Source organism: Pagrus major, chromosome 24 (genome assembly GCF_040436345.1).
Source record: "Pagrus major chromosome 24, Pma_NU_1.0".
In the NCBI taxonomy this organism is placed as follows: Eukaryota; Metazoa; Chordata; class Actinopteri; order Spariformes; family Sparidae; genus Pagrus; species Pagrus major.
In genome coordinates, this window is record NC_133238.1 from 1,524,759 (window position 1) to 1,668,937 (window position 144,179).

A 144,179-nucleotide genomic window follows, 5' to 3' on the forward strand; every position below is an offset into this window, starting at 1 on the left:
TTACGTGTATGTGCTTTGGAAATGAGTATAATTAGTGTTGTTATGTCACAGTTTTGGCTGGTTTGTTGTAACGAGACAGCTAGTTAGCAACGTTGATTAGCATTGCTCTGCAGCAAAAACCTTTGGATGTTTTGTTCTAAATAACCTAAACGTTAGTGAGCTTTTGTCCTGCTGTAGCTACTGGAAACAGCTGTCCTGTAGTTATAGGAGAGGTGGTTGGTTGTTAGCACAGATTATAACCACATGTTTTGTAGCATATGAGTGCTTTGGTTTGTTTGCTTATTCAGCTACGTGCTATTAGCATGTCAGTCCTTTGACAATGTTCAATTATTTTAATATCAAAGTTTTTTCAAGTTTCACATCTCCGCACTGGTGAACTACTCCGTTATAGGATGCGATTTGTGCGAGTATATTTCAAATTTCGCCGGCGTTGTGGCGCGGTGGTTGTCGGGAGTAAATTTCAACTTCGAGGCGTTTTGCGCCATGATTGGCTGGAGTACAGTTTTGAACTTCGCGGCAGCAACTTACCGATCGGCAGTCTACTGTTCTCCTAATTTAGCAATATTATCAAAGTGTAGAACGACAGTATAGTAGGTGTAAAAAGCTTCTTAGTAATTATTGTTTACATGAATCTACCTATGTATTTGGGAGAATGTTGTTGTAAAATGGGTACATGGACATAATTTCTGTGTTTTCCTGGTCAAAAATGACTGGTACAGGAAATGAATGGGTCTTAGATTATTTCATTCTCCTCACTCAGTCACTCAGTCAACTCATTTAACTCACTCACACACACAAAGATGACTTTTCATGTTCATTTTCTGATGTTCTGTGAATGTAATCTCTGTTTTGATGTATTTTTTGATTTTCAGTGTTTATTGTTTGGATGTTCCTTGCAGTAATTGATGTTCATTGCTAGTTGGATACATTATTTACACCATTAAAAGGTGTTAAGTAGAAGTTGGTGCTGATTATGTTTGAATGATGTTTTTTGTAATGTTAATGTAAGAGCAGTTAAACCAGAATGGTCAAATTTTACCAGGAACACTAAACAAAGAGGTCGAGTTTAAGGGGCAATCAAACATAATACAAGAGTTATAGTAAACTATCAATATTTTAGTGTAGTATTTTTCTGTGTGTATGAATATTTCAAGTAACAATTTTATTTCTTCTTATTCCATCATTGCTTACTTGTTAAATGTGTGTTGACATGTATTTGTGTACTTATTGCAGGCTAAAGATGAGTTGTAATGTTAATATTAATCAATTGTTTACATGTTTTTAGATGCCACGGGGCAAGTCTTTTCGTCGTGCGGAGGCAGCCAAAAGACGCATGGCAGAACGGCGAACGGTCGACGTGGAACCGCAGCAGTCTGCTAATGTCTCTGACGCTGGTATGTACAATTTGTCCTTGTATGTGAATGGTGTACATATTTGCCTAGTGGCAAGGTGTGTTGCATTTACATGATTTCTGATGATGATTTGTAAGCTTTAATTAACTGTATCTTGGTGTCTTTTTTTTCTCTGTGTATTATTAGAGCACGGCACTGGTTACCGCAACCCTGTGCGAGCATGGCCAAAGTCGTCACTGACTGGACGACAGCACAAGTTGGTCATTCCGTGCCAACTCCCTGACGAGAAGGTATAATAATAATAATAATAATAATAATATTAATAATAATATTAATAATAATAAGAAGAAGAAGAAGAGGACTTGTAATAATTACTGAATTTCAATCAATAACACTCCAATCTTTTTTCCAGTTTGTTCTTCTTGTAGGAGATTCCCATCTGCGTGCTATCGCAGATGGCTTTGTCCCGATGCCAGAGGGCTCCCTCTCCTTTGGCATCATGTCCACGCCTGGGGGCTGTGCGAGGGAGCTGAGGACTGAGTTGCTGCATGCTGCTGTTCCTTTGTCTCCTGACGCAGTCCTGGTCTTGGCACCCAGCAACAACCTGACATCCAGCAGGACCATCGATGAGGCAGGGGCAGACTTCGCTAAGCTCCTGCACGCTGCCTGCGAGCGATGGTGTAACGTACGTTTTTGTCTATTGTATTGATTGATATATTACCATAGTAAATGTAGTTGTATGAACTGTTGCAGAATAATGTATGTTTATATTTTTAGTTATGGCATTTTCAGTAAAAATGTAATTGTTATTAACAACCAGTTTGGTCTACAGGTGTGTGTCGTGGACTTCCCACCTCGTTTGGTTGCTGAAGTCCTTCACCAAGACTTCATGCGTCAAGAGTTCCGCCGTGTGTCAGCACGTATGGGTAAGCTTTAAAACAGTAGTTTGACAACAGTTCCATGTACAATGCATCATTTGTTGTTAGGCAGACTGTTTGAATGAATATTATAATTTCCATAATTGTTCCTTTAAAATTTAATAGACATATTACAATAATGTATTTTGTTTTTCTTTTTTAGGTGTCAGGTACTTTCCTATTGCTGAGCATTTCCCCATGAACCGTCGTGAGCTGTGGAGCAGAGATGGTGTAAGTAGAACACCTAGTGTCATCTAAACTTTCTCTGTAGTTGAATGACAAGTTTATTGTAGATCCATATCATTTAATCTTTTCATTTTTGTTATTTTCACAGGTTCATCTCAGCGATAGTGACGGCATGCCCATTCTAGCCGGGCTGCTGTGGACGGCTGCGTTTGAACAACTGCAGCCTCCAACACCAAAGGTACAGGTTGCTCCCAGAACGTCGCCGCCTCGTAGGCAAGTCGTCCCCAAGGTGGTTGTCACGGGACAGGTCACCGTACCTCGTCCATCAAACCCCTCGGGGTGGACAACTGTTGGCAAGGGCGGGAAGGTAATTGTTTACACATTATAGTGCTGTGTTTGATGTAATATTTATCAGCTGACCTGTGTAATGGTTGACAGGGTGTTTAATACAAAATATCTTATTTTGTCTTTACAGAGGAGAGCACCTGAGGAACTTGAACAGTCCTTTGGTGCAGAGAGGATGGTTCAGCAGCAGGTATGTTATGATAAATGTGACATAGGCTGTTTTAGACACGATTGTTGATTAGATGATGGCGTTTTGACAAAGCATTCATTCTGTATATGTATTTTAAAGGTTGATGCAAGTGCACTACGCCAGTGCTTCATTGAGCCAAACCCTGTTTGGTTCAGCAGTTCTGTGTTGGTTGCGATGGATGCTGCTGTTCCGTCCCATTTTCCTACCCCTGATTCAACTGCTGTTCCACGAAGCTCAAAGGTATATTGCTACAAGTTGTATATCTTGGTTTGTTGAAGTCTTTTTAGTATCTCCTTTTTCCTGATACACTTACAACAACATGCAAAATTGCACAATATGGTCCACAATGGGTTTTGCTCAAATATGGCTTAATAAAGTGTATTTTGTTTTTCTTCCATTAGCGTCCAAAAGTGGAACATCGTCAGACTTCTGCGAGCCAGAAGGTTTGTCTTGATTTTGTTCAATATTTGAGTTATTAAGATTGCTTTTTTGTGCATGTCTGCAGTATTATGGCAATAATTGGATAATCATTGGAAAAAATCTTCTCTAGGTCTTGGCGAGAGCTTTGCCCGTGGTGAAACCCGTGCCACTGCCTGCAACTGCTCATGTGAAAGTGGACGCCAGTGGCGAGGTTAGTACAGTTTGTGCTAAATGTGTGTCTACTACCTTTTTATAATAGTAGTATAGTTTCTTTATCCAGATCATTTAATGGTGTTTTTGTTTTCTTTTAGGTTGCCACCGTTGCTTTTGCCAATGTTGTCGCTGCGCAGGGAGGGGACCTACAGCCTGTCGTCGATCTTGGTGTCTTGCCCACACCAAGATTCAACAAAGGTAATGGTGACGTTAACCCCATTTCTTGCAGGTGTGCAGAGACCTTGCAGTCTGTTATTCCTGGTAGTAATGTCAGAAGTGCACCTGTCACTTATGACATAAATACGTCCATGGCATGTGGTGTTGCAGCAGTTATGCAACATGTCATTTCTCCAGTGTGTACGTGGAAAGGGACAGATATTGATAGCATAAGTGTAGAAGGTGGCAAACTGGCCAGTTACATTGAAGCTAGGCAAAAGAGCGGCAGTGAACAGCAGTTGTGCAAGTTGATTCAACAGCACAACGTGTTTGGCAGGCAGTGGCAGGTAGCGATTCCTCCTCCAGCATGTAGTGATTTTAATTGGCTGGAGGAGGACACTTTGATGTACGAGAAGCTGCAAGAGCATTTGTTTAACCACGGCACGTGTCTGTTGAACCTCGAAGGTGCGGTTAGTGCCATTGTTCTTCATAACGAGTACTTTGTGGTTGTTGATTGTGGCACACGTGATGCATCTGGGATGGCATCAAGTATTGGCACGTCTGTGGCTGTCTTTAACACGTGCCTTAATGACTTGATGCTTCACATCAGTTGTTTGAAGAACTCTTTAGGTGCAAAGTGGTATGCCGTCTATGGCATTTCTGTCATGTTGTGTCCAGTACATGGCAACAGGGAGAGTGCTACATTGTTTGCAGGCGAGACTGTTGACGTCAGCGTTGCAGCAGAGCTTGAGGACATCATTTCGGTCAGGCCAGAGAGTGACGTAAGATCAATCAGGGGAAGTTTTCACCAAGGGGACGCTCGGTTCCAACACGGAGGGCTCCAGTGTATGGCTGTCAGTTTGGTAGCTTTAGCCAAACACAGCATCGATACTGTGTTTTTGTGGCAGTCTGGCGATCTGGATAAGGTTGTAGAGTTAGGGGACGAGCTCTACACGTCGTTGCGTGAAAGTAATTCCATCAGCGGGAGTTCTGAACTGCTGTGTGTTCCAGATTTGCCCAAAGAGTCCATTATTGATGGAGAGAAATTTCAGTTTGAGTATGGTGACTACGTTTCTGGTGATGTTGATGTTGTTGAGGGACAGCTTGTTGATGCAGGTGTGTACACCACTCTCAGGAATGGTTTGGGAAAGATGTTTAGCAAATATGACACATGCTTTCTGACTGTGAGTGGCACCACGTGTGGTATCATTGGTCGAGATGGGCAGTATGCCGTTGTTGATTCTCATGCACGCGATGCAGATGGCATGGTAGATGTTAACGGGTTTAGTGTTGTTGTTTATTTTAGTTGCCTTGATCGTGTGTTTGATCACATATGTAAATTTACGAGTGCAATGAACGCTCCAAAGCTGTTTGAGATTGCTGGTGTTTGTGTCACTCACAAAAGTCAAAGTGCAAATGAGGAAAGAAGAGAGGTTGAGTTTGTTTGTAGCTTACCTGTTCAGCCAGCACTTAGTGTGTCAACTGAACAGGTAACACTTGACAACAACAGTCAGAGAGGTGTGAAACGCAAGATTTCAGTGGGTAATCATGGATCGAAAAAGTGTAAAAGCAGGGACGTGAATGTGGTTAATTCAGACGTTGTATTTGTCAGTGATGTGATAAGTAAAAGTTTTGAGTTCAATCCGCTGCGTAGTCACGTTGCACAAGCTTTGTGCAAACAGTTGAACGTAGAGTCACAGAAACTTGATCTGGCATCAACAGAGGTTGGTGCATTAGGGGCTCCTTGTAAGAACGAGAAAATAGTTGGTGATGGTAATTGTTTCTTTAGAGCGGTTAGTCAAGCTGTGTGTGGCACAGAGAACAATCATAGAAAAATTAGATTAGCTGTGTTTAAGCAATTACGTGCCAATCCTCTAGCATATACTTTGCGTCCTGAGTATTCCTCAATGTCAGATTATCTGAGTAGATCAAGAATGCACTGTCTTGGTAGTTGGGCCACTGAAGTGGAGATTCAAGCAGCAGCAGATTGTTTAGGAGTAAATATTTTCACATTTTGTGGTGATCGCTGGCTTGAATACAGTTGCAAGAATAAGCAGTTGTCCAATCAGGCAGTGTATTTAGAGAATTGTAATGGTAACCATTATGAGACTGTTGTTTGTGTCATGCAGCCTCAGATGCAGACTTGTTATAGGTACTGCAAAGTGAGCGTGTCTCGTTTTGGACGGTACAATTTAAGACAGAAAAGTAGAGAGAGTAGCGTTTGTGCTGTGACTTCAAGTACAGTTATAGGTATAGGTTGTGTAGCTGAAGAAGTTATTAATATTGAAGACAATGTTATACAACAGCAGCATAGTACTGTGTCTACACAAGAGCCGACCACATTTACATTTAAACCAAGTCATATTAGTTCTTCTAAGTATTTGCAATGTAAAAAGAACTTAAAAAGAAAAATGGAATACAAGGAAAATGATTTGCATAGGGAGAAAATCAAGGAAATTGGTAAAGGGAAATATAAGACAAATGTTTTGCATAGGATGAATGTCATTGAAATCAAGAAAAGGAAATATAGGCAAAATGTAGTACATAAGCAGAAAGTTAAGGAGATGAGTAAAATGAAATATAAACAAAATGAAGTACATAAGGAGAAAGTTAAGGAGATGAGTAAAATGAAATATAAACAAAATGTAGTACATAAGGAGAAAGTTAAGGAGATGAGTAAAATGAAATATAGGCAAAATATTTTACATAAGCATAAAGTTAAGGGGATGAGTACAATGAAATATAGGCTAAATATTTTACATAAGCAGAAAGTTAAGGAGATGAGTAAAATGAAATATAGGCAAAATATTTTACATAAGCAGAAAGTTAAAGAGATGAGTAAAATGAAATATAGGCAAAATATTTTACATAAGCAGAAAGTTAAAGAGATGAGTAAAACGAAATATAGGATAAATGTATTATATAAGCATAAAGTTAAGGAGATGAGTAAAATAAAATATAGGCTAAATGTATTACATAAGCAGAAAGTTAAGGAGATGAGTAAAATGAAATATAGGCTAAATGTATTACATAAGCAGAAAGTTAAAGAGATGAGTAAAATGAAATATAGGCTAAATGTATTACATAAGCATAAAGTTAAGGAGATGAGCAAATTGAAATATAGGCAAAATGCAGTACATAAGCATAATGTTAAGGACATGAGTAAAAAGAAATACAGGGAAAGTGAAGTTCATAGGCAGCATGTAAAAGCCATGAGTACAAGTAAGTACCATGGAAGTGCTGAGCATAAGAAACGTGTTATATCAGGAAACAAATTGAAAAGGGAACAAAATAAAGAAAAGGCAGAGCAGTTTGATTATGTTACAGAACAGTTTTGGGATAAAGTTAAAGATGGCCCAGATTTTGTATGCTGTGTGTGCCACAGAGGGTTGTTTAAGAATCAGGTTTTGAAGTGTAAAAGAGATTACTATACTAAAAGGAAAGAAATAGGTTTAATTGCAGATGAATGTATTAGTGAAGAATATTTACATAAATGTCATCAGGAATGCATATTGCCGTGTAAATGGTTGGATACAGCTAAAGGAGAACTGTGGATTTGTAGCACGTGTCATTCTAAGATTAGTAAGGGTGTGGTGCCACCTGAATGTACACTGAACAATTTGGCTGTTTGTCCCATTCCACCACAATTGGCGTGTTTGAATAGTTTAGAGCAACATTTGATTGCGTTGCATATTTTGTTTATGAAGATGTTGGCGTTGCCTAAAGGTGGGCAAAATGGAGTACATGGACCTGTAACTTGTGTTCCTGCAAATATTGTGCAGACGAGCAATTTGCTGCCACGTACAGACATGGAAGGATCTTTGTTGCCAGTAAAGTTGAAGCGGAAGCTTACCTATAAAGGACATTATGAGTATCAGTTTGTTGATAGTATGCGTATAAGGCAGGCTTTGCAATATTTAAAACAGACAAATGTACATTATAAAGATGTAGAGTTTAATGAAGCATGGATAAACCAGTTCTGTAGGGAAAAGGATACTGATTGCAATTGTGATGGTGAAATATGTGCAGATGTTGGGGAAGATGAGCTTTTGCATGATAGACAACAACATTGCATGTTCCAGGACACTTGTCTTATGCCTGTAGATATTGGTCAGGAAACACTGGATCAATATTTTGATGATATATTGAATGTTGCTCCAGCAGAAGGTAACTCTCCTGTCAGGTTGTTGTCTGATCATACAAATGAAGCAAAATGCTTCCCGGTGTTGTTTCCTAATGGATTTGGTACATATCGTGATAGTAGACAACATCGTTTGACTTTGTCACGTTACTTTAATAACAGGATTTTACATGCTGATGGGAGATTTGCACAAAATGTTGAATATATCTTTTTTGCTCAGTACTTATCTGAGGTAGAACAGGTTGTGTCAAATGTATCGATAGCATTGCGGAAGGGTAAAGGAGGTGCTACATCTCAAAAAGTTAGCAAAAATTTATTGACTGATGAAGAATCTTTGAAGAAGTTGTTACAGTTTGATGATGGGTTTCGTTTTCTTAAACCCATTAGAGGTACCCCATCTTTTTGGCAGGGAGCCCAGCGCGATTTGATGGCTTGTGTTCGTCAGTTGGGTGTGCCCACCTGGTTTTGTTCATTTTCTTCAGCTGACATGCGGTGGAAAAATCTCCTCAATAGTATTTTGAAGCAGGCAGGTAGAACAGAGACAGCTGAACAGTTAGAATGGGCAGATAGGTGTCAACTTTTGCGCGGCAATCCGGTCACTGCAGCCACAATGTTTGATTTTCGCTGGCATTGTTTTTTGAGAGAGGTGCTCATGTCTCCATGTAATCCTATTGGCAAAATAAAGGATTATTTTTATAGGGTGGAATTCCAGCAGCGTGGATCACCACATGTTCACTGCCTCTTTTGGATAGAAAATGCCCCTATAATTGATAAAAACACAGATGAAGAGGTAGTTGAATTTATTGATCACTATGTGACATGTGAATTACCAGCACAGGATGAAACATTATTGGACATTGTTACATCTGTGCAACAACATTCAAAACGACATTCAAAATCTTGTAAAAAGAATAAAACTGTTTGTCGATTCAATTTTCCTAAGCCTCCGTCCGCAAAAACGTTTATTTCACGTCAAGTCACTGAAGAGGATGGCACAAAATCTTGTAAATGTAAGGTAGATGAAGAACAGAAATTGGACAGCTGTGCATGCAAAAATGAGGGGCAGAAAAAACCAGAGATCATGAAAAAAGAGATTGCAGTCGCCATTATGACAAAAATTAAAACAGCTCTTTCAGATGAGAATGCCAGTTTTGATAGTGTGCAACAGTTGTTTAGACATTTAGGACTAAATCAAAGTGTTTTTGAGGCTGCATACAATCGTGTTGGCAGGAAAACGCATGTTGTTTTGAAGAGGCAGGCGAACGAGGTTTGGATAAATCAGTATAGCAAACCGCTTTTAAAATGCTGGAATGCTAATATAGACATCCAATATGTCGTTGATGCCTATGCTTGTGTCGTGTACATTATTTCTTACATCTCCAAGGCAGAAAAGGAGATGGGGTTGTTGTTAGGAAATGCTCAGAGGGAAGCAGCTAAAGAGGGTAATACAAGCGCGAAAGATGCATTGAAAAATTTAGGAAGTGTGTATTTACACAACAGGGATGTTTGTGCTCAAGAGGCAGTGTATAGATTGACAAACATGCATCTTAAGGAGTGCTCTAGGAAAGTTGTGTTTGTGCCAATTGGGGAGAACATAGTTAGAATGAGTTTGCCTTTAAGTGTGTTAAAACAAAAGGCATCATCACATGATTTTAACAATGATGATATGTGGATGAGGAATACTGTTGACAGGTACAAGAACAGGCCAAAGGATAGTACATTTAATGACATGTGTTTGGCAACATTTGCATCAGAGTATCGTGTTTTGAGTAAAAATGAAAGATGTGTCAATAGGGTTAAACTAAACAATAATTGTGGTTTTGTTGTGAAAAGAACACGTACGCAGCCTGCCGTTGTTCGTTACGTGCGGTTTTCAGAGACTAAGAATCCGGAATTGTTTTATCAGAGCATTTTGCAGTTGTTCCTGCCATATTGTAAAGACAGGCAGCTCAAACCACCAGGGTTTGAGACGTTTGAGCAGTTCTATAGTCATGGTCGTGTGAGATTAGGTGATAAATCGCTACATTTAGTTAAAGCAGTTGTTGATCAGAACAGATGCAAATTTGAAAGAGATGCAGATGAGTTGGATGATATCCAAACTGGAATCAGTACTGACGGTGTTGTAGAAGATGCCTGGTGCGAGCTGTGCCCAGAGCAGGAGTTGGAGCGTTTAGAGTGTATAGAAGAACGTAGAGAGGTTGAGCAGATAGTGGACGAACATGTAGATAACATTCCAGATTTAGCAATAAACAATAAACATGTTGCACATTTAGAAAAAAGGAACAATGTCCTCTGCAGACATGACGGTTTGACTTTAGTTAGGTCTCTGAATGAGACACAGATGTGTATTTTTTATCAGATTAGGCAGTGGTGCTTAGATAGTGTAAATGGAGCAAAGCCAAATCCCATACATGTATTTATTACAGGCGGTGCGGGTACAGGTAAGAGCCATTTGATCAAGGCTCTACAGTACGAGGCAATGAGGTTGTTGTCGAGAGTGTGTCGCGATCCGGACGACATTTGCGTTCTACTAACAGCTCCTACAGGGATAGCGGCGCACAATATAAGTGCACCTACTATTCACAATGCATTTAGTATTGGTAAAGATGTACGCTTACCTTACACTCCATTGGGTGAGGAGAAGCTGAATTCTTTACGTGCTAAATATAGTAGCTTGCAGCTTTTGATAATAGATGAAATCTCCATGGTTGATCACAAACTATTGGCTTATATCCATGGAAGATTAAGACAAATTAAGCAATGTGGTGACTATTCCCCGTTTGGAAATGTTAGTGTAATTGCAGTTGGAGATTTTTATCAGTTGCCTCCGGTGAAAGGAAAAGCTTTGTATTTAGATGATGTAGGTGTTGATTTGTGGTCTCACTTGTTTAAGATAGCAGAATTGAAAACAATCGTTCGTCAGAAAGATCAGGTATTTGCAGAGTTGTTGAACAGAGTTAGAACTCGTTCAAAAGGTACCCCTATGTTGGATGGCGACATTGAAATATTACAACGTTGTGAAACCGGCAAAGACAGCTCAGCTTTACACATATTTCCCACAAATCGACAAGTAAATGAGCATAATGTACAGCAGTTGTTGAAGAGTTGTCCGGATTATGTTGAGATACAGGCTCAGGATTATGTGAACAGTAAGAAAACAGGCAAGCTTGAGTTGATAAGAGGACATCATTCCAGAGCATATGACACATGTCTGGATGAAACACTGCTTTTAGGGAAAGATGCCCGTGTAATGCTGTTTAAGAATTTAGATGTAGCGGACGGTCTAGTTAATGGGGTGTGTGGCACTGTCACACACATAGCTTATCCAGAGAATGACAGAACAAGGTTTCCTCAGACAGTGTATGTTAAATTTGATGACGCTAGGGTAGGCGTACAGAAGAGGAAACGCTGTGCATTTGCCTCTGCAGTAGAAATGGGTTCCACGGCCATTGGACCTGAAGAGGATAGGGTAACTACAAAGGGTGGAATGCGTAGGCAATTTCCACTGAAGCTTGCCTGGGCTTGTACAGTACATAAAGTACAAGGCTTAACAGTAGATGAAGCAGTAGTGTCGCTTGAAAGAATTTTTGCAGCTGGACAGGCGTATGTAGCTTTGAGTCGGGTTAGAAATTTGTCAGGGTTAGTGATTAGGGATTTTAAGGAGAAAGCCATCTATTGTAAGGAGACAATTAAAGATGCAATTGAAAACATGCCCCCCTTCATGGTCAACAATATTACAAGGCACAAATTCAATACGCAGACCTTTACTGTGTTTTTGATGAACGTGCAGAATTTGACGCAACATGTATCTGATTTGGCATTGTGTACACAGCATTTGCAGCTTAACTGTATTGCTATTACAGAAACATGGCTGCCTGCAGTTTCGTCACTTGAAACTGTAAAGATGGACGGATATGTTTTTCATAATCAGCCAAGGAATTTGTCCTACAGTAGCAGCAACCCAATATTGACAGAAATTCAAGGCCAACAACATGGTGGAGTTGGCGTTTATAGTGCAGACAATTTGGCATGTAATGTTCTCCAGGTACCAAATGTAAATTTAGAATGTTTGGTTTACCACTGCACTAAATACAACATATTGATGGCAGTAGTTTACAGACCACCATCTTATCCCATGACTCTGTTTAAACAAAATTTAAGCAAATTACTGGATTGGCTGAATCCAAAAAGTGACACAATTGTTGTCATGGGAGATTTCAATGACGACATTTTGAAAACATCATCAATCTCCAAATTTATGGCAAACAAAGGGTTCGTTCAATTTGTGAAACAAGCGACAACAGAAAACGGCACACTAATTGATCATGTGTATGTGAAAACAACACATCATATTGTTGAATCATTAGTGGTGCCAACTTATTTCAGTGACCATGAGGGGATCATGTGTTCTTTGACATCTAGGACATAGAAGAATAGTTAAGGACAACACCAAGAAATTTTTGTTTACTTTTTAGGAGATTTGTTTAATTCTATATTGTATTAAATATATTAAAAAAAACAACAAAAACAAGACATGAAAAATAAAAAAAAGTTCTTTGATATGTTTAGTTATTTATATGTGCATGTTTCCTTATGAATTTTGTGTAAATATATAGTGTGTGTTCAATATAAAAAAAAATACAAAATAACAAAAATATATTAAAAAACTAAACAAAAGTTCTTCATAATGTGTAGTTATTGATATATGCATTTTTCCTTAGGAGTTCTGTGTAATTCTATATTGTGTGTTCAATATAAAAACATTAAAATAACACACAAAAAACTGTTAGATATAAAAAAGGGTTTTCTTTCCTGCATTACAACAGCATTTTTAACTAAAACATGTTATTACAAATAGTAATAATTATTCTAATCACTGATCTCAATTCTACACATTTGGATTCTCATAAGTAAAACATTTTATTGAAAAAGATTGAGCTCATATATAGCACTTACTATACTGCAGTAATTGCATAATATCATTTGCTGCAAGTCATATGCTGTTGCTAATGGAGGTTTTGCTTTACCTTTCATGTAGCCTCAAAAAGCAAAAGGCACTGGTAATGGTACTCCTGGTTTACTGGGATGGGGTTCGATTCCCTGCAATGTCCTGCTGATTTTTTGGCATTTACATGAAAGCCAATATTTTACTCGATTACATTTATAATAACTGTCACTAAAAGTCGATAACACAAAATCTACATGAAATTGAATACATAAGAATATTTTCCTAACAATGACAGTGGTTTCTTTTCCTGGAGCACTTTAACTAAAACATTTGTCATACAAACCACTTATTGAATATAACTATAATTACATGGTCATCCACAAGTGGTGTCCAAAATGAAGAACATGATTATTGAGATGCAAACTGTGTTTTATTCGTCTTGGGGCTTGTTCATGCAACACCTTCCATTGAGGAATCAAAAGTGAAGGCACTCAATTCGTTCTTGCGCCATTTAGCAATAAAAGCGCCACCTATTGGCCAATTTTCACCAAATGTAGTAGAATCTGTCATTGGGCCATGGAGTACAATGTGTTGACAACAGTATGAAGGCAATACTTGTTTTATATTTTGACCGTTGTTTGGACTATCACAATTTTTTTAATAACCTTTTGGCAGGAGGATCCACAGATGCTGTGTGCAAAGTTTGGTGAAAATCACAGAAATTGCTTTGGAGGAGTTAGAAAAAGTAGGTTTGCAGCATTATGCAAATCTGCAAATGGAAAAATAGTGCAAAAGTGGGCGTGACCTACATCACGAAATTCAGCTGTATGCATGGAAAACATAGATATGAAGTTTAACAACATGTGCCATTGTATGTGGGAGTTATTAGGCAAAAACTGTTTTGTGTTGATGATAGCGCCCCCTGCTGGTCAGTTTTGGTGTGTGAGTTACAGATGCCAGTCTATACCACCCCAATCAGTTTCATATCCATAAGTGTTATGGTGTGGGCACAGTGCCACTTATAAAATGAAACTGCCACCAGAGCGCCACCTAGTGTCAGATCGATAACACCTTCGTCAGCTGTCCTCAGGAGGCCATTGGCAATGAGTGTACCAAGTTTCGTGTTAATCCGACCAACCGATGTCGAGATATAAAATACTTCAATTTAAATAGCGCCACCTAGTGGTCATGGGCCAAGATTTTGCACAGAGCCCTAGAGGCTCATGGGGAAGTACTGTCCTGAGTTTCATGTCATTCGGACACACCAATGTGGAGATATGCAACACTTCCTGTTTTGACCCGAATCCACAGGAAGTTGTTATTTAATAACTTGAGTATTCTTTGGCGTATCAAAATTCTCTTAATAACTTTTTGCCAGAAGGGTCCACTGATGCTGTGTGCAAAGTTTGGTGAAAATCGGTGAAATTGCCTGGGAGGAGTTGGAAAAAGTAGGTTTGCGACATTTCGCGAGCTAGCGAAAAAAAACGCTAGGCGCAAATGGGCGTGGCCTATATCAGGAGATTCAGCAAGATTCACTGAACGCGTGGATATAAGGTTCTTGAATGTGCGACAAAGTATGTGGGAGTTATTAGGCAAAAACGGTTTGTGTTAATGATAGCGCCACCTGCTGGTCATTTTTGGTGTGTGAGTTACAGGGGTCGGTCTATACCACCCCTGTCAATTTCATATCCATAAGTGTTATGGTGTGGGCACAGTGCCAAATATAAAAAGAAACTGCCACCAATGCGCCACCTAGTGTCAGATCGGTAACACCTTTGTCAGCTGTCCTCAGGAGGGCAGTGGCAATGAGTGTACCAAGTTTTGTGTTAATCCAACCAATCGATGTCGAGATATGAAATAGTTCAATTTAAAGAGCGCCACCTAGTGGTCATCAACCAAAATTTAGCACAGCCTTAGGGCCTCATGAGGAAGTAAGATCCTGAGTTTGACGTCATTCGGACACACCAATGTGGAGATATGCAACACTTCCTGTTTGGAACGAAATCTGCAGGAAGTTGTTATTTAATAACTTGAGTATTGTTTGGAATACCAAATTTCTTTTAATAACTTTTTGTCAGAAGGGTCCACAGATATTGTGTGCTAAGTTTGGTGCAAATCAATGAAATTGCCTGGGAGGAGTTCGAAAAAGTAGATTTGCGACATTTCGCGAGCTAGCGAAAAAAAACGCCACACAAATGGCCGTGGCCTATATCAGGAGATTCAGCAGAATTCACAGAACGCGTGGATATAAGGTTTTTGAATGTGCAACAAAGTATATGGGAGTTATTAGCCAAAACACACTTTCCTTGATTGTAGCGCCACCTAGTGGTGAAAATTCTGAACGACAACAGATTATAAAATTTTTCGCCAGGTTTGATCTATATTCCAAGTTTGGTGACTTTTGGGGTATGTTCAGGCAGTGAAAAATGCGATCATTACGGACAAAGGAAAATAATAATAATAATAATAATAATAATAATAATAATAATAATCATTACAATTACAATAGGGTCCTCGCAGTTTCACTGCTCGGGCCCTAATAATAATCATTACAAAAACAATAGGGTCCTTGCAGTTTCACTGCTCGGGCCCTAATCATTCGAAAAACAATAGGGACCTCGCAGGTTCCCTGCTCGGGCCCTAATAACTACGGTGTTGAACTAAACTACAAGAGTGATTTATTAGCCCGGTTGAAAGTGGCAACAAGGTAAAGGCTTATGGTACATTTATGTTTGTGTTGAAATTTAAGTTTGTTTTATGTAAAGTAAAGCTAAATGCCACAAGCTAATTATAGTGGGTTTTCACGGCATGTCATCACAGCGTCATCAAACTGGAAGTCGCCATATTGGAGGTACTCAGCAGGTAAACAAAGCGCACGCACTCAAGCAGATCCCGAACGTCGAACAAAAGGAAATGGTGAATTATTGCCGTGTTTTTGGCTGTACCAATCGGTCAGACCGTGAAAAACATTTGGAGTTTTATAGACTGCCAAAAGTTACAACAAATCAGGGAGAACAATGTCAAAAGTTATCAGAGGAAAGGAGGCGCTTGTGGTTAGCGAAGCTAAACCAGGATCTACGAGGCAAAAATCTGGACAACATCCGAATTTAATCGGTGTGTTTAAACTGTTTAAATTTGTTTAAACTGTGGTCTGTGGACTAATGCATATCAAACTGGAGGTCCTTGAAATGAAAAACCCTTGGCTAACGTTACACCTTGGGTATTCATGATATCATACAGTTAAGGTTAGGTTGATTAAAGACGTTATTGCATTACTTACTTTGGCCTTCACAACACATCTGTCGTTGATGACTTGATACTGCATCTCCCTCACCCATCCACACACCATCTGGTTATAGGCCTCCAAACTTTTATAAGGTTTAAGGTCTTCCGCTGTGTATGGGCTTGGCGAGAAAACCAGGTAGTTGATGATATCAGGATACGCAATAGACGGAAGACTCTCCGGGTCGTCATTGATCCAAGACGAGGGAGCCAACTCGTATGGATCTGCACCACCAATAAACCGTAACTTTTCCAAATATCGTGCCCCTTCCTGCGGAGCAAGTCCTTCTCTGTATGCCTTTGCATCTATAACACATTTTGAGGAGCTTTTCTGTGGTTTCGGACATTTATCCATCGCAGTGTTTACCTCCGAGTGCCTCCAATATGGCCGCGCATCCGGGTTACTGCCCAGAACGTGACGTAGGTGAAAACCCTCTATAGATGTATGGACTAATGGGTTTTTATTTGTTTTTATTTTAGCTCTTATGTTGTTGTTGTTGGTCATAAAGAATTGCTTCGAGGAATAAAATACTTCAGACCACCACCAGTAAAAGCTTCATTAATTTTAACTGGCGCTACACTACTATTTGCAACACACACACAGTAACTTTGACGAGTGGTTAACAACACCGTCGGGTAAACTCACCGTCTTAATATTACCTTTTCAATGCTGTTTGCATTGGCTGAGAACTATAGGGATGCAGGCGATGAGCAGTGACAGCAAGCGGGAAGAGCGAAGAGGGATCGGTTATCCTGCCACCCTGGCTTGCTTGAGGCACTGAATTGAATTGAACGTGCGAAGCATTTGGCTAGGAGGGGCAGGTGGGCAAGGGTGTTAAAATGTAGTGCTCTGATTGGCCAAAAGCTTTTCACTCCACTTACACGCAGATCGTTCTGGCTCAGCGGCAGAATCAACTTCATAGATTGAACTTGCATAGAAACTGAAACCGGCGAACTGTGAGATGCAACAAAATACGTACCTGAAGAGCAGCAAGTCGTACAAGCGTACTTAAAGGGGAATTGCCATTTTTTACAACCTGGACCTTATTTCTAGCATAAAATACGATCATTTACTCACCCAGATAACTTTGGTGTCATTTGGAGTCGTTTGGACGAAATTAGATCCAGTGGAGCGCCGCGTATATAAATTATATATCCATATAATGCGAGTGATTGGGGCACCGAAGTGCAGCCTCTATATAACGCATTATCTGCCGCGAAACTAGTTCATTTCACCAATATTTTGTTATGATACACTAGTACTATTCCCCTCTGAGTCCGGGCTTGCCTGTTATCAACAACCGGGGTCTGTAGGTTGACCTACTAACCTCTGACCTGGATGATGTCATCTCTGAGTGCCGCGCGCACCCGCGACAGCCAGCTTGTTTACCTGTAGTTTGCTACTGCTAGTTTTTTGCAACATGGCTGAATATTTTTCCGATTCTGGGGTGGTGGACGATGACTTTGTTTATGATGGACATCCTTACCATTTTGAGCCAGAGTACATGGATGAGGAGCTCGTTGAAAGCAGGATGCGGAGGCAGTGAGAGGAACAGCTGGCCAAAGAACAACAAACGGCTGCACGTCCGCGAGTAGATGGTAACTGGTGGTGTTCTTTGGCTGGGTCTTCCAGTTGACTTTCGGGACACGAAAAAAAGTCTACCACAGCCCGGTTTATCATTGAATGGAAATCCTCCAGTGTTGTGATACAGACATTTATTGAGACATCCAGACGCGTATCTCCTGGCCTCAAATCCCACTCTGAGCAACAGAGGCATTCCTCCTCTGTTGTCATAGATGAACATTGTCCACAAGAACACCACCAGTTACCATCTACTCGCGGACGTGCAGCCATTTGTTGTTCTTTGGCCAGCTGTTCCTCTCTCTGCCTCCGCATCCTCCTTTCAACGAGCTCCTCATCCGTGTACTCTGGCTAAAAACGGTAAGGACGTCCATCATAAACAAAGTCATCGTCCACCACCTCAGAATCGGAAAAATATTCAGCCATGTTGCAAAAAACTAGCAGTAGCAAACTACAGGTAAACAAGGCTGTCGCGGGCGTGCGCGGCGCTCAGAGATGACATCATCCAGGTCAGAGGTTAGTAAGTCAACCTACAGACCCCAGATGTTGATCACAGGCAACCCCGGACTCAGAGGGGAATAGCACTAGCGTATCATAACAAAATATTGGTGAAATGAACTAGTTTCACGGCAGATAATGCGTTATATAGAGGCTGCGCTTCGGTGCCCCAATCACTCGCATTATATGGATATACGCGGCGCTCCACTGGATATAATTTTGTCCGAACGACTCCAAATGACACCAAAGTTATCTGGGTGAGTAAATGATCGTATTTTATGCTAGAAATAAGGGCCAGGATGTAAAAAACGGCAATTCCCCTTTAAGGGTCAAAATGTGTGCCGAGTACGAAAAATGGGTACATGTTGGCAGGTCTGTGTTTCCAGTATGCTCTGTGCACCTGACAGCACCAACGTGTTCACTGCAGCGACTTTACACAAAACAATATGGAAACTAAAATCATACTTGGTGATATGCGTACAGTATTCTTTCTTTAATGCTTTTTGACTTAATCTTGGATTCCTGCAACGACGATGATAATTTAAACGGTTAGTTACCAAACAGTCTAGTCCTCTCCACTGCTATCCGGGCTGTGATGTTGAGACAGCACATATCAAATATTGATTGAACATTTGAGTTGGCTTTTGTCTTTTACAACTGAAAAGTGTTTGTAGAATAATGATCCTTCACTACATGCACAAACAATCAACACTGTTGATCTGAATGTTTATAACATGGATCTATAATTAAAGTTTGATATATCATGAAATCAAATGTGAGATGCGTCATTATGTGTAGAATAACGCCTTTCACATTTCATTTCTACAATATGGTTTTTATTCGCCACCTCACCATTGGTGTTGTCTATTCCCCGTGCCTCCAATTTTTTTTTTTTCATCCCAATGTACGCTTAGAAAGTGGCATACGCATATTTCAAGTGTTGTTTTGTGCATACACAAGCTTTATAAATGAGGCCCCTGATCTCACCCCTATTGAGCTGTTGTGGGAGGTGCTTCAGGAAGCATGGAGTGACATTTCTTAAGATTATTAACAAATTGACAGCTAAAATGCCAAAGGTCTGTAAGGCTGTAATCGCTGCAAATGGACGTCCCTTTAACAAAAGCATAGTTTGAATAACAAAATTATCATTTCAAGTAGAAATCTATTTATCAATTAAACATCGACAGTTTTTGGGTGACCCCCAACATTTGAGTGGTAGTGTGAAAACAATTTTAAAATTTCAGTAATAATTGAAATAGCAGGTTCTAGTGCTGTAGGTTAGAACCAAAATTCAAAGGTGCAGTGTGGATAAAAGGTGATTTTCACAAAGCAGCAAGTGAGTGCTTACATGTATAAAAAGCAATTGATCTTTCTGTTCTCCATCTGTTCTCAATTATAATTCCACCTACAATTTTCTTAGTTTTGGTAATTAAATATGCATTTTTTGAAATTAAGAAAATACAACCATTTAGATTATTACACTGTTTAAAAAGTGGCATTATATCTATTCTAGATATGGTGGGAATACTGTTTAAATATTCTGATCATGCACTTAATATCTTTTTATTAGCTTTGCATAATATGCAATAAATTCCATTAATAAAATTCAAATAGCTGAGTTAACCCAGCATTTAAAAAAAAATCTTTTTGGATTACTAGAGCCAATTCCTCTATCGTTTACTGTGCTGCTTTATGCCTGGTGTTATCAACAAATACCAAAGCATTCTAGTAGTGATGATTATATACTAAATATATAAGTTTATCAAGTAAGCACTGCAGGACATGATATGCAAATACAGAAAACAGACTAAATAATTAAGTCTTCTATTGTGTACAGCTTTTCAAGTGACATTTATATTTTTTTTGTCTAGTTATTTTATAAAGATATTTTCTCAACCTCAGTAACACATGCAAACTAAACACAGAAAGCAGAATCAAAGAACTCAGAGGTCAAATGTCAGTGTATTTGAACCATCATCATTCAGCCCTCCATCTCACTGACAGCTCCAGCCTGCATACTGGCTGCAAAGACACAGAGACAGATAGAGGGGAAATGCAGTGTAGTGTCCTTACAGTACACAACAGTATTATATTGCCCCTCAGCTTGGATTATGATATACATGGGGATGGTATAGACAGATTAGCATGAACACCTAATCCAGTGCTATTGAAATATAGCCTTGCAATTAGTACCACCATTGCAAAGTTTCTAACAGACACAGTCAACGAAAACTTTAAAACTATTAAGCTTCACGAAGGTAGTATTTATTGCAGGGTTGGTGTACTGGACTGTATTAAATCACACAGGTATGCATGATAGCACTTACGTCCTGAACATTGTATACATAATACATTTTCTATTTGTGACATATTTACAGTGAGGTCACAGAGATAAGAGGAGAGACCTCAATAAGATCACATAAAAGCATAGACAAAGTGGGCTATGAAACCAATAAAAAATAGACAACAATCAGTGGATGGGCCAGATCTTTTGCAGAATGCAGAGTAGGGGACCATTTTTAAATAGTCTCCTATCAAGCAGAGGAATGCAATGCTCCTGGCTCCCTGTCATCCCTCTCTTCCTCATCCATTTTGCGTCCATGTTTCCGGAAGTATTTGTAGCGCTGGACATACAGCTTGACAAGGTTGCTGACTTTGACAGGGTTGATTTCCCCAGTGCGGCTGTGGCAGATCTGAGACAATGACACAGTGTGATTAAATAGCCTGTTTTGATACAAGGACATTAGTTAACAGTAGTTTAGCTTTTTTCATGGGGTTTCGTGTAGGAATAGACACTACTATTGCTTTATCTGCCAGATTGACATATTTGTAAGCATACTCCACAAAGTAACACTAAAATATTGTGAATTACATTAAGTAAGAAATGCATTGTGGTCCACACTGATTTGAGTAATCAGTGTATTCTTATGGCTGTTACGTGTTGTATATGCTGAGGCTGACCTTGTGCACAGCTTTCCTGAGGATGTCTTTGTATTCGTCTTTGTTGATGTCTTTGCGCTGATAGTAAGGTTTGATAGCAAGCTTCACCTCCTCCACTGCCCGTTCCTGGGTATGCAGTTTCTTCAGGTACTGGACAATTCAGGTAAGAGACAAGTTAAATTAAATAAAGGGTTGGAAGTTGCACAGATCTTCACATTTCCATTACAGTTAGGTTGGCATGTATGTAATTCTGACTCAAGATTAGGTTTATAAACTTTGTAGCCAGCCAAGCTGTTCTAGGCCTACCTCGTCCCATCTTTACTTCTTATCCAAATACTAAATCAATTAGTTGAATACTTGAATACAACAGTTGCTTAGTTACAGATACTATAATTAAAATATGTTTTAAAACTGTATGAATATTTTAATTTTTTCAAGATATTAACAAGATAACTTTGTACACTGAAATAATAATTTGAGATAGTTCAAAATGATTGGTTCCTTTGGTAGATGCTGAGAAGCAGCCATGCAGCATGAGTGGAATATATTACATAAAGGAGAGCAAAGTGTGTTGATCGGGTCAAGAACATCAATTTTACCTTATCAGGGTCTTTGCTCTCATTGTCCCATCCAGTGTCACCAGAGCTCCCAGTCACTCCTGACAGCACCACAGGCATGATGGAGGGTGGGGTCTGTGCACATCCACCACCTATTGATTGGTGCAGGAGAGAGGGTGGAGTTTTGGTGCAACCAACCAAAGGGAGGGAGCTGTGGAGAATGAACTGTGCTGGGCTCAGACCAGGAGGCGGGGGGAGAGCAGGAGGGGGCGGGATCTGTGAGGCAGAGGAGGCTGAGGGGGGAGGAGCGTGCTGCTGGGACTGGTTCTGGTTAGCCTGTGAGAGGATCTGCGTGAGAGACATGAGACAAAGTTAAGGGTGCGCGAATCAGGATCTTTGGGGCCAATCACGATCACTGGAGGCAGTACTGGCTGACACCGATCACCGATCAAAAGGACATTTCTTTACGTTTTTGTCATATAGTTGTTAATTATTAGTGGCATAGTAAAATCATCAATACAATGTTGAGGAAATAAATACATAAAGCCCCAGTGTTTCCCACACATCAATTTATTTGTGGCGGTCCGCCAATTTTCTATTTTTGGAGCCACGCATCCCGTTCTCACTCACTCATACAGCGCACCCGTCAGTGAATAGCATGTTGTTATATGCTCCGATACAATGGATGGCAGTGTGGTTTTTAGTCCGCCGGTAAAACCAACGAAGAAGAGGAGGAGGACTATTTAACGCAGTTGGCTTGACCGTAACTTTCTCTGCAAAGAAGACGGCTGGCCTCATCGTCGAGATCAAGCCCCCACAAAGAGCCCCAGGCCTTGAAGCCAGTTTTTGTCGTGGCCAAGCCGTGTAATTACATCGTCATGTGATGCACTGGGGACTTTTTCCCATAAGCTAACATTGTGAAAGACAATGCATGTACATTGTGTAACGGCTCCGGTACGGTTTTGCTCCGTTGTCCGGCAACCCCCACCGGCTGCGTTTTGAGTCCGGCACGGCACTGTCGGACAGCTGGAGTTGCGAGACCGAGGAGTTCCTGTGATAATTACATAGTCACGTGCGACCGCAGTTATAAGTATGTGTTATAAACACAACAACAAGAAGTGTTCCCAACCGAAGGATTAGAAGAAGTGCTTGTATTTCTCTCTTTTTTGAGATTTTTGTGCTGGCATCTACACGGAGTGTTTTATTATGAAAATTAACCAGATGTTATGTTGTTGTTCCAGTGTGTGACTTCCTGTCTGCTCTGTGCTGAGTTCGGCTGAACGGATGCGTCATGCTCCAGCATCTGCCAGAAATAGAAGCCCTGCGTATCTGCTCCGGATATGCATTGACCAGAGCGTGAGAACAGCGTGTTTATTGGCTGCTCACAAAACTGTAAAGGTGCATACCACGACCTACTGTGTGTAGATGCTGTACTTGTTAAACCAACATAAGCAATTTGGCTTTGTATTATCGGCTAGATATATCGGCTATAATTTCTTAATCTGCTGATAACCGATATTGTAAATTTTCCATTATTGGGCCGATAATTAATCTGTCCGATATAAATCGTGCATCCCTAATATTTATTTTACATTGATATAAAGGGATAGGTTTAAAACAAAATGAAGAGTTATCTCCAAACTGTAAAAAAAAAGATTATGGAAAAAAAAAATTGGGGGAAAATTCTGTGTCTCGCTCCAAGTTGTCTCACTGTTTGTACATCACCACCTGGTCCAGGCTTGTACATTTGTGGTCAAAAGTTTAGTCACACATACAAGTTTACACACACATACGAGTTTACATACACAGTTTTGAGTTCCAATGATTTCTACAACAACAACAAAATATGTTACCACAGTTATGCAGATGACACACAAATTTACATAACCATCTCACCAGGGGACTATAATCCCATACAAATGCTGAGTAGATGCGTTGAACAAATCAATGATTGAATGTGTCACAGTTTTCTTCAGTTAAACAAAGATGAGACTGAAATAATTGTTTTTGAAGTCAAGGAAGAATGAATTTTTATGCCCCTGTAAAGCACTTTGAGTTGCCTTGTGTCTGAATTGTGCTATACAAATAATCTTGCCTTGCCTTACAGCTCTCATTTTTCTGTGATGGAATCGGAGGAACACAAACTACTTTGTCACAAAAACATTCATGAAGTTTGGTTCAGTAATTAATTTATTGTAGGTCTTCTGAAAATGTGACTAAATCTGCTGGATCAAAAATATACATACAACATACTGAATTACCAGTTTTGGTGATGAAAGTGTGTCAAACAAAATTGCTTTGTAGCATGGCCTCTATGATTGATAACGGCTGATGACTTCTCTGGGCCCATTTTAATGTGGCTTTTTTATACACCCATTAGACTCAGCCACAAACACTACAATGGGAAAGTGCATTATTGATTAACAAGTCAGGAAAGTTACTTGGAGCCATTACAGGTTACAGGTCCCTGCATCAACTATGCAAACAATTGTTTGTAAGTATAAAGTGCATGGCACAGTTGTGTCACTACCATGATCAGAAAGAAAACACAATTTATCACCCGCTGCTGAGAGAAAACTGGTCAGGATGGTCAAGAGTCAACCAAAAACCATGAAAGCAAGTCCTGCAATGAAATAGAAACTGCTGGAAGACAGGCGTCAGTGTTCACAGTCAAGTGTGTTTTGCATCAACATGAGCTGAGAGGCTGACGTGCAAGAAAGAAGCCCTTTCTCCAGACACGGCACCTTAAAGCTCAACTGAAGTTTGCTGCTGATCACATGGACAAATAAAAACCTTCTGGAGGAAAACTGTGGTCAGATGAAACAAAAACAGAGTTGTTTGACCACAATGAGCAGCAATATGTTTGGAGGAGAGAAGGTGAGGCCTTTAACCCCAAGAACACCTGTACTGTAAAGCATGGTGCTGGTAGTATTATGCTGTGGGGCTGTTTTGCTGCCAGTGGATCTGCTGCTCTAAAGAAAGTAAATGGAATAATGAAGAGGGAGGATTATCTCCACATCTTCAGGAAAATCTAAAATCATCAGCAGAAGATTGGGTCTTGGGTGCAGTTGGGTGTTCAAACGGGACAATGATCTCAAACACACATCAGAAGTGGTAAATGAACGGATCAATCAGACTAGAATTGAGGTTTCTGGCAAGTCTGTGCCAGGAAGCCAGCAAATTTAGTTGAACTTCACCATTGTTTAGTTGAAGTTGACTTCTGTCAAGAGGAGTGGTTCTAAATTCCGCCCGGACTACCAGGAGCTTGTGGGCTGCTATCAAAAGCACCTAGTTGAGGTGAAATATATATAACCAAATATTAAAATTACTGTATGTATATTTTTGATCCAGCAGATTTGCTCACATTTTCAGAAGACCTGTAATAAATTAATTACTGAACCAAACTTCATGAATGTTTTTGTGACAAAGTAGTTTGTGTTCCACTGATTCCATCCCAAAAATGTGTTGTAGAAATCTTTGGAACTCAAGACTGCCATGATATACTGTACATGTTCTTCTCACAGTCCTGCTGTCTGTGTTTAGCTATGCTGTAAGCTAATAGCTCTGTCTGCTGTAAGCTGTTAGCTAACAGAGCTGACAGCTGATTAACCATTAGCTCTCATGCTGTATGGCTGGAAACAAATGGCATTGTGCTCCCACGCGGAGATGACTAAGAGCAAAAAAAAAAAAAGCTGTAACAGGTCCTGCTGCTGACATTACATCCCGCAATTGACTATTTCTTTTGCCCACATTGCGAGGTCGATGGTGAAACGATATATTGTGCATCCCTAGTGTACACATAGCAGTAAACTGGGGGTAAGATCTTTGTTTGTCCCAAACACATTTTCTGTTGAACCCGGGATGACGGGACACTGTTAGTCTTGAGCCCTGACGGACAATTTACGGACACATTTTTTTTATGCTGCCCTTAAGGTTCCTGTTAGCATATTACAAAAAATAAATAATTTCCAATCAAAACGGAATTACAGCTTTAGACAGAGAGACAGTCAGCCTCACTCTCTTACCTGGCTGGTTGCTTGAATGAACTCCTGTGCTTTTGCTCTGCTGGCAATATTGGCTTCCTCCATTTTGAAGAGTAAAGCAGTCACTGACAGGAAGAATGATAGAGACCATTATTTCACAAAAAGTACAAGTACATCTATAGGGCTATATATTAACATAACAACATACATGCCAATGCAACATGTACAGTTGTATGTCGCATACTCCGAGAGTCTGTGACTAATGTTTAGCATTTCTATCAAATTTTGGGAACATTGACTCCTTTAGTTCTCCTGTTAGAACAACACTATCGAGTGCAGATGCAGAGACTGCCCATTAGGGACGCTGATAGATAGATATGTGTCTATAAAATAAATGCTCAGAACCATTTATCGTTTTTGCTTTAATTTGTGGGGTTGGGATATTTTATATTTGACAGTTATTAACAACAATTTACATCAGTTTTAGTATGTTTTACACAGCACAGCGGCTCTCACTCAACCATTTTTGGCCAAGTGCACCCCTATTCATTATCCAGGTCCCTTACTGCACCCCATCAAATAAAATGTAGGCTAATGGTCATTAGAGTATTTATATTGCATCAATTCTGTTGTGACTGTAATAACCTTTTATACTATTTGGTAGTTGCATCCAGTGGTTCCCAACCTAGAGGTCAGGCCCTTCCAGAGGTTCACAAGATAAATCTAAGGGGGGGCTGAGATTATTAATGGGGTAGAAGAAAACAAATTCTGCTATGCAATTATTGATTGTTCTGGATTATTTTTCTAGAACTTTGGTCTAATCTTGGCTTTTTTGTGAAATATTTCAGTTTTACCTCTCAGATATCTATTTAAATTAAACTATATGAGGAGTTAAGGGGAAATGTCTGGTAAACACTCATGGGCACGCAATGATTAAATTCAGGCAAACTTTACCTATTTGGATAAATACACATTGAAAACAAGCTATACAATTTAATACCTTGGAAAATGGCATTTCAGCCTTTGTAATACTTTTAAAGGGCCTTAATTTTTGCTAAAATGAGCAACTTTTAATACTTTTTAAGACCCTGCATACACCCTGTAGAAAGCATTAATAAACATGTCACTAAATGCCAAATAACAGATTTGGTTTAACTGGACAGTTGGAATATCATCATCATTAGTTTTCCAGGGAGCAAAAAAGCCATTCATTGTTGAGAGTTAAGCAAATGCAATAGTTAGAAATTTGACATTCAAACTTTATTTAGGCATCACAGACAGCAGCCTAAGCGTTCTTATTAAATGCAGTCATAAAAAATAAAGGCAATTTAAATTGAATAGTGTAACAGTGTGTTTCTGGATGCTAGATGCCAAGTTGCTTTCACTGGAAGTCCGACAGTGGAATACCACCACGGTGATAACACAATGTTCACAGTGTATCACAGGGAAAAATTCATGCTTTCAAGAGGAAGAAACTCTTCATTGCCTTCATACTGAGTACCAAGGAAGAGTTGACATGGCAAAGGCCATTTTCGTGATTCGTGATCTTGCAAGTAGATGCAATTTTCAACTTGACTTGTCGAGAATTTCTAGTGTAAACCCGCAAACGCCCCCAAGAACACCTCAACGCCCCCCTTTCAATAGTACTGCTTCCAGCACCCCCCCTCTGAATGCCCCTGTTGAGAAACACTAGCCCTTTTCACACAGAGACGCCACATTTTCGCCGCAGTGCCGGTTTGCCAATTCTCCGCCGTTGGTTGGTCACATAGAACCGAGCAGTTCCGGCGTAAAGACGAACCAGAGTATAATTCACACAGCAAGCCGGCGCCGCGGCTCCAAAAGAGGCGTGACGATACGTGTCATGGTGATGACGTGTTTTTTTTTCAACGTGTTTCCCCCGGTGTCCTCCTGTTAATCTAAACATGTACACACTGACTGTTTATAATCATATGATGCTGGTATAATGTGTTGTGATTGAGATCCTGACCCACAAAACATCCTGGAGAGTGACAAAGTTACGTTTTTCTCTAAATTACATAATTACATAATCGCCATCAGTAAACTGGACGCTGTCTGACTCTTTCACTTGCGGGGAGGGAGGCTGTTTTCTGGGAGAAAGTTCATGGAAGTCTCGGTCGAGGGCTGACGTCGTGGTGATTTTTTTCACCGTGACAAACACTTGTTGAGTTGCCGGGGACAGACGCTGTTTTTCGGGCAGAAATGTGACGAAGAGTCGGTAGGACCGACAGGATGACAGACACTTCTACATGTATAACTGCAGTATTTTTTTCCTCATATAAGTTGTCAAAGACACAACCAGTTACTACGTTACTGTTGTTTGGTCCTGTAACGTTGCTTTGTGGGACATTTCTCTATATTTTGTTGAGTGATGGACCTGTTTAGTTATCAGACAGTGAACACCATCAGATCGACACGCCCTTATTCCGCGCCGCTGGCTTATCTGTTCACACTGGTTTGGTTCGCCAATACTGCGCCTCTGATACTACCTCTGGAGGCGCATCAGAGGCGGAGGGAAATTTCACCCCTCGCCGCATCTGAAACTTTCACACAGAGGCGGATGCGGAGAATTGGCGCAGGATCCCCGCGTGCAAACGGCAGTGTGAATGGGGCTACTGCTAGCAGACCTAAAGACCAACATACTGTGTATGAAAGCAGCCACAATGACTATACAGGCAACAGCACTTAATGGGCAAGAGACCTGACCCACCATCATGGAAAATCCTCCTCTAACACCTCAATACGTCACGTCAATAAAAAGCTCTGACCAGCTGCCAGTCTGCATCACTAGGGATCAAATAATGGACTCATATATGTGATAACAAACTGATTAAGAACAAAGTAAATCTGCTTTCCAACCACAAATAATTGTGACTACACATATCACAGTAAGAAATGGAAAATATTACATTAATTTAAACTATTTTTTTTGCTTCAGTTTTTACAATGCAGGGTTTTAGGGAGGTCCTGCTGCTTGTTCAGCACCCCTTCTGCCCATGGCCATGCTGATATGGCTAAAAATCCAGGCCTGGGTCTTAATCTATTTGTATAGAGCGGTTTGTAAAACAGCAACTTAACACACCATTTAAGCTTGAGCAACAGTAGAATATTGGTTGCAGACTTCTCTCATCATTCTTCAAATTACAACTCTAAACAAGATTTATATATCAGTGTTTTCTATTAATTACCTATTTGGCCCAAAAAAGTCAAATTTGTCTCACCACAGTTTCATAATGTTAAAAAAAAATAAAAAAAATAAATACAATTCTCAAAATAGCATTAAAGATTTCTAACAATTTGCACCGTTGCCTCAGCAAAGCATCTTTCACTCCCAGTCAGTTAAACAGCCCCACCCCTTGCTGTAGGTCCTTGCACACACTCTCTCTCATACACACACACACACACACACACACACACACACACACACACACACTCTCACATCCTTCTGGTCATGAAAAGAAAAAAACACCATAAGAAGACTTTCAAGAAACAGCTGTCAGATAAACTTGTGGTTTCCAATAACAGTAAAGTGAAGCTGATGTGCTAGCTGTAGTCCATCTCTCTCTAGGCTGTCTTCTTGCTAACCTAGCTGGGCACTGTCTTTTGGTCTATGTTTTATTGGGACTGGACTAACTACCGGGTAGCAGAGCCAAAGCTCAGAGTTATATTTTATTATTTTCTACATTTGATATTTTTCACAATTTCTTATTTATGGTCATGTTGTTTATTATATAGAGTTTTTAATGTTCCTCTTAAAGTGCACCATATTGACCCATTTAACTTCAAAATGAACCAAAAGGGTCAGAGGTCCACCCACCATAGTCTCACAAAATCCTGTGGGAAATATACTGTAGTGTATATAACTACAGTTCTCTGATTCATGGGAAAGCCCTGATTGATTTCCACTATCTGTGCCAATTAGAAAAAATGAACACTGCTTTCAGAGATCAATTGATAGTCTCTTTTTTATTCCATAAAGTGTAGTTTTTGTTAAATTACTTTTAGAGTTAGATTGTCACAATGACTCACTACCAACTAATCACCACCATCTTAAGATTGCAAGGTGCCAGAAGCTTCTAAAGCATAGCACTACAAAATAACACAAGACGACTAAGTAAAGCCACCCTACAGACTTCTCTACTCACATGCTAGAACTCCTCCAGTTGTGCAGTCCACCCCGGTTTGCAGACTCCAGGGCAAGGTGGGCACTGCTGGAGGTGGAGGAGGAGGAGGCTTACTAGCAGATGAGGAGGACACAGAGGAAGAAGAGGAGGGGTCTGACGAAGACAGAGGTAGAGAGAGGGACGTGAGACCACAGCCTGTTGAAGAGGACGAACAAGGGGGTGAGGCCAGCGATTTGGTTGTATCATCTGGAGGAGGGGGCTTGGCAGTGGATGCAGAGGTGGTAATGTTGAGGCCAGCTGCCTGGGCGGTGGACATGCTGGACGGACTGGATGCCGGGAGTGTGGGGCTGGTCTGAGTTGGACAGTCCTCAGCTAGGAAAGAAGGATCTGGAGTCTTACAGCTGCTGTCTACAGTCTGAGAGTCTGGTGAAGACTCTCTGGTGTCCCGCAAAGGAGCCATAGAGGGTGGAGGCGTGTGGGGTGGCGAGGAGGAGGGTGGGAGCACACTGGTGGAGGAAGATGAGGAGGAAGAAGAGGAGGAACAAGAGGGTGCAGGGCCAGCTTGGCCAGTATGTGGACTGACTGTTTTGCTCCCATCTGCAACGGCTGACTGAACATCTAAGGAGGCTCCACCCCAGCCCTCAGATGTGGCTTTTGCTAGGCTGCCATCTCCAACTATCAAGCCTGAAGCTCCACCTTTTTCTCTTGTCTTCTTGGCCAGGCGGCGGCGACGCTTGGTTGCCAGAGATGATGAGGGGGAGGAGGCAGAGGATGAGGTTGATGTGATGGAACTTGGTTTTGTTTTCTTGGATTTCATCCCTGCAGGACTGGTTAAGGTGGATGGTGGTGCAGCCAGACTGCTTCGCTTTCCCACACTAGCCAAATCTTTATTGCGGCTGCCCAGTGACAGTGGCTCTGAGCAAGGTTTTAGGAATGGAGACCTGCTCTCATTGTCCCTGCAGAAGACCACTGCAATCGAGCCACCCACCACAGAGCCCCCACCACCTGGCCCTGTACCTCCTGACCCTAACAGGTCCATGCCCAGCTTTCCTGAGCCAACTGAAGTACCTGTGGTGCTGCTCACACCCTCTCGCACCAGCACAGATACTTTGGACTGTAGCTTGCCTTTCCGACTGCCGCCGCTTTCTTTCTTGGATTTGCCGGAGCGACCCAAATCCTTTCTGCTGCTCTTGTCTCGGTCTTTGTCTTTCCCCATCTTCCTGGCTCGCTTTACAGAGGGGATTCCAGATGAGACAGAAGCAGAGCCTGATGTTACAGTCAGTGAGGAGAGGCATTTACTTTTAGTTCTATTGGATGAGGAGGAGGAGGATTCAGATTGGCCAATTTTCTTTAATGCATGAGACTTCTTTTTCGGGTAATGTTGTCCAGTCTTGGGGGGAATTTTAGTTTTAGGGCTTGGGACAGGTGGTTCTGGAGGCAAGGCAGCAGGGGGTGTATCCTCTAAAGATGGGTAGTCAGAGTCCAAAGCTTCACCATCCAAAGACAACACATCAATCTCTAATTTATCTGAATAGTGGTCTGACTCGTAGCTGTGATACCTTGGTGGTGTGAGCGACTGTGATCGGCTGTGACCACTTCCTCGATTCTCCACCTCTCCAGCTGAATGCCATTTTCTCTTCTTCTTTCTCTTGTGGGGTTTGTCAGATTCTTGCGTGGGCCGACAGGGAGAGGTTGGGGCGAGTCTCGGGGAGCCAGGTACGGTGGTGGTGGTTGTGGTGGTGGTGACTGTAATGGTTCGCTTGATGGCAAAGAGGTCAGACCCATTGAGATCTTGGATAGATGGTGGGACAACAGGACGACCATCCCGTCGCCGTTCCCTCTCAAGCTGCCTGTCTCTATCACCTTCCCTCTTTTCTCTGCTTCTTTTGGACCTCTTTGCAATGTTGCATTCTCTGCTGCTTGAATGTTGTCTTCTCTTTCTTTCCCTCTCCTTTCGAGAGCTAGAATCTTGATCTCTTTCATCTCTTCTACGACTACTGGTACGATTTTGCTCTCTCTCTTTATCCCTGTCTCTCTCTCTTCCCCTGTCTCTTTCCCTTTCTCTGTCTCTATCTCTAACTCTGTCCCTATCTCTGTCTTTATCTCTTTCCCTCTCTCTGTTTCTTTCTTCGGATAGGCTGGAAAAGGAGTGCCTAGTGTGGCCTCCTCTTGCTGAAGAGTTGCCTGATCGTGGGGCATCTGGGCTGCTGTGAGATCTTTTCTTCATCTTCCGGCTGCTGCTCCTGCTGCTCCTTGTTCCTTTAACCTCCTTGCGCCTTCGCTCCTTTTCTTTGCTCCTTTCCCGACCTCCCTCTTTGTCCTTCCTTCTCTTTTTTCTTTTCTCCTCCTTCTCCCCAGCTTTCCTATCCTTGCTTTTTTGTCGGTCACAGTCCTTGGAACTCTTGGAGGACTTCCGGTTCTTACTGCCTTGCTCTACAGGAGGTGTGAGAGGGGGAGAGGGTGTAGAAACTACAGGATGGGAGGGAGGAGGCAGTGGCTGAGGAGAGAGGGAGGAAGAAGCAGGAAAGGAGAGATATCTTTCCTTCCGCCTGCTGACCAGCTTCCTTCTCAAATCTTCCACTCCTACCACAGGCTCATCCTCAGGCTCCCTGTCCACCTCCCAGTTGCCCTCTGTACGCACAGACACAAAGCCATCCACATCCAACACCCGCAGGATGCGCTCTGGCTTTGAACCAAAGAAGGAGACGCTGGGAGAACTGAGGGGGAGGATTTCTCCAGCTGGTCTCTTATTGCTTCCATCTCTGTCAGCAGCCCCGACTATCTCGCCCTCCTCTATCTCAGAGTGATCAGAGTCACCACTATCTCTCTGCTCTCCAGTGTTGGTGATGCTACAGTCCACTCTCCTTCTAAGACAGAGCTTGCTGTCCATACAGGGGCTTGGCAGGTCAGTCAAGGTGTCCGTGGAATCTGGAGGTTCTTCCTCTTTCTCCCCCTGATCTCCCTGCTCAGCATTTCTCTTCACCCCCTTCGCTTTGCCATTCCTCTCATCAGCATCTGATGCTGGAGAACCCGTGGGGTCAAAGGGGTCATATTTCTCAGCCTCCCCTTCATCCCCCCTCACCCCCTCAGTTGGATGAAAAGGGTCATACATCTCCCTTTTCCTGCTCTTGTTTTCACAATCAACACTTGGCTGCACTGAAGCGAAAAGGAAGGAATCCGATGAGTTGGTGTTAGGCCTAGGTGTGGAGGGGGACTGTGTAGCAAGAGAGGGAGAAGTGGAAGTCACCCTGGCCACCTCTGTCCCCTGGGTATGACCTTTTACATGGTTCTGATAAATTGACAAGTTGGCAACAACAGAGGATGTAGAGAAGGGTGAAGATGGATCCGATGAAGGTGATGACAAAGACAGAGAGGGTGAGCAGGGAGGAGTGCTCCTGGCAATCTCTTTAACTCCACTTGGGGAAGAGGAGGCAGCAGGCCTCCTTTTGAAGCCTGATGCTTGAGTCAAGTCCATGGGCCAGGAAAACTGGTGATGCGATAGTCAGACACTGGGACTTGGAGGTTGGTAGCAATCCAGGAAACCTAGTAGAAAGGAAAGGACACATTCAGTCTTTATCTTACAATGAAAATCTAATTGGAAATTTTGAGACTGATTCCAAAGTACCCTGTGGTATAATTTGTGAACACTTAAAAGGTGTGAGAATAATTTTATAGGGATATAAGCTGGTTCATTAGGATCAATTACAATTTATTTGCAAGAGAGCAACAAATTTGTATTCTTCTGTTCTATTTTTTTTAGACAAAGGTGGCAGAGGCTGAAAAGCATGCGTGGTATGTGTAGAGTTAATAAAGTCAATAAAAAACAAAAAACTTGAGGGCATACAAAGAAAAGTGACAAAAAAGGAATAAAAAGGCACAAAGCAAAGTAAAGTTTCTAGGGATGCACAATATGCCTATACCATAACCGATGACTACCTGCTTCTCCTGGCCAACACCAACACAAGATAACTGATATATAGCAATTTTACATTTTATATTAAAAAAAAAACAAACACTGGCCCATTATGAGCGCATGAGTTGATCTGACTATAATACATGTGTATAATTAAAAGAAATAAGTATGTTGCTTAGATGTATTCTTATGGCAGGTGTATGCCTGTTTTAGCCTTTTTATTTATATCTATCAGTGTCAAACAGACTTGGTAACAAGTAAAAAAAATAAATATAGAAACATAATTCAAAGCTCTACTTCCATATCTTATAGGCTAACAGTACACGGCTTTAATGCTTCAATCTGTCTCTGTTGTAGGAAGATATCGGTAAAAAAAGGATATTGGTTTTGATATTGTTCACTGCAGCCAACAGGGATGTTCTATAAAAAACAATGCCATTTTCCAGAGAATGGATTAGTCAGTGCTTTTATATGTGATGATTTGTTTTCTTGAACATAACCTGCTCTGGAGCAGCTTAGGTGTGCAACATGAGTTAACATGGCGATGTACCCCAGAAGTGAATCAGTTTTGTAACACTGAAAACAATCTGTATCCTAAAGATACCTGGCTAAACTCAAATCCTGCTTCGTAGTACAGGCCCCTGTAGTTTATGCACTTATGAGCATAAGAAAGGCCAAGATTTTGTAAACAAAGATGGATGATTTAATATTCCATAGCTCTAAAAAGACTTGTTGGGTTAAAACAGCCTTTTTCCCTTCTCTATCCTCTACCTCTCTGCATGGCTCTACCCGCAGCAGTTTGATGTCATGAGTGTGCTGTGTTTAACTGTAAAGGTTGCATACCGCCACCCACTGTAGATGCTGAACTTTTTAAGTAAATGAAAAGATTTTGTTTTGTATTATTGGCACTATTTTTCGCCTTCAATGTTATTATCCGTGATAGCTGACAATATAATTTTCTCATTAATGAGTCAATAATTTATCTGCCCTGGGGCTCCCCAGTAGCTTAGCTGGTGGAATGTGCACCCTTTGTACAGAGACCATGTCCTTGCAGGAAATCCATTTCTATTATAGACTAAATGATGGAATAAACTCGCTTTTTTGTCTTATGTTGTTATTTGAGACTATGAGTAAAACAAAAACGATCAAGTTGTCTTTGCAACAGCGCCGCCAACAATAATACCACTTGAAAATGCTCAGGGGGAAAAGTTGTCTGTTGACACTTTAATAAGAAAAGTAGTATTAAAAAGAAGTTGCGTCTTTTTTCAGTCACTCGCAAAACAAATGCACACACGAAGTAAAGATCTTTACGACATGAGGTGTTGGAAACAATACTGTCTTTGTCCACAGGTGCCGCCAAAATCAACACAAAATGAAAGCAGCTTTAATCAAACATTGTAGGGCTGTAGTCCAGAATTATACTTGGTATTGGTCTGCCAAATGAAGTAGGGATGCACGATATATATCGGACCGATAATGGGAAATTGATGTAATTAATGTTTAGCCATTTAACGATATTGGTGTAATTCTAGCCGATATATAGGGCCAATTATATAGGGAGAGTCATGATTCTCCAAATCCTTGATTCGATTTGATTTTCGTTTTTAAGGTCACGATTCGATTCAATTCCCGATCTTTCTTTCTTTTAGCACAGATGGCTATGCCATTTATAGACTAGTCTAGGATCATTGGTTTTATGCCATGATAAACATTTAATTATTTCAAAAGATGGTCTACATGGTGTAGCAAGTGATATAATCTCCATTATTCTTTGCAATGTACCACACTAAGGCCTTATTGTCACATTTAAATAATTTATGAACAATATAAATGTAACAATAACTTGTTTCACCAGTCAACTGGAAACTAACTGTAAACAAAAGAAGAGAAGTCATCTGCCATCTAGTGACTCTCTTTTGTAAATGCAGATGTGAAGAGTGCACACTTAATGTAGTGTGTTGTGATGTTCATGTATCACTGTATTGCTCTGGACGTCCAGCAATCTGTCGTTAAGGCCACTAAATCTGCACTGCTCAGACTTTTTCCTTCACATTATCATACACAAAGGGCAACACCTTTGTGGTAAGATGCGACCTGCTTGGCATTTGGCAGTGTGGTTCCAGTACGCTAATTAAATGCTTACATCTAGAGTTTTCCACCACTGAATAAGGTTGCATTTCTGATGCTACAAATGCTTACAAACTGTGGTTTTCTTGTCGACAACGCAAACATTGTTGACCAATCTCACTGGGAACTCAAAATATTTCCACACCGGTGATTTCAGAGAAGCAGGAGGGGGTTTGAGTTCAATTGATGTGTCTCCTATATCAGCAGTTGCCATGGTGTCTTTTCATTGGTTGCAGCTTCAGATTAGAGGAGGTAACGTTTACTTGCTGCATAAAACACACATCACACACACGCTGTGTCTTATTATGCAGACAGTTAAAGTGAACATTAGCAACATAAAGATATTTTTGTCTCAGCATGCAACTAAGAAGTAGAAGAAAAAATGTTTTCTGTACATCCCTTATGTATGCCTACAGTTCACATCCCCTGGTTCATGTATTTGCTGAGACTCCCATCTATTCTTGTGTATTTGAGTCATTTCCACATGAAAAATGAGTTTTTAGCTTTAGCCTTTTAGTTCTGATCTTGGGGTATCTATATACCTCCGACCAGATAGAAATGGCTGGAACTCCAATGAAAGTGGATGGGATGTATCCATACATTAATCCTTATATGGATTCTCTGTCAGCCTGGTCAGACACAGGTCTGACAGGTCAGCCTGCTAGTCCACCTTGAATCATACTTATTAATAATATTTCAAAGCAAGTTTAAATCAAACAAAGGCACGCAGTGTGTGAGGTATGGCATATGCAGCATTCCAGTCTTAGAAACTAATGCACACTGACATGTGCAAGGAATGGCTTCTCGCTATTAATTACAGGCAGCAGGGAGTCAGTCCAGTCTGGGGCAATACAGTGAAGCAAAACTGGTCTTTTGTGTAATGTTATTAACACGTTATCTATAGTCCGCTGTTTATCTATGTCTTTGTTTTGCCAATGACCTCTAATTTTTCTGCGTGCTGTATACTGACTCAGACTTTTCTTACTTTTGCTGATGGAAAAAAGGAAACGTTTTATTTTCGTGTTAGAGACATTGCTGTGCGCAATCTGTGCTCACTCTTAGCCAGTGTGAGCTTACGGGTAACGCCGCTGGCGGTCTAGCTACATATCTTTGGAGCTAACGTTGAATACACCATCTGTTATCAGTTTAATCACTGTCCTTAAATAACACTCCATTAATTAAAAGACACACACCCTCTGAAGGATATGTTGGAGCTGGTATTCAATTGGCTAGCTAGCTAATTTAGCTTATAGTCGCTAGCGAGCTGAAGGCACTAATAGTAGCTGTATGCTAATTAGTTACCTTTTCTCCGGTGATCTGCAGTCTCAGATTAAAGCCTTCGTTTTTCATTTACTGGTACCTCTTTTAACGACATTAAATAAACCGTTAAAAGATACTATCGACTGCTTTTTGCCATTTTAAGACGGCAACAGGAGCCCCATTCCATCAATCGCCGCCATCTTCCTTCCCTTCAAACCGGACGACAAAGAATGATGGGAAACATAGTTTTGTGAGCAGGCATCGTCATCGCCGCTCCATGTCATGGTTGTCTTTTGAGTTCTCCGCAGAATTAGAATCATTAGGGAATAATAGAAAATTAAACGCCAGCAATATAGATAATTAGATTTAACATTTAAATCAATTAAGGAGACACTTTAATTCAAATTGGGGTTATCAAGGCACTGACTGAGGAATAACTATGGATTGTGCCATCTGAGTAATTAGACTTTGCAATGTTGAATTTTAATAAGTTCATACATAGCGATACACTTAAAAAGCTATTTAAAACTGATTAATTAGCCTCAATGTACATTCAAATATTATGACATAAACAAATGAAGAGAAAAAAAATACAATGATCATTAGAAATTCTGTCTTTAAATGATGCTCTAATAAATCAATTCTTAAACTGTTACTTGGCATGCACAACAACCAACGTTTAGCTAATTATGAAACTCAATTTAATATTGATTCCTCAATATTACCCACAAAAGCAATCTATTTCTTAATGGTTAAAGTTATTCTTTGTGCCCGTCATCTTTTTTTTTTGGTTTGCTTTCAAAACAACTGCACACTGCTGAACATTAGGTTTAAACTGGCAAATGTAATATCGGTTTGCCATCGGTTGGACATGTGGGTCAACATTTAAAATTTTTAAGTGCAATTTTTTTGTTTAATTTAATGTGTTATAAATATTAGCAAACCATAACATTGACTTAAGACATTTTGGTTTTATTTCAAAACAGATGAACACATGATTTCATAAACCAATGAGTGCATATACAAAACATCAAATATACACTTTGTAATCATCAATATATCACAAGTATGCTTTATTCAATTTCAAGATACTTTAAATCGTACTGAAACATGTAGCCGAGGAACATTGACAGAAGCTACTATTGGCTTTTCAACAAAGAAAAGAGACTTTATTTTACACCAAACAGCCACGACTACATACACATTGGCATACAGATGTCAACAATGTGGAGCCACATGATGATTTGGTAAGAGAGGTCTACCATCAACTACCCTCACATTAACAAACACAGTCTAGGAGGAGACATATTGCTCTGTCCCCAGAGTAAAAGCTGGCAATGAAATCTCACACACACTCTGTGCCACACTACTTCAAACTTTCTAGGAGAGGATTGGGGCCATGTGAAGAACAAACTTTTGGGTTAGCAGACAATCTGAATTTTGAGAAACAATTCTCACTTTTTCACCCACAGATACTCAGAATGAAACTTCATCTTCTTTCACTCTAACCTTAATCTAAAAATTCTGGCTTTTCTCATAAGTTTTTAGTCATTCGGCCCTTATCTTAAAAAAAAGATCTCCTACTGTACCAAAAAAAGAAAAACGTACATTCCATGCAACAGCAGTATGTTACATTTGGTAACAACATGGTAACATCCACCCAATGTGATACTGATGATTAAAAAAAACCCATCACCCTTAATATTTCTGTATTCCTTTCATATACCAACACCTTGTATGACAGTTTTTCCACTTTGAATAAATTCAATAACACAACTGCAGGGCTTGTGAAGTTACACAAACAAAAATAAATTCAACCAAGTTTCTAATGCACATTATAAACAACGTGCAGTAAAACTTTGTTGTGCATTTACACTCAAAGTTTTCTTGTATGCACAGGTTAACTTCCCCACAAGGAAGCATTTCTGAATAGAACAGTTTCCTCTAAATGTCTTAAAGTTTGCTTTTATGAATCAAATCACTGCAGACTTATTGTCGTCTGGTTCCATCAAAATACTTCAGCTCCAAAGCATCTAATACATTAGTAATATATGCTTTGGAGTAGTAAGCAAAACAGCAGGTTGTATGAACACATCAATTTAAAGCTGATAGAACACAAACACAAAATAAATTAACAATCAGTGCCGGATGTAAAGTAACAGTCAAGTGGAATCTATCCCACAGATTCTGTGAGTTTGTGCGTTTTGTTGTGATTTGTATGTGTTGTGACATACAGTATATTTTGGTGTTCAATGTTACAAACCATCATTGCCTTGGTCTGTGACATCCCCCCCATAAATGATGTTTCTGATGAAATCTGCTGGTATACCTGCTTTTGCTGCCAACACCCACACACCTTCCTGATAATGTTCTGACTCTCCTCTAACAACAATGGCTCCTGATGATCTCACAAAAAACAATTATGTTGATTTCTTAATGCTGTATAGAAATAGCATACTACAAAGATGAGTACATAGAACATTCTGTATACAATTAGCATGTAGTATGGAATAAGGACAAGGCAGTTATGAAGAAGGGATTTTTCAATCTTTGGTTCTTGTTTGTCAGGACATTGGGAAGATACATTAGCCCATTTTAGTGTGGTTTAACCAGTATTCCACATCACAACCTGCATTTAAAACAAATGATGTATTGAGTGCAATATTTCGTACTATATGATTTCATGCTTTTGTCCTCTACTGAACTTAGCACTAGTCACCACAACCGGGAGTGAACTAGTTATGATACATACTGCATGGAATTTTGTCTGTAGAGAAGTAAAACTCCACATTCTTGCTCAAGCACAAGTACAATGCTCTTTCAAAATAAAAAAGATACAAAGACCAGATCTGGGCTTACAGGAAGAAACGGGAAAGTTTGGGACAGGCAGCATCATTTTGTGTAGTTAAAGGAGGATGGAAGTGTTTGGAGGAGCAGGTCTAACCAAACCCTTTGTTCTCATCAACACTCTTGCTTGAACAGACACATACTCTAAATCTTAAAATCCCCTACTTGATCTCCCTCTCTTTAACTCAGGACTTCAATAGCAGGAAGCAATAAGAGCTGGAAGGAGCTGGGGAGCAGCTGGACGAAGCGAGGCACATACTACTTTCAGACCAGACCTGCATCCTTGACCATCTTGTAAAATGCTCCTCTTTGAGCGATGAGAATGGAGGGGGAGTCAAATTCTGTTGTCTCTCCTTTGTCCAACACCAGGACCCTAGAGGAGCCAGAACACTGATGAAACTCTTTCAGTACAAGTAGCACAAAGAAATACTAGTACTACTGTTGCTTCTTCTACATATACAACACCTACCTCTATGCCTGTTACTACTAAAGCCTCAAATCTGCTTCATGCACCTGGGTGTCAACACTCTAGTAGTCTATAGGCATGCACACATATTATTTCACATGGAGAAGTCAAACAATAGTTTTTCATTATCATGAGATGAGATCATATTCATTATCCCTAGATTAAACACAATAAACATATATAACTTGAAATAAGGGAGATGACAATGCCATGATAAATCAATATAAACAGAATCATTGGCAAACATGACCAGTGTTGGCTGTATAAACTGGTACACACAAAAAAAGGTAGGTGTTAACATATAAGAACATTCTATGACTGTTAATGTGAATTTTATGTTACCTGGTGTAGTCCATGATGGTGTTAAGGCGATGAGCTATTGTTAGGACGGTACAGTCCTCAAACTGAGAGCGGATAGTGGACTGGATCAGGTTGTCTGTCTCCATATCCACAGCTGCTGTGGCCTCATCTAGAACCAGCACCTTGGTTTTCCTCAGCAGAGCTCTGGCCAGGCACAGCAGCTGCCGCTGACCCACACTGGAGTGAAAACACAGAAACTTAGGCTCAGTTCCAGGTCTCCACTACTCAGTTTTTTAAAGGATGGGTCCATTTCAGGGGCAGGTTGGCTTGCCCCTGATCTTCTTTGGGAACCAGCTGAAGCATCAAGAATGTTGTTGCATACATGTTTATGGGTTGCTGTGGGGAAGTAGCAGGGTCCCCTTTCTTAGAAAAACCTGAATTTCTATATAATGAATAGAAGATAATGCTGTGCAGCATTCAGGTGTTTATTTAAAATTAGAATGTCAGCGTTATAAATAAAGCTTCAAACTATTCTGACTAGCCCTACTTTATTGATGGCTCTGTATAGCTTTTATAAATAAAATAAAATAAAAGCTGGCTCCTACAAAAGGCCAGGCAAATACATTTCAATAGCATGTTAATGTAAACATGTATGTTTATAATCATATGGATGCTGTTATAATGTGTTGTGATTGAGATCCTGACATGCATCCTGGAGAGTGACAAAGTTACGTTTTTTTGCTCTAAATTACATAATTACATAATCTCCATCAGTAAACAGGACCCTGTCTGACTCTCTCACTTGCGGGGAGAGAGGCTGTTTTCTGGGGGAAAGTTCACTGAAGTCTCGGTGACCGTCACCGTGACGAGTCAGTGGGACAGACAAGAGGACAGACAGGATGACAGACACTTCTACATGTATAACTGCAGTATTTTTTTCCTCATATAAGTTGCCAAAGACACTACCAGTTACTGCGTTACTGTTGTTTGGTCCTGTAACGTGCTTTGTGGGACATTTCTCTTTTATTTGATGAGTGAAGGATCTGTTTAGTTATCAGACTGTGAACACCATCAGACCGACACACCCCTGATCTGTGCCTCTAGCTTATCCATTCACACAGACGCCGGCTCGCCTCTGCTACGGCTCTGATACTACCTCCGGAGGTGGATCAGAGTCGGAGCGAAACGGTGCAGTATCGCGCATGATTCCTGCACTGAAAGGGCAGAGTGAATGGGGCTAATGTCTCTCACTCCTACTGCTTCTTCTGTGTTCTTTTTTTCTGGTGTTCAGCTTCAATGAAACTGAACACTTAACAAGTATACCAGGAAAAAGGAAGGTTATGTCATTGGTTATGTCATTGTCTCAAGAAGGCTTTCACTATGTCATAGCTGGAATTTATTAGTGCATGAGAACAGTGTTAGTGTAAAAAAGTGTGTACTGATGTTAGTGTACTGATGGAATTAGGGCTATAGGCATAAAATGTCAATACAGCAAACAGCATCAACAGCAACTAAAAATCGAAAAAGTCAGTTATATATACGTATAGTTTTATATACTAGTTGAGGAAAAGCTTTTGGTTGTTGACATGGTTATGAAGCAGTCATACCTGAGGTTCTCTCCTCCTTCACTACACTCATGGCTGAGTTTGTTGGGCAGGGCGGATACAAAGTTCTTGAGATGGGAATACTCCAGAGCCCTCCATATTTCCTCATCAGAGTAGCTGTCAAAAGGATCCAGGTTCATCCTCAGAGAGCCTGAAAACAGCACTGGGTCCTGAGGAGAGGAGCGAGGGTTGTATGTCTGTACATCACATCGTGGGACCAAATGTTTTGTCATATGTATTTCTCAGACAAGAGATAAGTTAGCTGTGGCACATTTCTGGGGTCTCTTCCATCGTCTACAGCCATGTTTCCACGGCATGGTATAGAACAGCTCTAGCTGACTCACTTTTGGGACCAGGTACTTTTCTCAATTTCATTTTCCACTAGAGCCAGTACCCCCTCAACGTAGGCAGGACTCTGTAGTGTGGCAATTCTAGTGAATATTCTTCCTGACCAATCAATGGTCTGCAGTGTTTTCACTCTGCCGTTAAGTATTGGCCAAGCTTGCTCAGAACCTCAACCCACGTGATACCAGAACATATCAGCTGCTCCCCACAACTATTGACAATAGAAAACCAAAAAGACTGAGCCCAGTCAATCCGACCCTGCATTGGAAACACAGCAGTACATACAGTGCCTTGCAAAAGTATTCACCCCCCTTGGCTTTTTACCTATTTTGTTACATTACGGCCTTTAGTTCAATGTTTTTTTAATCTGAATTTTATGTGATGGATCAGAACACAATAGTCTAAGTTGGTGAAGTGAAATGAGAAAAATATATACATAAAACTATTTTTTAGAAATAAAAAACTGAAAATTGGCATGTGCACCCCCTTTGTTATGAAGCCCATAAAAAGCTCTGGTGCAACCAATTACCTTCAGAAATCACATAATTAGTGAAATGATGTCCACCTGTGTGCAATCTAAGTGTCACATGATCTGTCAGTACATATACACACCTTTTTTGAAAGGCCCCAGAGGCTGCAACACCTAAGCAAGAGGCACCATTAACCAAACACTGCCATGAAGACCAAGGAACTCTCCAAACAAGTAAGGGACAATGTTGTTGAGAAGTACAAGTCAGGGTTAGGTTATAAAAAAATATCCAAATCTTTGATGATCCCCAGGAGCACCATCAAATCTATCATAACCAAATGGAAAGAACATGGCACAACAGCAAACCTGCCAAGAGATGGCCACCCACCAAAACTCACAGACCGGGCAAGGAGGGCATTAATCAGAGAGGCAGCACAGAGACCTAAGGTAACCCTGGAGGAGCTGCAGAGTTCCACAGCAGAGACTGGAGTATCTGTACATAGGAGGACAATAAGCTGTACACTCCATAGAGTTGGGCTTTATGGCAGAGTGGCCAGAAGAAAGCCATTACTTTCAGCAAAAAACAAAATGGCACGTTTTGAGTTTGCGAAAAGGCATGTGGGAGACTCCCAAAATGTATGGAGGAAGGTGATCTGGTCTGATGAGACTAAAATTGAACTTTCCGGCCATCAAAGCTATGTCTGGCGCAAACCCAACACATCACATCAACCAAAGAACACCATCCCCACAGTGAAACATGGTGGTGGCAGCATCATGCTGTGGGGATGTTTTTCAGCAGCCGGGACTGGGAAACTGGTCAGAGTTGAGGGAAAGATGGATGGTGCTAAATACAGGGATATTCTTGAGCAAAACCTGTACCACTCTGTGCGTGATTTGAGGCTAGGACGGAGGTTCACCTTCCAGCAGGACAATGACCCCAAACACACTGCTAAAGCAACACTTGAGTGGTTTAAGGTGAGACATGTAAATGTGTTGGATTGGCCTAGTCAAAGCCCAGACCTCAATCCAATAGGAAATCTGTGGTCAGACTTAAAGATTGCTGTTCACAAGCGCAAACCATCCAACTTGAAGGAGCTGGAGCAGTTTTGCAAGGAGGAATGGGCAAAAATCCCAGTGGTAAGATGTGGCAAGCTCATAGAGACTTATCCAAAGCGACTTGGAGCTGTGATTGCCGCAAAAGGTGGCTCTACAAAGTATTGACTTTAGGGGGGTGAATAGTTATGCACATTGACTTTTTCTGTTATTTTGTCCTATTTGTTGTTTGCTTCACAATAAAAAAACCAAAAACAAAACGTCTTCAAAGTTGTGGGCATGTTCTGTAAATTAAATGATGCAAATCCTCAAACAATCCATGTTAATTCCAGGTTGTGAGGCAACAAAACACGAAAAATGCCAAGGGGGGTGAATACTTTTGCAAGACACTGTATGTGTCCTACGAATTCAACCAAATAAGGTCACAATAAGAATTCAGTACAATGAAGCCATACCAATACCAGTAAGCCATGATTGTGATTATTTGATCGGACCGTGACCATTCAGCATTACAGTTGGATTCCACAATCAAGAGAAGTTTTGCAATTGAATATTATTTATTATTATTAACATGTTGATATAAAGTTATGCTTGTTTGAGTTTTTAATATACACTGCTCAAAAAAAAAAGGGAACACTAAAATAACACATCCTAGATCTGAATAAATGAAATATTCTTATTAAATACTTTGTTCTTTATATAGTTGAATATGCTGACAACAAAATCACACAAAAATTATCAATGGAAATCAAATTTATTAACCCACGGAGGACTGGATTTGGAGTCACACTCAAAATTAAAGTGGAAAAACACACTACAGGCTGATCCAACTTTGTTGTAATGTCCTTAAAACAAGTCAAAATGAGGCTCAGTAGTGTGTGTGGCATCCACGTGCCTGTATGACCTCTCTACAACGCCTGGTCATGCTCCTGATGAGGTGGCGGATGGTCTCCTGGGGGATCTCCTCCCAGACCTGGACTAAAGCAAGCCAACTCCTGGACAGTCTGTGGTGCAACGTGGCGTTGGTGGATGGAGCGAGACATGATGTCCCAGATGTGCTCAATTGGATTCAGGTCTGGGGAACGGGCGGGCCAGTCCATAGCATCAATGCCTTCTTCTTGCAGGAACTGCTGACACACTCCAGCCACATGAGGTCTAGCATTGTCTTGCATTAGGAGGAACCCAGGGCCAACCGCACCAGCATATGGTCTCACAAGGGGTCTGAGGATCTCATCTCGGTACCTAATGGCAGTCAGGCTACCTCTGGCGAGCACATGGAGGGCTGTGCGCGGCCCCCCAAAGAAATGCCACCCCACACCATTACTGACCCACTGCCAAACCGGTCATGCTAGAGGATGTTGCAGGCAGCAGAACGTTCTCCACGGCGTCTCCAGACTCTGTCACGTCTGTCGCATGTGCTCAGTGTGAACCTGCTTTCATCTGTGAAGAGCACAGGGCGCCAGTGGCGAATTTGCCAATTTTGGTGTTCTCTGGCAAATGACAAACTTCGTGCACGGTGTTGGGCTGTAAGCACAACCCCCACCTGTGGACGTCGGGCCCTCATACCACCCTCATGGAGTCTGTTTCTGACCGTTTGAGCAGACACATGCACATTTGTGGCCTGCTGGAGGTCATTTTGCAGGGCTCTGGCAGTGCTCCTCCTGTTCCTCCTTGCACAAAGGAGGAGGTAGAGGTTCTGCTGCTGGGTTGTTGCCCTCCTACGGCCTCCTCCACGTCTCCTGATGTACTGGCCTGTCTCCTGGTAGCGCCTCCATGCTCTGGACACTACGCTGACAGACACAGCAAACCTTCTTGCCACAGCTCGCATTGATGTGCCATCCTGGATGAACTGCACTACCTGAGCCACTTGTGTGGGTTGTAGACTCCGTCTCATGCTACCACTAGAGTGAAAGCACCGCCAGCATTCAAAAGTGACCAAAACATCAGCCAGAAAGCATAGGAACTGAGAAGTGGTCTGTGGTCACCACCTGCAGAACCACTCCTTTATTGGGGGTGTCTTGCTAATTGCCTATAATTTCCACCTGTTGTCTATTCCATTTGCACAACAGCATGTGAAATTGATTGTCAATCAGTGTTGCTTCCTAAGTGGACAGTTTGATTTCACAGAAGTGTGATTGACTTGGAGTTACATTGTGTTGTTTAAGTGTTCCCTTTATTTTTTTGAGCAGTGTATTATGCTTACACTTAACTGCAATTTAGGGCAATGAGTTGCAGGGTAGTTGCACGTGCAGAGCGGAGGTTTCCCACCATATTGGGGACTTTTGGAATATACAGAGACAGACAGCGGCCTTTTCTTTTTCCAGATAACTGGATGAATTAACCTTTTTTGCTTTAATTTCCAAGAAGAGTTGTACTAAGTGTCATCTTTCAACTGGGAGACAATTTTTGTGTCTTTAGCTTGGAAATACTGCTTGGAAATACTGGTGCACTGTCAACTAGCCGCTTCAACGTTTCCAGTTTTCAAAGTTTACCCAGGGCTAGCATTAATTTTTTCATCTCTGGCAGACCATCCAGGTGTTTTCTCTGCACTGACCTGTGGTATGATGGTAATTCTGGAGCGGAGCTCATGGAGGCCGAGCTGAGCAATGTCCACCCCATCAATAAAGATGTGGCCCTCGGCTGCCTCTATGATCCGGAACAGCCCCAGTGTCAGAGATGACTTCCCCGCTCCAGTGCGCCCCACAATCCCCACCTTGTGGGTAGATGATGCAACTGTCAGAGGTCTTAGACATACTGTGCACATAAAGTAACATACTGTAGATGTAACACAAACACAGTACACACAATCCCTCATCAGTTCAATCACTCAGTCTTTATCTTTGCAGCACTTTTCTAACAAACAGAATGTAACACAATAAACAGTAAAAACAATAGGCCCCCATCCCCATACACACACAAAACAATCAATATAAACAGGAACTGTGTGTCTGTGTGTGTGTGCGTAGCAATTCATGGAGGTTGTTGGGTATCCTAGTCAACACACGTGCAGCTGAGTTTTGAAGTGATTGTAACCGAGCTAAATTCTTTTTAGGGAAACCAGAAAGTAGAGCTTTACAATAGTCCATCCTGTGTTGGCTTGAGAGAGAAATTGGCACATTCCGGCAATATTCTCAAGATGATCAAATGCATTCTTAGTTACGTTTCTAATGTGAGGTTCAAAGCTAAGATCTAAATCAAAGACAACTGCCAGGTTTTTTACCTGTTGCCAGGGGTTTAATGTCAGAGTTAGACTCTTTGAGATTCAGGACTAATGCCTGAGACTTTTCTTTTGTCCTAACTGAGAAGTAGAAATTCTCTGCCATCCATAGCTTGATATCTTAAATACAATTACAGTAAAAAGTCATCTGTTGGTGCTGAGTCATCAGGAGACACAGCAATGTAATGCCTATCTAAAAGAAAAGAGATCTACTGTATCAAAGGTTGCTGTTAAATCAAGTAGTGCTAATACGGAAAGGTTTATTTTTTCATTTACCCATTTAACTAGTGTTGTCTCAGTGCAATTAGTATTTTTCAAAAATATTGTGGAAGTTCATAAAATTGTGTAACTGATTAAAAAAAAGCTTTTCTAAAATGTGACGTTAAAGCAGCAGATTGGATACAGGTCTGTAGCTGAGGAAATGAGGATTCCAAACTGTTTCTTGACAGGAGAGGTTTAACACTAGGATAGCAGTAGGGAAAACATTCTACCCTGAACAGAATACTTTGCAATGTTAAGTAAATCTTTATCTGAAAAGCTGTTTTTTTAAAAAGGACATGGGATGGGATCTAAAAAGCAAGTGGCAGGCTTTACAACAAAAAATAAACTAAGGTTCTGGGGTATTACGATTCATAGGCTGACAATGACATACATTTGATGGAATAGTGTCTATCTGAAGTGGACAACAAATTCTGGAGCTAGTAAACATACTGCTAACCTTCATGAAAACAGGGTTGATTAAACAGGCAATGGTTGAAAAGAGGATATTGGGGTTTTTCAGATTGTCAGTAGCTTATATTTAGAAGTGTTCTTGTCTTACGTGTTTAACTGTCTTATTATAAATCGTCAGCTGGTCTCATAAAATTTGATAATTGACCAATAATTAATTCTAGGATTTAAGTGGACCGTTTTAAGTAGCCCACTGCTTCAGTATAGTGACATAAAAGCAGACCTTCTCTCCTCCGTTAATGCTTATGGTGATGTTGCGAATGGCTGGGTCCAGATCATGGCGGTAGCGCAGACTGAAGCCTCTGATGTCTATGCAGCCATCAGTAGGCCAACCTGGAGGGAGGCTGGAAGGCTTTTGTTTCCACTCTGCCTGGTGATCAGAGAACACAATTAAGCCAAGTCAATTTTACTTGTATAGAGCCTAATCACAGTAGAAGTTATCTCATGACACATAAAGAGCAGGTCTTGCATTTACGTAAATAAGCACATGAACATCCCCAAAACTCCACAGCCCACCCCTGCATTCTCATACACTTTTACATCTATGGCATTGTTTGGAACTTGGAACGAGCTGGGAAACGGCGGTGAAAGTATTCAGATCTTTCATCTAGGGATGTAACGGTTACCGGTGTCACGGTAAACCACGGTAAAATTCCCGACGGTGAAGGTTACCGTTTAAGTTTTAATTACCATGGTAACCGACGCGGTCGATAACCACGGTGTGGAAAACTCGCGAGATACTTTATCCAAGTCTCCCTACGCAGGCGCAGCGTGCAACATGCGCTTGTTATGTAGTGAAGAAGACATGGCGGAGGGAGGACGTGATAGTAGCGGCCCTCAAGGCATTTTTCCGCCTTCAAAGAGAACCAAATCTGAAGTCTGGGCGTATTTTGGTTATTATAAGAATGCTCAGGGACAGCTGGTCGAGGATGGCAGCCCTATCTGCAGGAGCTGCAAGAAGAAAGTTGTTGCGAGGGGCAGCAACACGTCCAATTTACTTACTCATTTGCGCGACCATCGCCCTCAACTGTTAGCTCTCTTAGTTAATGCAAGGTAAATTAACCTTAAACTGGGGTGCATGACGTGTGTGTATGTCGAGTTTTCTCTGTCTAATTTGCTGTTGTCACTAATGTAAACTGACCAGATAGTGGTATAACTGAACGAAGTTGATCCGTGATTTGGCACGTTATCTGAACCGCTTATTAATTGTAGATTTCACTTTTTAAAGTCGACCTAATAATTCCCCAACTATTGATGCAGAGCTGCAGTGAGGAGGATTTGAGACAAACACGTACTGGGTGGACTGAGTTAGTGATATAAATATATAATACTTGTGGATTATTTGTAGAATAGACTATATATAAAGAATAATATAAAATGGTGAATATAACAAGTGTCTAGATAGAGATAAGAGCCAAAATAGAGTATTCATAATTAATTTAACAATAATCCTTTTTGTTTTGATCTAAAAGATTATCCAACCTGTTTCTCACAAAAGTGATATGATCTAGATTGTGAGTTTTGTGATCTGTTGGTTGCACCCTTAGTATTAAGTAACAATGACAGTAATAATTAATAATGACATTTTCTATTCATTTTTTTCACAGAGAGGGTCTGCTGGCCAATCGAGTGCTACTGCCAGTACATCTCATTCTACCTCTGTAACGCAGACATTACAGGACGCATTTCAAAAACAGGCTGCTTATACCCTAAGCCTTTTAATATATAATAAATCTATTTAAATATAAATATTGGTGAAATTATTTCAATTTATCAGTGTATCAGTGTTTTTTCAACATTTTGAAGACATTTTAAAAATACCGCGGTATACCGATAACCGTGATAATTTTGGTCACTATTACCGTGGTGTGAAATTTTCATACCGTTACATCCCTACTTTCATCTCATCGTAGCTATAAATCCAACAATGTTAACATGTTTCAAGATAAAGCAGAACAAAAAAGTGTATAGACTCATCGAAAAGTAGAACTGTCTGGCAGTGTCTTTATCTACAGAAACCTGCCCTCTGCCTTCATTTTCTTATTTTCTTAGTATTCTGCTGTGTTTGGGACTTTTCTGGGCATCAGTGTGTGGTTGGGGCTCTATATAAATGTATTGATCAGGTTACATCGCTGTCTCTGTCTCTCTCTTCTGCTCTTGGGTGTCATAAAGAGCTGCAGCTGTTTGTCTTTTTTACCTAGAACAGAGTGTGCTACACACAGCAAAGCAGTGCACAGAGGCAAACAGCAGACAGCATTAAGCTGTATTCACACAATCTGGAGGGTTGTGTGAAGGTGTAGGCATGTTTATTTGTGCTATCGGATGTAAATGCTGTGGAACAAAGATACATTAAAAACATAAGAAATCTTTCACAGTTTTAGCTGACTGAGGTGGAGCTGAATGTAATTATTCTATTATTCTATTCTTTATCATAAACTGTCCTGTTGTTCAAGTGAAACATAGAGGGAAATGTGTTTAAATGTGCATTGCACGTTGCTGCACTTCTCAATACTGATGAGTCTGAGTGTGAACATGTTCATGGGCGTCATAGCTTGTGTGATCCCATTGCAAGATGGGCTCTAGTTTTCTCATCTAAATGTTATCATCATTATGTCCAGGTTCAGAGGTGAGGTTTTATGTCAGTTTGGCTCTGGAACAGATCCACAAAGAGAACACTGGAAGACATTGGACTCCACCTTGACGTCTCTCTCTGTCATGTGTCTTTGACATCCATCAGTCTAATTAGTGTTGACAGAAGGTGATTTCTCCACTTCTGTCACATGCTGGACATTGAAGGATTACTATAGGGGAAATATTTGGTCAATTTTTCACCAGAAATTTTCACAGAGTTCCGTACAAGTGATAAAGAAAAATGAGACTTGTGTGCAATGAGACTTCCAAGCAGAACTGGACATAAAACAAACTGAGCTGTACACTGTTTAGTTCAGAAGGAGGTACAGCAGCTCTTGTTGGTAGTTTTTCTTTTAGAGTTCAGCAAAGTTCTTCAAAATTTTTCCTTCTAATTAATAGTGAAACAGCAGCTATGTAAATATTTGTTAACTACGCATGCTTTACTGTTACAGCTGTTGTGGTGCACATTAACATTTAACAGCTTCCTGTATCTTGAACTTTTCCCTCCCGCTCTCTCCATCACTGCTTCACAGAGTCCAGTAAGAACTTTGCAATTCTCTGGTTTGTTGAGTCAGGTTGTGGATACTCTGCTGTATTGTTATTTAGGTTGTTGATCCAATAGCGTGTTTGTATTTGGGTTATTGATAGTCTGTCAGTGCTCAGCACAAATAAAGGTTTCTCCTGGTTTTCAACCGTTTCTCATCATCAGTGAGAAAAGTCTGAATAAACGGTTGTGTAAACAAATGCATAAGTCTCAATCCAACACCATAAAAGAAAATGAGGAGTAACTACACCTTCCAAAAACAAAAAACTTTGTTCCCTTTTACCTCTTTTTCTGTGTCACTGTACTCTTTCACTCTCTCCACAGCCACTATGTTGGTCTCTACATCAGAGGACATCCTCACCAGCCAGGTCAGAGAGGCAGTCAGCTGCACATGGTACAAAGGAAAGGCAAGGTGACGATTAAGACAGAAACTCACATTAATGGGATCACGTTACCTATCTTTTCACTTACCACTAGTTAGCATCTATCCATGCACATAGTTTTGTTTTTATTGTGCAGGTTTGTAGATGTGTGTCTGATTTTTGCTTCTACCTCAAAACAATGGAGGTTAACGGAATTCAGATTGTAACACTAGATTGGACCATTAAAAAACTTTGCTAACACTTAAATAATGTAAGAAACACAGTTAAACACTAGTTAAGTTAAACTCCCTGTAGTTGATTCTTTATTTACTCTTCTTTTGTTATTGATGGCACCATCAGCTGACATCGAAGATTTTACAGATTTCTCCTATCCTTAACTTTGCTGAAGTAGAAGCAAGTTGCTCAGCCTTTCTCAGTGTGGGTATGAAGTGGACCATAAAGAGGGTGCTGATCTGGTAAAAGGTCAAGAAAGGTGGTGATATAAAGTAATGTATATGCTGAATTATGTAATTATATACATGTGTAAAGCATGCTATCGGATGGAGTTAATTTTAACCCAACATTTCTCTCTAGAAGGTATGAACTGGAACAGGTAACATGGGTGTGACTATGAGCTTTTACCTGGAGAGCGTATGAGATGGACAGACCCATGATGCCTGGACTGAGTCTTTCTCTGGCTACAACAGCAAACAGAGCAGCAAATGACACGATGATGTTTCCTACAAACTCCAGGCGAACTGCCAGCCATCTACACAAACACAGATTCATTGACACAATGAGGAAAAAGACTACTATAGCAACCAATGGGGCTTCTCCATACACATGTGCTGTCTCAGCTTGCCTCTGTTTGACTCTGCATGTCAGTCGAGTGCGGCAGGGATTCGTATGTCCATTACAACAAGGCTACCTGATTGAAGTTGTCTTTAACTGATGACTCGTCTTGATAGGATGACAACAGGCACGGCACACTAGCGGGTTTAAAGATGTCGTTGCCCATATAGACTTTTTTTTCTTTCAGCAGAAGACAACACGATTGCTATTATTATATATACTATTATTATTAGATAAAGTTGACAGGTCTCATTTGACTGATTATGTCCAAGCATTGGCAGCGTCACAGGTAGGCCATGATTGCGACATGTCGCTGCAGCCCGATGGAAGTGGAGACAAGTTTGGAGCAAGTTTTGGTCCCTCTCCGGAGAGGTCCATACAGAGGACAGCTCGGCTCAACTCGGCACATTTAAACTGGTAATTGTAACTCAAATCAGCGTGGCACGATTTGACTCGGCGTGGCCAAAAGTGGCAATAAAAAAGCCCCATAAGTGGCACATTCAATACAACTAAAGAGGAAATATAACTTGAAAAAAGAAAAAAAATCTGTTCATTTTTGTGTTTTCCTCACTTAAGACAATGCATACTGTTGCAGCAGTAAGTATATTAGGAGTGAGTAGGAGAGTGTCCCTAACCTGTTTGCTACTATGCTGGGGTAGTAAGCCTTCTGATTGTTGTCCACTCGCTGGTCACTCTCATGGATGAAGCGTTCCTGTTCACCGAAGGCTCTGATAACAGAGGTGCCCAGCAGTGTTTCATTGAAGTGGGTGTAGATAGGTGAACGGCTGACTGACTCCAGACGCTTCAGCTGGCGAGATGACGCCACATAAAACCTCTGGACAGAGTAAGGACAGATACGTTCAACAACTTCAATCATATCACTTAACCAGTTAGAATTAATTTCAGTGCAACGAGAAGTAAAAGGACAGCAACACTTTTTTTGAAGACATTTACATCCACATTAGATGAAAGGTGTGGGAAATGTAGATTGTTTGCACATAGCCCTCCAAAGGAAGAAAAAAAGTATTTTTTCTTTTCTCAAATTCCTACTAACCTGCACAAAAAAGTAGAGCAGACCAAGAACAGGAATGATGATAGCTACCAGTGGTGTGGCGATCAGGATGACAACACAAGCACCCAAAACATTGAACATAGAACCCATGAACATCTTAATAATGCTCGGAATCACTGAGTCAATGGTGTCTATTTCCTTGGCAAAGCGGTTGACCAGGTTGCCACTGGGGGTTCGCTCAAAGAAGGACATAGGTGAGCGCAGGACGTCATAGAGCATGGACTGGTGGAGACTGCGGGAGGCCAGAATGCCCCCGATGGACATGGCGATGGAGTAACCAAAGACTGCCACACCTGCAAAAAAGTAGAGGGTTTAAAGGGTAAGATAATTTGTCAATGATGTATGAAGTTTAACACATCCTCAGGTTTTTAATTACGCAATTATTATTCATTTAATAACTTCCATTAGCAATATGAGTAAAACATATTTTTAAGCCCTTTCATCAATGTTTCCCATTCTGTGTTTGTAATTTTATCAGGAACTCTTCAATTGGAGTGGGGCGCAAGACTTTATCCCATTCTTTATGCTTCATTAAAAAGATCCTTAACTGAACCTGAAAAGGTCTGTATTAGGAGGCTCAAATTCCTCTCTTAGCTGTTTAATGGTTTAAGGCTGCCATCCTGAAAGAGTTGGCGTAGATTAGTGAGTCCATGTTCTGACCATTGTCCTCGATGGCAGCTCGTGGACTTGAATATAGTGTTTGCATCCACTTTACGAAATTGAGGCCATATTGGAATCGATTCAAGTACTGCCGGGATACTTATTTATGAGAAATGTTATTAACCCGTCTCCCTAGAAATGCTGTTAATATACTTAGGTCTGTATTCAGCAGTGATATGGGCCTATATGGTTGGCATTTGGTGGAGTCCTTACCTTTCGTATGCATTCCTGGGCTGTGGTTCCAGATTGTAACACATGGTGATAAGCATTTAATAGAAAATGTGATACTGTCCCTTTAAACATTTCGTAAAATGTATTTAAATTCGCTATAAGCATTGTATTCTTTTTAAAAGAGTGTTAAATAGCTCTGTATTCCACAGGTAAAGACATTTTCAGGTATCCCTGCCCACTTTGTCAAATCAGGACAGAGAACTCCTCTAAAAGGCAGTTGTGTCTGGTAAACAGGCAGAGAGCAGGATCCTCCTGGTGTGGTACCGACACCAGCAATGGTGGAACAGGGAAAGCTACCAATTCTAGTGCTCAAGGTGACAGCTTATACTACCAAACAGGCCAAGAAATGAAAAACACTATAAAAAAAGAAAGGGGCAAAGACAGATGCCTCAAGGGAAAAAAAGAGGGGTATTGCCAACTGCAAAATGGACAAGAAATTTGCCAAACGATTACAATGCTTACCAGCTGCTTTAATGTGATTGGCTGATTCAAAGTATATCTGCTTTCCCTCCTTTTTATAAAATCATATTCAATCTTTCAGTTTGGCGATGACATGACTGATTTGAAGTTGGGCAGATGTTGCGAGTTAATGATGCTGAAGTTTTGTTTTCAAGTCTTTGTTTAATTGAAGTGATGTCTACATTCACTAGATTCAAATGCGACAAAGCTTTACAGAGGAGGGATGTCCCTTCTCTGGTGGTGTCAGCTGATTTGATGCAACAGCAAGTCACCTTAAAAGTGCATAACCACAACACTGCAGTTTGTCAAACTATATGCATGAAAAGATAAATACCAGCTTCAACTCAGATGTAATCATTTTGCAGCTTTTGTTTCCTGATTCAGTATCTGTTGTAATGACTGTGACTATAATGAATGACACAGAAACCATAAAAACAATTCTCATGTTTTGTTGGTGTGTCTGACCAATTCTTTTCAAGAGCTCTCATTCCGTTAGGCTTCTAGGGTCAATGTGTAGTTTTATTTTTGCTTAATTTGTTCATTTTATTGTGTATCTGCTTCTCCCTCCCCTCACCCCTCCTCACCCTGGGACAGACCGAGAGCACCATACACCCCGAGTCTCATCAGTCTGTGAGGCTGAGTTCCATTAACCACTGGGTCATCGGTCCACAGGCTCAGCCAATAGTTGGAGAACAGGGAGACCAGGTGATGTGTGAGGAACAGCAGCAGACTAATGCATGACAGGAGCACTCCTATGGCTTTCAGATAGGCCCAGAACACAGACAGCTTGACCTGGGGAGGGAGAGGAGACCAAGTGGGTTCAGGTTGAGGTTAGAACCAACAAATTCTAGATTTGTGATGATGAATTCTTTGCTCTGATGTTGCAGACCATGCTGAGCCTCTACCTACCTGTCCAGTGCTGGCCTTGTCAGCCTCTGTCAGCTTGCCCACCTCAGGGTTCTTGGCCTTCTTGTTCAGCACCTGGTTCTCCTTGCCCGTCTGGGACAGTTTGGAAACACTGCTGACATCCGGACTGCAATTTACAAATGGAAAAATACAATGAAACACACAGGAGACGAACAAGTAGTTAGGTCTACTTACATTAATTTAATTTGTACCTCAGAGAGAATACTAAGAACGACACATTTGGTGAATGCCACAAATTCTCTTGAATTGAATATGTGGTTCAGATCTGTCATATAAGGGTCACCTAGGATTTTCATTACATAACATTACATTAAAACTATTACATTCATGTGTCCTAAATCCTATAGCTGTAATCCAAATAGTTTATTGGTTATGAATTTTGAAATGTTGCCCTCTGACCCACATTTTATCATTTCTGTGATTCTTTGTAAGCCTCACCAACTGCTTATTTTTCACAGGATTGGGTTGAAATATGTCCTGAACATCCAAGGATCCCTAAGGATAACTTCGAGCATGTATTCAGGTAAAGAGTGTTTGTAGAATGTTCACAGAAATCAAATTGATGACAGTAAATCATTTAAATGAATTATGTTTTCATTTTCAAAAATTCATATCTTTACTAGTTTTCAATTTGTTGTGACAACTAAATATGAATTTCTTTATAACACTTTTGTTTTGTTTTTTTTTACGGGAAAGTGTTAATATTCATTGCAGACATATATTAAAAAAAGATTTTACTCAGTCATTTAATATTTTTTTGCAAAAAGCTCATTTTTCGTACCTCTCACAGGCTGCAATATTACATTTTTATTTCATAGTTGGATATTTCTACTGTGTTAAGTTAAGGTTTTCTATTTTTGTGTGTCTCCATCCATCCAAATTCTAAATTATTTTTAATGTTACCAAATCCCATTTGGAGACCCAGACCAACAATGAATAACTACCACTAAATACCAACTACTACTAATGTGTCTTGTCTGTGTATACAAATGCTGATCTATCTTATTTCTCTTCGCCATAGAGCTTCATTGTTGTCCATTATCACTCACCCAACAAGAGCAGCAGTGCTGCCATTCTCCATTCCTTTGGTTACACTCTTTGATACAGATTCTAAATGTTGGAAGGAAACAAAAAAGTGAAGATTTCAAGACAAAGGATTGATCCCTAAAGATTATCTTTAACTATTTCACCAAACGGCGAAAATCCAAAACTAAGTAAAACTGCGTTTCCACTATAGCACATAACCCGTGGTAACTGTACCTACACATTTCCACCAGAGACGGCACTCTTGAAGGTAGACAGGGTTGTTACTGTCCGGGGTACAGGGCCAACCCCTTTTACTTTTACAGTAGTTGGATTACAAAAGGGGAGACCGGTTTTAACTCATGAGAAGCTGCTGCATTTATTAACTGGCACACTGTGACCTGTACTGTACATTACTGCCTGACTGACAAAATAATAGATGACCTTTTTCTTCTGCTGTCATGATTTTGAATTTCTGTGTGGGTTTTTTCTATGCTTGGTGTGTGTTTTTCTGCCTGTGTGTTTTCAGAGGTGCGTTTCAGAGGCTGAGCGTGGTTTCCCTGGAGGGCTGGAGCTCTTGCCTCACACACCTGCAGTGCATCTAATCAGCAGCTCCAGCTTAAATACCCTGGTCTGCTCTACTCTCGTTACCAGATTGTTTTCGGCTCTACAACGTGGTAGATGGCTGAATCGCTCGTGTCCCGTCTACGACCTTTTGCCTACATGTATTTTTGCTCTTCCACTGACTTAACCTTGTTTCTCCTCGACCTCTCCAGTGTTGGTTACCTCCGAGCCTCATCTCCACAAGCCACCCTGCCACCCAGCCTCCCGCACCTCTGTCACTGGCCTTGACTACACCTTGGACCTTCGGCGTCTAACTCCACCAGCGTGTCCTCTCCCTACCACACCAGCTGACCCACAGCCTACGTCTAAACCTGTGTCTCCCCCTCAAGTGTTCCTACGGAGTTCCTACCATCTCCGCTTTGAGCCTCTCCTCTCCACCCATGATCCATAGCCTGAGTCAGCAACTACTACGTCTTCACTGCACTACAGTTGTTCAATAAATTCCTTTAAAACCTACCCCAGTCTGGTTGTCCGCTTTTGGGTCCTGCAACAAACACCCACTAATCGTAACACTATGCTCACATTCCTAGTCTCTTTTCTGCCGCTCTCTGTCCTTTTCTTGCTTGACCACACACTCGCTACGCACAGCACAGACATGTGGTTGTTTATTCAGGAGTTTGGGAAATACTTTGGGGGAAAAAATAGCATGGCATGGAGCTTGGCTTTGGGTACCATTCACATCTTTTGATGATGGAAACCCAAAATGACAGTTCTAATGTCTAACGAACTGAGCTGATCTGAACTGCACTGAACCGAACTGCTAAGTGGAAACGAGGCTTTAATGTTCATGGAGCAGACATGGTCATTCTCGGCACTGCAATCATAAACCTCTCCTTGTTGTAATAATTAAAAGTTTTCAAAATTTGCCAAGATATACAATCATTGTGGCGTGTGAAGTGCAGTGTGCGTACAGTGTGTCTCACCATTGTTGTCAGTGTGCTCGACAGCAGTGTATGTTCGCAGAAACTCAGCAAAGGCTCCCTCTGTGTCCATGAGCTGCTGGTAGGAGCCCATCTCTGTGATCTCTCCCTCCACCATGACTAGGATCAGGTCGGCCTGGGGCAGATAGCTCAGGCCATGGGTCACCAGCACACGAGTCTTCACACACACACGCGCACACACACACACACACACATACACACACTTTACATGCTTGTGTGTACAAGAGACACTACTCCACAGAACACTGAAGCTAGAAAGGTGGCACGGTCCGCCACATATAAACAAAGTAAAACAGTATGAAATTGCACTGTCGTTTAGGGACAGTTTGTTTATTCAGTCATGAAAACAAAGAGAACTGGTTTATTTGTTTAGGCATTAAAAAAAATAATCAGTTAATGAAGATTTCTCTTCTGATGCTTGTGTAGAAAGTATGAAAAAAAAAGTATTTTCAATAAGTAACCAGGATGTGTGGCCTGTCCATATGGTATGTTTTACTGGTACACATGGCTAAACTGAGTAAATACAAGTGAAACATTTTGTTACACTCCATTCACTGTGTTTTTTGGCGTTCATGCTGCTGGCACCCATTCACACTTGTGACTCAAAACTACTCTCAAATTATAGCCTTGTGGACTAAGGACCCACAAGTGACATCAACAACTGTACAGGTGTAAACAACATGAATGAGGTTAGATGCCTACAACTCCTCACCAGGCAACCTGAACACAGATACAAGTGAGCTTGTTTCATCCATCAGGGACAAGCTTGAATAAACAATACAGCAGATTGAGCTGAATCCAAACAAACAGGAAGCAAATGCCACCAGCACCAAAGAATGGATACCTTTTGTTTTCTAAGGGAAGATGTTTGTGAAGTATGCAAAGTATGTAAAGTGAAACATGTGTCTCAAAGACAAATAACTTCTTTTAATTGTACCATTAATGACATGTAAGTATATGTCATGTCATGTGTTTATACCCATCTCCAGTTTCCTAGGTTTACCCACCAACCATGAATGAATTTAAATGTTTGTTAAAATCACAAATGATAAAAACAAATTTCACAATGTGTTTAATATTTGTTTCCAATAATCATCAAATGAGAAAGAATGAAATGGAAACCAGAGCAAATGCATCATTACCGTTGGTGCCTTGTAATGTTTGTTTTCTGCCAAAGATTTACCTAAGGTCCACTACAAAGGACGTGCTATAAAACATAAAAGAAATAACATTTTGTGTTTCTTATATCCCAAAGATATCCCAATTTGGGTCTCAGGAAGTTCAAACAACAATCATGATGTTGGCATGTCAACTACAGTGAATGAAAAACAAAGACATGAGCAGCAATAAAAGCAGAGCAAATCAGGTGCAACAAAGCAAAAAACAAACAACAGTCACAGACATGTCACGTAAGTTACAGAACAACTTTGCAAAAACAGATATAAGCAAGGACAGATAAAAGCAGAGAGAGTAGAGGGAGATGGGACAAATAGTAACAGCTGTAATGACAGTAACGCTAATATGTTACTAATGAAGGTATCCAAACTAATGCTGACAGATTTGATGGCTTGTAAGTAATGTTCCTAACTGTGTCACAACCTGGCTCAACAGTATGCGACAAAAGCGGGAGACCACAAATAGTCTGTAAATAATGCAAAAGGTTTTAATTAACTAAATGAAATAAGCAATATAATTATGTCCATCAATCAATCAGTATGTATGCAATGTCTGTGTGGGTGTATGTATGTGGAACACAATATAGAAACAAATAATAATGTCAGTCGGCAGGTCAGGGCAAGAGAGTGAGAGGATCCTGCAGGTCTGATTTATAGCCACCTGAGCCCAGCCTGCTCAGGTGTGTTGCATCACTGATGAGGACCCAGCTCCACCCATCAACTTCCTGAAACCAAGGAAAGACACAGCCAACAGAGGACAGAGCAGGACCCTGAGGCCATCACAACTGTCTAAAATAAGGACCTGTATGTGGTGAGTTCTCTATGGAAGCGTATTAGGGCCAGGGATGAGAGAAAAAAATATAGAGAAGGAAGTTTCTTTTTCCTTTATGCACTTCAAGAAAAAAATTTGAAATGTTGAGAAAAAATTTGAAATGTCGAGAATAAAGTTGAAATATGATTTTGTGAATAAAGTTGAAATGTCGAGAATAAAGTGACATTTCAAGAATTCGACCTTTTGAGACTACATCAAACACAATTATGACTGACTCAACAAAATGCCTTGTGTAGATGAAGTGGTGAAACTGTACTTCAGAATCGGCTTCAGTAACAAAGAAATTATTTCTCTTTTACTTCATAAACACAGTGTAGTTGTCAGTATTGGGACTTTTAAGAAATTGTGCTGAAAACTGCATCTGTTCAAAAGGAAAACCCACACTAGCTTGGAAGAGGCTCAAAAAACCAAGCTAAAATAGCGGGTAATGGACAAGTGCAAGGAAATTTAGAGGGGACATGTTACATTGTATTGTATTTCACCTTTATTCTCGACAATGCCACTTTTTTCTTGAACTGCATAATGAAAAAAAAATTCCTCCTCATTTTTTGTCTGACTCCTGGTCTTAATACTCTTCCGTAGTTCCCTGGTCAACTGGTACAGTTCGATTTATGTGCTGCTTTGATCAAAAATGCAGTCTGAAAGCAGATTTTATGACTGGAATCGTTTCAGTTTCCTCTGGTGACTCCTCCTCTTAACATTTTCACAAACGTTGCGAATGGTACCAACAGAATCACTCGACTCCATCCTGTTTTCGCTACCCCTCTGATGAGGTTCCAAGTGAGCAGAGCCAATACTAAAAAAGGGGGACTTAGGACAGTGACTCAAGTCCACCCGAGCACTTTGCCCACGTCCTCCTTCTGTCAGCACAAACACACACCTTTCTGAGCTCTAACGTAGACCGCTGCACAGATTATCTGCCGGAGCATGTGGTGGGGGAGTTGTTGGTTAAATTTAAAATTATACACACCTTGTCTTTCAGCATACTGTGCGGGCCGATGACTTGATCAAAGATGTGTTTTCCTACATGAGCGTCAACGGCAGACAGCGGATCATCCAGTAGATATACATCACGGTCACAATAAACAGCCCTGGCCAGGCTCACCCTCTGCTTCTGACCTCCAGACAGATTCACTCCCTGTACAGAGGAGAGACAGACAGAGATAGAAACACAACAAGGGTTAGATTATCAGTTTAAGTCTTTTGTGCCTTGTGTAATGTCTATGTATGTTTTATGTATTGCATCAGCTTTTCATGAAGTTCTCTCCAACTGAGGTTAAAAGAGATCATACGTAGCATAATCCACAAGTTTGTCCAAACTATGGGATCTTCTCCTCTAGGGGTTGAAAACAGAGAGGCGAGGAGGGTTGCGGCTCCCTTGTTTCTAGTGTTGGGCTTGTGATTCTTGCCCAACAAACAGTCCATCCTTCTGTAGCTTTGGCCAAAGGCCAGAAGACCATAGACACCAGCAAACCCTCCAAGCATGAGGAGCCGAGACAGACAACCATGGGTGAAAGCAAGCAAACTACATTTCTACATATTAATTCTAATGGTAAAAGTTAATGTTTGTGAGTAATTACTTAAGAGTTTGATGATTGTTAAAATCTGAGTATTGAGGTAAGGAATGAAGATTTATATTTTGTCCAGACACAGGGAACAAGATGACATCATCTAGTATACGACAAACCAAGTCATTACAAGCCTGAACTTAAAATTTTCCTAAACCCAAACAAAGGGATCAGAAAAAGATTGAAAAAAAAAACAACAACCTAGAAATCAACATAGTATAGATATCTACCTATGAAATAAAACCACTAATCCTCTCGATGGCAGTGTTCCAGTGTTCCCACTGATGTAAGTGATTTAAATGCAGACAACTTAGAGAAAATACCCTACATTTGTACTACAACCCTGATCCATGAAAGTTGGGATGCTGTGTAAAACATAAATAAAACTGAATGTGATAATTTTCTAATCCTTTTTGACATATACTCTACTGAAAACAAAACAAAGCCAGAACATATATCTATCACCTCATGAACTTCATTGATTTTTGTGAATATATGCTTATGCTGAATCTGATTCCAGCAACACGTTTCAAACGAGTTGGGACAGGGGCCAACACAAGACTGGGAAAGTTGCAGAATGCCCCAAAAACACCTGTTTGGAACACAAGTAAACAGGTTCATTGGTAACAGGTGATAGTATCACATTTGGGTATGAAAGGGGCATCCTCGAAAGGCTCAGTTGTTCACAAGCAAGGTTAGGGCAAAGTTCACTTTATTCAGTTTGTATTGACGTTTTACACAGTGTCCAAACTGGTTTCAAATCAGGGTTGTACTATGCAGATAAACGGACTATGTATTCCTGAGTTGATACCTTCTCTCCAATTTCGGTCTCATCTCCAGCAGGAAGGATCTCCAGGTCAGGCTGAAGGGCACATGCTTCCACCACACACCGGTACCAGGCCTCTCTCCTTTCCTGACCAAACATTATGTTGTCCTTCAGTGTGGAATTTTGGATCCAGGCCTGCTGGGGAACGTAGGCCACTAACCCCTAGAAGCAACATAGCAGGTGAAACAAACCACAAAAACAGGTAATGATCTCAATCTTTTAATAGATGCTCTCTAAAAAAATGCAATCAGATGTTTAGCTTCTTATCTTGAACTGAACCCAAAAAGTGAACAATATCTTAGTTAACAAGAGAGTGATTCAGCTTCTGAATGATGACGCTGCTCTGCAGTGGAGTGAACAGGTAGACAGTCCAGAACAACGACATGATACACTGCAGAGACTCAGTCTGTTGCAATACTGTCTGGTATTACAAGGTAAACAGTACCTCTTGAACACCTTTTGGCATGGTAACTGTACACATTAAAAAATGGTAAAGTAGTAGCCTCAGAATGTTTGGAAACTGGAAGATCAAACCTGCACAATGGAAAAGAGACTAAAATGTCACTACTACTACTGGACTGGACTATTCTTTCACAAGACTAGAATTGGTTTCAAAATAGTGCTAAATTAACATGCGGAGTGTTCTCTCTACATGTTGGTGCTGTGAAAAGCTTCTTGCCTAATTAAATTTGACTCTTGCCAAGAGTGTGCAAAGCTGTCATCAAAGCAAAAGGTGGCTAATCTGAAGAATATAAAATATAAATCATATTCTGGTTTGTTTAACACTTTTTTATTGCATAATTCCATATGTGTTCCTTCATAGTTTGGATGTCTTCAGTATTGATCTACAATGTAAAAAATAATAAAAATAGAGAAAAACCATTGAATGAGAAGGTGTGTCCAAACTTTTGACTGGTAGTGTATGTGTTACAGTCCAGCAGGCTGCAACCTCTTATTGGCGTAGGATATGATGACTTCAACGAGAGTGTTTGGCCTACTGGACAGTAAAACATCGGACAGTCTCATTCTGCCTTGACTCTACACAGAACAGATGCTTAAAGCATTTTAGCAGCTTACGCTGTTATATCCATCACACATTTACATGAATGGGATCACAAACATATATACGTAGATGCCACATTGACTGTGTTGGCCTGCCACGATACGTCAGCGCGTCCACCATGTTGGATGTGGCAGGTCTGCCCTTTAAACAAATACAAGTAGATGAGTACACGTTTACATTTAACTGATTTTGATGAATCGTTTTTATATTCAATGATTTATGTTCATTTAAGTGCTAATAATGACAATCATTGAGACAAAAATGAACAAAGTCTGCAAATCAAAATAAGACACTGCAACTGGCAGTGAGTCTGCTTTCTTTTCTTTTAGCAGTGAAGAGATTTTACTCCATGACAGAAAATTATAGACACTTGTTTTATTATATACAATAACATTTCATGGTTACAAAAAAATGAATAAACTTGCAGGAGGCTACTATTATAAATATAAACCTGCTGACAGCAGACAGTTACCTGTAGTAACACTGATATGGTCCTTTATACATGCTGACACTTGTCATGTCTGTTACTGCAGTGTGTGCATTTGTGTGTATGTATTTTTTATATAGCAGCCTTTATGTCCACTAAATGTCCCTTGGGACAAAGAAAGTAATCTTGAGTTTTGAATCAGTCTGTTGTGTTTAGTATTAATTATACCAGTACTTTTCATCCCATATTAAGAAGAAATGGAAATCCCTTCACTTGTTTGACCGGTCAAAATGTCTCAAGCACTTAGTCCTCACATGATATTGATCAAACAAATATGGACAACTGATTTGCATAATATATTGTGGATATATGTCATAGTAGCCTCCTGCAAGTTTACTTCTTTTTCTTTTCTTTTTTTTTACATGAAATGTTATTGTATATAATAAAACAAGTGTCTAATATTGTGTCATGGAGTATAATCTCTTCACTGCTAAAAGAAAAGAAAGCAGACTCACTGCCAGTTGCAGTGTCTTATTTTGATTTGCAGACTTTGTTCATTTTTGTCTCAATGATTGTCATTATTAGCACTTAAATGAATAGAAATCATTGAATATAAAAACGATTCATCAAAATCAGTTAAATGTAAACGTTAGTGCTTTTTATTCAGAAAACCCACAGTTTTAACCAATATGGCGGCAATGTCAAAGTACGATCCAGCAAGTCAGTGAGGCGTCTACGAATATATGTCTATGCATGGGATAAGGAACTCTCTAGCCAGCTACTCCTCACAAGTGTCTCACTCTAAAAGGTCCTAGTGGAAACAAGCACTATATAATAATACTATTGTTGCAACTATCCCTAAAGTAGCCATAATGTAAATACCTTCCTATCAAATTAATAACAGGTAAAACCTTCAAATGGCAAATGTTCTTAAAAAGGTCATATGGTTTGCTTTGAAACCCCCAACCCCACCCCACACAGCAGTGTCTGTATGTCATGTTCCACTCTTATGAATCTTATGAAGTCCTTTTCTCATGATAAATTATCTTGTTGTCTCGAAAAATGTCGGCATTAAAAAAATAATTACACCTATGGGCTTCTGTACTTTCAGGACCTGTGCTACTTTAAGCCCTGAAAATCTCACAGCAGTATTCCAGGTTGAAGACGCAGCAGATGGACAGCTTTCAGTGCACACATCTGAATGAGGGTCTCACTGTGTCAGTGTATTTATGTGAGAGAGCAAGAGCAGCCACCTTGACAGCCACAGTTCCTTCTAGTTTGTCCATCTCTCCGAGCAGGGCAGAGAGCAGCGAGGACTTTCCTGAACCCACGTGTCCAACTACGGCCACCAGAGAGCCTTCTGGGATAGACACATTAAGCCTGTAGACACACAGAGAGATTGAACTCTGTTAACTTTCTTAAACCAGGTTAATTTCTTAGAAAAAATAATTACATACTGATAAATATATATTGTTATATATATATATAAGTTGATAAATAGTGAAGTTAAAAAGACACACATCTAATGAATCTCATCGGGTCTGCTATTGTGGAGAAAACATTATGAGGAAAAAAAATAGGTTAAGGACTTGCACCAGGACAATATGATACCTGGCTGGTTTTCCATGCTGTGCGATTTTTTTACTCAAATAACAAAAACAGAAACTATTAATGCACTGAAGCATCCTTAGGAAAGACAACACATACTTTTTGAGTGTTGGTGATTCAGTTCTGGACCAGCTGAAAACTCCATCCACTATGGAGATACTATATGGGGCTAGGGGAAAGAAAAAAAGACACGTATTAATAAACTATATGTGAAATACCTTCATACAGAGAAAATACAGGAAAGAGAATTTAGTACAATTCTGAAAGAAGGGAGTGCATAACAGACTAAGCAATTGTAAAGAAAAGCAGAAGAAGAAAAGAAGACTCACAGCTTGCTACTGCTTTGTGCTCCACACTATCTTCCTGCAGCTCCTCGTGTGACAGAAACACTCTTAGCCGCTTCAAGGATACACTGGCCTGAAGACGGTAGAGATAGAGTTGATGTTTCCTAGACCTTTAAAATTATAATGTGAAACAACTAGACTGTGGAATGACCCTGCTGTAAACACACTTTAAACATACACCCTTCAAGAACAAAACATGATATGCAACGCAATCCAGTGGAAAAATGGAGACAACTGATGGTGACTGAGTTCTCAGCATGTGAATAGAGGCACACTAACCTGCACCATACTGCTGATGACCATTGGCAGCATGTTAAGAGGAAAACGGAGGATGTTGAAGAGCGCCAGTGATACGAAGGCCTTCTGGGCATCAAGTACATTATGTTTGTCGATCAGCACATACACAGTAAAAGTGGACAGGGCAACCTGTACAGGGAGCCAGCGGGAGGGAGAAATGTCACACAGAGGCAAATAGATCTTAATGGGATTACAGTTGATTTGATTGATTCATTAATTATGAAAATATGCTCTGACAACATGTTTTTACTGGCAGAAACTGATATAATTAAGTGAAGTTTCCCTACAAATTAAGTGCAGCTTATTTTTTTAAACACTCTGTGACACTTGTCATTTGTCATTTCATCCAATCTGTATAGATGCTGGTGCTAGCTTGTGTTTGTACAAGCTGGACATGATTCTATGTTCTGTTGATGAGGTCCTATGTAATTTTGAAAGAAAATACGCACTTAATTTGTTCATTGTGATCCATATCTGTCCTACTGTGCTGGACTCACCAAGAAAGGTGCACAGACCCAGGTGAAGGTGGATACTGCAGCCAGATAGGCGGCTTTCTTCAGGACCTGCAACTCACTCTCACGGATTTCTGACACCTTGTCTTTGAAGGCCAGCTCCCAGGCGTACAGCTTCAGCACTTTGATGCCATTGAGCATCTCATTCATCAGCTTAATGCGATTGTCCTTACTCTTCATCTGAGCAACCTGCTCAACACACACATGCACAAAATATTTACAGAAACAAATGCACAATGCTACATAGTAACATGAGGTTAACTGTGGATCCTCAGTGCTAGCGACTTGTTTGAGTAGGACCTCTGTGTGTTTTCCATCTGTGCATGAATGAAAATGAAAGTGTTCTATTGGATATGTCCTTATTGTCACTGCACACATGACCTAACACAATGCACAGGTCTGATCATTGAAAAGGCCGGGAAAGGCCAAGAAGTTGACCCAGTCATGACAATGTTTGTCTGTGTTGAGGTCCCACCTGGTAGGTTTTGGTTTTCATGGCGATGACAGCATTAACAGGAACCATCAGAACCATCACAGCCACCCCAGCTAACACGGAGGGACCCAGGTTCTGCACAGAAACAGATAAAAAAAAAAAAACAATAAAAACAAATTATTGAGGCATTTCCACCATGTCCACTGCTACTCAGAAGTGGAACATCATCCCGCACACATAATTCCAATACGTTTCACAGTTGTTTTGCTTATATTTTTGTTTTACATTGCTTTTTCATGATTGACTTGGTAAGAAGCTCTGTTACATACATACTGAACATCATACACACAGTACATACATATACAGCGTATACAGTTGAAACATATGCAGACTGTGATGTTTCAAGAGCTGTTTTAATACCTACAAAATTGTGTCCATAGCATCAACTGTCAAGTACTGAAAGTTAGCAGCAAGTTCATACTATTTGATCAAATAGTGTCCTAAGGCCTTCTGTCCATATAGAGTTTTTTATCCAAGCATCACCATCTTTTTAAATTGTCTCACTGAGGAGAGAGTGTATGCAGCAGCACTGCTCAGAGAAGTGAGTGCACCACACTTTTTGTGTGACCACTAAGTGCTTCTAGTTGAAAATCTCATTTGTTGTTAGTCACTCCTGCACTGGTTGACAATCATATATTGTTAAACGCAGCTCACCATCAACCTGGCGCACTGCAGGGTTTGTTGGTTATTATAGTGATCTTGGACCTGTTTCATAGTTGATAATTGCTCTGTTATCCTACCTGCCAGAGAAAGTAGAGGGCTAGCACCACCTGCAAAGGGGCAGACCATATCATGTTGATGTAAGTGATGAGGTCCATGAAGCGCTGAGCGTCCACTGACATTAGATTCACAATCTCTCCCACTGTGGAGGTACGGCGTGCTGCGCTGCTTATAACCAAGGCCTGAAAAAGCAGATCCAGAGAGGAAAAGTCCCTATAAAAGGTTAGAGCCAAAGCATGCACACAACTGACCATGAGTACAATTAAACCACAAATTAAAATTATGTGACTCTAACTTTAAATAAACTTTAAATGATTGTTTCCACTCATAATCGCTCAATCAATCAAGAATCAACCTCTTCAGGGTGAAAACGGAGGAATGAGAGAGCTTTATCTGGTTTTAATAATACTCATCCACTTGATTGTTTGTTATTGAGTCTGTGCCTTTTAATATTTTCTGTTTATTGTATTTCCGTAGCCTTTACAATTAGCAGAGAGGGAGAAATTGTAAAAATCACTTTTAAGTTGTATTCAAATTTGCCTGTACCTTTCTGTAGACAGCTCCGATAATGGCGGTGCGCAGACGCATGCCTGAGACAAAGCAGACATGAAAGTACCTCTGGAGGATGAGTGACTGCACACAGGTACTTATAAAGAGCAGAGCGGTGTAGAAGAAGCCTTGCCACGAGGGGGCACTGGAGTCGTTGATGAAGCGGATCAGGAGCCTGAAAAGGTCCAAGTAAAGAAAGTGAACATCATGGACATATTTTAACTAAGCCATAATTAAGTCACCAACACACTGTTGTTTGTTAGCCTTTCACTCCAGGACATGATGGTCAACAGGTAAAAAAGTACCTTGAGGAATAATCTCAGTGGAAACACATTTGTTACTAATGTCTTAATAAACAAGACATAAGTACATTACCTCAGATGTCTTTTTATTAAAACTTTTTAAACTTACATTGACTAATGAAGATGAGCAACAGTTTCTTTATCACTTCTTTATTAAGTGCTGCAAACTAGAAGGTATTGGATGCAAAATATAAAAAGAAAAAGGGCTATATATCCACACACTTATTTCCTTTACAAAGACACAATAATACTTATTCTGTGCTAGAAAAATTCTTTGAATATGAGGAAATAAAAGAGTATGCGTTGTCATGGTTAAGGAACCTGAAGGGCCTCTGGGACCTTCACACTTGGTAAACTCTGTGTAATGATGCAAAGGCTGTCTGGTAGATAATTTGAAGACCTTTGAGATGCTTCAATAAGCTGCATGGATGGGAACTGGTCACAGATGCTGGGCCCTATCTTGGTGCAAGACAGCGCACAGCACAGCAGCACAGCATGGCACAGCATAGCACAAGTGTCATTGCTAGTTCCTGATGTCCAAAAAAGGTGTTTACAGAGTGCTGCTCAGCTGCTTCTGCCGGCTAGAGAGTATGGATTAGAGCCAGAATAAACATCTGAAGTCATTTAGGATTCTGCTCTGATCCAAAACTGTTTACCATATGGAGGAGAGCTCAGAGATTACTTTTTAACTTTTGGGATTAAAAAGTGGATTGATCTTCTCTCCTATATCAACCTGATCTATCCCTCAGCGAAGATGAGCATCAGTGTTTTAAAATCAAGTCACCAACTACTGCATCTTGCTCTCAAGGAAATGGGATGACATTCTTATTGGTTTAAATTACTTTACGCCCAAAACATACCCATGACTAATAAGGGGTCTAAATACAGCCCCTTTGTGCCTTGCGCCTCACTTTGTGACCAGATTATCTGCTGTTTAACTTGCAAAAGGCAGGTTGACATGCCCTAAATGCACTTGCGCCATGGACACCATGCACCATCGACTGTTAAAATAGGCCCCCCGGGTCTCACTCTTCCTTATAGTGGGATTTCCTCAAGGCTTAGGTATGATATAAAGTTGAGACAAGTGCAAGAATAATTTAAGATTTTGGTAGGAATGTACCCATGCATGCTCTCTGTACTTAAATCTTCTCTGATATCAGATTTGTGTTGTTGAAACAAACATTTATTCTGGCAGGGACAACTTAAGACAATTTTACATTGTGAGATAGGGTGTTTTTCCACATTTTTTGTTAATTTCTCTGGGAATATTGCATGGATCTTGATGAAAAAAAATCAGGTGTGTAGGTTGGTGGGTGGTATCCAAACTGCTAATAAGAACCAACAAATAGTGTGTGTTCACTTTAGCCTGTGACTCAACTCAACACTCACCACAGACTCTGGTTATTTCTGTTATCCTCAGGGGTCTCTTCTTTTTATGCTCTTTTCTCTGTACGTTTATAAAGGAAAGTACAGTTCCCCTCCATTCAGCAGTCCAATAAGAATACATAAAAGTAGACTTAAAGTGGATTTTGCCACCTCCACGACTCATTGCTGCAGATGGGTTGGGAAGTGAGAGTGAAGATAAATCCACTTTTAAATCCCAAAAGTTTAAAAAATAAAACTCCACGCTCTTCTCTCACTGGTTAATTGCTCTTGATCAGAGCAGAATCCAGTGACTCTGGGTGTTTATTCCTCCAGAAGCTCCAGGCTCTTCCTATGGCTCTCTCCTCCAGAAATCCACAGCTGACTGCCGGCATCTGTCCCTTTGTCTGTTAGAACAATTAACTGTACATCAAGTCATATTATCTGTCTGATATTTGCACGAAAAATTCTCCAAAAGGCACCAACCCCACAAAGAGGTCAAGATCAGTGACTAAAGTAGCTGAGGTGAGGAGCTTGCAATTAACAGTCACTCTAAGCAACCACGCACTTAATTATGCAGAATTTTAAACCTTAATATAATTTAAATTAGTTAGTTATATAAAACATTTAACCCGTCCCCGAGGAGCAGTAGGCAGCCACTGTATGGTGCCCAGGGGCCAGGCCACTGGCAGGAGTATTAACCTAATGCACATGTTTTGATGATGGGGAGAACCAGAGCAACTGTAGAAAACCCCATGCAAGCTTTTCCCCAGGACCTTCTTTCTGTGTAGCAACAGTAATATTCACAGAGCCACTGCCCCATTAGGTGGAGCCTTTTAAATAGGATGGTCTTCTTAGCCTTCTTGGTCCAAAATGATATACTCAGTGTGGTAAGCTGGCCCCTGAATTGGAAAACTGGGTATACACACTGATCAGGCACAACATAAAACCGATGACAGGTGAAGTGAATAGCATTGATAATGTTGTTACAATGCATTATTCCGCTGGGAAACATGTTCCTGGCATTCATGTGGAAACCACTTGACATGCACCACCCATCTAAACACTGCTGCAGATCATGTACACTGCAGGGGGTGTATATGATCTGCATGGGGCTACCATGCGTTGGACTTGCCAAACACAAAAATAACATAAACCAGAAAGTTATCATTTGGACTCATCCGTCTGCAGAACATTTTTCCAACAACCCTCTGGTTCATTTACGTGGCCCCCTAAAGCAAACTTTAGATGGGCAGCAGTGTTCTTGGAGAGTAGTTGCTTCTTACTTGCTACCCATACTAAACACAATTCTTGTTCAGCGTGTGTGTCTGATGGAGGACTCATGAACACTGACATTAGTTATCGCAAGAGAGGTCTGTTGATGCTAAGATGTTATCCTGGGGTTCTTTGTGACCTCCTAGAGTATTACACACCAATCCTTAACACTTTTTTCAACAAAAGACAATAAGTGTTGGATAATTTTGCGAAATAGATAAATGATTAAGTATAACCTTTTCTGTATATTTGTTTAACTGGATAATCTTTATCTACTTTTAGAACTTGATGGATCACATCTGATCATGTATAGGGTTCACAAACTTACTAGCAGCACGGCATGTTTCAGAAAAACTGAGGTTTCTCACCGGAGGATCTCAGGCCCAACGAACATGAGTATGTCCTGGATGATCTTATAGAGGCAGGAGATGAAGAAGTAGGGCCCAAAGGTCAGGCACAGTGCCCAGAACAAGGATGGCTCCTTTGTTTTATGGGGAGTTTTTACAAGCAAGATTTCAGCCTCTTCCACAGCTCGGCCCTCTTTGCTCTCTCTTTGCGGGACCCGTTTGAGGGAATATAACGTTTTCTTCTCTGTCCTGGGAAGAGATAATGGAAGGAAATGCAGACTGCTTCCATTACACATTCTAAATAAAGAAAAGTTTATTGAGAGGAGAGTCAGAATTGATTTAGGTAATCTTTTTCACCATCAGTGGCCCTCTGAAACCTATAATTCAAGACCAGATTTCCACACAATATCCCGGCATCATTGCAAAACTGATTAAAAAAAAAGAAGAAAAGTTTGAAAAATGTGTTTTAAGTTTAGTTATTACAGATTGGTTGAGACTTCAGACTGAAGCTGCTTGCCAAACATCTAATCAGCACCTATATTCTATCCAGAACTTATAGTTTTTGTTTCTTTTTTGTATTTGATAGTCATTTACTCGTAGCTATACTGTACCAAAGGAAAGTAAAATATTGCTGTTCCCACATGCATCAAATCTGGTGGGCATCCAGTAGGTGCAGTTTTACCAAGGTAACAGTAGTCCCATTCACACTGCCCTTTGAGTGCGGGAATCATGTGCCGATTCTCCGCATCCTCCTCTGTGTGAAAGTTTCAGATGCAGAGAGGGGGGACAGTTTTGCTGTGGCTCTGATGCACCTCCGGAGGTAGTATCAGAGCCGTAGCAGAGGCGAGCCGGCGTCTGTGTGAATGGATAAGCTGGAGGCGCGGATCAGGGCTGTGTCGGTCTGATAGTGTTCACCGTCTGATAACTAAACAGATCCTTCACTCATCAAATAAAAGATAAATGTCCCACAAAGCAACGTTACAGGACCAAACAACAGTAACATGGTAACTGGTAGTGTCTTTGGCAACTTATATGAGGGAAAAAAATCCGTAGTTATACGCGGAGAAGTGTCTGTCATCCTGTCTGTCCTACTGACTCTTCGTCACATTTCTGCCTGAAAAACAGCGTCTGTCCCCGGCAAAAAAACTTTAACTCACTAAGTGATTGTCTCTTCCCACTATTGTGTAGTTGTAGTTACTGTCTTGAAAAAATCACTGACGGTCAGCCCTCCCTACCGAGACTTCAGTGAACTTTCCCCCAGAAAACAGCCTCCCTCCCCGCGAGTGAGAGAGTCAGACAGGGTCCTGTTTACTGATGGTGATTATGTAATTATGTAATTTAGAGCTAAAAACTTAACTTTGTCACTTTCCAGGATGCATGGTGGGTCAGGATCTCAATCACAACATATTATAACTGCATCCATATGATTATAAACAGTCGGTGGGTACATGTTTAGATTAACAGGTGGACACCGGGAAACACGTTGAAAAAGATCTGCAGCGCTGGCGTGCTGTATGAATTGACACACTGGAGCGCCAGAGCTGCTTGGTACAGTGTGAACAACCAAAGGCGGCGAAATGGTGAGCCTTCGCTGCAGGGATAATGCAGAGTCTCTGTGTGAAAAGGGCTACTGTTTAATATCTCTGTAGGTTTTCTTGCAGTAATCATTCTCTGCTGTACTGAGCTCCTGACCTCTTGACCTTTTGGCACTCTGTGTTCCAGCGACACACCAGCTGTGGAACCACTCTTTGGGAGCAGTCTTCAGGGTTCAGAGACCACAGGTCCTTTTCCTCCAGAGGACGCTTATAGCCCGTCACCATCATCCTGATGAAGACAAGATAGGAGGAGGAGGAGGAGGAGGAGAAGCACTTAAGCCCAGTGATAGAACACAAAAGATTTAGAAGTGCAATCTGAGACACACACAGAAGGGTCATGACTGGCCAAAGGAAAGGAATATCATAAGGCCCAAGGTCACAAATGCCAGCGTACTCCTCTCTATCCTGGTTTAGGAAAATATTCACCATGTTTTTTTTTCACTAATAAGACAGGACAGCTTTGTTTGTAAAAATAGAATGCAACAAAATTTTTAAAAAATAGACCGTATTTGAATTGGTGCATTCATTTCCTTTGTGTGTTCTTTAGTACCACCTAATGGCGATTGCAAATAGCTGCATTGAAGAGGAAGTGAGCCTATGGTAAATATGCAGAATAACAGGAAGTGGTAATGATTTATTAGTTTTTTTTCCCCCATAGGCTCATAGAGGGAGCATCACAGTGCAGCAATCCTCTTAACGTAGTTATGCACCGTCACCAAGTGCTTGCTAATGGGGGAAATGTTGGTTCTCTGTAAATAAATCAATTAAAGGACATGGTCTAGACCTGCTCCAATTGGAAAGTGTTATGTGTCATGACAGTCCCCAAAAATGGCTTTATCCAGTCATCCACTATTTATAATTATATTAACGTGTTTAAGTAAACATTTTTGAGTTTGATTACATTGTTTTTGATGATGGTTGGTTTTAGTCAACTACATACACTGATCAGCCACACATTAAAACCCCTGACAGGCAAAGGGAATAACATTCATTCCTTGCATTCATGTGGAAACCACTTAACACCCACCACCCGAGTAAACAATGCTGCAGATCATGTTCTCATCCAGGTCATGGTAATTCTAAGTGCTGTATCGCAGGCAATAAAGATGTTTCACCTCTCATCCAAGAGGCTTCTTCAGTTCTAACTAACTGGAGGGGAGTTGCAGGCTTTTAAACTCTGTGTGGGTGTGTTCTTACAGAGTCGTTAAGGACACGTGTGGGTTGTTGGTCCAACCGGCCTTCATGTGGGTTGCTAGGGCTAGGTTAGCCCAGGTGTGAATGGTTGTTAAGCTGTCTGGGGAGGGAACTCAGTACTGCATTGTAGGTGGGTGATAAGTAATGTCTTAGGCAAGCCCGGTCTTACCATAAGGCAAAAGGTAGGCAATTGCCTTGGGCCCCCCAACCTGCAGGGGCCCCCAACCAGCTGCCCCCTCCCCAGCCAGTAGGGGCCCGGGGCCTCTGGCCAATAGCCCCCCACCATTGTCTTTGTTAATTATAATTGTGTACTTCTAAACAGAAAATAAAGAAAAAACAACTAAAAAAACATCAGAATTCCCAAATCGTATTATCTGCCCCCCCTGCCCTTTCGTACCATAATGGACTATTCCATGAGTCATCATGACCGCGAAAAGACGAAAGACCGCAGCCAGGAAGTGAAGTACTGCGGTTTGTTTACGAAAGAGGCGTGCGGTCGGAGTTCTGGTAAAATGAAGCGTAATTATCCAAGCGGGTCTAATAAGAGGAAAAAGCGAGAAGAAACTAAAAAGAAAACCGCCAAGTTTTTTTACTGTGCCACCACCGGTTGACACAAATAATAATGTTAATGTCAAGGAACACGTCTTTGCGTTGTTGAGGAGCTACAATCAGCTGTTCCCGAGTCCGATAGTGCAGACAACCCAGTAGAGTTGGTGGAGGAGCTACCAATGACTGATGAAGACGAAGATGTGGTGGTGAGTAGGCCAAATAGCCCCCCTTCTTCTGACCACGAAAGTGATGTTGACCTACACCCTCTCAAGCTCTCTAGCATTAGTTGCTTTACACAATGTCCGTTAATAATTACCATTTCATTGTTACAACCTCACTCCCATACACTCACTCTCTACTAGTCCAACTAAGCTCTCTCTCTCTCACACACACACACTCACACACACACACACAAATAATTCATCTTTGCAAACTCTCACTCTCTCCCCATCTCCATCCCCTTCCTCTCACACACCATACTACTACTGTAGTTGAGCATACATTGCTTTGTAATTTATTTGTAATACATTGCACAGTAAGTTGTAGTTATTGTTATATTGTAATTTCATAATTGCAATCTCATTCACTCTCTCTGTCTCTTTTTCTCTCACTTACACACACTCTCTCTCTCTCTCTCTCTCTCACTCACACACACACACACACACACTCACACACACACACACACACACACAAACAAACAGACACACAAAAACATAATTAATCCTTGCAAACCCTCGCTTTATCCCCATCTCAATCCCTTCCTCTCATACACACTTTGTATACTACTGTTGTATGACTGTTTGCATACATTGTTTCGCAATTGCTATTGTTATATTGTAATTGTTAATTTTGTAATTGCAATCTCACTCACACTTCACGCACAATCTCACTCACTCACTCATTCACTCACACACACACGCACACACGCACGTGTCTGGTGATATTTTTAGAAAAAATAAATATTTGGCATTTTGACGTACACTGGTGTTATATCTGAAACTTAATTCTCGCATTCCATTCACTCTATATTTAGAGCAAGTACTGACAGGTGCCTTTGGGGTGGCCCTTTCTACTTTTTTTGTGTTAAAAGAACGGATGTGGAGGGCCCCCTAGCTAAATTCGTCTTGGGCCCCCAAATTGCTAAATCCGCCACTGGTCTTAAGCCACCTCCTCCTTAACGACCCTGTAACGACACTCCCACACAGAGTTTAAAAAGCCTGCCAACTTCCCTCCAGTTAGTTAGAAGTGAAGAAGCCTCTTGGGTGAGAGGTGAAACATCTTCAACAACCTGTAACAAGTCCAGTTGCCTATGATACAGCACTACAGATAGTATTCAGTATTTACAAATATACTCTTTTTTTATAGTTTTACAAATAAAATACTGTCCTTCATTAGGTCCTGCCAAACAGAACAGCCAGTCTGTTCCTTGAAGGATGCAATGCTGGAGAATATAATGTTAAGCTAGCTGTATAGCTGAAGAATACCTTGCCTGCAGAATCTTTTAGTGAAGAAAGCATACCGAAAATCTAGGGGGAAAAGGTGGAAGTAAACAATCTGCACAATAGGGCTCGGACATATATACAATATATATCATTATTTTGATATGAGATTACTTATGTACATATATTACATAAGGTTGGATATGGTTATACGATGACTTAAGTGTTGTCTTTTCCTGTCTTTCTAGGCTGCGTTACAGCAAAGTGATGTCAATTTCCGAACTTACCAGACTGTACTCTAATACTTGGTCACTGTATCCACATTACTGGTGATTATTTATCAAAAATCTCATTGTATTAATATTTTGTGAAAGTACTAATGGTCATCCCCACAATATTGTTGCAATATTAATATTTTAAGGCCATTTTCACCAAGCCCTACTGCACAACAATGTTCCAATGAATTCAAACGCTTTTGTATCATTTTCAGCAAAACCTACTGTCTACAACTATTACACTTTGGGAATAAAAATAAAAATGAACTTTTAACATTCAAAACTGATACAAGTTAATTACACATGAACTATTACTTATTTTAATCTTCCAAAGATTTTCAATGAGAAAAAGACAGTTGGAGGATGGAAAGAGCAGAGTTTTAACTTTCTCATGCCTAAAGTCTTTATTAGACTGCACTGTCTGTTGACACACACACATATATCCACACCACATCCACACCACTAGGATATCAACTGCCTGCTTACCTGGAGATCCACCAGAATGATATTTTTGAGAGGAAAGAAGCGCCAGGTTCAGGGCAAGGATTCTGAGGACAAAAACATTACAGTTACACCAAAATAGTTTTCTGCTGATGAGATACTGATCCAAGAATTCTTTGTCTTTCTCGGAGTACTACTGCATGTGTTTACTATTAAGCCTTTTTGGCTCCAGAGGAAGCAGCATGTAATCTGATAAATTCCAGTGACACTCTGAGCCTAAGTTGCATTGTGGGTAATGTAGGCGGCATGTTTCGGAAGAAGAACTTATAATATAATATCTGCTGTATTGATTTTTTTCCATAATTAGTCCAACAGTGTTACAGGAGTGCAACGCTACACCAATACGTAGACTGCTCTTCAAAATCTGGAGCCTACATTACCACAATGCAACTTGCCCATCCATCCACATTGAGTGACACCACTGGAGGCATTTAATCAGATTACATGCAGCTTCCTTTGGAGGCACAGCAGGCTTTCTGCTACTTTTTCACATACTAGGTAGTACTCCCCAAGAATGGTAAACACATATTAATGAATAAAATTGGTGGAGTTACCCTTTAAGCTACTTAAAAACACTTATCGCCCTCGATTTGCTTCAAAACACACTTCTTCTAAGATTCATAACTTAATGAAATCTGACCACACTCCGATCCGTCACAGTGCATATATCAGCGAGCTCCGTGACCGCCTCATCCCATGCTCTGTGTCTCTTCATGTTGTTTTCCTGTCATTTGTGTATTTGGTCTCAAATCTACATACATTCATGGTCAAAAGCCTACATGCACTTGTAAAGAACATGTATATTGTGGCAGTCTCAAGTTCCTATGATTTCAACTGATACAACTTGATTACAACTCATTTTTCTGTGATGGAATGAGTGGAACACAAACTACTTTGTCACCAAAAAACATTGATGAAGTTTGGTTCAATAATAAATAGGTCTTGTGTGACCAGATCTGCTGGGTCAAGAATATACATTAGGAATTCTAATATTTAGTTAAAAGTCCCTTGGCCATTTTCACCTCGACTAGGTGCTTTTGATAGCCTGGTAGTGTTAACTTCCTGGCCCAGACTTGTTTCTTCAGCACAGTCCACATGTTCTCGATGGGGTTCAAGTCAGGACTTTGGGAAGGCTGTTCCAAAACCTCAACTCTAGTTTGATTAATCTGTTCCTTTACCACTTCTGATGGATCATTGTCCTGTTAGAACACCCAACTGTACCCAATAACCAATCTTCTGCTGATGGTTTTAGGTTTTCCTGAAGATGTGGAGATAATCCTCCTTCTTCATTATTCCATTTACTTTCTTTAGAGCAGCGATCCACAGGCAGCAAAACAGCCCCACAGCATAATACTACCAGCACCATGCTTTACAGTAGGTCTGGTGTTCTTGGGGTTAAAGGCCTCACCTTCTCTCCTCCGGACATATTGCTGCTCATTGTGGTCAAACAACTCTGTTTTTGTTTCATCTGAATATATCAGATATCAGGTGTGTCAAACAAGCCCTATTAAAATGGGCCCAGAACAGTCATGAGCCTTTATCAATCATAATCACACAGAAGAAGTAAAGAGGCAATGCTACAAAACAACAACTTTCTATACCACCAAAATTGGTCATTCAATGTGTTGTAGAGTTGTAGAAATCATTGGAACTCAAGACTGCCATGATATGTGTTGTTCTTAAAGGGCAACTTCACCAATGTTCAACCTTAATCTCTATCTATTGGAATTTAGTTCATGCTGAGGGACACACTAGTGAGCCCCCTCAATGTTCTCTGTGTCGCTAGGGGGTGCCGTAAAATCTGGCCTAGTCTCCACCTGTAGGAATCCAGTGGGCTTCATAGATCGAAATAATACATACATGGGGGGCGTGTCAGTTGGCACTCAAACACAAAACTTCTTTCCTGTCTCGCTTGTATGCAAATTAGCCATGTGTTCAACAGCGAGGGCAGAGGAGGTCATAGAGGAGGAGACTTTTACAGTGTTTTGGCTGACTATGATACTCAGACAAGATACTTATTTGAGTAAAGAGTAAACAATTGAAGAAATCCAGCTAAGAGAGGCCAAGCTGTAGCTGAAATAGCATTAGGGGACATGGTCGACAGTGACTATCGAGAGCTGCCGACAGAAGACAGTGACTGGTGGTGGGTTTGCTCATATTGTCCTCCGATGCCAACAGAAACGGATTATTTCTGCTGCAGTAAATTTTGGCGTGGCAGTTTTTGTTGGATCCTGTTGCCAACAGCGAGTCTGAAGCAAAGCATGTGTGTTACATGAAAGTTCACTTCTGGTTTGCATAGAGGTGAACCAGAGACCTTCTTCAGGATCCTAAAGATAAACTGGAAAAAAACAAGACCAGCAGTGCCGAGAGGAAATATGACCACTGAGTATTTTGTCGTCTAACGCAATGTTTTAAATGTATTTAGAAAATATGTAGGTGTACAGTTTACCATCTCAAAACATATGCAACAGCTGTTTGTGTGAGGGCCTGTGGAAAACACACACTAAAGCTTATTGTAATTACTAAACACAAAGCCACTTAATTCAAAGCACTAAGGACCCAGAAAGGTCGTGTTGAACGTCTGTTTCTTAGCCATCAGTATGAGGTGACCAAAGCTGTACAGGTGTAGTGGTTGGAGAGGGCACGTCAAGAGTGGAACACAAAGAGGCGCATTGAGAGCGCACAGAGCCAAGCAGCATCTCTGAGAGCGCACAGGGCTGCAGCTCCAACAGGTGACAGTGAGTCCAACCTGCTGCAGCAAGCCATCTCTCTGACCACCGAACCTGCTCAAATGGAGGAGAGGAGAGAAACCGACATGATGAAAACTGTAACCAGAGAATTACAGACAGCTCACAGCCTCACATCAGCAGCCTCTGAGAGCTAACAGAATAATCCACCTCAGCTTCATAGAGTGACTGTGAAAACACCAAATAACTTGCTTTAACAAATTTGTTTGTTTATACAATGCAAATTTTTTAAAAACATAATTTTCATGAGGCTCTTTTTCTCAGCAGACAGACCACAGGCAATAAACCTGGCATATAATATTCCTCATACTCAGAGTCCCGTTCTTTTGATTGTTATATAAGACAATACACAGAGCAGTCAGGTGGTGTCCGACATGTATACACATTTCTCCTTGTTTCATTTAGTGTTGCTTGAAATATGACCTGAGGTGACAGGCTGTGACGATGTGCAGGTCATCAGTGAACATTATTAGTTCATCGGTCCACTCAGCCATCTTCCATATTATTGTTTCTGTTGTATTCATTGAAACTTTTATAACATTGCTTCACAGTTTTTATTGTGGACAATGTTATGAATTCATATTTTTCTCACCTGAATGAGATCTAAAGGATACTAAATAAACTGTATTATACAACACTACCAAATATAAACAAATATATAGTCTATGTAGTATTATAACAACAAAAACTACGATGATCTCGTGCTGGGCAGGTTTAGGAAGTATTAGGGGGTGGAGCGTCATGAGGCTGCATGCAATGCATCCTGGTACATGTAGGCAGGCTGTGCAAGCAGGAAAACTCTAATAACCCAACTTTCTCTTTTAAGACACCACGCACTAGGGATTTTATTGCCTCAATCAACTACATTTACCATCAACACTGATTGGGATATCCACGTAAAACATGGTGAATGTTACATGGTGAACAAGTGTATGTAAACTTTTGACCACGACTGTATATGCATAAAAAGTGACTAGGGTCTTTGTTAGATTTGGGGGCTGTTATGTGAGAGGTTTTCTGCTGGAAAGCCTTCAGGAAGTCAGGTGATATTGTTTAAAGATAGACAAAGGCAAAGTACTCAGTAAGTCGAACTGGAGGAATTGCTCCTCTGCAGGACTTTCAAGCAGATGACCAGAGTTTTCAGTCACAATTTGGTTAGGTTTTGGAAACAAATCTACTTGGTTAGATATAGGAAAAGATCATGGTTTGGGTTAATATAATAAGTGCATGTGGGCCACCCCAGTAGCTCAGCTGGTAGAGTGTGCCGCCATGTACAGAGGCTGTGTCGTTGCTGCAGCAGCCCAGGGATCAAATCCACTCTGTGGCCCTTTGCTACATGGCATCCCCTCTCTCTCTGTTTCTGTCCAAACCTTTAGCTGTCTTGTCAAATACATGCATAAAAAGCCCAAAATAAACATATGTATATAAAAAAAAACCACAATAAGTCAGCATTTACTGTTGCTTTCGAACAGGACATGGACAGTGATGAGCACAAAGAGTTTGAAGACAACACACAGTGTTGTGGAAATTACAAGGGATGAGACACCCACTCATTGATACAAATGAGTGAGAGTGAGAATCTTAAAAGAAATTGTCAGGGAAAGAAAGAAAAAGGTTTACAGTGTGTGGTTGTCTCACCAAGTCTTTAACAGCCTGAGAAAAGAGAGGTGGCTGGTCAGTCAGGCAGGACAGGAACAGAGCAACCAGCAGCAGAGCGTAGTAGGCGTAGAAGGTGGTGTACCTCCACACACACACCGTCAATAGCTTAAAAAAAAAAAGATGAAGCTTTTAAACCCATGGAACCATCCATACAAGTTACACATCCAGAGGTTTAATACAACTGCATTCATCCAAACTTAGTTCAAGACTGACCTGGTCCAGGGCCTGGAGGATCTTGGACCTGAAGGAGACTGTGGCACACAGCAGTGCAAGCACCCAGAAGATTAGCATTACTCCAGACGACTGAACCCCTTTCATCCGTTCATATTGGACTACCAAAGTGGCCAGCAACTGGAGCAGACACACAGTAATAAATCATAGTTCGCATGCACGCACATGCACGCGCACGCACGCACACACACACTTGTTTCTGTGTGCTTCCGTATTAAGAGAAAGTCATTGAGAGAAAGTCATTGTATATTGTTAACTATGAATAAGACTTGAAAAGGGACCATCTAAAATCAATATGTTTTTATTATTTCTCTATATTTTTTTAAAGCCTGTAACCTGATCTTGACAGCAGTGGAAAAATTACATATCCCATCAGGCCTTGAAAGCTGGATGGAGCTATTATAAAGGACGATGTTGATGTATAGAGTACATGTTTTATCCTGCTGCTATGAACCTGCACTTGGATGACTGTCAGAAAATGAATTAAGTAATGGACTGTAACCTTTATAACAATGCTTTTTTGCAGTGCTGTCAAGATGCAAGCAGATCACTATTCTATACCATTCTAACATCTACCATTCTATACTCAGGATCTTTACTATGTGTGAATAAACTGCACTTATGTAAAACATAGTTAAATTGCTATTTAATCACACCTTTAATCTTCATGAAAATGCAAATAAAACTAAAATAAAACTGAAAAAAAATCAAATCTAAATTCAACCCATTCATTTCCGGAAAAAAAAACTCTTAACTAAAACGAAGAGCTAAAACTACACTAAGAATGTCTAAGATCAAAAACACTATGAAAAATAAAATAATTAAAAGCTTTGCTATACTAGGTGATTTCTCATTGACACCCTTTCTATATGAATGACAAAGTTAAACTCTCACCATGGTGAGGCCAAGTAGGGTTGGACTAACTAGGTGGACCGGTGAGGGGATACTGCTGCCATGACTTCTTTCCCAGAAAGAATAGAAAACATCTGACCAGCAGATAATCCACAGTAGAAGGCCCACAGCCTGTGGGGAGAAGAACAGCTTATTTTATATAAATCTGCAACTTTGCCAACTATACAATTGATGCATTACTGTTAGAGTGAGTGCTCTTGTTCCACTGTGCAAAGTAAGAAACTAAGAAAAATAAAATTACATAGTCATGGTGTATATTTTAATGGTGTTACTGCTGTATGTGTTGAATATGATTATGTGATGCATCATATTGTTATATTTAGACAAGACTAGAGCACTCATTCAGCTTTGTTTGAATACACAGACTTGTTACAAAACATTTCTTGAAATAAAAAGGATGCATTACAAAAAGGAGTGGAATTATCTCACCCTCTGGCAGCAAAAATATGTTCAAACAATACTCAAAAACTAAATATGTGACTTACATGCACATGACTACTCTGGATGATATTCAGGATATGGTGTTTACAGGTAACATTAATAATGGGTAACGGTGTTTCAAACTATCCCAATTGAGTGTCTTGAAGTGTCGAAAGCTGACACTTTGTTCCACAATGTTACGGTCTCAATATTGGATTTAATTATAATAATTATCCACTGCACCAACCATTATGTTGTCAATTTGAGCTCCCTTGACTACTTGCATCTAGTTTATACTAACACAGTGACACAGGCCCAAGGTGTGTCAGCAGTCTTCTGACTCTAAACCTATGTTACTCATGCGGCACACCAAGCTTTAAATGTTAGCTCGTATAGTAGCTAATAATTATAGCTGTAACAATGCAGCCAATAAAATTAGCAAGAATACAAAAATACTCAAAACAGTTGTGCTATTTTCAGCCAAGATGGCAGTGTAGGCTGATATGGAACTGTCAAAACATGCTCAAACCTACACTAACTCACTGTGGTTGTACTCGAACAGTTCCTGGGCCTCAGGAGGATTAGTTATGCAGAGTTGAGAAAGGTTTAAACTTTTGTCTTACCTATCCTTTTTCATTTTTTAAACAACTGTTTGAGTCACTTTTCATAGAGAAAACAGTAGAGAGCAGAATCAATAAAAATTAACAACATATGACACTTGGACAATTAGAAACATAACTCCAGATAACCAAGGGTCACTCACAGTTTTGGCTTTGTTGAGGTGACTCATACATATGTAACCATGGTCATGGCTGCGGAGGTAGATGAGATAGATGGGGGCACACATCCAGAGGTAGAGACATGGCAGCCATACCAGGACAGTGTTCTGGAAGCACTGGGTGAAGTCTGGGTTATCAGTGTACCATGTACGGTTCCAATCCTAGAGGAAAAAAAGAACAAAGGAGCTTTAAAAAAAATAGACCATTGGGATAGACCATCTCCAGAGTGAGGCCAAAGACTGCCCAGACTGCCTCCAAGCGGGCTGTGGTGACGTCTCACAACCGTGGCCATACCATGAAGACCCCCTTCTGTTCCTCAAACAAGCCTCTCTTGTGAGACCAAACTCATGTCTATGCAGGAAACCTGAGAAAAATATGTTTTTAAAAGTCTCTTGGCCTTTTCCTGCTCTATGTTGAGACTGTTCACAGGGAACCGGGGAGATGTGTATTTTCCTAGGACAAAGTTGTTTTTGCTTAACCCCTTCACTTTTACCAGAAGTAATGAAACAGCTCATGAGAGACTTGGTGGTAAGCTGCAGCCTCTATTTACTGACAACTGTATATTTCACTGTACATTTAAGTTGCTGCAAAACTGCAAATTTACAGCTAACTGCCCTCTTTTCTAGCCACTGTGCTCTGCACTTACCGCTGACTCTCTAGATCTTGCTCTACCACTCACACCTTACCTACACAGATCAAAGCACTTTAGGAGCCACATTACTCTTGTAACATGTGGTTTGAAGTCAAGTTTGTCAGCATCTTTCCGGGTTAAATGATAAAATTTGTAGCAATATTCCTAAAATGATAAGAAAATGTTTTTGCAACCTTGTTAAAATAGCTGATAAAATTAAGATCAGAATCTAACAAATATGCAACATTTCCTGATTTTGCCACTTCATAACAAAAGCTGTAAAATAACTAAATAACAGAGGACTTTTGTTGTGAATAATTTAGTGGGAAATCAAACTTGTTTGCCACTGAATTAGTAGGGTTTGGTAGCTGCTCTTTCTTGATAGTAGGCTACTGCGGGGAGGAAGATTTTTCTTTTTTTTCTTACAGTTGCTCCTTTGACCACTGCACAACTCAAGCGCATCATTAGTTTAAGACATACCTTTAAGCAGGTAGCCCTGTTATAATGGAAATGCAAATCCCTGCTGCGGTGGGCTGACGTGTTGAGTTAAAGTGAGTAGAGCTCTGCCAGCTAATGTAAAGTAAAGATGCCACAGGATACCTTTTGAAACAGCAATGAGCTATTTTGGCCGTATGGGCAGAGAACACCAGATCACTGAAATGTTCAGGTTGTAAAACTACAACAATAAGCTAAAAGAGGTTGGAGAAATTCTGTAAGACAACAAAGTAGGGTGATAATTATTTATTTTTTCAGGTGACAGATGTATGAAAGTTCAGTACTTACATTAGCAATGAAACACTGTGCATGTAATGTGTGGGTCTCACATGAAGTGAATACTAGGTTATACGTTTAAAATCCAAATAACACAAGGTTTGCATTATTCAGTAAACCTGTCAAATGTAGTTTAAAACCAGTCCAGGACTTGATAGTTCATTACTGTCAAAAAATTCTGAGCTAGTTTATGCTCCACAAATCAAGGCCTGGCCAGGTAAGAAAGAAAAATAGCCAGTCTGAAGGTTTCTTTAATAAATCATAGTTTTTTTTATATACAAATGCTTCCAAGAAATATGAGCACAATTGGCCAGACAATCATGGAGCTGTAATCAAGGCCCAAAAACACGTTGCAGGTCCGATTCATCATATGTTTGTATGTATATATGTTATACATTTGTATAACTCTTCTTCGCTGCAGTCATGAGAGAGATTCCCACAAACATCGGTCTGGACATCCCAGAATGCACAAAGAAGTTCAGAAACTTGAGGGACAAGTGTGTTTGCCTCTGAAGGAAACCTGGTACAAGGAGCAGGAACCTCATACAAAGGACCGGGAAACAGAGTAGTATCATGTATGAAATGGCTGTGTCCTACATATCTTTAGTACTCCCTCACGTCCTGAGGAGTGTCCTGGACATATTCTGTATTCTGTGATTTCCCTCTTTTCATTTCTAACCATTCAGTTTTTGCTGGTAAACACCCGGTGTCTCCTTTCTTTCTCTCTTTCTCTCACTCGCACGCACGCACGCGATCGCGCCCGATTCACATACCGGTAGGCCTATACAGGTAAAAATAAATGTGATAGTATGAAAACATTAGCCTACATATTGTTGTAAATATTTTTCTCTGACAATAGATTAATAATTATAGTAATAGATTACAATAACAAATGCTTTTATTTTGAAATAGAAATGTGTTGCGTTGTCTTCCGTTAGTGTAGCAGACGTTAAGTTGGTACAAAGAATCTTCTGGTTGCTAGGTAACGAATCGGACCTTTCCTCCTCGTCTTTTTTATTTCGCCTCTGTTGTTTTCCTCCTTGTAACTGTTCAGTATTACGTGTTTTAATCAGTAAATATGATTGGCATTCAGCCCTTAGGCTGAGTCGGTGACTCCCCTGGAAAAAGACAAAGCTTGCCATTGCAGAGACGCTCTATCTTCAGACCACGTTCCGGTTCACTTCGTGCCCCTCTGACTCCGCAAAAATCTCCCAGCATTCCCCGAATTTTCAGGATATCAAAATAACAAAACATTAAAAATCAAAAACTTAATTTTCACGTTATTCTGTTTTTGTTTTAAAACAGAATAACAGGCATAAAATGTGGTTTTGTGTTATTCTGTTTTTCCAGTTTTTCCATTCTGGGTTTAAAAGAGAATAACAGAAAAACAAACTTGTTTTTCGTTTTTTTTAATTTGGTTTTGAAACGAAAAAACGAAAGAACGAAGGGTACACAGATTGTTATCCAGGGTTGACTCTTAGCCTAGGGCTAAGGATACGCAGTGTAGCCTAAACAGCCCTCTTTATAATCAACGATGATCTGATCATGGGTCGCCTTTCCAGCCTGTTTCTAGGCACCGTGTCACTTCCTGTTCCTCTCCTTCCATAGCCTGTCCAGAGAACACAGACCCGTGGAGGAAGAAGAGCAGGCAGATGGTCCAAATGAGTGGCAGCAGGACAGTCGATCCAATGTGGGACCCGACCCTCTGCTGCACTGGTAACAGAGGGCAGCAGGTTCAAAGCCAAGTCAACGAGAATGAACTTTTTTTTTAAGGCGACAACATCACTAATGCTAAAGAATATGACATGGATTTGAATACTGGATGTCTATATGAGGTGTGAATACAATTTAAAAAAATATTTTGAGAATCCTACTGTCTCTGGTCTGTTATTGAGGAATTAATTGTTATCTCCCAGGACATACTCAGTGCCTAATCATTAAGTAATGAGAAACTAGCCATAACTACTCAGTATTATGTATCATTTCACATGAAGGTACACAAAAAAGAAAAAAGAGTAACTAATGAGTCTATTGGGTAACTACTCAGTATGATATCTGACTTTACTTGAAGGTACACAATAGGGTTGGGCGGTATGTTAAAAATTTCCAACCGGCCACCGTCAGCCCATCAACCGGCGGTTGCCGATATATTTGGCAGTTGTGTGTGTGGCGGAAAAAAAAAAAGAGGGGGGATGTTGCATTCATGTGATGTCGGAAAAAATATAAAAATGACTTTCAGAATGGGATAATTCACATGAACGCCACCTCATGTCAGAAAAACAACTCGGCAACTCGGATCTTCCGACACCACATGAATGCAGCAAAAAAGTTTAGCGTGCTTTGCGGGCGCAGGGGGCGAGGCTGCAGAAGGACGCATTTGCTCACAGCCTCTAAATGAGCAAACAGGTGGGAGATCAGGATAACATACCTACCTGTCCTATTACAACGATCGGGGTGCACAACTGCACATCTTTTTTGGATGTAGTTCTCAAATATGGTTTATGAATTAACGTTACTTTCAGCGCCGCCATTTTGTGAAAGACTTGTTGGAAATCATGTGTGAAGCTGCCAATTCCAATACGCGCACACTTTGAATTGTGCTCTACATAGTAATTATGAACTATATGTACCGTGTTGAATTCTGTGCAGACAGACCATTAATTAAGCAAAATAAAATGACCAAAATCGGCCAAAAAAATTGCCAAAAATGAAACCAACCGTGATGGACTATATTCGTCCAATCGCCCAAGCCTAGTACACAAAGAGTAACTAATGATTAAGTAATTAGTAACTAATGCAGTGTTCCCCCTACCATTCAATTGACTGTCTGTTGGGGACTGTTTTTATCATATTGTATTGTTACATGTAGCCTACAGTGAAATGAAAAAACCTTACTTCAAAAGCCCGTTTTGTTTTGTTGTTGAATTTAAGTAGGCCTAATAGAATATTACTCCTTTAGTTTATTCTAGTCTGTCCCCCCCACCCCCATTAATAACTATTGAGTCTGCATTAGGTAACTAAGCAACATGATGTTTCACTTTACTTGAAAGTACATAAAAAGAGTAACTAATGATTCAGTAATTAATAAGTCGTCATTAGTTCATGCCACCCAGTGGCTGGTTGATAGTTAATCAAGAACAACACATGAAGAAAGTGGTCAGCATGTCAATTCACAGATATGTATTTAATGATTCATTAAAGTATTATCTCCCACTCTGATCGCCATTAACTCATAATTATACACTATAAAGTCCTCGAATTACAGTTATTGAGGAATTACTCATTAACATTTCATTAACTATCCTTTCAATTCCTTACTCATTCCTCAGTAACTACTCACATTTGTGTACCTTATTGGAAAGTGTTAGAGATACATGTTTACTCAGACAGGCTCCAATGGCAAACAGCTATATTTAGAAAATACAGAGACACGAATTCACAGAAAGAGCTACTTTCTTTTTCCTGTTTACATCCTCCATAACGACAAGCACCTTTCAAACAGCGACTGTGTTAGTACCTAACACGTTTCCTCAAACAAGATTCCAAAGATCAATCTAGTATGTTTTGTAATGAAAAACTAAACAAAAAGGCATTAACGAGTACAGCTACATAGTCTCTTCCCGTTTTCAATATCTTCTGTAGCTCCGACAACCACAGACGCATTCGGCGTCGCTATGAATCCGAAACACAGGGACACGTGGTAGCGTTCAGTGGTTCGACTCCAGCACGGGTTGTTATGTCATTTTCATGTGGCCATGCGACGAATAACATTTGCAAAATGAAGACGGAAAATTTATATGAAACGTTATTGTTGTTGTTGTAGAGACCAAAAGTAATGTTCCAGCCAAGTGTTTTTACTGCAATGTTTAGAACGTAAAAAGAGAATGCTTACCTGTTGGTAAACTAACAATGGGTATTCGCAAGATAATGATACATCATTATCTGACCCTAGTCTGGCCGACACAGCAGTACCTAATAACAACTGGGCAGACTTTTAAGATAAAGGGAAAACATAGAAGATCGTGAAATGAACTCACCCAAAATGGGTCGGAACTGCAGAACTTATCAAACCCCATTCGCCGCAACGCAATGGAGGTTTACGTCCTGGCTGTGTTTTGGAGCTCAGCTGTGGTTTGCCCACTATAATATGCAAACGGAAGTCTCCTCCTCCTTCTTCTTCTTCTTCTTCTTCTGCGTCTTGATTTTCTTCTTCTTCTTCTTCTTCTTCTTCATTAACGACAGCTTACATCTCCAGTGTTCCATTACTGCCACCTTCCGCAGTAAGTTAAATGTCCGCTTTTTCAGATGGCTCTTATTGTTCCTGCTGTCCTAACCGGACATCTTCTGCCCTGTTTCTTACACATCTATCTATCTATCTATCTATCTATCTATCTATCTATCTATCTATCTATCTATCTATCTATCTATCTGTCTGTCTCTGTCTGTCTGTCTGTCTGTCTGTCTATTATTATATTATATTATTTAAATATCACTTGATTGATGATCCAAAGTGCTTTACAGCATACAGAGGAAAACTAAATGAAAAAAGGAGACAAAACAAGAGAAAATATGTCATTACTGTTAATATATAATAATAATGGCAACAATATACTTAATATACTGTGGGATAGGTTCACCTCTGAACCTCAGCTCTCCCTACTGGTGCAGGGGAGCGGTGAAGCAGGGGATTCAGAATCAGAATTTCTTTATTAGTACCGCAAATGGGGAAATTTGTGCATCACAGCAGCCAAAGGACAGTTCAATATAACAATAAACAAAAATAATAGTAAAAAATAAACAATATAATAAAAAGGTAAGAAATAGAATCGTATATACATAATATGTATGAATATAAACAGTGTAATTATAAACAGAGTTGTTATTAATAAATAATAACTATGAGTATGACAATTGCCCAGTTAGTGCAAACCAAAATGAGAAATTAGTTGCTGCTGAAGGTGAGGTTCGCCCAGGGCGTCATGCAAGCTTGGACCACCACTGTCTGTCCCAGTACAATTTAGTCCTGGATCTGGGGACAGACAGAAGTCTTTGATCAGATGATCTTCAATCTCTGGCAATTTGATATGGGATCAGGAGTTTTACAATGTATGAGGGGGAGAGACCATTTAATACTTTATATGCAATCAGCAGGATTTAAAATGAATCCTGTAGTTGACAGGCAGCAAGTGTAGGGAGGGAGAATGGGGGTAATGTGCTCCCTTTTTTTCGACCTTGTAAGAAGTCGGGCTGCTGCATTTTGGACTAGTTAAAGGCGGGATGAGGCCATGCATGACTTTCTCCTGATAATGCAGAGTTCATTTCACTATGTTTGTCAAATTTCAACTCTGAATCAAATTTGACACCAAGATTATTTACTTGTGATTTAATAGAGGGGTCCAATGGGCCAGGATGACAAGAAATAATGTTGGTCAAGTGCTGAGGTCCAAATTAAATAACTTCAGTTTTATTATCATTGAGCTTGAGAAACTTTGCAGCCATCCAGGATTTGGTGTTGTGAAGACAATTATTGAGGTCACTTAATTTATTATAATTATTGGTCTCTAGTGGGAGGTAGATCTGTGTGTCATCCGCATAACAGTGAAAAGATATATTATGTTCTTGAATAATGTGGCCTCACAGAAGTAAAGAAATGGAGAAGAGGATTGGACAGAGTATGGAACCTTTGGGGACGCCACAGGGGATGGGGGCTGAGGAAGAGAATGAGTTGCTGATAGGGACAGTGAAGGATCTGTTGATTAAATATGAGGAGAACCAGTTTAGGGCAGAACCAGAGACCTCCACACATTCATTTCATCTGTGTATAAGAGTAGAATGGTCTACTGTGGTGAAAGCTGCAGTTAGATCTAGGAGCAAGAGGACGGAGCATTTACCAGAGTGAGCAGCTAGAAGGAGGTCATTGGTTATTTTCAGCAATGCAGATTCTGTACTGTGAAGAGTAAAACCAGATTGAATGTTTCAATAATGCAGTTTTTGGCCAGGTGGGATATTAGTTGGTTAAAAACAGCCTTTTCAATGATTTTGGGAAGAAAGGGGAGTTTGGAGATTGGTCTGTAATTGATGAGGACTAAAGGATCTAGATTCTGTTTTTTGTTTTTGTAAGTGGCTGGATAACTGCATGTTTGAAAGATTGATGGACCTGGCTGGTTTTCATGGAGCTAAGTAACTTCTTTGGGGTGTGCAGTTAGAATAATGTTGAGGTGTTCATAGAAGAAATAATATGAAGTAGTTCTAGTAACATGATGAAATTAAACAAATGTAGAATTGCAGTGTTTTCAGAGTGGATGAACAGATCATTTACAGATGAAATAATATTAGCTCTGGATAAATACTTTGACACGACAAGACGTTTAGAAAATCCTCACATGTAGAGACAGATGCTTCTAAACAGGAGGAGGGAGGGGAGGAGGAGGAGTTTTTGGCAATAATATCTGAGTATTGAGACCTGGCATTTTTGTGAGCCCACTGGTATTGAACCAAGAGATTCTTCGTAATTTGAAATGCGATCTGCATTCGTCCCACTTCCACTTTCGTTCTTCCCTTCTGCAAGCTCCTCTTAATTCTCTATTACAATATCATTGTTATCAAGCCATGGTAAAGCCAATGGTTTATGTCATTTGGTTTTGAACAGTGAAACACAGTCGAGGGTGGCTGAAACAGTATTGTTAAATAGAGAGACAAGTTCCTTTGTGTTCACATTAGATGGTGCATCCTCCATGCTGGTAATGATGGGAGCCTCCCTGTAGGATTCTGCAAACCTGGTTGCTGCAGAAGAATTTCTAATGCAGGAGCGGAGAAGAGCAGGGTGGGTAGGGGAAAAGTGTGGCAGATCAACTTCAAACATTATTGCCCTGTGATCAGATAGGGGAAAATCTTCTATAATTGTTGTTGTGTTGTCTATGTTGGAGATAGAGAGACCTGAGGAGAGAACTAAGTCTAGGATGTTGCCCTAACATGGGTTGGGCTATTCAGAGATGATTGGAGACCAACAGATTCAAGTAAGTTTATGAAATCACGAGTCATGGGTTAGGGTTAGGGTTATCGGGGCCCACAGAGGGCTGTCCACACTGTGGGTACACTATGGGCATACTGGGTACACTGTGGGTTTACTGTGAGCATACTAGGAGCATAATTCTTGGACACACAGTCAGCAAAAGACAACAACTATTTAACTCTTATGAGATATGAGTGGCTTTACTTTCCATCTTAAATGTCTCTCATAAATGATTTGATTGTAAAATATAGAAGGGAAAAAAGGAGCATAATTGGCGTGTTTTAACGTAAATTTATAGCGCACATTTAAAGTTGCATACCGCTCCAGTGTCCCCATGGACATGCTCTGTGGGTCCTAACAAACAATAATAAAATAACAAAATTAGTTTGGTCCTACTTGGAACCCACATTATAGACCAACCAAAACTTGACTCACAACTACTCTTAATACATATGCAGAATAATTGCACTTGTTGAGAGCAGAAGTAAAAAACTAAGAGTCATATGTTTCTATAATGCTCTTTTGCAAGTGAGAGACAACTATATCCAGGCTAATGCTGCATTCCAGTTACATGGGAGACCACTCGCCGAGTTGCGAAGTGGGAAATCTCGCAGCTGTCTCGCGACATTTCACGAGGCACGCCCCCTTTTGGTCAGAATATCCACTGTCCGACTCGGTGCTCCTGCGAGTACACCGAGTTGAGCGAGGATTAATGCTGCATTCCAGTTACATGGGAGACCACTCGCCCGAGTTGCTCTTACGCGAGAACGTGACGTCATTTCCTGGCTTGTAGCACAAATAGCGTTCCCGTTTGTCTCGCTACACGACGAGTCGGAAGAACATGGACGCCATCAGGGTAGTAGCAGGCTAGTCATTAGGGCCCGAGCAGGGAACCTGCGAGGTCCCTATTGTTTTTCGAATGATTATTATTATTTTCCTTTGTCCTTAATGATCGCATTTTTCACTGCCTGAATGTGAATGAAAACGCAATTTTATTTGGCAAACTCATTAGGCTTGGCGAAAAATTTTATAATCTGTTGTTGTTGTGAACGTGCACCACTAGGTGGCGCTATTATCAAGGAAAGTGCGTTTTGGCTAATAACTCCCACATACTTTGTCGCACCTTCAAAAACCTTATATCCACGCGTTCAGTGAATTGTGCTGAATCTCCGGATATAGGTAACGCCCATTTCCGCCTGGCGTTTTTTTTCACTAGCTCGCGAAATGTCGCAAACCTACTTTTTCGAACTCCTCCCAGGCAATTTCACCAATTTGCACCAAACTTTGCACACAGCATCTGTGGACCCTCCTGACAAAGGGTTATTAAAAGAATTTTGATATTCCAAAAAATACTCAAACGACAAACGACTCGTCAAACAAAGATGGCTGCGCCCATAATTGATGTATTTTCTTTGTATTTGTACCAAGTTGGTCGTTTTAATGTCGATTTTAAATGCTCTTACACATTTGATTACATTGCTGCTTTAATCCGGTCACCAATTTATGCATTGCACGGTCTTGCTGTGCGTGCAATACAATGTAAAGTTTTGTTTTCGAGCTGGTTTGCTAAAGAGGCTAATGTAGCTAACAATAACAATAACAATGACTAGCCTGCTACTACCCTGATGGCGTCCATGTTCTTCCGACTCGTCGTGTAGCGAGACAAACGGGAACACTATTTGTGCTACAAGCCAGGAAATGACGTCACGTTCTCGCGTAAGAGCAACTCGGCGAGTGGTCTCCCATGTAACTGGAATGCAGCATGTTTATTGAGCCAACAGTTCTCCTCCGATCTACATTGATCTCACAAGTCGCCTCTGTGAAGTTTGAATGACGGAAATCCGTCGTAGCGACGGAGAACTTTAATCCATGTTAAAAGTATAAAATAACTTAAATTTCCTTCGAACACAAAGTATTAAAAATACAGTCTCTTATAAAGAGATTCGACTACCGCAGCCGCTTCATCTTTTGAACCGGTGTGCTCCATTTTCTCCGTTTCACTGTCTCTTTCCCTTCTTGTAACAGACTGGATGGCGTGGAGTCACGTGACTACACACGCTGTATACGTAGTACAGCCGAGCGTCTTAAAGGGACATGAACATACCGGTAGCCTACCTACACACACAGCCAAACAAGACAAAAACGACTTTTTTTTTTTTTTTTTTAAACACAGAATATACCAACGGGGGCAAAATGACGTTGGTTATCGTCGTAAATTTCGGTATCGGTAAATTTTCGGTTTATCGCCCAGGCCTAGTAGCACCTCTGTCTTTCAGGGAGAGGTTCTCGGATCTTCCTGACATCATAAGAGCCCTTCAACGTGGCCCTTCACTCTTCAAGAAGAGTGGATGATTTGTGCTTGAGCTATGGTGCACCAGCACAGGCAGCATGTCTGTGTCTTCTGCCCCAATCTGAAAATAGAACAAGATATGTGCAAAGTGTACAAAAAACTGTGCAATCATCGAGTATTTTTACAATGCTAATACTCTTCTTTTCCAAGGATAAATACACTTGCATAACAACGTGGCACATAAAAATACAGCACAATACAGCAAAAAGACCAACCACAGAATTGTTGTTGATGTAAGTAATGTAACAATGCTACATAATGTTTAACTGACCTCAGCAGAGTCATCTGTAGCAGCAGCCAATGCAGCTCTCACAATTGAAGAGTCAGCATCATTGTCACACTGCTCCATTGTGATCTAATGTTTCTGGAATGTTGAAGAGTGGAGATGGATGAGCTCGCTGTAGAACACGCATGTAGCTCAGGTAACTGTCGGCAATCTCCTGCCAAGTCTAACCTTGTTCCCACTTCACCATGTAAAGAAGCTATCCGCCATCAACCACCATACTGGGGCAGGGTCGGTCAGTGAGGTCAAGTGGATTGGTCAACTCCTTCCGGCTACTCTCCGGCCTGCCTTGTTCAAATTGTTCATTTTCTGATCTTTGTTGCTGAACAAGGGGAAGGGAGTCAGCTCATATTCTAAGCTTGACTCAACTGTCATATCCTACTGGGTGAAGATTATCAGTCAGTTGAACAACTCGAGTGAGTTTAGGTGTATCCTCTTGTCATTGACCTTGGGAATCTTTCTGAGCGATGACAGGGCCCTTTACCTTGAACTTCACCTCTGTGGTTGATGTCACTGACTGTCCATTCAGCTTTATCTGCATCTCCCTGCCTACCTAATGACCCGGAAGACTTCCAGGTCGCTGTTGTTTGTTATTTGTTAGTGTTTAAACCGCCGGCTCTCTGGTTGCTGTTTCTACTGCTGGATTACTTCACGCTGCCTGGAAAATTACATCGTTCTCAACATGGACACCCGAGGGCCTTTCTGGACTCTGTGTTTTCTGCTTTTCTGGCTGTCTGTGGAGATTATCTCAGCTGACTGCAGTGATCTAAATTTTCCCGACGGGCCGCAAGTCACCTACACCAGAGACGTTCTGCTGTGGCTCGCTTCACTTCACACCCATCAAGGCATTACCACAGACACGTTTCCTGAGGAAAAACAACGAGACCACTCATCAGAAAAAGGGGACTCAAATTACAACAAAAAGAAGGTAACCAGTAGGGGAAAGAAAAAGGGTGGAATTAGTGCCAGACTTAAGAGGGAGAAATGTAAACACCAGGCACTCCCCTCAGTCATCCTAGCTAACGTGCGCTAGTTGCGTCACAAAACAGACGAGCTGCAAGCCAACGTCAACCACATGCATGAATACAGAACTGCCTCCATTCTTGCATTTACGGAGACGTGGTTAAAAAACACCGACAGTGATGACATGTTGCACACTGATGGCTTCGCGGACACAGAGCTCACCAGGAAACAACATGGCGGCGGTGTGTGTCTCTATGTAAACACACGCCGGTGCTCAGCGGTCATCGTCAGAGAGGAGCCGTGCAACACTGACATTGAGCTTCTGGTCGTCTCCCTCCGCCCTTTCTACCTTCCCAGGGAGTTCCCACAGCTATTTTTCATCCTGGTTTACATTCACCCCAGAGCAAACGCTTCCACTGCCATAGAGCACATAAAGAAAACTGTAAACAAACTGGATATCCACTGATTCTCCCAAATTCATCCTGGGAGACTTCAACCACTGCTCAGCTGTCAAGTCACTGAAAGGATTTTACCAATATGTCATCTGCACCACCTGCTTGGGGAAGACTCTGGATAAATGCTATGGATCTGTTCCAGATGCATATAGATGAGTTGCTCTTCCCCCCTTGGCCTTGCTGACCACAACACCATCCTGCTGGCACAAGCCTACACCCCAGTCATTAGGAGGACAGAGAAGGTGACCAAACACATCAAGCAGTGGACCAACGACAGCATTGCAACTCTGCAGGGATGCTTCGAATCCACAGACTGGGATAACCATCTTGCTCCCTTCAGCAACATCAGTGAGTAAGTGGAAACGTATATTCATTATTATTATTATTATTATTATTATTATTTTTCTGCATATTTCTGGACTTTGAATGGGAGCAGCTGCAATGCAAGCAATTTCCCTTCGGGGATCAATAAAGTATTTCTGATTCTGATTCATACATGTGGATAACATCATTCCCACCCAAAAAGTAACGATCCTCCCAAACAATAAACCCTGGAAAACCAAAGAACTCAGTAGTAAGTAATTCTCAATAAAAAGAAAAGAGTATTCTTCACCGGCACTGAATCTCAAAAAAAGGAGGTAAACAGAAGTAAATGCGCCATAGAAAATGCCAAGCTGAAGCATAACAACAAGGTGGAGGATTTCACCACTCAGCTTGGCAGGGGATCAAGAACATGTCTGCTATGAACACTGCTCCCTCCACCCACAGGACAATCCAGGTGGCCGGCAGCAGCCCAGCATCCCTCCCCAACGACCTCAACTCCTTTTTTCAAGATTTGAGACAGACAACACCACCCGGCTAGAAGCAATCATCTCCTCCCTCAAGCCTGCAGCAGCTGAACTCTCCTTCAACATGGAGGGAGGTGGTGAGAGCCTTCAGGAGGACCAAGGAGAACATAGCACCTGGCCCAGACAACATCAGTGGCCGTGTCCTACGGTGCTGTGCAGAGCAGCTGGGGGACGTGTTTCAGCTCCTGTTTCAACGATCCATGGACAGCGGCACAGTTCCCCAGCTATGGAAGCACTCCACACTGGTCCCCATCCCCAAGAAGAGCTCAGTCAAAGCTCTGAACCACCTGAGGCCTGTGGCTCTCACCTCTTTCGTGATGAAGGCTATAGAGAGGGTCATAAAGAGACACATCATCACGGTAACTGACCCACTGATGGACCCTCTCCAGTTCACATACTGTGCAGGCAGGGGGGTTGATGATGCCAAAACACTCATCATGGACACGGTAAACAAACACGTGGAACACACCAACACTACAGCCAGACTCCTGTTTGCAGACTTCTCCTCTGCATTCAACACCCTACAGCCACACATCCTAGCAGAGAAACTCTCCACCCTCTTCCACCTGGATGACCAGCTAATCCTGTGGAATACAGACTTCCTGACCAACAGATCACAGAGGGTGCTGATCAATAACATCCTCTGACCTCTGCTCTTCATCATTTACACCAATGACTGCAGGTCCACCCATCCAGACTATCATCTGGTAAAGTACGCAAATGACACAGTTCTCCTGTCGCTGCTCTCAGGCCCCTCACATCACCACAGCTCAGTGCTGCATGAGTTTGTGGAGTGGTGTGATAAATCGGCCCTGGAGTTAAACACGGAGAAGACCAAAGAGATGGTGGTGACCTTTTCCAGCAAGCAGAGGGAGCTGGCTGCAATTGGAATGTAGTAGGGATGGGCAATGATTTTCGATTATTCGAATAGTCGTTAAATCATAAATAATCGATTAGTAAATCATGTCTGAAAAAAATATTCCTTTGTTTTACTGGTGCCTTCCGCACGGGGGCAGTATAGCATTTGATACGTTGTGTGATGGGCTGACGTTAGATGCCACCGTAGAAGAAGAAACAAGCAGGAGCCATGGAGAGAGTGCTGCAGCCGTCAAAAAGTTCCGTGTGGAACTATTTCAAAAAAACAAATGAAACAGAGGTTGCGTGTAATCTCTGCGAGGCAAAGCTTGCATATCACAAGTCTACGACAGCCATGCACAGTCATATGAGAGCGAAGCACCCGATAGAAAGTGGAGGCCCGTCGTCACAGCAACAGTCAATGGCCAGCTATCTCACTAGACGAAGTACATTTGATGCCAGACGTGCGGAGCAAGCGACGTCCCTCATTTCAAAGATGATTGCAAAAGACATGCTCCCCATCAGCTTCGTTGAAGGTGAGGGTTTTCGGAGTTTGATGGCATTTGTTGAGCCAGAGTTCACGGTCCCATCAAGAAAAACCATTACAGCAAGACTTGAAAAACTTTTTGATGCTAATCCAAGTGAGCTGCGCACTCGGTTAACGAGTGTTGAAAAACTGTCTTTGACCACTGATTCATGGACAGCACTGACAACGGAATCATATGTAACAATCATGAAAAGTTATGAAAAACGTGGGCCTCTTTGTGTCTATGCAGCGGCGCGCGCGCGGGGTGGGGGGTATTAGTCGAAAAATAATCGATTAGTTCCCTGTGATTATCGAATAGTAGTTCTGCTTGAAATGCCCATCCCTAGAATGTAGAGCTTGTGGAGGAGTACAAATACCTGGGCACAATTTTTGACAGTACGTATAAATTTGCCTCCAACACTGAGGAGATGCCAGAAGCGGCAGTATCTCCTGAGCAAGCTCAACACTTTTGGGGTAAATAAGAACATTCTATGGACATTTTATTACTCCTTCATAGAGAGTGTCATCACTTTCTCCATCACCTGCTGGTTCCACTCTATAAGTCTGCAAAACAGGACACGCCTGCAGAGCACAGTCAAAGTCTGCTCTAAAATCATTGGACTGCCAGTCAGAGCACTTTCCACCGTGTACAGGCAGCAAACACTGAGGACAGCGCGCAGGATCCTTCAGGACCCCTCCCATGCTCTGTTCCCAGCGTTTGAGTGGCTCCCCTCGGGATGCCGGCTCTGCTGCCCGGGCTGCAGAACACAGAGGAGGAGAGCAACCTTTGTTCCCAAGGCTGTTCAGCTCCTAAACTGGTCCTTCCTTCCTGCTGCTGTTAGACTGTACAACCAGCACTGCTCCCAGTAGACCTCACATGTGCACTGTGCAATACAAAACTCTACACATATCCACACACTTTCTGGTTTGCACTAATTGGACAATTTTTAATACCCATATTTATTATTTATTGTTTGTAAATAAAAATACCAAACTGTTTATACTTACACTGTTCATATTATAAATACTATGTCATATTGTAAATACTATGTATATACAAGTTAAATTCTATTTCTTATCTCTTATCTCTTATTATATTGTTATTTTTTTACTTTTTGTTATTGTTTAAGTGTGATACTGTCCTTTGGCTGCTGTGACTAAGAAATTTCCCCATTTGTGGGACAAATAAAGGAATTCTGATTCTGATTCTGATCCTGAACTTAATTGCCCCCCGGGGACAAAAAGTTTATTGAATTGAATTGAATTGAATTGAATTGAATTGAATGCTTATTTTTGTGTAACCTTCAGAGAACCTTTAGGGAACATTCCTTGACGCTTGTCTAAAAGTTATTGCTGAAAAACCTTTGCAACACCTTTAGGGAATGTTCCCTAAACATTATCTGAGGGTATTTTGTGTAACCTTTAGAGAACCTTTAGGGGAACATTCACAAAATGTTATTTAAAGGTTTTACAAAAATAACTTTCAGAGAACCTCTTGAGAACTTTCATGAAATATATAAAATAGCCCTATATCTATCTCCATCATTCTCTCTCTCTCTATGGCCATTTGATTTGCAATAAACTCAAATACTTATCATTATACACATTTAAAAAAAAAAATGTCATTAACTGGTAATTTAATCCAAGTCATGAACTGCGCATTCATTAAACGAGCAAAATTCTCAGATGCTCGCGATAGTGGAGCAAGCTATCAATGGCTGTAGAAATGGTTCAGTACATACCGACTCATTAATACATAAAAGGACAAGTTAAGACCAGAGCCAGGGGTTGTTCTCAAAAAGATAAATACATACATTAAACCAGGAGCACAAATACAAAGTTTTTACAGATTTCTTATACTTTAAATCAGAAATAGTTTCAATGTATGTTTCTTTTTCAAAAACTAAAATAAATAAATAGAGGTTTAGTGGCTAAATTTGGATTTGTGGTTATGGTACTTTTAAAATTTTCCAACAGTAATGAAAATTCTGAGTCAACTTTATGAACAAAGTTCCCAGATAGATCTCTCCAGAATTTGCTTGTGTAGGATGTTGCCAGAAAAGGGGCAACATTGTTTCTGGATACATTCAACGCAGTTAACACCGATGTCTTTCTTAAACTTAAGAAGACAGTGGCTAGCAGGATAATACCTATGAATGGTTTTGAAAGAAACTTCCCTTACTTTACTAATAAGGAGATATTTGTATGGAGGATTCCAAATATTCCCCCACTTCAAGTTACCAACAAATCTAGACCAGTATTATACAACAGAAGGGGTGGTGGTGACTTCTTTCTGAAATAATGAGAATATGTTCCAATTATTGTTTTTTAATGTAATAGACAAAACATTACCCACTGTGGTCATTTTGGGGCCAAGTGATGTTAAATACACTGGTCTTTCAGCTCCTTTTAGGAGAGTTAAAATTCCAAAAGGAATGGCATCCATAAATGTGGCAAACTCTTTTTGCGGTGATAGGAATGCCAAAAGAATGACTAATTGGGTCACTAGAATTATGTTATTGTTAAACCACTTTTTATTAAAAAAAACAACATTTTTTTAAAGATGTATTATTTTTTTTAACTTTATTGCCTTTTATGCATATTAACAGGCAAATAACATCACAAAGGAAAACAAAACAAAAAAAATCATCTTGAGATGATTGGGTCTCATCTGTCACGCAGAGATATCACTGTATAAAGGTAGAGCACATACACACTTTTCTAGTAAAATAAGTCAATTGGTGATAATCACAGTAGTTATTTAAGTAGAATTTAGGTTTTGAGGTATAAGAATCTTAAGCAAGATAGTCAATAACTAGGGCTCATCTTCTCATAAAAATAGGTACTTTTAGCTGGGCAGTCATATATTCCATCATGTAGACATGCTTTACTTTCTGTAACCATTGAGCGATCATGGGGGGGTTAGGTTTCATCCAGTTAATAGTAATCATTTTTCTTGCAATCATCAACAAAACATGTAGTATATAACATTGTTCTGTGTTAGACATGTGGTCAGGAAATACATCTAGTAAAAACAACAGAGGGTCCATGGGAAGGTCCATTGCCAATATTTTTTCCAGTTCTTCTTTGGCATTTTTTCAAAATATTTGTATTTTCGGGCAGTCCCAAAATATATGAGTATGGTCACCGACCATACCACAATTCCTCCAGCACTTGTTGCTGGGATTGTTTTTGGAAGCAAAAGTTGTTAACGGCGTCCTGAAGAACCTGGTTTTGACCTTCCAATCAAATTCTTTATAGAGTTGGCTTTCAATCCCCCCATGGCATCTGGAACATATGTTTTCCCAAGAGTCATCCTCTATTATTGCATTCAGCTCCAGTTCCCATTGTTGTTTGATGTGTGTATTATCTGACATATCCAGCCTTAGTTTATTGTACATGTGAGATACTTGTCTTTTTGTTGAGGAACCGTGTTCAGACAGATGTATAAAATGGCTTTCTATATTTGTAGGTTCCTTTTGTAAATTTTCCCAATCTGTATGTTTTGTAACATAATGTCTGATTTGTAAATATCTATATAGGTCACTTGAGGGCAAGGCAAACTTGTCTCTAAGTTGTAAAAAAGATTTAAATACGTGCCCATCCAGGAGTTGATTTATTATTATCAAGCCATTCTCCGCCCATCTTTTATAAGCCCTGTCTGACATGGATGGTAAAAACTCTGTTCCCGACTATAGGCATGGCCCGTGACAGAGCTACAACTCCCTTTAGTTGCTTTTGGACTAAATTCCAGACCTTCAATGTGTGTATGACCCACATATTATTGATTTTAAGTTTTTTCTGAGATTGCTGGCTAAGAAATGGAAAACTAGACAGTGGTACCCCTGGTATGGATTTTTGTTCAATAGATACCCATCTGGTCTCTGGGTCCCCAACAACCCATGTCACCACCGCTCGCAGCTGAGCTGCCCAGTAGTAGAATTTTAGATTAGTGCCAATTTGTGCTGAGTATTTCCTTCATCAAGTATTCCCTGTATAAGGGGGTTGGATCTTATCAGTTCGGCTAACGGTTCAATGCTGAGAGCAAACAAAGAGGGTGACAGAGCGTTCCTTTGATGTGTACCACGTCTCAGCAGAAAAAATTCCGAGCAATGCCCATTTACTCTAACTCTGGATCTGGGTTTTTTATAAAAAGTTTTAATCCACTTCACAAAGATATCATTGAAACCCATTTTGCTGAGAGTCTGTTCTAAAAAGGTCCAGTCGACTCTGTCAAATGCCTTCTCAGCGTCTAAGCTGAGAAGCATTGATGGGGTGTCCCTCTTGGCTGCTAGTGATTGTAGGTTCAAAGCTCTTCTTACATTATCCATTCCCTGCCTGTTGTTAATAAAACCCATCTGATCTGGTTTTATAAGTTTTCTAATGTATTTTTGTATTCTATTTGCTATAATGGAGGTCAAGATTTTAAGATCTACACATAAGAGGCTGATTGGGCGGTAAGATGTACATAGTGTCGGATCTTTATTGTCCTTATGAATGACGCTTATCACTGCATCTGACCATGACCCAGGGGGGTGCCCTTCTGTTAAAGATGCATTTTTGAATATAATATTTTGATTATTCCAGGTGAAGCACCTATGTGGGGAGAAACTGTGTTTGTAGATCAAAGACCACACTAAGAGCATGTTTGTGAAATTTAGACAAGATTAAAGGAAATTTTGTAACCACATAAAAGTACAAATCCAAGGCCTCCAATCTTAAAGAAAACAATTTGAGGTACAAAGTTTGATTTATCCAATTGATTTTAAAGGTATTATCAAGGGTAGTAAAATAAAGAAAGCTGAGACCACCAGAGTCATAAGTGCTCATAATAACAGATTTCTTCACATAATGAGTTTTGTTTTTCCAAATAAAATTGAAAAGTAATTCATCAGGGTTATCACATAACTGCTTATTGACAAACAAGGAGATAGTTGCATATGTAAGGCAAGACAATCCTTCTGCCTACGTCAATAATACCCGTCATTTTAGGGAAAAAGTTCTCTGCAGCCATTGATTAAGTCTTTTTTTTTTTCAGAACATCTTGCTTCTTCGTTTCTCACAATGGTAATCCCTAGATAAGTGATGTTTTCTTTGACTGGTATGTTACAGACACATCAATCCAAATTATTCAATAGTTTGAAACATGAAGTTATGCTCTACCATGTCAAATGCTTTGTGAGATTCCAAGAACAGAATGAAACTACCATCAGGACATACGAAGGAATAATTAATTACATCTAAGACAAGCCATTTATTTTTGGAAATGTGTCTTTTTCTCATGAATCCTGACTGGACTTCATCAATTACTGGATCCAAATGTTTTTAATTTGTTTAACAATTATTGAGACAAAAATTCTGCAGTCATTGTTCAATAATGAAATAGGCCACTCATTATCATTAAACAGAGGATCCTTTTTGGGTTGGGGATTAAGGTTATTAAGCCTTGTGTCAGTGGCAGAGGTAGAGTTCCTTTGATGATGCTTTCTTATATTAGTTCAAGTGAAAAAGGGAGCTAAATCTTCAGTAAGATGCCATCAAATTCAGGAGATTTATTAATCTTAAAATGATCAACTGCATAAATGACTTCCCATATGACAATACTTTGAATTATATAGATTGCTATAGAAATTTGAGCAAAAAATCAGCTATTCTTTGTGGATCATCAGTTACAGTGCCATTAATATTAAGTCGCTGGATTAAATTCAGTTTTCCATGATGGCTTTTTAGATTGAAAAAATAGGCAGAATTCTGTTCACCTCCTTCAATCCACCTTTTTCTTGACCTTATAATAAAGGCACCTTTTGCTTTGAGTAAATTTCACTCAATTTAATCTGTTAATCTGTTCTAGTCTTTCCTCTTCTGACATATCTGCAGGGTTCTTTAGAGACAGAGTAATTATTTTAGAGACCAGAATTTCTTCTTCCAACCTAACAGTAGCACTTGACTGGAGACTTCAAACATCACACACATCACTCAGCGACAACAGGAAGCTCACTCACGACACAAGTGTTTCAAGATAAAAGCCAACTTTTTTTGGCTTCAGTTTGTTCAGTGGTACAATATTCTTGAGTTCAGTCTGTAGATTGTTCCATGCAGTGGGTGTCGAAAACCTCATAATATGTGATATCCATATTTCAAGTTTAAAAGAGAAGATACGTACGAGAATGGCCTTGTAAATAAAAACGTCCAACATGAAGTACAGTGCATAGGCCGGGTCAATCTTGTATAACTGACCAATATGAAAATGTGTGGTGTGCGGCCTCCATTGATTCGCGACCGGTGCGGTTTACGGCAAGTGTTTTTTCCGATTTACGGCATCCCGCCATTTTATTTATCGAGGACGACAGAAGCCCGCACGCATTTCAACTTTGTCGCCGCACGGAGTGGGTACCCTGCGGGATTTGCTTTTAAGTTATTAGTTGTATACTTTTCCTATAGTATTTTTCCGCGTGACTTCCATATATCGGTCGCTTCTTCCTCTGGTATATGGTCTGACATTGGTCAAGACATTGGAGGAGACAGGTAAGAATCATGCTCAAGGCTCCTTGTTAGCCATGTTAACGTTAGCTTGATTCGTAATGCAAAGGGCTCCAAAAAAGTCTCGGCGCTGGGCAAACGTTGCCCTGTTGCGAAGATATTCGAGTTTATACTTAACTTTTGTTTTCGATGTCTACGCTGTTTTATATTCAAAATAATGTTTCGTTAGTAGGGAAGTCGTCAATGAAGACAACAATTGACGCTAGCACATCGAGCTGTCCTGCGAGCTTCCGTTGTTCGTGTTGGCCTGCCTTTGCCTGCTGGAATATTGTAACGTGCCTCGAATAGCAATGGATTATACTAATAACTGTAAATGTTTATTTAGGTGCAAGATGACGCAGTTTTTACCTCCGAACCTGCTGGCCCTCTTTGCACCGCGGGACCCTATACCTTTCCTGCCACAACTAGAGAAGTTGCCCCATGAGAAACATCATAACCAACCATATAGTGGCATTGCACCCTTCATCAGGCACTTCGAGGTGATTATTTGATCTTTTGTTATGCTCATATTCTTTGATATATGCAAACTTTCCTTCGTTACCGCACATCCTGTGTTTTTATCATCTATTTTGTGAGCAGGACCCGAGAGATGCCCCTCCGCCAACAAGGGCGGAGACCCGTGAGGAGCGCCTGGAGAGAAAGGTATGATTTGAAATTACATTTTCCCGTCATAAACTGTAATAATACTGATTCTGGCTTGGGATTCTGTACAAGCAAGTGTACCAGACTATAGAAGATAATTGGTTGTGAATGCTGGAGGTATTCAGATGTTCTTCTAGGCACGGAATTCTCACATTTTTCAACGTATTCACTCCATTCAAACACCAAAAATGCATCTCAATTAAGAATCGACTGCCTCATTTTTCCTCATTGATGACATTCATAATGTCAGGGATATGCAACGTTTTTGCTTATTATTCCCATTCAAGTAAATGACGGAATGTTCAAAAATCCCCACATTTTCAGTTTTCAAGCAAAACTTTTTTTGAACAATGTTTTGATTTTAGCACATAAATTATTGGTTTATGAAATAGCAAACAGCATACAACAGATTCTCCCACCAATACAATACCTCAGTCTCTCTAAGGTTATAACATCAGATACCAGGGATTTCCACATTTGGACATTAGGGGGATCGTCCCCAACCCACTTTGTCATTATAGTCCTCCTTGCCCACATCAGGAGAGGCTGGACTATGTCTTTGTGCATCCTCAGAGAGTCTGGTAGACTCCCCAGTGGACACACAAGTGGATCAGGGAGCAGTTGCTGCCCTATAGCTGTACTTATTTCTGTGCATGCTGCCTTCCAGAATAGTTGGATTTTACCACACTCCCAAAGACAGTGCAGTCTGGTTCCAGTGCTAATTCTACATTTGGGTAGAGGGTGGAGAGAATCCCGCTGTTTACTTACTGTAGATATATGGGGATATGTAGACATTGTGTAAAATATTATATTGCACCTCTCTGCATCTATTACATATAGATATTCTGGAAGGCAGCAGCAGAATTTCCTCCCATGTTTTTTGGTCTATTGCCCCTTTTAAGTAGTGTACACCAAGATGTTTTCAGTGATGCCAATCTATCAAAGTTCAATTTTTGTAACTCACTGTAAAATTTCGATACAAAATGTTCACATTTTCGATGATCATATTGTATATTGTACTGAGCTCCTAAGGACTCAAGTGTTTTAAACTTCCCATTACCAAAGAGATCTCTCACCGTTTTTATTCCTGCTTGTAGCCATGTCTTGAAATTTGGTCCTGCACCCTCTACTGATAAATCCGGATTATCCATCAAAGTTGTAAGGACATTTAGTCGGTGAGATTCCTTAAAACGTTTCTTTAAACTACTCCATGTCTTAACTGTGTTTGTTATTAGTAGATTATCCTTTGCTGTAATTGGCAATTCGCACACTCTTTTGTCCTTTTGTAGATTTACTGGAGAGAATAGTTTACACATCATTGTTTCTATGTCAAGCCACAGCAATCCTGTTTGTTCAGCTACCCATAAGTAAATTATTCTGGCATTTATTGACCATACATAATTTTCAATCTTGGGTAAACCCCACCCACCTTGTTCCTTAGTGAGTTGTAGGATCTCCATTTTAATTTTGCGTTTCCTGCCCGCCACAATAAATACTGACATTGCTTTATTAATATCTCTATCATTTGTTTTTAAGATTACAAATAGCATAGACACAGGGTAAGTGATTTTAGGGAGAATCGTCATCTTGATATGGTTAATTCTGCAGAGGAAGGGTATAGGCAGATTCTTCCATCTCCTATATTTTCTTTAAGACGTTTTATCAAGGGGTTCATATTTCCCTGGGCCGTCCCTCTTGTCAGTTTAAAGGGTGCCGACACAAGACCATTTGTCAAAACAGAGGCCGAAGGTGCCTTTATACCAAAGTTTAACCCAGCCTAAAAAATTGGATCGAAAGCCAAATCTCTTCAGAATTTCAAATGACAATGGCCCCAGGGGTTTGACTATGATTTTAAAATGGCGAATAATGTTAAATAAACGTCTTGTATTATGATACGACATATGACCCTTTATAAAACCAGTCTGATCTGCATCAACAGTGTGAGTCATCACACGTTCTAACCTACGAGCTGGTACCTTTTTTAGACAGTATTTTCATGTCCACTCCAAGCAAGCTTATTGGCCGATATGACGAGCACAGTTCTGGGTTCTTATTTTTCTTTAATATTAGCTTTATATTGGCCATATACATTGATTCTGGGTGTTTGAAGTCCTCAATAGATTTATTGAAAACCCTCAGTAGTAGTTTATTGATCTTGCCTTTCAATACTCTAGAAAGAAATTAAGCTGGAAATCTGTCCAACCCCGGGGATTTCCCTGATTGAAGTGAGGATATTGCCGTATCAATCTCGAATAAGGAAAAGGGGCCTTCCAATACACCAGCTTGGTCATCTGACAATTGTGGGGTATTTAAATTATTCAGGAAGAGTCCTTCCTTGAGCTTATCTAAGTCAATTTCTGAGCTATATAATTTGTCATGAAACCTTTTAGATCTATCATTAATCTGACGATTATTCACTTGACGTTGGTTATTTTCATCTTGTATAACTGAAATAAGGATAGGTCTGTTTGTTCCAAGAATTTAGCAAAGTTGTTGTCCAAGAATAATAGTGCATCTATTCTCCAGTAGAATGAGCGTTCTATAGGTCCAAGTGGTTGCATTAGCATAGTAACAGGAGCATGGTCTGACGGGGCAATATGGCCTATATCCGAGCACACTATCAGATCAGTTAGACATCTTGAAACAAATATATAGTTGATACGTGACATTGAATGGGGCAGGGAATGAAAAGTCTAGCTTTTTGACACAGGATTTAAGTGCCCCCAAACATTCAGAAGATCAAAACTCCTTAATAATGCTTGCCACTGCCCTCACATTTTTGGTTTGAGTGATTTGAGGAGATCTATCCAATGTGGGAGACAAACTACAGTTAAAATCCCCTCCTTTATCATATTGGAGCAGTCCATTTCAGCAAGTTTACTAAAGGGTATAGCAAAAAAAAACCTCATCCTGGACATTACAAGCATAAACATTGCCTAACAGAATATTTTCACCATGTAGTGCCCCTTAACTAAAACAACTCTGCCTTCAGTGTCTTTGTATGAAGCTGTAACAGTAAATGGCAAATTTTTGTGTATTAGTATAATCACACCCTTCTTATTTGTTGATTTTAGATGAGAAATAAACCTGACCAACTCACTCCCTGAGATACTTTTTGTGTTCATCATTTAAATGTCTCCTAAATGCTATTTGAATTCTATCTTTTTTCAGAGAGTTCGGGATAGATTTTCTCTTGACCACATTATTAGACCCCTGGATATTCTACATACAAACTTTGACACTCATTTACCGCAAAACGAAATATATTATGTGCCGTATTATTACAATGACAGCTGCTTCACATGAATTGAAACCAACATTGTCTGGGCTCTATGGAACAAAAATAGATCCAAGTAAGAACAGAACTTAGAGAGAGCTTGAGATCCCTAACAACCTAGAAGCCATTAGGCTAAGATAATGAAGAAAAATAAAACTAAAGAGGGAAAATAAATTGCCATCTACTGGCAATTAATAAATTGCCTGTAAATGTACAGCAAGATTTACCACCATAAAACAGGAGTGTTGAAAATGATAATAGTAAAGTGTAGATATAAGAAATAGAAAAAAAAAACTCTGTTCTTACACTACAATACTTAACCGTAATATGGCCAGACTGACTTCTATCCTTAACTGATATAAAGGGAAACACAGCAAACACAGCTGTATCAGATTGTGCGACGGTGTACCTGTACCTGACCCGTCAGCTGCACTGAACCGTGATAATGTGGTGCTGGTAGTTTTTTCATATAAGCGTTAATCTCCTCCACGTTTGAGAGTGATGAAGTCGACCCGTCAGGATGAGAGATTCTAATGATGACTTTTTTATCCTGCCCTTGTTTCTTGCTGCATACAGGATCCTCTGCTTGTCCGTATAGTTGTTTAGCCTCACTAAGACAGCCCTTGGAGCCTCGTTACCACGAGTCTCAGTGGCAGTGCGGTGAGCTCTCTTGATCCTGATTCGGTCTCCTGGTATGTTCAAAACGTCTGGTGTCCATTTATCAAAGAAAGCCACCGGCTCCCTGCCCTCTGTGCCCTCTTTCAGACCAACGACTCTCACATTCTGCCGTTGGCTTTGGTTCTCGAGATTGTTGAGACGCTCCAGTGCTCTTTTGAGTTTGGTCTCCAGAGAGCACAGACGTGGCGCAGTAGCTGCTGACTGTCCAGCATCTTGCCGATGTTGGTCGTCTCATTCCACATTAAACTCCTCTGCTTCAGCTAAGCTAGCCTCTCGCACTGTATCTTCATGGTCAGCATGCTCATTATCTTGGCTAGCAAGCATAGTGTTAGCAGCAGACTTTAAGAGTAGATAGTTGGCAGAAAGTACATTAGAATATTAATTTAGACTCGATCCATTGGGGAGCCGAAGGTCCTACGTCTGGTTAGCTCCGTACATCACGTGGTCCCCCTTTTCATGCACTTTCAAAACGTCAAAACTTCCCGATAGAAACTCCATTTAAACTTTGAAATATTCCACAATTTGTCTACATTCAAGATTGTATTCATCTTTCAAATCCCATTAAAACGTTTCAAAATATTCAACTTTCTGTGAAGCTTTGTCATATGGCAATCATAATGGAAGTCAATTAGAAATCCCTTCAAACCCACTCATTTTCAACATTTTCTCACTCCCTCATACATTCATAGAAACTTCATTCAAGCTGTGAAACTTTCACAAAGATTATGACTTTATCACATCAATTCAACTTTTTCATAGCATTCATACTTTTTGTACAGTCGCATTTCAAACATTTATAACTTTTCAGCCACTTTCAGATTTTTGCGTTGGTGTGTTTGGGGTGGAATGTTGACAGCCAGATTGGAGGAGCCAACTGACAGAATGGGGGAGAGCTCAAAAAATTCTAAAAACCTCGACTTCAACTCACCCTCACTTCTACAATCTTCACTCCAGCAGAAAAATTATTTTTAGCTCAGTGGGCTTTTAAATGACAGGAACACTGACCAACTGCTACAGTAAGTCTGTTTAAACCGAGAGAAAAATATCTGGAGGCAGGCAAACACATCCACTGTTCTGATCTGCTCCACTAGACAGATTTTTGACCATAAACACGCAAACATTTCACAAAGTGCTCACAAGACTCTCATAGTTTCTACCATATCATTATTTGAGTGATAGCAGTTACTGTCTTTGAAGGAGAAGCATGATAATGTGAGGAGAGCCTCAGCTAAAATCATTATTAAATTATCTCTGTCCGTCACCACGAACATCTTGGTTACCCTTTCCATGGCAACCAATAACAATTGGGCCAACACTGAGACAGAATTATTAATGAGTCAGTTTAAAACACAGACACTCGAATTAAGTCCAATATGCACGTATAAGCGTGCACACAAACAGTCAAAAATGCGTGCTTAAGCTTGCACCCACATGCACAGTGATAGTATAATTATCGATACATTGAGATTTATCTCTCCATACTCCATCAGCTGCTTCTCAAGCAAGCATGGCAGTTTGGCTCACAGATTATATTCTACTTCTAATCCTTCATTCTCACCCAACTATTAGGAAGCTTCATTCTCTTCAGACGCCACTTCAGATAAATTAAAGCTACCAATTCAGTTTGGCATTACCTTTTCAACAAACCCTGAATTATTTCAATTTTTTTTATATATATTCTGAACATTATTCAAACTTTTTAAAGCTGGCAATGCGCATTTAGTGTCAGCTCTTCAAAAACCTTAAAATATTTCTCACTTTCATATCTTCAGGGCATCATTACAGTTTTCAGACAGCAAAGCGCATTTGGCGTCAGCTTCTCAACAGTGAGCATTCACAACTGCAAGTTCTTCAGAACTTGCCTTCTTCAATATAAGATGTACCTTTATTGGACCCCCCCACCCCCACCCCACAGAATTTCAAGTTGACACAGCAGTGCAAGGGAATAGACAGTGTGCAAACAATAACAAAAAGTAGCAGCTTGAGGTTGGAGGAATAATATTAACTTTTATTTTATATAGCACTTTTGGAACAAGTTACAAAGATATATAAAAACAGGAAAAATTGCAGATAAACAAACAATAGTGCAAATAATACGATAATTGAAAAAAGCGATGCAAGAATTACTTACTAAATTATTAAAAACAAAATAATGGAAGTGAGCAATTCAGGAGAAAGCCATTCTATAAAATGTGTTTTTAAGAGAATTTCGTAAGAGGAAATTGAGCTAGCTTGCCTGATCTCCTCTAGGAACTTCGAGCGGGCCAGACCAAAAGTTCTGTCTCCCTTGCTTTGTCTTGACCTTGGAATTACTAATACCCCTTTCACACTGCCCCCAAATGTTAAGAGGTGCAGGTCTACAAGATATTGTTGTTAGAGGCTTAAACATAATACAATTGCCTTTAGGGTCTTTGTTAACACCAGTGGTGAAATTATTACATTTACTGAAGTAGGCCAATATACAGTACATTTTTGAGGTGCTTGACTAGTATTTTAGTCAAATGTTTGGATTTTCTGTTACTTTTTACTTCTACTCTGCTACATTATGAAGGCAATTATTGTTGTTTTTACTCCATTTTACTAGTTACTAGTTACTTTGCTGATTCGGATTATCAATATAAAATGAAGATCAATTAATTGATTAATTTACTGTTATAGATTAAGCTATCCAGCAGCATAAAAGCAATTAATATGTGCTCTCCCATAACCAGTTAAAGTGATGAACACATGCATTGGTATATTATTCTTAAGTGAACTTTTTATGTTTTGGAAAACAAAATTATAAAATAAGCTTTAATATTTTATTTAAACATATGCTTAAATGCATTTCAGCTAAGCTAAGCTGTGTTGGAGTTTGTGGTATATCAAATTCCAAGTTTTGACACCAAGATTTTTTTCTTTTATTGTAAATGCATATTAGTTCCAAACATCTTTTATCTGTCTCCTTGATTACTAATTATTGGTATCGGCCCTGAAAAAAACATATCGATTGACCTTTACTCTGTAGGGATGCAACCATTATGACAGTAGCATATTTGAAGTGATGTCAGTATCACTGACATTGAAAACATAGACAGCTAGGTTGATCATAGTAAGTAAAGGTCCCTACTGGATGAAGGTAGTTCCTCTACACTTGTCTGCAGTTAGTTATGACATCATTGTGAGATAAAAGTAACCATTTTAACATTACTACTTTTGACCAACATTCACAAGACATTAATTGAAGTTCTGTGTAGTAACTACAAGTAGTCAACATCGGCTTTCAGACTTAGTTGACTTGTGTATGGCTATCAGTAACGCACTTAAAATTGATGAATTCTTGCTTTGTGAACAAGTGAAATATAAAGGCTATATATACTGTTAAAGTGAGTTTCCTTTTGTCAGGATCAGCAAACCTGTGCAGAGTGGTTCACACAGAGCATCAATATTTAATAGAGCTGAAATTTAATCCATAAAGATTGTACAGAGTTGAGGTGTGTGGATTGCATCAGATTAAAAAATGTTATTGATGAGGTGCCCTTTAAAGTACCTGTTACATGTTTTTGTTTGGTCATACACATCCAGTGAACACTGTATTAGGTGCAAGGAGGGAGGCATGACCCTGCTTCATTTTTGAGGGTAAATTCTGCTACCTCTTATGGTTGTGCAAAAGCATGGAATTTTTCCAGCAATTCATGGGGCTGTACACATACTGTGAGCCACCACAAGCCAGCAGTAACTCTTGATCAACATTGCCATTCACTAAAGGCTCTCCCTGACTGATTGAGTATTGACCATTTCCTACAAATATTTGCTTTCAGAGACGGGAGAAGATTGAGAGGAGACAAGCAGTGGTTGAGACAGAACTCAAGCTTTGTAAGTTTCACAGTGAGTGACAGAATACAAAATCTTTTCATTGTATGGTTTCTTTGCTAATTCTGTTTTGCTAACTGCATTATGACAGGGGATCCCCATAATGACCCCAATGCACAAGGGGATGCCTTCAAGACATTGTTTGTAGCACGAGTGGTGAGTACGATGGATACATTCATTTTCTCAAGTGTTCTTACACCAGGTATGTGGATTATGCAAATGTTTCTTTTCTTACAGCTGATGATGTCTAATGGTATTTTGTCTTTGCTGTAGAACTATGATACTACAGAGTCCAAGCTTCGCCGTGAGTTTGAGGTCTATGGACCCATCAAACGGGTATGTTTAGCTGATGTTTCTCAATTGTCGTAACCTGTTCACCTTTGCAATAAGTGAACAAAACTACACTGTAATCACACTTGCTGAGTTTCTTTATTGTTAAAAAAAAAAAAGCCCATAGGGGGTGAAAACTTGGTACAGGTACTGCATCTCTTCTAACAAATCAATCAAATCCATTCATGTTGATGCCACTTGACATGCACCACCAACCACCATGTAAACTGCTTAGGAATAGCTTGAGGATCACAACAGAGAGCTCACTCCAGGAATATTTATACACGGTTTTACAATCCTGTCGACTAAATTTAATAAAATTGGATCAAGTTCTCCAAGAGAGTGCATGACTCATTAGGGCTGGTAACAATAGCCCCACTTTATGGCCATTATTAAATCACCAGCATTGAGTGCAGCACCACTGTTGTAAATACAAATCTGTTATTTTAAGGTAAAAAAGTTACAAAATGTTACTTTAAGCAACAAGTTGTGTCAAATGGTACAAGTTTGTAACATGAGCACTATGCAAAGACACTTTGCAAGAGCCACGGCAATAGCAAAAGACATTTGCGTTTTCATTGCAGCTGATATTAGGCCATTGTCTATGATGGAAAATCAGCCGCGACTCCACACATTAGAACCGAAGTACACCATTCCGTCACACACGCATTTTACTCGCACAGTGGTCCCAGACCTCTACAAAGATAGCATACCTTTCCATCCCTGCTACCTTCGTTCCACATGACCGTGTTTTTTCTTTCTTTCATTCTTTTTTTTTTTTTTTCAACTGTAGGAGACCTAGTTGGTGCCTTAAGGCCTCAACTGCTGTCAGAAAACTTAGATGTGCTTGCAATCTTGAAAAAGAACATGACTATATCTTAGGCTAGGCAGTGTAGTTGTAGCTAGCTCTCAACTCTGTGTCATGCTTGAAGAGAAATTTGGTGAGTCTATTTGCACTGTAAAAGTAATACTTTGATTATGGTTTGCCCTGAAAAAATAAGACTAACAAAAACGTAGTGTTACTTATTTTGTTATTTATACTGTTTATTTTTTACTTTTAATATGTGGAAGGGAGTCCCATTAGACAGTCACACACAGCTTCAAATACAAGTTAGAAACTCGCACATAGTTTATGCACAGTTATAAGTTATGAAACGCCTCATGAGAGATAATACAGGAGAGAAGTCAGTTGAGTTTGTGGCAAAACCATAGCGCTTACAAACTGTTTGTGTATTCGTTGTTCTGCATGTGATAATTCGTCTTCAGTCAGAAGACCTGAAGTGACATTTATTACAAGATGAAATGTTTTTAACTAGTAATAAAGATCGACCTGCATTATTTTGCATTTTGTGACTTTACATCAAATACATTTTTTAAGAAGTTTTCTTGAAAATGGTGTTTAAAATCTCATCTTGTTCTTGTGAACCCAATATCATGTATCGTCTCATGGGCTGAGTGCATCGTCACACCTCTATTAGGAAAAATGAGTATAATACAACTGACCCTTCATAAAATGGTACTTTTTTTTATTTTTGTAATGATGAAAGCCAACCGATATCTCCATGCTTGTGTGTTTCAGATTTACATAGTTTACAACAAGAGGACGGGGAAGCCTCGGGGCTATGCATTCATTGAATATGAGCATGAACGTGACATGCACTGTGAGTACCAAGCTGGTTTGTATGGGTGCTGCAAGTATTTGAAAATGTTTAAATTTTAATCTGTTTTCAGGGTTAGAAAAGTGCTTGGATTTTGGATAAAGTACTTGAAATTTTAACTACATTACTTTCATAATACATTGTTTTTAATATTGGCTCAGCCAGGTTATATAGAATGCCAAGTCTGTTTTCAGACTGGCGACACATTGAAACATGCAACTTTAATGTGTCACCCCCCTGTAAAATGCTAAAATTAAGATTTGTTGTTTTTAGCACAGTAGCATCTGACTTAATGTGTAGAGGTGAAATGATCATTTTGAGTGTATAAAATAGTAATTTACTGCTGGTGGAAGTGAAATGCACCCTAGAAATGCTTGAAAAGTGCTTGAATTTGACTGGGAAAAAAGGTGTAGGAAACCCCGTGTGAAGCACTGAGCCAAAACCTTTCTCTATATGATCACATGTTCATGAAGACAGATGTCTCTGACATGCAGTGTGGTTCTTCAGTTGAACTCCATTTACTTTATTTTACATGGATATTTCTGTTTATGATACTGGGGTGGCAGCATTCTCTTACACCTAGGGAAAGTGATCGCTACATAATGAGCAAATGAATGGAAATGGCATCAGAGGAATCAGTACTTTTTACAGACTTACGTTCTACATTTGCATGTTTTAAAATCTGGGTCTGGTGGTTTTGTGATGTGTGTGTCTGTGTTTGATGCATGTCATCAGTTGACTAATAGTCTGGAGGAGGGGAACTGCTTTATTCAATGCAATGGGCCATCTTGGGTGGGGTGGGGGTGGGGGGGGGGTCAACTGTCTGTCATTTGTGAACTTGAAAATCTTTGCCTTTCAACGGGCACATTGTCTTTTAACTGTTAGGCGTTGTAGCTCTGTGGGAAAGCTGCTCTCGTGGTTGGACTCTAATGGTAAGCACAAAGTCAGACTGGTCACCAAGCATAGAATGGGTTTTGTTTTTTTTTTGTTTTTTTAACAGAACAGTGTTAATGACTGTATGGAACCCCATCTTTTGTATGAATAGGAATGGAGCTTGTTTGTCAAAGTTTTTATTGGTGGTCTTCAACCCTGGTCATGGTGAGATTAGTTAAACTTCAGCACACGAGTGAGAGATTTCAAGCTGGAGGTGATACCACAGTGAATAATGGAGTACTGTCTTTTTAGACAAGTGAATGGTGCCATCTAACACAATGACACCATTCTGGGATATTGGTGAGATCAGCTCTTCAAGACCAGAGTTGCTGAATCACAGCAAGCATGTAGTCACAGCAGGGGATGAACTGAGGGGGGATGTGGGGCTAAACGGTATATTAACTGTGTGTTGTTCTCATTGCCACTGCAGCCGACAATCTGTGATGGCTATTGGCCAGAGCTGGCTGGCAGATGATGATGGTTATGATACATCTACACCCTACTACCACAGCTCAGTATATGGTTGGTATAATGGGTTTGTATGATGGGTAAGATTTCTTTCCACCCTCCATCTCCTACATAGGGAAGAGGAGCTACGTTCAATGGGTAAAGCGTCATACTTTGCAAGCCCTGAAGTGCTTTAAGTGCAATTAATACTACTATAGTCTTTGACCATTGAACGCACCCCTGACTACTATTGTATTAAATGTCGCCCAATGACTCTGCCCTTTATGTGAAAGCCACCTCAGGTCACTGAGGGCACATGCTTCGCAATAGTAGTGTCTTAGCTGTATAGAGAGACAAAGAGTCAGTGATCAAGAGAGAGAAATCAAATGTGGTGTGGCACAGCTGTCAATCCCACCAGCTTCTTGTGGAGATTGTTGTGATGAATGTTGTGCAGATTAACTGAATTTGATGCAGCTTTCCAAAAATAGTGATGCTATTTCAGTCTTTATTGTTGCATAGTAATAAAATTATATAAATATTAGGGGTGTCACGATCTCCAAGTCCTCGATTTGATTTTTGATTTTAAGGTCAGGATTCGATTCTCGACCTTTTTTTCTTTTAGCACAGATGGCCTACATGGTGTTGTAAGTGATATAATCGCCATTATTTGTTTGCAATGTACCACACTAAGGCCTTTTTGTTACATTTAAATAATTTTTGAACAATATAAATGTAACAATAGCTTGTTTCACCAGTCAATTGGAAACTTAGTCATAGAGGGTACCTGCCATCTAGTGACTCTCTTTTGTAACTGCAGATGTGAAGAGCGCACACTTAATGTAGTGTGTTGTGATGTTCATGTAGCACTGTATTGCTCTGGAGGTCCAGCAATCTGTTGTTAAGGCCACTAAGTCTGCACTGCTCTGACTTTTTCCTTCACATTATCATACTGGAAGGGCAACACCTTTGTGATAATTTCGTAGCGTACCACTGAATAAGGTTGCATGCCTGATGCTACAAATACCCCTATAGCGCTAGTTATTGCTTTAGCGTGAAATGAATTTTGTGGAAGTTTAGCTCTAAATGAGGATGGAAGAGTTGCATGTGTTAATGATGTAGTTTCTCAATTAAGTCTACTTCTTTATGATGCCTGCGGAGACGTCCTGCCATATTTGTTGTGTTGCCTGTGGACGCGTATGCTACATGCGCATAGCATATCTTACAAACTGGTTTTCTTGTCGTTGTTGACATAAGTCACCAGGAATGTCAAATAGTTCAGGAGGGGGTTCAAGTTCAGTTGATGTGTCTCCTATATCAGCAGTTGCCATGGTGTCTTTTCATTGGTTGCTTCAGGTTAGAGGAGGTAATGTTACCTCGCTGGGCTACAACATGCTGTGTGTGTGTTTTTTCCCTCTTGGCACGCCTGCCGGACGTGATGCTGGCGGCGTGGCGAAATCCTCGATTACAAAGGTTGAGATCGTGATGTCATTTCGATCGATATCCAACTTACAGTCGAGATTGTGACACCCCCAATAAATATAGGTCAGCAGGGAAAGCACTTGTGTAAATAATTCAATAATTATCATAATATAAATTATTTTCAATAGGAGTAAAAATGGAACTGAAGAATTTTAGTCCAGCTTTGAATTTTTGTTGGTAAATTCCGAAACAAATGTAGTTAGTTCATTAAAAATGTGTGACTGTCTCTACCCTCTAGTTTGTAAAGATGGGTATCCTGTACTTATAGGGTTAACACTTCAGCTCAACTGGCACTGATGGCAGATGCAAGTAGTAGAAGCTGTCTTTTAACTCAGATGTTGAGCAGCCTGCTCATGTCAATCTGTACTTTTTAACATCATTTAAGGTACAGTGTGTAATATGTAGTGACATCTAGCAGAACAGACCTATCAGAAATGGAATATAATATTCATAAATGTTTTAATTAGTGTATAATCACCCAAAACTAAAAGTTGTTGTTTTTATTACCTTAGAATGAGCTGTTTATATCTACATAGGGAGTGAGTCCCTGTCCACTGAGGTGTCCATGTTGCATTGCCATGTTTCTACAGTAGCTCAGAACGGATAAACCTGGCACTAGTGAGGGCCTTTCAGGTTTTTTAATTTAGTGGGCAGCCACCGGAAATGCACCGGTTGGAAGAAGAGCGGTGGCTGCTGTTTCCTGCCAAACAATTTGTGTTGTGAGAAACCAAGTTTGAAACCACAATCCGATAAAGAATGGCTGATCATACTTATTTTGTACAAGAAAAATCACAGGAACATGAACCGTTGTCAAAGAAACGAAAACCCGGGACAAGATCTATTTTGATTTACACCTTGTCTTTTGCAGTAAGACAGCACATGGAGCGATAACTAAGTATAGGGCTGGGAGTGTGCGAAAGACAGTCGAAGTAATGACTTAGTGTGACAGATACTGAGGAGAAGTCTGCTCATTACTGAGTTAATGAATTCTCTATTTTTTCACAGTGCTCCATAATGTCTTTTGTATGATCCAAATTATTTAAAAAGAATTTCCCCTTGTGGGATTAAAATAGTATAATAAATTAAAAATTAAATTTAAATTTTGTAGACTTGTAATCTATAGTTTTATAGACTAAATAATTAAATACATCTTCACCTCATCACTTGAATTAGTAGAAATTCTCAGAGGGCCACTGTAGGATTGTTGCAATCTAGAATCTCACTGCTAGAATCCACTATCCACAATACTCAATATATTACACACTGTACCTTTTTTTTTTTTTTTTTTTTTTTTTTTTTTTTAAGAAACATTTTTCTGAGACTCCATTCCTCAAACTGCTAATTTTCTATGCAAAACATTGAGCAGCTGGCTGCATGTATAGCCTGATTAGTTTAATACAGTTCACAATCCATTTTTAATCTAGAAAATGTTAAACTCATTTGGGAGGTTAATGCATAATACTATTCAAACTAGTAAGTCTGAGCTGGCTTTAATAGAAAAGGCAGATGAGGGGAATTTTCTTTAATTATGCTAAATAGGCTATTAATACATTATTTATTCACTACATGACTAAAGGTTAGACTAGACACTAGTTATTGCCTTATAGATTGATTCATAACAATAGTAAGGTTAAGATTTTCAACTAAATGGTTCCTCCACATTCAACTTTTGACATGTCAGGAGATTAGGAGTTTAGACACTGGATGCCCCAAATCAGGTCCATATTTCAGGCCACTTTAGATCCAAGACATGTGTTAGGGACAGGATTTCATTGAATTATTTATTAAATTTATTTATTTTTTTGTTAAAACAAAGTTTGTTTCTCATTGTTTGGTTTGGGTTGTGATAAGGCAACTTCTGCAAGGAAGGTGGCCCTGTTCTTTTTGTTTTGTTTTTGTTTTGTTTTTTTTCCCAGTTGGCAGTTTTGGTAGGACTGGTGGGGGTTTGGTAAGGCCCTGTCATTGGATGGGATGTTGCCATCCTTAGTGAACACAGGAAGTGGTGGGGTTCTGGTAAGGCCCTGTTGTTGTGACAGTATATGTATTCTGGTGCTGAGGGGTTTTTGGTAAGGCCCTGAGACTGCAGATTTTCATATGGCCCATGGTTGAGGCAATATGGTAAGACCATCAACTGTATAGTATGTGTGAGGGAGTTTGGTAAGGCCCTCAGAATGTATATGTGAGGATTTGGTAAGGCCCTCAGACTGTATGCTGTACCACATGGGTGTTGGTAAGGCCCTTCTACTTGGATTTAAGTTATGTCCTCTGGGATCATCACCACTTCAGACCAGTGTGGCAGCCAGGATGAGCTGCCTGGATCTCGCCAAGTACTTCCATCATACAGGATGGATCGGAAGACTGTTGTATGGTATAATGGGATGAGGTGTGGGACGAAGTTTGAATGTACACAAGTTTGGAAATATGCCAAATGCTGGAGACTCCTTGTTGTCAAAATCTTGCTCTTGGTTGCTTCAATCATGTTGCTTTGTTATGAAGCTTGTACAAGGCTTGAGCAGATTAAAGACACTGCAACAGAACAGTCTACCGCCATTTGAATATTTGGTTTAATAATTAGGAGTCCAATTTGCCTGACCAGTTATATGCTCCTCTGTACAAAGAATACATTAGTGATTGTGGAGACAAACTCTGGATTTTAATTGTTCAAAAACCTGGATCAACAGTTTTTTGATTTCCAAAACGATGTAATTTCATCTCTAAACAGCCTGTAAAATTATATATTTTTCAGGGGTAGTGAATACACTACCAACAATTATAACAGCGGAGCTTTAGTAATTAATAAATATAACTGTATTGTGAACTGTCCCGACAGATTTGGTTAAATATGCACTGTCAAGGGAAATGACAATCACAACGGATTAAGACCTGTTTTGAGATGATGTTTCACACTGTGGGTTGAGAGTAGGGGTGGGCGATATGGCAAAAATATCATATCACGATTTTTCAAAAATAAAATCACGATTTCGATTTTATCACGATCTTAAATCAAAAAAAGAAAAACAGACAATTTAGGCCAAAGAACCTTTTGAACAGATTTTAATTTAAATAGTTGCAGTTTTGCCAACATGTGCAAACAACGTAAACATACTAAAAGGTAAACAACACTCTGATAAAGTGCACTCTTGCAACATAAAAGGTAGCTTTCAATAAACATGAAAGTAAAATATCAATGAATACATTACTGTTTGTTTTATTCAACACAGTCATTTTAACAGGATTTAAGTACATCAAAACCCTAAATAGCTTATTGAAAAGGGTCCGTCAGTGGTCGGACTATCCGACGGGGGGGTGGGGGGGTCGTGGTAATTTGAACACTGTACAATTAGCGCATTTACCGTTTATTAGTGGCCAAGCGCGACCTATCCATGCACCCGTGTGTGTGTGTGTTTGTGCGCGCGAGAGAGGCAGCAGGTGGAGGGGCTAACTGGCAGAGATGAGAGATGGTGAAACGCTGTTTTTGTTTTGTTTTTAAAAAGCGACCAACTCCTCCGTTTGGCTTTCAGCCATCGCTCTCCATGCGGCTACTGCTACACACAAAAACAAGGAGGCGGGTAAGAAAGCGTGTCACTGCCTGTCATTCACTATGATTGGTCGGTCAGGTTGACGATGTAAAACGTTTGGTGCGTCGGTGCATCAGCATAGAACTGCAATTTATAGAATGTGCCCTAGACGATCCCTACGATCTCTGCACTTTGGCAGATCGTCTTCATGTTGTAATCGTTCACGATTTAATATCGTCATATCGCCCACCCCTAGTTGAGAGTTCTTCTTTGCCACAGTCAAACCTGGATCAGATTCAACATTTATTCAGCAAAATATGAGGAGTCACTTTTCACTCTGCTTGTTCAATAGTAGTATTTTTAAAAAGGTTACACCCCAATGAATTTGGATCCAAACTAATATCCTTAAGACATCCTGAACAACTTCAAATTGCTACCAATATATCATTTTTAGCCACACTGTTATTTAATGAAGACAGTGAAAGAACTGAATGCTTGGTAGTTAAATGATGCAGTTAAAAGTATAACACATCAGTCACTCATCGGGTGGAAGGAAGTCAACTCCCATTATCCTTCGGCTTTTACCCAGAGAGCAGCCATCTCGGCCTCACCTGCTCCTGGTCAGTATAATGACGCACTGTTTGTTTCCTTTGCCACAATCATGCCGTTATATTTGCATATAACCTTTGTCTTCCTTCTCCCCATTCCTCTTCTTCAGCCGCCTACAAACATGCAGACGGGAAGAAGATCGATGGTAGAAGGGTGTTGGTGGACGTGGAACGAGGACGCACTGTCAAAGGATGGCATCCTCGCAGGCTAGGTCAGCTGCCTTTTTATGTATTGAGTTTCAAAGCTGTGTGCTACGCAAGTTTTCATTTCACCCGAAAGACTGACAGACTCACAGACAGAATACACTGAACCCAAATAAAACAAGAGAATGGGTAAATGAACCAGAGGTGTTAAAACTCCACTGACAGTGTTATGAACACAGCCTAAGCCATGTGGTTGTGCTAAATACTTTGTCTAATGTAGTTTAATTTTCTGGCAATATACATAGTCAACACTATTGGCTTACTGGTGTTTTTTCCCTGTCAAAATTATTATTCACAGCCTTCACCCAGCACACCTATTACTGACTACAAGGCACGGGTCATAATGACCGCTCACCACTGTCAACGTTTTTTGTGCCTCTGATTAATGTCTTCGTGTCACTCCGCAAGTAGTCCATTCATTTGTCACGATGCAACTTCATTCAAAGCAGAGCTCCACTAAAGAGCCTGCAATCGTTGCAGAAGGTTATCTGATGTGTTCTAAGAATTTTGGACGTGTGGGGCGAACTGTTTCTTTCTTAGCTGAAGCCGACAACGGGACAAAATAAATGTAAAGAGAGACATGGTGGAGTTCCTATTTTCGTTTTGACAAGTATAATAAATTCTGTAGTCTACCCCTTACATGACCTGGCAAGTGACATTATTCTAAAACGCACAAGAATAACTCCCCCGACATGGTTAGAAAATACTGCCTCTAGGCCTGTCACAATTATTATATAATCGCCTGATAGCGATTATTTGAGCTGACCGCGATCATTTTGCATAATCGTCAGATTCCACAATCAAGGGAATTCTACTTCAATGTTAGAAATGCCGCATAAACATGCTTGGATGGAAACATGGTGTTTTAAGAGCAGCGTGGCTCCTTTTTTAAGAGTGTAGCGAGTGGTGAAGCTGGAGATAGAGAGACGTGACTGAGCTCAGAGCTAACAGGTGTGGGTGATGGAGAAGAGAATAAATTAACAGTAAAGTTGTCTAGTAGTAGTAAATGTACAGTTTTGGTTTCTGTTTGTCTCTGAGTAAATGCTGCAGCTCCTCAGGACCCAGGAAAGTTCCTGTGTCTTGCTTCCCAGCTGCTGGGTAAAGTGAGGGAGGAGCTAGGCTAACGGTTAGCCCCGAAGTTAGCATCAACTTCGGCCCTGGAGGCAAACCAAAGTCTCTGCTGTCCTTCCCGACCACGGTCTAGAAGCTGAAGCAGGAACGGTTATGGAAATGAGGAGAACATGACTTGCCCTGCCTCGTCGGCATGCAAACAGTAATCAGGAGTAAATGCTAAACATCATTGATGGACTCGGGTGCTGAGCTCTCACCCAGCGCGTGTCCTGGCATGGCAGCGTGCAGCATGTGCCCAAGCTTTCTCCACCTCACATGAGTTGGGGAGAGAAGTCACCCCCTCCCAGGTGGGCTGCTTCTCCAAAATAAACCAATAGCAAAGCCCGTTAGAGGGCGTAGCACGTACAAAATAGAAGTAAGGCTCACGACAGCTACAAGCAAGTCAGAGCCAAAGTTAACGTCAAATGTATTGTCAGTAGCGTTATATATATATACACGACATACAGAGGACGCGTGCCGTGTAAATATGGATGTGACAGTTATTATTTTCAGGTTGCGGTGAAAAGAAAGAAGTGTCTGAATAAAGTGGTTGTCTCCGATAGTCTGCATGTGGGGGTAATTGTTTACTTAAGCATTATACGTTGTTTTATTATTCTTAGCATTCACACCTCTTTCCCGTGATATATGTGTTGCTGTTGTCATTAGATTATGCTGTATAAGTTTCACGTCAGTATGACAAATATCGTAGCGTTATTAGTGCCAGACATGTAGGCTATGTCATGCTGAGACTTTAGCAAGAAATAATTGTTGTCGGTCTCTATCGCTCTTCTAAACAATGCAAAAGTAATGTTTGTTTGTTCATACGTTCAATTTGTTCAGGAGAGAAAGGTAAAGTACTTTCTTACCTGTAATTCGGCCATGGTAAGTGTATGACAGAAAAGTTCCGACGTGAATATTCCAAGCGCTACAGTCGCGCGCGTCCACGAGAGTGGAAAGTGAAAGTGTGGAGCCGGAGTCGAAACGGGGAGGGGAAGGGGGAGCGCAGTTGTTTCCATCCCAGTCTCATGCGTTTTTCACATATTCTACAAACTCCAGCTTTAAACTAAATAAAGTGATCCACTGATCATTTTTGTCATGGTGCCATTAACATTAATGTGAAACGATTCCGGGGGGGGGGGGGGGTTCCCTGCTTTTTTGTCCTTTGCCAATCACACCTATGGTTATTACTATCTGCAGAATAACTAAGACGATAATACCAAGACCTCTACATTAACTCTGAGCACTGCATCCAGAGGTTCTGCAGAACAAATGAAAATATTGAGGAACCTGGTCAAACACTTCACTGAATCTGTTTATTATTGCAAACCGTGATGCCTGAGTGGGCAAGACGTTGATCAAACATTGCAGTCCTGTATCTGTGCTCCTGTTGCGGCACAGACCAGTAAATGGCTCTGTGCTTTCTTCCTTTGTCAATTTTCCCTTGTATTGATGCCAAGGCTTTTGGGTCTCTGTAGCTCAGCGTTCAGTGCTGGGCTTAAAAAGGTTCAAACATGCATATCTGATACTTGCATGTAGCAGAATATTGATTTCTCCATTTTAGCTGTGTTCAGATGGATGAGCAAAATAATGTCTGCCTTGATAGCATTCCAGACTTGATGACATCAAGTCTTGGGGTCCTAACTTAACAAATTTAACTCGTTCCTATGTCCGGCTTGTTTTTCCTAACCAGGTGGTGGATTGGGTGGCACTAGGAGAGGTGGAGCTGACGTCAACATCAAGCACTCTGGGCGAGATGATGCATCTCGTTATGATGATCGTCCCCTGGGCGGGTGAGTACTGTCAGGGAAGACCTGTCATTTGGCATAAAATTGTGTGCTGCTGTGTACAACAGTCTTTGCTTTCTGTCCATAGTGATCGGGAGCGTGGAGACCGGAGGGAGCGCAGTCGGGAGCGTGACCGGGACAAAGACCGAGAGCGCCGACGATCCCGATCTCGCGAACGTCGTCGTCGTACCCGTTCTCGGGAGCGGGAGAGGGAGAGGGAGAGACCGATTGCAGGAGTAGATGATGGCAGCAGTAGTAGCCGGCGTCGAGAACGAGAGAGGGATCGTGGGGGGGCAGCGGGAGGAGATAGCAGGAGTAGAGAGAGGAGTAGAGAACGTAAGAGAAGGAGCAGGAGCCGCGATCGCAAGAGAGACAGAGAGAGGGGCAAGGGGCTGGATGGAGAGGAGGTCGGCCAGGGCGATGGAGTCCCTGAGGGTGGGGAGCGGCTGCTGGAGGAACATGAAGGAGAAGTGGGTGAGGGCATGGAGGAGCGTAGAGACAGGGACAGAGAAAGGGACAGAGACCGCAGGCGCAGCCACAGGGACAAAGACAGGCGCAGGGGAGACCGGGACAGAGACAGGGAGCACAAGAGGGAGCGGGGGGAGAGAGAAAGGGGGGACCGCAGAGAGGATCGCCACAGCTCCCTACGAGATGACACTGGCCCCCAAGATGACATGGGCAATGAGGATGAGGGAGGAGCCCCGCCACACATGGAGGAGTACAGTCAGGATGGGATGATGGACCAGCAGTCAGTGCCATCTGCAGACGGCTATGGCTCCAGTGAGAATGGCTACAAGATGGAGGCACCAGGAGACGAGTACTGAGATGATCCTTCTCCCAGCATACTCCCACTTATGAATAAGTCATTTCATACTATACATAAATGTGGCACATAACTGTTTGCCAAGATTCAGGAAGCTAGGGTATTGTCAGGGCTTTCTCAGTACCAGACACCTAGCTAGCTTTTTTCTTTTCTTCTTTTTTTTTTTTTTCAGGAATCCGTTGGAAAACTTTCATTGCCTGCACCATTGATGCATAGAACTGATTTGATCTCACTAAAATTGCAGATTTCCTGCATTGCCCAACTAATCCCTTTTCAGATTACTTGAGTGATTAAGGCTAGGTATGTTTTTTTTCTTCCACTTCCCACTTGGCTTGGGATGAAGTGTAAAAATATGAGTTCTGTTCATTTTTGGATTGTTTTTTATTTCAAGCTTATAAAGCAGGTAGATTTATGCTTATTTGGATCCAGTGACCAATTTCTGCTTAATGTATGTGAAACTGAAGGTAATGTAGTATTGTGTGATAATTGAGGGCTGTTCTGTTTATTCATTTTGGAATAAAATGCTTTTAAATGATCTCTCCTGTTTGTATGTTATTTTTGCATGGTCAGCATAACTTAATATGTCAGGTCTGCAAAGTCCAATTTCCATACTGCATGAATGGAAACCGGTGACGGGGAGTCCAACAAAAATCTAAAATGGTCAGCAGCAACCAACAGTTGTGGTCAAAAGTTTACATACAATTGTAAAGAACATGTATGTCATGGCAGTCTTGAGTTCCAATAATGTCTACAACTCATTTGTCTGTGATGGAATGAGTGGAACACATTACTTTGTCACAAAAAACATTCATGAATTGTGATTCAAATATGAATTGAGTTCTTTTGAAAATGTGACTAAATCTGCTAGCTCAAAAATATACATAAAGTAAATATAGTATGTGGTTCTGGTAGTCCTCCATCTGAATTTTGAACCACTCCTCTTGACAGAAATGGTGACGTTCAACTAAATTTGTTGGCTTCCTGGCACAGACTTGTTTCTTCAGCACAGTCCACATGTTCTCGATGAGGTTCAAGTCAGTACTTTGGGAAGGCTGTTCCAAAACCTTCATTCTAGCCTGATCGATCCGTTCATTTACCACTTCTGATGTGTGTTTGGATCATTGCCCTGTTGGAACATCCAACTGCACCCAAGACCCAATCTTCTGCTGATGATTTTAGGTTTTCCTGAAGGACTTGGAGATAATCCTCCTTCTTCATTATTCCATTTACTTTCTTAAGGGCAGCAGATCCACTGGCAGCAAAACAGCCCCACAGCATAATACTACCAGCACCATGCTTTACAGTAGGTCTGGTGTTCTTGGGGTTAAAGGCCTCACCTTCTCTCCTCCAAACATATTGCTGCTCATTGTGACCAAACAACTCTGTTTTTGTTTCATCTGACCACAGAGTTTTCCTCCAGAAGGTTTTTATTTGTCCATGTGATCAGCAGCAAACTTCAGTTGAGCTTTAAGGTACCGTGTCTGGAGAAAGGGCTTCTTTCTTGCACGTCAGCCTCTCAGCTCATGTTGATGCAAAACAGACGACTGTGATCACTGACACCTGTCTTCTTTTTCTTTCTGATCATGGCAGTGACACAACTGTGCCATACAATTTATACTTATAAACAATTGTTTGCACAGTTGATCTTGGGACCTGTAACTGCTTTGAAAGGGCTCCAAGTGACTTTCCTGACTTAATAAAAATTAATAATGTGCTTTTTCAGATCAATTCTGAGCTCTTTAGACTTTTCAATTGTAGTGTATCAAACAAGCCCTATAAATAGGCCCAGAACAGTCACCAGCTGTTATCATAATCACTCAGAAGAGGTTGAGGCCATGCTACAAAACAAATTGGGTTGACCTAACGTTCTATAATCACCAAAATTGACCGTTCAAGTTGCTGTAAACTTCATGACTGTTTTTGTGACAAAGTAATATGTATTCCACTCATTCCATCACAGAAAAATGAGAGCTGTAGAAATCATCGGAACTCAAGACTGCCATTAAATACATTTACTTTACCAGTGAATGTAAACTTTTGACCATGACTGTATTGATCACAGGGCTAAAAAAAAAATGGGGAAAAACACTGTGTTGGCCCTTTACAAATACAACTTCAGATAAAAGTAACAAAGCAGCAGCAAACCTAGGTATAGGAGGTATAATTCCATCATGTTTTTTGTTGCTCAAATGGCTTTTCTCCACCAACTTGAAATTAGTTTCTGATACAGAAAATTGTAAACGCAACATTTGTCATTACTCTGCGTCCGTGCTTCCAATCTGCACAGTAGGAGTACTTCGAAGTAGATGCTCATTCTATAGTCACGCACTGAAGCTGCTGCGTCGGCTGCTACCTGATCCTCTGGAGCATCTCGGCCCTCACTCATCTTCAGTCTGCTGACCACGTCATTCCACAAGATGGACCACACATCGCTGTGAACCAGATTCTCTTCTTCTTCATCTACGCACTGTTAATTAGAGGAGCAGCTTCGACGCTGAGGAGCTCAGAATGATGTCCTCTTACTACCACCCTGCAAAGGAAGCAGACATGGCGGCTATGACAGAGCCGCTCTGCCTGGAAAGAGGTAACGTGTTACACCGCTCCACCACAACCTCCTGGCCGATGTTAATGTAGGTAACCGTTAACCTATGTATTAAATACACGGTGGGTATTGGGTACAGTTAGGTCTTAATGTACCCAATGATAACAATGAGCGATCCTAAAATAACAATTTTGTTGTAACTGAATCATTTGTGAAATTAAGTAACCGTATGTCGCAGTTATTAATTACAAAAATGTTCGAGTTCGACCGTTCGCTCGGCCCCCGCTCGTTTTGTCGAAGTAAACGCCGTTAGCTGTATAATCCATTCAAACCATATCAGTGTTGTCACATCTCTTTAGGCAACATGCTTGGCTGTAAATCGAATCACGGACTTTTAGTATTATCATGCGTGCCTTCGACAATATGATCAAAGGACGAACTGACTGAATTCACAGTTGAATGGAATCGCCTGGTGTTTCTTCGTTAACGTACGCCGCCAGGAGTTCATTCAAGGTGTGGTCCAAAGCGCATACGCAATTTAACGACGAGGGGAGTTTCGCGATGGTGGCCCTCACCTCAAAGGCATTGTTTATTATGAAAAGCCTGTCTTGAATGAGCATCACAAACCTAGCCAGTTCTGTTCCCAGATAGCAGACCAACAATGAATCAACACTGAATCGATGATAATTCTGCATCAATAAGACTACATTTGAAGGGTTGTGACGGACATGACATGATAACAATGACATGACACCTGAATGAACATGAAGTCTTGAACGAATGTTTGACTGGTGCCACTAACCGCCATCCTGTCAATTATGTCACTTTTAATGCAAGTTGATGTATAAGATGTCTTCATCATGACTCTCTGACATCCACCTAAACATAACTTGTCCTCTGTTATCATGACTTGATGTAAAAGTGCAAACAGACAACTGCCATCAAAGACATTTCAAACAATTTAAACGTTGCATTAGAGGTGACATCATCGACCACATGACATTTAATGACAGCAGTCATCAGACATTCACAAAGAACACTCACCTGTCATTAACTTGATGTTAATGACAGGTGTAATGTCAGTCTTCTAATACAGTCTTTATCACCAAGCCAACTCAGAGTTAATGATATCTGAATAATTCAGGCAGTTGTTCTGCCTGGAAATCTTGGGCCCTGGCATTCTTGTTGGATATTCTTTGACGCCTAAATACTGATGCTTTATATGTAGCTATCAATTGATCTCTGGAATTATGACAACTGGAATACTTTGGTGACCTTTAGACAAAAACATGTGACTGAGATTTGAAAAAAGCCTCTGCAAATGTGCAGCTCATGCAAAATTTGAGATGTAGGCCTATTGTGAATGTACTTGTGTTCACAGTGCATCAGTAACAAGGAGTCCTCAAGGCTGGACTTTGATTGAGATTGATTGATGTAGGTAGCTCATAAAGGGCCCATAGCTAATTTTTTGCCCTATAGTGGCTAGACTAAGTGTTTCTTCAATCTTTATATCTGTAGCGCCAATTCACAACAAAAGTTATCTCGTACCACTTTGCAATTTGAGCAGGTCCGGACCATACTCTTTAGTAATTTATTTACACACACCCAACATTTCCCCCATGAGCAAGCACTTGGTGACAGTGGCGAGAAAAATGACCTTTTATCTGGCTTTTCACGGCACACTATACCATATACTCTTTACATGAATACATGCATTCATACTATGCAACCAGATGATTATCATAAGACAGAGCTCATGTCTGAAACCAACAGACACAAGATTTCACTTTACATAAATAATAATGTTGTATCTATATTGTTAAGTTTCATATGTAAGAACAACATATCAAAATAATAAGGGACATTTGAGAATTCCCTCACAGAAGTCAGTCACAACTGGGGAAGCTGAGGGGTCAGTTTATATAATGACGTCATTGTAAACGGGGCGCGACATTAACGACTTTAATGTTTTTGTATTAACTTGAATGGCCACTATAACTTAAATCTAATCGTTAGATTAGATAGGCTGTAGTTCAGGAGATAGAGCGGGTCGTCTAGTAATCGGAAGGTCACTGGTTTCGAATCCCTGGCTCCCCCAGCTGCATGTCTAAGTGTCCTTGAGCAAGATACTGAACCCCAAATTGCTCCTGATGAGCAGTTGGCACCTTGCATGGCAGCCTCTGCCATCAGTGTGTGAATGTGACAAGTGTTTTGCCGCTTTGAGCGGTCTGTAGACTGGAAAAGCCATTCCATTTACCTTTTATTAATAACAATGTACAATAACTTGAGAAGTTTCCCACTACAGCAGACAGCAAAATTGAACGCCAGCATACTATAGGTAAAAGCAGCAACATCAGCTACAGTCAACAACAGCAAGGTGATGAAGAGGGAGAGAATTTCTCCAGACTTTCTTATAATCACTTCATTTTGTGAGTTGTTGAGTTAGAAGAAACCTAATAAACATAATGCTTTATATGACAAATTCTTCATCATTTGGGCCATTTTATAAATCTGGCAATTAAGATCTCTCTATCTTTGTGTAAAAAGCATTGTGTCCGTTGTCCCAGCAATGTACGTATTTATATACATACAGAGCTGGGTAGTGCTAGCCAATCACAAGTGGTCGTTTGAGATGCATGTTGAGGGGCCTAATGCCAGGTGTGAACTGACAAGCTACCTCATAGTTGACAATAATGTAGCGCAGTGAGGATACAGATGTTTTATAGAAGAGACAAGCATGTATAACAACTTATAAATGTACTTTAATGCAACTCACAACGTGGCATAATATGACAAAAATAATATCAAGATGAAATGTCATCAAGAAATGTGGTTAGAACAGCACCATACAAGGCGGTACATTAACAGTGAAGGGCAGATATATTGGTTGCACATTTGATCATTTAAAAAGAGTTGTACAACTTATGAATACAAAGGAGCACATTTGTAGAGCCCCGCCTCCACCATGGTTTGTATATTCCAGCTGTATGTCACGCCTCTTTTGTGCATCACAATTCAGATTAGGATACACCTGTGCATCCTCACTCATAGCTCCTCCGGAAAGCCCCCTTTGTCCTCGCTCCTGTCTCCTCATGGAACATAGGAATTGAGACATCCTTCAATATGGCGTGTGGAAATCGATTTTGGGGTCAAAGGCAGGAGGATGGTGGAGCGAGGAGGCACATAAAAGAGAAATGAGAAGAGCCCTCTCTCTCTGCATCAAGCCTTTTTTTGTGTTTTGTGTGTGCTAGATGTGTGCAGGGTGATCGAACTGCTGGACCGGCTGCAGCGGAGTGGTGAGCTGCCTCCTCCCAAACTGCAGGCACTGCAGAGAGTCCTACAGAGCAAATTCTGTGCCGCTATCAGAGAGGTAAAGGGGAAGTGATCTTCCTGATTCCTGGTCGATGACCTTAAGCTGCTTAGCTCTTTGAATCACTGTTAACACCACATTGGACCTCTTGTGCACAGAAATATGGCTCATTATAACAGATTTGTGAGGAATCAGGATTTAGTTACTTATTTAGTTACTTAAATGTTTGACTTTATTGTTTTGGTTGGTTGTGATGTTCTGTGACCCTGCAAAGAATCAGCGGTTACAGATGGATGGATAAATGTGATGTTCATCATGTGTGTATTCAATGTACTGTATATCACTTTACCACAGTCATATGTTAACCTGACTTATCTGTGCTCTCCTCTGTTGTCCTCTAGGTATATGAGCAGCTATATGACACTCTTGATATTGTTGGAGGACCAGAAGTACGAGCACAGGCAACAGCCAAGGTACTACATGCAAACTACATATTGCACAAGCAGAATTATTTTAGAGACATTGGGCCCATTTTTTTATTGCACAAGCACAGCAACCAGTGCAAAGTGGTAGGTCTTTGGTACATGCCTGTGTGGGTGGCTCCAATTGCACCTGCTATGATGATTAAGCAGAGTAAAGTGCTAAAGGCTGGGTGCAGTTAAATATAGATCAATTGTGGCGATTAATACAAAAATACATTATTAGCAAGTCACATCACTGATTTCATCTCTCTGATACAGCAGAGCCAATAACAGAGAAGTATAACAATGATGATTCAACTATAGAAAGACACTTACATGAAGAGCAGCACAATATGAACACATGGTACTACAAATCTGTAGACATAAGCAGATAATGTTGATGTGCTGTATCATAGGTCACTGGACTTGTTTCAGTTTGTTGAAGATGTTTCACCTCTCATCCAAGACGCTTCTTCAGTTCTAACCAACTGGAGGGGAGTTTGCAGGCTTAATTAATGTCGTTGGCCACCTCCTCTGTTCAAAGATGGTTGTTCCAGCCGTCTTTGACCCACTTACAATGCAGTACTGAGCTCCGTCCCCAGACAGCTTAACAACCATTAACACCTGGGCTCACCTACCCACAAGTGGCCCTAACGACTCTGAAACTGAACAAGAAACTGAAAACAAGTCCAGTTGCCTACGATACAGCACTTAGAATAAGCAGATATTGTTTTTTCCTGTTAATGAACGGAATATAATTTAGTATCAATGTGATGCTATTTCAGTTATAATTCTGCGTGATAGCGGCGTTTGCATGCAGTGCATTTCAAGAATAGAACTTGATGCCACTTTTGCTAAAAGGAAAATTGGAAATGAGGTCAAGACACACTGAGGCACGTCAATCAGATATCCTCTGCAGAAACAGGCAAAATACTGAGTTATAATCTACCAGTATGCTGTGTGCAAGCATGATGTGATGTGCATGCAAATTAATGAAGGTCAACACACTGGACAGCCATGTGCAATGGTGGTGCGTTCCAGTGCAGCACTTCTCAAATCTAAAGCTGCAGATTTATCAACATGTCTGTCCTGCTCCCGTCAGATGGCTGCAGGGACTTAATGAACTGATGGAGAAACGTTTCATACAGCATAAATCAACCATGGACAAAAGATGCTCTAAGAATTACTTATATTATTATTCATAGATAAATGCAGGCCTATTTACCGATGTCCGTGCTTGAACCATGCTAAATGGTATTTTAAAAGCAGATGTAAAAGCCTGTATCAGTGTTTAATTAAAATATGTTGTTGTTTTAGGACACAACAAGTCTGTCCTAAAATACCATTCACATATGACTTTTTGTTACACATTTTGTCATGTGTACTAAATGACTCTTTACTTGGTGTGATCATTCCTCCTGTTATTTGTAGTAGATTACACTTGCTTTATCTTACTCAGACTGCTGAAGTCCCATAATAATACAGTTTAATGATGCGTCGGACAGTTCTTGACCCAATTTTAGTAGTTTCAGTAATCTCCTTAGTTGTTTTCTTTGTTTGATGCAGGCCAATAATTTGACCCTTCTGAAATAGAGTAACATCTTTTCCACGACCACAGGATATATCTTCTGACATGGTTGTTTAAGAAATGAGAAGCTCCTCACTGCATCAGTTGGGGTTAAATAACTTGTTACCGGCTGAATCATGTTAATCACTGCAGTAATTATCCAATGGAAGGCTCTTACTTATTTGCTTAGTTAAATCCAGGTGGAGACTTTTTTTTGGGCCAGGCAGTGTATATTGAGAGTGACTTATATTTTTGATGAATGAAAAATGGCGCAGGGACCTGTTGTAAGGGAATCAGCAAGATCAGCGGTTTGAAATCCTGACTTTTTAGCAGTGTAATGTATTTGAGCATTCAGGCAATTGATTTCACCTGCAGAAGTTTCACTTTCACTTGGTGTGTCACTATCAGGATCTCTTCAACAGTAACAATAATTTTACCTCTGCTGTGCTGCTTAGTGGCATAATGGTTAGCACATATAGCACACATCGACACATCCTGTGAGAAGTGAAGATCTGGCAGTTCGACTCTGGTCGGCAATGCAAGGCAAGGCAATTTCTGCATTTCCAACCACAAGCATTTCATCTGTCAATAACTGAACAGGTGTAATTTCAATATAATTTCAAAATATATGGAATACCAAAATATGAAAATTGAGTTTTATCCGAATTTGTCCAGATACGTTATTTTGATGCAGATTGCTCAAAATTTATAGAAGTAGAAAAGAAACAGATGAGGACTAAATTCAAAATGACAGAAAGTCTTTTTTGGGCTCTAATGGGCATGGTTTACATGGATAGATTTGTCTGGACCCAAAGAATTCTGCAAAACTTTAATTTAAAAGTCTGTATTCCAAAAAAGTTAATTGTTAATATACAGATACTGTCAGAGTGCTGCTTGCAGTGGTCATTGCCCTGTCATGAAAATGGGGTCTATTATGTCCAAACCATTTTACAGTCCACAGCCTATCTTAATTTGACAACGCTTGTTACATTGATACATCCAGTCATGTAACTGGAGATTAAAGGTGCCTAAACTCTTTTTATAGACTTTTTTTTAATGTGGAATAGACTTTTTTTCACTGATCACACGGTTGCCCTCCTGACCAGGCCACAGTGGCAGCCTTTGCAGCCAGCGAGGGACACGCTCACCCACGGGTGGTGGAACTGCCCAAGACAGAAGAGGGTCTGGGCTTTAACATCATGGGTGGGAAAGAGCAGAACTCGCCCATCTACATCTCAAGAGTGATCCCTGGGGGAGTGGCCGACCGCCAAGGAGGGCTGAAGAGAGGAGACCAACTGCTGTCTGTCAACGGAGTGGTAAGGAGCTCAGGCCCACTGTGAACCGCTCAAGTCCCACAGAGAGGAGCAACACACACTCTGACAAGTTTAATCTAATGTCGGTTTACATTTTTTTTCACATAGTTTTAAAAATGTAGACATATTTCTGATGCTGCCTTTCTCAAAGCAATTTCAAAAGTGTTAAAAGAGTAACTGAATGTCAGGCTAATACGCGCTGTTTCACCATCCTCTTCTGATGGAAAGTTTTAAGTCTGTCAGACCACAACCACAGCCAGCAGTAATCTGCTCTTCTGTGTGAGAAAGTGAGAGCTCAACCACCAGAGGTCAGCAAAAAACAGCTTCAACTGGTGTAAAGTGCAGATTAACCCAAAAACAGAAGAGGACCGTGTTTATTACTTTATTGTACCTGCATGCAAAAATGTGATCACACATTTGCAGATAGATACCATGCAAGGACTGATCCGTGCAGACACCCACTGAGATGGGTTGATGACAAATGCAGAACCCTGCAGACAAGAAAACTTAAAGGGGACATATTATGCAAAACTCACTTTTTCCTTGCTTTAGTATGTATATTTGCGTATCCGGAGGGCCTCCCCACCCCTTAAGCATGATTTTTCGACAACTAAGTCAATGTTTCGTAAACTACCGGAGTCAGGGATTGGGTCTCTAAACGAGCCGTTTGGATTTCGACCGGATTGTGACATCACAATCCGGTCTTTTGCATACTCCAGTCCTCGCGCTGGCTATCTCCTCCCACACTTCGCCAGCTACCTGGACGAGGATCCGCCATTTTCTCGTTCTCGCTTAACTTGTACGCGACAGCCTGACAGCTACCATGTACAACCCGAAAGCCGAGCACTGCTGCTCTGTCGTCGGATGCACGGATCCTCCTGTTTCGCTACATGGCCTCCCTACCAAAGAGGATATCAGAGCGAAGCGGCTACATTTTATTTATCAGGGAAACGTCCCAGCTTCAGTGAGCAAAAGCGTTATGGTCTGTGCCAGTCACTTCACGCCGGACTGCTTCAGCAACCAGGTCAGGACTGGACGCTGGACTGGCAACAAGATTGTCTCTTAAAAGATGGATCCATACCCACTGTCAATGATGGAACTGTAAGTATTTAAAAAACAGTGTAGTTTGTGTTACTTTGGCCGTTTAGCACATGAGCTAACGCTAACGCTAACCGTCGATGTAAATATGAGGCTGAACTAACGTGAAGTTATCAACGTTGGGCTTACTGGCCGTAGTATTCACGATAATGTTAATGTTACCAAACGTTAATTTGTCATATCAGCACTCTTTTAAAACATGACAGTGAATTGAGAAAATGAATTAGGATATTGAGATTTTATCGCTTCTAACCGGCCGGTGAACCACTGCTCGGCCGTGAACAAGCAGAGGAGATTGTATGAAATCGTCTGAGTTGTTCGCGGACGGTGAGCTGCTGTTCCGCCGTGAACACGCAGAGGAGAAGGGGTGAAATGTCTCGGTTGTTAGCGGACGGTGAGCTGCCATTCCGCCGGGAACAAGCAGAGGAGATTGTATGAAATCGTCTCAGTTGTTAGCGGACGGTGAGCTGCTGTTCCGCCGTGAACAAGCAGAGGAGACGGGGTGAAATGTCTCAGTTGTTCGCGGACGGTGAGCTACGTTAATTCATTAGCATGTTGTGCTAAAGGACAGTGACCTGCACGTTACCTGCAGTAAAGCAATCACTACTTTGTTTTGGAGCCGGAGACAGGGGTTAGCTGCTACATGTCTGCTGTGCTACTATCAGTTATATGCAGGCATGGACACAGAAAAGTTGCTTCGCAAATGTGTATAGCTCGTTGCCATGGTCACGCGATGCCGTCCTCACGTCTTCCGCCCGGCAGGAAGAGGTGGGCGGCACACGCAGTAGCTCATTAGCATTAATGGGAAAGGCACTCAAACCAGCCGCTTAAAACAGGGCTGTGAAACTGGTGTGTAAACACCCCTGCTGTGCTCAATCCTTCGGTTTTTTCGACCAAAGCATGTTACTATCATTCCATTTAGACATCAAGGAACCATGTCAACAAGCAGAAATGAGCATAATATGTCACCTTTAAATTAGCTCTGCTCTTTAATACGTGTACTCCTTGTTCAGCATGTCAGCACCTGTACATGGAATGACTGACAAGTAACAAGCAATTTATTAATGATCCATGTCAGGATGGATATGAAACTGGACTTGAGAGAAATGAGCAATAAAGATTTTATGTATCTTATAGTCAAAATATTTTCTAACATGTCAAAATGTTCTTTAGATTCCTGAAAAAGGATAAAGGTGTCATTTAAGGGTTAAATATGATATTTTGAATATTTATATAACAGCAAACAGCTTTTTGCTTTGTAAAGATAGAGTGGAGTAGTGAAATGAGCAATGCAGTAAAATATTCTTGATTCATATTTGACCAGCACTGACTAGTTTGGTGAACTCCATTTTAAAGTAGCACACAAAATGGCAGCTGTCTTGTGAAACTTGCTCATATAGCTTCACGGTGCATTAGAATATGGTTCTGTATAGATTTTAAGGGACAAATACTCTATGCAGTAACAGAGTACTTCATATTTATATGAAGTATAAATATTCACATTTGATGCTAATTTGACAGTTTTGATCTGAGATATTAGCCATCATTCAAAGCAGTACACAACATAGTTGCAAGACTTATAGGCTATGCATGATATCTAGTGGCAGTGAATTTTTAAGGGTCAGTACACCACATTACAAAAAAAACCTTCTCACTTCTTGTGGTTTTAAGGTGTTTATTTTGGTTTTATTTACTAAAATGTGATTAGCATATGTGTTATTACTTCATTGAATTGAGTATTAAAGGTAGAGTTAAAAGATAATTTTTGTTTATTGTCTTAACATGACAAAACAATTGTAGATATTGTGTGTTGGTGCCCATGCAGAGCGTTGAGGGGGAGCACCATGAGAAGGCTGTGGAGCTGCTGAAGGCTGCCCAGGGTTCAGTCAAGCTGGTGGTCCGCTACACCCCAAAGGTCCTGGAGGAAATGGAGGCTCGCTTTGAGAAGATGAGAAGTGCCCGGAGACGACAGCAGCACACCAGCTACTCGTGAGGCTGCTCGTTAGTCTACACCCAGTCACCACTGTTAATATATACGGATACACACTGTCAGTGTGCACCAAATCTAAACTACATATGAAATCTATACAATATGTACTACATACAAATCATCATAGTATGCACTTTCAGGAGTTCATAAACAGAAAATTAACAACATTTTCCATTTCATACAAACAAAATTCAGTTGAGTTTGCTTGCTCTTTCTGGTTCTGTGTGCGTTTTCTCTTACAATCCAAAGACTTACATCCAGTGGTTCATGTGGTTCTATTTCAAGATGAATTTTCTGGATAATGACATTTGATCACAGGCCTTTAAATTTACACCTGCTCTTATCTTATCTTATCTTGAATTATGATCAAATCACAATATGCAAATAAGGAAGGTGAAGATGGCAGACTTGTCTAACTTCAAGGAAAGCTAGGCAACAAGGCGTGCAAGGCTTTCAGTCCTCTATTCAGGCCCAAGGGATGCCCTAGGACGGATTTGATTCAACGCGCCTCCTCTATATCCACATGAACTCCGCAGCACTTACTTGTTGTTGACTGAAGGTCTGGGTTGAGATGAGTGATTGATGAATGGTGATTAATGTCGATGAATGGTGATGAATGTCAATGAATGGTGATGAATGGTGATGAATGGTGATGAATGTGGATGAATGGTGATGAATGGTGACGAATGTCGATGAATGGTGATGAATGTGCATGAATGGTGATGAATGGTGATGAATGTGGATGAATGGTGATGAATGGTGACGAATGTCGATGAATGGTGATGAATGTGCATGAATGGTGATGAATGGTGATGAATGTGGATGAATGGTGATGAATGTCGGTGAATGGTGATTAATGGTGATGAATGTGGATGAATGTCGGTGAATGTGGATGAATGTCGATAAATGGATGAATGGTGATGAATGGTGATGAATGTCAATAAATGGTGATGAATGGTGATGAATGGTGATGAATATGGATGAATGGTGATGAATGGTGATGAATGGTGATGAATATCGATGAATGGTGATGAATGTCGATAAATGGTGATGAATGTCGATGAATGGTGATGACTGTCAATGAATGGTGATGAATGGTGATGAATGGCGATGAATGGCGATGAATGGTGATGAATGTTGATGAATAGTGACGAATGGTTATGAATGATGATCAATGGTGATAAATGGTGATGAATGGTGATGAATGATGATCAATGGTGATGAATGATGATGAGTGGTGATAAATGATGATAAATGTCGATGAATGGTGATCAATGGTAATTAATGGTGATGAATGTGGATGAATGGTGATGAATGTCGATGAATGATGATGAATGTCGATGAATGGCGATGAATGGTGATGAATGTTGATGAATAGTGACGAATGGTGATGAATGATGATCAATGGTGATGAATGGTGATGAATGATGATCAATGGTGATAAATGATAATGTATGTCGATAAATGGTGATGAATGGTGATGAATGTTGATGAATGTGGGTGAATGTCGATGAATGGTGATGAATGGTGACGAATGTCGATGAATGTGGATGAATGGTGATGAATGGTGATAAATGATGATGAATGTCGATGAATGGTGATGAATGATGATGAATGTGGATGAATGGTGATGAATGTGGATGAATGTGGATGAATGGTGATGAATGTCGCTGAATGTGGATGAATGGTGATGAATGAGGATGAATGTGGATGAATGGTGATGAATGGTGATTAATAGTGATGAATGTGGGTGAATGTGCATGAATGGGGATGAATGGTGATGAATGGTGATTAATAGTGATGAATGTGGGTGAATGTGCATGAATGGGGATGAATGATGATCAATGGTGATAAATGGTGATGAATGGTGATGAATGGTGATGAATGGTTATAAATGATGATGAATGTTGATAAATGGTGATGAATGGTGATGAATGATGATCAATGGTGATAAATGATGATGTATGTCGATAAATGGTGATGAATGGTGATGAATGTTAATGAATAGTGACGAATGGTTATGAATGATGATCAATGGTGATAAATGGTGATGAATGCTGATGAATGCTGATGAATGATGATCAATGGTGATGAATGATGATGAGTGGTGATAAATGATGATAAATGTCGATGAATGGTGATGAATGGTTATTAATGGTGATGAATGGTGATGAATGTGGACGAATGGTGATGAATGTGGATGAATGGTGATGAATGGCGATGAATGGTGATGAATGGTGATGAATGTTGATGAATAGTGACGAATGGTGATGAATGGTGATAAATGGTGATAAATGATGATGTATGTCGATAAATGGTGATGAATGGTGATGAATGATGATGAGTGGTGATAAATGATGATAAATGTCGATAAATGGTGATGAATGGTGATGAATGATGATGAGTGGTGATAAATGATGATAAATGTCGATGAATGGTGATGAATGGTGATGAATGGTGATGAATGTGGGTGAATGTCGATGAATGGTGATGAATGGTGATGAATGTGGATGAATGGTGATGAATGGTGATAAATGATGATGAATGTCGATGAATGGTGATGAATGATGATGAATGTCGATGAATGGTGATGAATGTGGATGAATGGTGATGAATGTCGATGAATGGTGATGAATGGTGATGAATGGTGATGAATGGTGATGAATGATGATCAATGGTGATAAACGATGATGAATGGTGATAAATGGTGATGAATGGTGATGAATGATGATCAATGGTGATAAATGATGATGAATGTCGATAAATGGTGATGAATGGTGATGAATGGTGATGAATATGGATGAATGGTGATTAATGGTGATGAATGGTGATGAATATCGATGAATGGTGATGAATATCGATAAATAGTGATGAATGTCGATGAATGGTGATTAATGGTGATGAATGTGGATGAATGTGGATGAATGTGGATGAATGTCGCTGAATGTGGATGAATGGTGATGAATGAGGATGAATGTGGATGAATGGTGATGAATGGTGATTAATAGTGATGAATGTGGGTGAATGTGCATGAATGGGGATGAATGGTGATGAATATAGATAAATGGTCATGAATGGTGATGAATATCGATAAATGGTGATGAATGGTGATTAATGTTGATGAAAAGGTGATGAATGTTGATGAATATCGATAAATGGTGATGAATGGTGATTAATGTCGATGAAAGGTGATGAATGGTGATAAATGGTGATGAATGTTGATGAATGGTGATGAATGTTGATGAATGTGGATGAATGTCGCTGAATGTGGATGAATGGTGATGAATGAGGATGAATGTGGATGAATGGTGATGAATGGTGATTAATGGTGATGAATGTCGATGAATGGTGATTAATAGTGATGAATGTGGATGAATGGTAATGAATGATGATGAATGTGGATGAATGGTGATGAATGATGATCAATGGTGATAAATGGTGATGAATGGTGATGAATGGTGATGAATGGTTATAAATGATGATGAATGTTGATAAATGGTGATGAATGGTGATGAATGATGATCAATGGTGATAAATGATGATGTATGTCGATAAATGGTGATGAATGGCGATGAATGTTAATGAATAGTGACGAATGGTTATGAATGATGATCAATGGTGATAAATGGTGATGAATGCTGATGAATGATGATCAATGGTGATGAATGATGATGAGTGGTGATAAATGATGATAAATGTCGATGAATGGTGATGAATGGTTATTAATGGTGATGAATGTGGATGAATGGTGATGAATGTGGACGAATGGTGATGAATGTGGATGAATGGTGATGAATGTCGATGAATGGCGATGAATGGTGATGAATGTTGATGAATAGTGACGAATGGTGATGAATGGTGATGAATGGTGATAAATGATGATGTATGTCGATAAATGGTGATGAATGGTGATGAATGATGATGAGTGGTGATAAATGATGATAAATGTCGATAAATGGTGATGAATGGTGATGAATGATGATGAGTGGTGATAAATGATGATAAATGTTGATGAATGGTGATGAATGGTGATGAATGTGGGTGAATGTGGATGAATGGTGATGAATGGTGATGAATGTGGATGAATGGTGATGAATGGTGATAAATGATGATGAATGTCGATGAATGGTGATGAATGATGATGAATGTCGATGAATGGTGATGAATGTGGATGAATGGTGATGAATGTCGATGAATGGTGATGAATGGTGATGAATAGTGACAAATGGTGATGAATGATGATCAATGGTGATAAATGGTGATGAATGGTGATGAATGGTGATGAATGATGATCAATGGGGATAAACGATGATGAATGGTGATAAATGGTGATGAATGGTGATGAATGATGATCAATGGTGATAAATGATGATGAATGTCGATAAATGGTGATGAATGGTGATAAATGGTGATGAATGTCGATGAATGGTGATTAATGGTGATGAATGTGGATGAATGTGGATGAATGTCGCTGAATGTGGATGAATGGTGATGAATGAGGATGAATGTGGATGAATGGTGATGAATGGTGATTAATAGTGATGAATGTGGGTGAATGTGCATGATTGGGGATGAATGGTGATGAATATAGATAAATGGTGATGAATGGTGATGAATATCGATAAATGGTGATGAATGGTGATTAATGTTGATGAAAAGGTGATGAATGTTGATGAATATCGATAAATGGTGATGAATGGTGATTAATGTCGATGAAAGGTGATGAATGGTGATAAATGGTGATGAATGTTGATGAATGGTGATGAATGTTGATGAATGTGGATGAATGTCGCTGAATGTGGATGAATGGTG

At 40.5% G+C, this 144,179-nt stretch overlaps 5 protein-coding genes across 6 annotated transcripts in view; 3 read left to right on the forward strand and 2 right to left on the reverse strand.

Annotated features, from left to right (window-relative positions):
• Positions 1–1,285: 1,285 nt before the first annotated feature.
• On the forward strand, positions 1,286–12,349 carry LOC140992422 (uncharacterized). Its single transcript, XM_073462724.1, has 13 exons — positions 1,286–1,394; positions 1,539–1,642; positions 1,765–2,037; positions 2,185–2,278; positions 2,433–2,500; positions 2,604–2,822; positions 2,931–2,990; positions 3,090–3,230; positions 3,541–3,621; positions 3,722–4,501; positions 4,556–5,941; positions 6,818–6,921; positions 6,976–12,349. The coding sequence occupies exons 1-13, from the start codon at positions 1,286–1,288 to the stop codon at positions 12,347–12,349; spliced, it is 8,793 nt and encodes a 2,930-aa protein (XP_073318825.1).
• A 7,824-nt stretch (positions 12,350–20,173) lies between these two features.
• On the reverse strand, positions 20,174–37,342 carry scaf1 (SR-related CTD-associated factor 1). The gene is made up of 6 exons (XM_073462207.1): positions 37,195–37,342; positions 29,874–33,395; positions 25,753–25,835; positions 21,770–22,075; positions 21,192–21,320; positions 20,174–20,923 (listed from the first exon to the last, which is right to left on the reverse strand). Exons 2-6 carry the CDS (start codon positions 33,325–33,327, stop codon positions 20,765–20,767), a joined length of 4,131 nt encoding a protein of 1,376 aa, XP_073318308.1. The 5' UTR covers positions 33,328–33,395; positions 37,195–37,342; the 3' UTR covers positions 20,174–20,764.
• A 761-nt stretch (positions 37,343–38,103) lies between these two features.
• Positions 38,104–90,037, reverse strand: abcc1 (ATP binding cassette subfamily C member 1 (ABCC1 blood group)). The gene is made up of 31 exons (XM_073462206.1): positions 89,949–90,037; positions 84,494–84,670; positions 83,293–83,421; positions 82,381–82,518; positions 82,147–82,272; positions 77,747–77,808; positions 73,901–74,032; positions 72,230–72,457; positions 68,920–69,097; positions 68,394–68,555; positions 67,636–67,728; positions 67,146–67,349; positions 66,631–66,777; positions 66,337–66,424; positions 66,107–66,176; positions 65,653–65,779; positions 62,895–63,071; positions 61,486–61,653; positions 58,491–58,665; positions 56,970–57,030; positions 55,903–56,026; positions 55,578–55,785; positions 53,626–53,936; positions 53,207–53,406; positions 52,362–52,488; positions 51,641–51,742; positions 48,406–48,552; positions 46,791–46,949; positions 42,373–42,539; positions 40,808–41,002; positions 38,104–40,372 (listed from the first exon to the last, which is right to left on the reverse strand). Exons 1-31 carry the CDS (start codon positions 89,985–89,987, stop codon positions 40,264–40,266), a joined length of 4,530 nt encoding a protein of 1,509 aa, XP_073318307.1. The 5' UTR covers positions 89,988–90,037; the 3' UTR covers positions 38,104–40,263.
• A 15,511-nt stretch (positions 90,038–105,548) lies between these two features.
• Positions 105,549–127,621, forward strand: snrnp70 (small nuclear ribonucleoprotein 70 (U1)). Its single transcript, XM_073462675.1, has 10 exons — positions 105,549–105,728; positions 106,069–106,222; positions 106,323–106,385; positions 114,141–114,195; positions 114,284–114,348; positions 114,466–114,528; positions 116,102–116,183; positions 123,276–123,377; positions 126,170–126,269; positions 126,352–127,621. Exons 2-10 carry the CDS (start codon positions 106,076–106,078, stop codon positions 127,085–127,087), a joined length of 1,413 nt encoding a protein of 470 aa, XP_073318776.1. The 5' UTR covers positions 105,549–105,728; positions 106,069–106,075; the 3' UTR covers positions 127,088–127,621.
• A 1,973-nt stretch (positions 127,622–129,594) lies between these two features.
• The window catches only part of lin7b (lin-7 homolog B (C. elegans)), an 18,161-nt gene continuing 3,576 nt past the window's right edge, over positions 129,595–144,179 (forward strand). The window contains exons 1-5 of one of the 2 annotated variants that reach the window (XM_073462599.1): positions 129,595–129,670; positions 132,880–132,998; positions 133,340–133,411; positions 136,073–136,282; positions 139,203–139,366. In XM_073462599.1, coding sequence (XP_073318700.1) covers positions 129,595–129,670; positions 132,880–132,998; positions 133,340–133,411; positions 136,073–136,282; positions 139,203–139,366 — 641 coding nt within the window. The remainder of the gene's footprint in view (positions 129,671–132,879; positions 132,999–133,339; positions 133,412–136,072; positions 136,283–139,202; positions 139,367–144,179) is intronic. The other variant, XM_073462601.1, reaches the window with a different exon arrangement.

Coding starts and splice junctions, on each gene's coding strand:
- LOC140992422 (XM_073462724.1), top strand. CDS start 1,286: ATGCCACGGGGCAAGTCTTTTCGTCGTGCGGAGGCAGCCAAAAGACGC. Junction 2,823..2,930: donor CTGTTGGCAAGGGCGGGAAG/GTAATTGTTTAC, acceptor TTGTCTTTACAG/AGGAGAGCACCTGAGGAACT. Junction 2,991..3,089: donor AGAGGATGGTTCAGCAGCAG/GTATGTTATGAT, acceptor TGTATTTTAAAG/GTTGATGCAAGTGCACTACG.
- abcc1 (XM_073462206.1), bottom strand. CDS start 89,987: ATGGGGTTTGATAAGTTCTGCAGTTCCGACCCATTTTGG. Junction 69,098..72,229: donor GTTGGGCCTGAGATCCTCCG/GTGAGAAACCTC, acceptor GGACCTTTTCAG/GCTCCTGATCCGCTTCATCA. Junction 57,031..58,490: donor CGAGCACACTGACAACAATG/GTGAGACACACT, acceptor TCCAACATTTAG/AATCTGTATCAAAGAGTGTA.
- scaf1 (XM_073462207.1), bottom strand. CDS start 33,327: ATGGACTTGACTCAAGCATCAGGCTTCAAAAGGAGGCCTGCTGCCTCC. Junction 25,836..29,873: donor AACTGGAGGAGTTCTAGCAT/GTGAGTAGAGAA, acceptor TCTTCCTGTCAG/TGACTGCTTTACTCTTCAAA. Junction 21,321..21,769: donor AGAGCAAAGACCCTGATAAG/GTAAAATTGATG, acceptor TGAATTGTCCAG/TACCTGAAGAAACTGCATAC.
- snrnp70 (XM_073462675.1), top strand. CDS start 106,076: ATGACGCAGTTTTTACCTCCGAACCTGCTGGCCCTCTTTGCACCGCGG. Junction 116,184..123,275: donor GCATGAACGTGACATGCACT/GTGAGTACCAAG, acceptor CCTCTTCTTCAG/CCGCCTACAAACATGCAGAC. Junction 126,270..126,351: donor GATGATCGTCCCCTGGGCGG/GTGAGTACTGTC, acceptor TTCTGTCCATAG/TGATCGGGAGCGTGGAGACC.